This window comes from Oncorhynchus mykiss, chromosome 4, assembly GCF_013265735.2.
Source record: "Oncorhynchus mykiss isolate Arlee chromosome 4, USDA_OmykA_1.1, whole genome shotgun sequence".
Taxonomy (NCBI): Eukaryota; Metazoa; Chordata; class Actinopteri; order Salmoniformes; family Salmonidae; genus Oncorhynchus; species Oncorhynchus mykiss.
Window position 1 is genome coordinate 25,498,529 of NC_048568.1, and position 143,972 is coordinate 25,642,500.

General features: G+C 42.5%; 3 protein-coding genes, 1 long non-coding RNA gene and 1 pseudogene across 17 annotated transcripts in view; all 5 read left to right on the forward strand.

Annotated features, from left to right (window-relative positions):
* The window catches only part of LOC110521064 (syntaxin-binding protein 5), a 137,519-nt gene extending 115,609 nt beyond the window's left edge, over nt 1-21,910 (forward strand). The window contains exons 11-27 of one of the 7 annotated variants that reach the window (XM_036976004.1): nt 407-479; nt 753-900; nt 1,924-1,991; nt 2,597-2,637; nt 2,766-2,989; nt 5,250-5,440; nt 5,606-5,731; nt 6,317-6,474; nt 8,672-8,731; nt 10,791-10,841; nt 11,994-12,044; nt 13,982-14,263; nt 15,306-15,678; nt 17,357-17,522; nt 17,596-17,707; nt 17,908-18,128; nt 18,619-21,910. In XM_036976004.1, the coding sequence (XP_036831899.1) occupies nt 407-479; nt 753-900; nt 1,924-1,991; nt 2,597-2,637; nt 2,766-2,989; nt 5,250-5,440; nt 5,606-5,731; nt 6,317-6,474; nt 8,672-8,731; nt 10,791-10,841; nt 11,994-12,044; nt 13,982-14,263; nt 15,306-15,678; nt 17,357-17,522; nt 17,596-17,707; nt 17,908-18,128; nt 18,619-18,660 (2,387 nt within the window). In that variant the 3' untranslated portion in view covers nt 18,661-21,910. The remainder of the gene's footprint in view (nt 1-406; nt 480-752; nt 901-1,923; nt 1,992-2,596; nt 2,638-2,765; nt 2,990-5,249; nt 5,441-5,605; nt 5,732-6,316; nt 6,475-8,671; nt 8,732-10,790; nt 10,842-11,993; nt 12,045-13,981; nt 14,264-15,305; nt 15,679-17,356; nt 17,523-17,595; nt 17,708-17,907; nt 18,129-18,618) is intronic. The other 6 variants (XM_036976005.1, XM_036976008.1, XM_036976006.1 and 3 more) reach the window with 6 other exon arrangements.
* A 1,243-nt stretch (nt 21,911-23,153) lies between these two features.
* Nucleotides 23,154-24,657, forward strand: LOC110521063 (annotated as a pseudogene).
* Nucleotides 24,658-48,132: 23,475 nt separating this feature from the next.
* On the forward strand, nt 48,133-50,578 carry LOC118964457. Its single transcript, XR_005051503.1, has 4 exons — nt 48,133-48,351; nt 49,519-49,833; nt 50,113-50,282; nt 50,429-50,578. It is a non-coding gene; the product is annotated as an uncharacterized LOC118964457 (long non-coding RNA).
* A 7,554-nt stretch (nt 50,579-58,132) lies between these two features.
* On the forward strand, nt 58,133-80,303 carry LOC110522378 (ankyrin repeat and SOCS box protein 2). 2 transcript variants are annotated; one of them, XM_036976011.1, is made up of 11 exons: nt 58,133-58,351; nt 59,519-59,833; nt 60,113-60,282; nt 60,428-60,583; nt 65,693-65,938; nt 66,252-66,423; nt 66,525-67,122; nt 67,225-67,378; nt 73,955-73,994; nt 74,141-74,212; nt 79,000-79,108. In XM_036976011.1, the coding sequence occupies exons 2-10, from the start codon at nt 59,538-59,540 to the stop codon at nt 74,145-74,147; spliced, it is 1,839 nt and encodes a 612-aa protein (XP_036831906.1). In that variant the 5' UTR covers nt 58,133-58,351; nt 59,519-59,537; the 3' UTR covers nt 74,148-74,212; nt 79,000-79,108. The 2 variants fall into 2 exon arrangements, with proteins under 2 accessions (XP_036831906.1, XP_021456410.2); XM_021600735.2 differs by lacking the exons at nt 73,955-73,994; nt 74,141-74,212 and having other exon boundaries at nt 79,000-80,303.
* Nucleotides 80,304-81,870: 1,567 nt separating this feature from the next.
* Nucleotides 81,871-101,353, forward strand: LOC110522379 (ankyrin repeat and SOCS box protein 2). Of its 7 annotated transcripts, none has more exons than XR_005051505.1 (10): nt 81,871-82,192; nt 82,320-82,562; nt 84,466-84,759; nt 86,846-87,015; nt 89,598-89,753; nt 90,260-90,505; nt 91,614-91,785; nt 97,131-97,704; nt 97,886-98,656; nt 100,243-101,353. XR_005051505.1 is itself a non-coding variant. In XM_021600736.2 (10 exons), the coding sequence occupies exons 3-10, from the start codon at nt 84,473-84,475 to the stop codon at nt 100,392-100,394; spliced, it is 1,899 nt and encodes a 632-aa protein (XP_021456411.2). In that variant the 5' UTR covers nt 81,872-82,192; nt 82,291-82,562; nt 84,466-84,472; the 3' UTR covers nt 100,395-101,353. The 7 variants fall into 7 exon arrangements, 4 of the variants coding, with proteins under 4 accessions (XP_021456411.2, XP_021456412.2, XP_036831907.1 ...); XR_005051506.1 differs by having other exon boundaries at nt 81,872-82,192; nt 97,865-98,656; XM_021600736.2 differs by having other exon boundaries at nt 81,872-82,192; nt 82,291-82,562; nt 98,515-98,656.
* The last annotated feature ends 42,619 nt before the right edge of the window (nt 101,354-143,972 follow it).

Below are 143,972 nucleotides of genomic sequence, written 5' to 3' on the forward strand. Positions count from 1 at the left end.
TTTCAACCCCCAAAATCAATGTGATGATGTTGAATCAACATAGATTGGCAAAAAGTCATCAGCGTAAGGGCATTTCTTATTTTTTTCACCCAGTTGTTTACCTAAATCCAATGACATTTCACATTCAATTCATGTTAGTTGACAATTCAACCAAATGTAAATCAAAACTAGACGTTGAACTGACGTCTGTGCCCAGTGGGATGTTAACTCATCTTCAGTTTAATATTGAAATATGCTTTTAATAGGTTACTATATATTCAAGCTCATATATTTGATCAACATCTTGAAGACACTTATGTCTTTTCGGAATTGTAGATTTGAGAGAATAATTTGAGAGAATATACCCTACATATTGTGTTGATGAATGACATCTATCTTTCTTTTTGTTATGTTTTTTTCATTTCAGATTTTCAGGAACCTTATGCTGTAGTGGTCCTTCTAGAAAAGGATTTAGTTGTAATCGACCTTGCACAAAATGGGTACGTCTGAGTGGATGTTAAAGGACTGAACATGCTTTATTAACATAAAATATTTAGCTACTGTATTATTTGGACTTCTTGAATGTTCCTACTCATTTGAAACACAACAGTTATTACTAACTAACAGGTTGTTATCCCTGTAGATTTAGCTTAGATTCTGTACTTTCATTCATTTCCATTCTATTGCATGCATCTCTTTCAGTTTCAATGTCTCGTGGCCTGCCATTGTAGGGACTAAAACTGTGAGCTGTAATTCTATGTCCCCTTTCCCAGTTACCCCATATTCGAGAACCCCTATCCACTGACCATTCATGAGTCTCCGGTTACCTGCTGTGAGTACTTTGCTGACTGCCCTGTGGACCTCATACCCGCACTTTACTCTGTTGGCTCCAGACAGAAACGACAGGGCTACAGCAAAAAGGTAAGGACCACACTTTTCTACAATACACCCTCTCAGCTACTGGGCCCCTCATAATGGCAGTACTGTGCTATTGCAGGAGTATTCAACTCTTGCCCTACGAGTTCCAGAGCCTTCTGGTTTTCTGTTCTACCTGATAATAAATTCCACCCTGCAGGTGTCCCAGGTCTAAATCAGTGCCTGATTAGAGGGAAACAATGAAAAAAAATCTGTGGAACTGACTTGGAGGTCCAGAGTTGAGTTTTAGGGTGCATCATATCCCATCAATGTTCATGTTGAAGGACACACAGTAAATAACATTCGATAGTCCAATCTCCACCCTGTTCTGCATCTTATCTCCTGTATCCTACATGTTCTCTAATTCTAGCTTCATTCTACCCTCTATCCTGTCTCTCTCTGTTCTGCTTCTTTTTAATTCATTGTATTCTTGTTATATTCTCCCGCGCTGTTGGAAATGTCACCATGTACTGACCCTCTCCTCCCTCTCATCTCTCCATCCCTTTATCTCCCTGCCTGCTTCTTTCTACTGTGTGTCAAGTAAGGGGTGGCTGTGGGAAGCGTTCTTACTGAAAGATCAATGTTGAGTCATACCACTGACCTTTGTATGTTCTACCGCGTTTAACACAACCTAAAAAACACATTTGCGCTCTCTCAGACACACACACACACACACACACACACACACACACACACACACACACACACACACACACACACACACACACGTGCATTGTCAAACACACACCGTGGTAAAGGTTCCCTCTATCTCTAAGACAAATTATGTCCCATCAGCCCACTGGCTAAAAGAAGGCATGTGTCTCTGTCCTCTTGCTTCCCTCCTGTCTCATTCCAATGGTCTCATTACAGTATGTTTATTTTATTTGGTTCAATGTGTAGGCTAGATTGGATCTGACAACATCTTATCACTGATTTCCTTATACCTTACGCATGTATCAATCTCAACGATTACCATTTCTTGTTGTTGTCTTGTTTGTGCTGTTCTGTTTGGTGTATTGTGTTGTCCAGGAGTGGCCAATCAGTGGTGGTAACTGGGGCCTCGGCACACAGAGCTACCCTGAGATCATCATCACTGGGTAGGAGACCCGACTCTATTTAATCATAATGCCTTCCTCTATCCTTCCTCTATCCTTCCTCTATCCTGCCCAGCAGTCATGAGAGGAAAAAACTCAGAGACAGGGAGAAGAAGCCTTTTAGAATACTTGAACATAGCAATGTGACATTGAAGAATGGCTTGGCAGAAGGGGTCCCTTTTACTCGCCTCTCTCTCCCTCCCTCTCTCCCCCTCCCTCTCTTGTCACCTCCAGACATCCCTGTGTTAGTATTCCCGCCACGTCTATCTCTGTCTCTCTCTCGCGCGCTCTCTCTGTCTATCTCTCTCTCTCGCTCTCTTTCTTCAGCTGAAGAGAGATTGTTCCTCCAGTTACACAAAGTGCAGATTATACAGGTCAATCCCAGAATGCATTGCACTATTGAGACACAGGGTTATGGCGTGTCTCCTCTCATGTGGATGTATTCTTCTGTAGAGCTGAATCTAGACAATCATGACAGGTAGAGCCAAGCTGAATCATTAGAGATGTGGTTGTGTATGCAAAAAGCTGAAGTGGTAATTATTCCCTCTGATTCTCTACCCTCTCTCCTTCCCTCACCGGCTTCTCTCTTTCTCTTTATGATTTCACAGGCATGCTGATGGGACTGTGAAGTTTTGGGATGCTTCTGCAAGTAAGTACCTTTACATGGACTTCCTTATGTGTAATATCACGGGCCTAGATGGCCTTATAGTTTCCCTATTCTATACGGTCTCCCAATGTGTTTGATTTGTAACTGAACCATCTCCTATCTTTTCCCAGTAATGCTCCAGGTACTGTACAAGCTGAAGACGGCCAAGGTGTTTGAGAAGAGCAGGAATAATAAGGAGGACAAGCAGAACACAGAGATTGTGGATGAGGACCCGTTTGCCATCCAGATCATGGCCTGGTGTCCTGAGAGCAGGATGCTGTGTGTGGCCGGGGTGTCTGCCAACCTCATCATATACCGCTTCAGCAAGCAGGAGATCACCACCGAGGTCGTACAGGTGGGTCGGCATGTGTGTGTGTTTGGAGGCGAAAGAAACGCACACCTATTTAGGCGAGGTGCTGGCTAGTGGAGTAGAACACCTATTTAGGCGAGGTGCTGGCTAGTGGAGTAGAACACCTGTTTAGGCGAGGTGCTGGCTAGTGGAGTAGAACACCTATTTAGGCGAGGTGCTGGCTAGTGGAGTAGAACACCTGTTTAGGTGAGGTGCTGGCTAGTGGAGTAGAACACCTGTTTAGGCGAGGTGCTGGCTAGTGGAGTAGAACACCTATTTAGGCGAGGTGCTGGCTAGTGGAGTAGAACACCTGTTTAGGCGAGGTGCTGGCTAGTGGAGTAGAACACCTGTTTAGGCGAGGTGCTGGCTAGTGGAGTAGAACACCTGTTTAGGCGAGGTGCTGGCTAGTGGAGTAGAACACCTGTTTAGGCGAGGTGCTGGCTAGTGGAGTAGAACACCTGTTTAGGTGAGGTGCTGGCTAGTGGAGTAGAACACCTGTTTAGGCGAGGTGCTGGCTAGTGGAGTAGAACACCTGTTTAGGTGAGGTGCTGGCTAGTGGAGTAGAACACCTGTTTAGGCGAGGTGCTGGCTAGTGGAGTAGAACACCTGTTTAGGCGAGGTGCTGGCTAGTGGAGTAGAACACCTGTTTAGGCGAGGTGCTGGCTAGTGGAGTAGAACACCTGTTTAGGCGAGGTACTGGCTAGCGGAGTAGAACACCTGTTTAGGTGAGGTGCTGGCTAGCGGAGTAGAACACCTGTTTAGGCGAGGTGCTGGCTAGTGGAGTAGAACACCTGGTTAGGTGAGGTGCTGGCTAGTGGAGTAGAACACCTGTTTAGGCGAGGTCTGGCTAATGGAGTAGAACACCTGTTTAGGCGAGGTCTGGCTAATGGAGTAGAACACCTGTTTAGGCGAGGTCTGGCTAATGGAGTAGAACACCTGTTTAGGCGAGGTCTGGCTAATGGAGTAGAACACCTGTTTAGGCGAGGTCTGGCTAGTGGAGTAGAACACCTGGTTAGGTGAGGTGCTGGCTAGTGGAGTAGAACACCTGTTTAGGCGAGGTCTGGCTAATGGAGTAGAACACCTGTTTAGGCGAGGTCTGGCTAATGGAGTAGAACACCTGTTTAGGCGAGGTCTGGCTAATGGAGTAGAACACCTGTTTAGGCGAGGTCTGGCTAATGGAGTAGAACACCTGTTTAGGCGAGGTGCTGGCTAATGGAGTAGAACACCTGTTTAGGCGAGGTCTGGCTAATGGAGTAGAACACCTGTTTAGGCGAGGTCTGGCTAATGGAGTAGAACACCTGTTTAGGCGAGGTCTGGCTAATGGAGTAGAACACCTGTTTAGGCGAGGTCTGGCTAATGGAGTAGAACACCTGTTTAGGCGAGGTCTGGCTAATGGAGTAGAACACCTGTTTAGGCGTGCTGCTGGCTAGCAGAGTAGAACACTTGGAAAAGAAAAGGAGAGCCGCACACTCTAGGAGCTCAGATGCAATAATGTAATAACCTAATAACCAATGTTTCGACAGACAAGCTGTCTTTGTGTGTGTGTTTAACATGTCTCTGTGCTGACCATGTTGGATCGTTGGATAGTGTAAACTGAGAAACACTCCCATTTACTCTTGATGCTTATAGCCTGGCAATATGGATGCCATGACGACAGACGCACAGTGTAGTGGTAAATATAGCCTCCCTTAGACAACTAGACAACTGAGCAGAGTCATTATTGGTTCAATGGTGTTTCTTAGATCCTGAAGGCTGTTCCTAGAGACAGTGTTTACCTCCCAATGCCTCATTAGATGAGTCTCCAGCCAGTAAGAACACAATATGGTTGCCATGCCAACAAACATAGTGGTAAACAACCTGTATCATTATTTTGTGGCAGCTATGAATAGTGATGATAGTAATGATCTGTGTCTGACCAAGATCAAGTGTGTGACCTGTGGAGAGATTGAAAGCAGAGTTTGAGAGCGAGAAAGAGAGAAAGAGAGAGAGAGGGAGAGAGACGGAGAGACGGAGAGAGAGACGGAGAGACGGAGAGAGAGACGGAGAGATGGAGAGAGAGATGGAAAGAGAGACGGAGAGAGAGAGACGGAGAGAGAGAGAGGAGACCAATCAGTATCACATGCATAAATGCCAATAGTGCTATTGAGACTCCCATCATGCACACATAGACACACACACACACACGCACTGAATCATACTGAAATGATGGCTGCTGAACTCATTATTGAGTCTCTGGAATGTGTGTGTGTGTGTGTGTGTTCCCTAGCTGTTGGAGGTACGTCTGCAGTACGAGGTGAATGACATGGAGTCCCCTCCAGAGGGGGGAGGAGGGGGGGACCGTGACCTGCCCACCCCAGGAGCAGCCTCACCTAGCCCCCAGACCACCGGACCCCCGACTCACCCCTCCACCAGCAGCAACTCCTCTGACGGGGTCCGAGACAACGTACCCTGCCTCAAGTATGCATCCTGCACCACCACCGGCTCACATACAGTAGACACACACGTTACACACACGTACACTCTGCAACAAACTGTGCCTTAGGGATGCACAACCGGCCCACAATCTCTCTGAGGCTATTCAATACAATTACACTCTTTTTCTCTCTCCCTCTCTGTCTGTAGGGTGCGTAGTACCCCTCTGAAGCAGTCTTCAGGGTATCAGGTAGAGTTGGTGGTGCAGCTGGTGTGGGTAAGTGGAGAGCCCCCCCAACAGATCACCAGCTTGGCCCTCAACTCCTCCTACGGCCTGTAAGTATAAGGTGGTAGACAGTATATCTACATGAGATTTACTGTGAACCCTAATGAAACAACCCAATATAACACTTCAATCTGGAGCTCTGTGCAAACCAACCAAGGATACTGTGAAAGTAAGATCATTTTAGGGAGCGGTAATGTCTTTCTCAACTTGAGAAACAGGTCCTCAATTCGAAGAGTCAAAATGTGGTTGTGAGCCATGGATTTGATATGATTTCCCTCGTACAGCTGAGCTGGAATGGAGTCAAGCTGTGTCTACACGGTTTATGTCCGCAGGGAAATTCTGTCTGAGACTTCTGCTGCTTTGGTTTCTGGAAGAACTAGCTATATTTAATCTAAACCCCAAACCCCAATCTCATATCTCTTGTTACATCTCCCTCTCTTCCTCCACTTCCCTCCCTCCCTCCCTCCCTCCCTCCCTCCCTCCCTCCCTCCCTCCCTCCCTCCCTCCCTCCCTCCCTCCCTCCACTTCCCTCCCTCCCTCCCTCCCCCCCCTCCCTCCCTCCCCTTCCTCTCGCCCTCCCTCTCCCTCCCCTCTCTCTCCCCCCCTCCCTCTCCCTCCCTGCCTCTCTCTTACAGGATTGTGTTTGGGAACAGTAATGGTCTGGCGGTGGTGGACTACCTCCAGAAGACAGTGCTGTTGAACCTGGGGACAGTGGAGCTGTATGGGTCTAACGATCCCTACCAGAGACAGGCTCGCTCTCCACGCAAGGCACGCCAGCCCGCCGGAGGTAATGGTAAAGACCTTTACCACTTCACTGATTTACCACCACACAGATAGCCTTCTGTAGGGTTGTATCACATGAGGCTGCTGAGGGGAGGGCGGCTCATAATAATGTCTGGAATGGAGCAAATGGAATGGCATCAAACACCTGGAAACCATGGAAACCATTATGTGTTTGATGTATTTGATACCGTTCCACTAATTCCGCTCCAGTCATTACCACGAGCCCGTCGTCCCCAATTAAGGTGCCACCAACGTCCTGTGGTTTGTACTATATATGGCCTTACAGTAGATGTTTTTTTGTAGTATGACTTATGACTTATGTCATCTTAATAATTATAATACTTACAGGTGTGTAGATATAGGCATACGTAGTCTTGTACGATGTTACAAGGATGAGGGGTATATTTGGTAGATGTGCTTGTATACTATTCAGTCTGCATTATCTGCACATGTAGGCAATCAAAAAAAGCAATGGTGGTGACAAGGTGGTACGAGGTTCTCCGTCTCCTCTCCTCCGTCTCTGTATCTTTGCAATTCCTTGAAAGGATTTTGAATGGTTACTAAATTGTTATTTTGACTATTCAGTGCGTTGTCTTCTCTCTCAGTGGTGGCTGGCTGGCACACACACGGACACATACCATCCCTCCTACACATACCGTGTCACTGCAGCACTGTGGTGTTATTGACAGACCGCAGCATCGCTGCATTATGACATACTGCCACCTGTTGTTTGATGACGTTACTACAGTCTCCAGTAGAACCAAATCAATGCCAATAACCACTCTTGTGTAATGACTGTAACCTGCGTGGCTTAGCAACAGCTTGGTGAGGAGAATTAGGTGTGTGTGTGTGTGTGTGTGTGTGGTTAGTGGTGGGCTGGCACCTGTCAGAGTGGGGAGAGTCTGAGGAGTAATGACTTATCAAATCAATTCAAATTTAATTTGTCACATGCGTCATAAACAACAGGTGTAGATTAACAGTGAAATGCTTATTTACAGGCCCTTCCCAACAATACAAAGATATATAAAATAGAGAAATAACATTAAAGTAAAACATGTAATCAAATTTTTTATAAATACATAGTGAGTGAGGATCACTTGGCTATATACACAGGGTACCAGTACCGAGTTGATGTGCAGGGCCTTCCTCTGATTCCGCCTGGTATAGAAGTCCTGGATGGCTGGCAGCTTGGTCCCAGTGATGTACCGGGCCGTACGCACTACGCTCTGTAGCGTCTTGAGGTCGGATGCCAAGCAGTTGCCATACCAAGTGGTGTTGCAGCCAGTCAAGGTGTTCTCAATGGTGCAGCTGTATAACTTTTTGAGGATCTGAGGACCCATGCCAAACCTTTTCAGCCTCCTCAGGGGGAAGAGGTGTTGTTGTGTCCTCTTCACAACTGTCTTGGTGTGTTTGGACCATGATAAAACCTTAGTGATGTGGACACTGAGGAACTTGAATCTCTTGACCCGCTCCACTACAGCCCGTCGATGTGAATCGGAGCGTGTTTGGCCCTCCGTTTCCTGTAGTCCACGATCAGCTCCTTTGACTTGCTGGCATTAAGGTAGAGGTTGTTGTCCTGGCACCACACTGCCATGTATCTGACCTCCTCCCTATAGGCAGGCTCATCGTTGTCGGTGATCAGGCCTACCAGTGTTGTGTCATCGGCAAACTTAGTGATGATGTTGGAGTCGTGTGCGGGTTGGGTCTGTATGTCTGACCTACCCATAGTACTGGAGTCTGTCTGGGGCAGTAGTCTTTGTCTCTGTGGGGCTGTCTGTCCATCTGGTGTCTGTCAGTCTACCTGTCCGTCCATCCTACCCAGAGGACTGGAGTCTGTCCGGGTTAGGGTCTGTATGTCTGTCCTACCCATAGTACCGGAGTCTGTCTGGGGCAGTGAGGCTGTGTTTGTGTCTGTCTGGGGCTATCTGGCTGCGTCTGTCTGTCTCTGTATGTCTGTCTGGGTCCAGGCCTTCTGTCTCTACGTATGGGTAGGTTGGGGAAATGGCTTGGATAGCAGTCTGTTTAGTCTGTTTCTGCTCTGGTCTGCATCATCTGTTTGGCAGACAGGGAGAATGGAGGTATACCCAAAAACCTACATATCATAACATCCTTATCAAACAGAAAGGAGAAAAGGACAGAGAAGAATGAAGCTGTAGCTAATGATAATGACATCTAATGTCGTGCAATGTCTGTCTCTTCTGCTGCAGGTCTGTGTGACATCAACGAGGGTTCTGCCTCGGAGGACCGCTGCAAATCCCCCACTTCAGGTAAACTGTCTTTCAGCATGTTAGAGTTAGCATTACACTGGTACAGATGTAGGATCTTAATTTGATCACCCATTTTCAGGTGAACTTTCCTGCAATGCAGTGTATGTAGTGTATTGGAGGTTTAAAAAGACTTCTGAAGTTGGTAATTTCCACTTTGACATTTTAGACTTGATTTTCCTTCACGAAAAATGTATCAACCCCTACAATAATGAATTATAATCCATATAATATTTCACATTTCCTGTTGCTGCAGGATTATCCTACTGTAGCGAACTGGCTCAAATTAAGATCCTACATCTGTATCCACAGCAGTTACAACACCCACTGAACCCAGAACAACTTGTTTAGTAACAGGTTGGTTGTTATGGGTAAAGGGACTCATAAATAAGCATGAGTCACTTGAAGACCGTATATTGACCTAACCTGAATATTATGAATCCATGCTAGAAAACTGGTAGTACTTCTTTGCCTAAATTGTATTAGAATGCATGTGAGCGATTTGGTTGCTATTGGTGAATATGGTTCTCTCTGAGATGTCACACACACTTTCGGATGTGGGAACCTTTTTCTTGAAAACCAGAAGTGTTGCAGTTCTCTCTGTCTGAATGTTTGATTTCACACAGACTTTATTGAAGGGTCAAGTTTACAACTGGAGTGTTTAGAGTTGAAATTAAACACTTTTTTTACAGGTCTCTTTTGTGTACTGACACTTCACTCTCCTGCTTTCAAGGAATAAAATATACTTTTAATAAAACAGAAAGAAGAATAAATAAGAGATTAGATAGATTTTGGCCGTTTTAATATGTTTTATCAAAACCTGAGACATTAGCAGTAAACTGAGGCGATGACACCATGATTTGGCATTAAATTGACAGTTTAGGAACATTAAACTCCCTGAATCAGTGAATAAGTACTCTATAGTCAGTCCAAGACATACATTTATTGATTCCCACCAAATAGGACATTAGTTTATAAGGAGGGTTAGTTCATATGGACCTTCCCAAATCTTGGACTTAAAAAAAAAATAAATAAAAAAAAATGATACTATGACATGCCCACATATAATTTGTTTTCTGTCTATTGATTTTGTCTGAGTCTTCCAGACCTCATTTTACTTTTATAGGACGGGATGTAGTGGTTTCCTTTCCAGTGGGTTTTACTCATATCATGCTGGGGCATTTTTGGATGTAGGAATGAAACAGAACTACAAACTTCCTTGTGAGTTTCAAGTGAGATCTGATCATGTAACTAGGAGATACATATTCAATCATCTGTATGTATTACTACAGTATTACAGAACATGGTCACGAATAGATCAACAACAAACAATAATACATTTCACACAACTTAATCCAAGCACCTGCCCTTTTCAGATTTGTACAAACAAAACATTATAGTCCCTTCTACAGTTACTGTCACGACAAGGTGCTTCCTCAATGGCCCTGTCCTGGACGACTAATCTCAGTTCGCTAAATTAGCATTTGAGGTGATGAGGCATGCTAATTTGAGAACAACCCAGTTCCATCTCATTACTGGGAGCTTGACATTAACACACAGACACTGGGGCTAAAACACAGAGCTGAGCTGCATTTTAAAAGGTCACACAGAAAGAATAAGTAGCCCAGAGACTGAAGTCACACTGCTAGCTATGTTCCAGGTGTTCATCCAACTACGCCAAACCCCAGTGTCTGGTGTCACTAGCTAGACACTGCCTCTGTACATCTGCTATTTATGAGGATGGCATATCTGGTCTCCAGTCTTGACTTGAGCATAGGTCTACACCTAATTGATTCTAGAATTGTCGGGAGTCAACAAGGCTTTAAAGTTTTGGCTGCTAGGAAAATAATTAGTCTGAACAAAAATGTACACTACGTCTACAAATATTCTGCATGCGCCCAGGTAGTTGAAAATTAAGATTGAGGCAAACTGCTATCAATTGGTTCTCATGTTACAATGATAACAAGTAGAAAAACAGTCCTTTCACAAATGTGATTGGTAGGCGGTATGGTAAAGTACCAGGATGTTTCTAACTGCACGTCTATCTACTTCCTCCCAAAAGTGTTGGCGTCAAACCATCAGCAATTCTACAATGGAGGTGGGGGTAGAGGAGGTAAGAGTGGCCAAAGACTTCAACCATGGAGTAGTTTGGGCAGGGATAGTACAATGTACAAGATAAGTTGTCAGCCACTGTTTTGTTGTAGCAACCTGTCTCGGTCTCTGTTTTCACCTCAGTGGCACTGAATCACTGTTTGGCCTAGAACAAACCTTGTATAAAATCTTATACACGCACAGACACAAACTTATAATGGTATACCCTAGAACTCCATTGCATGCTACATGTTTGTAGCACGTATGTCACATTGTGAAATGTGCCTGTGGCAATTGTCCTTCAATGATTGTCCTTCCTTCACTCCGGCTCCTGATTGGCTGTCTGTAGTTATGACATCACAGCAGTCTATCTGTAGTCACTCTGTACTTTCCTAACTCTGTCTTCTGTCTGTCTGACACTGTTGACTTTGCGGCAAGGTTTATATTCGGAACACTGTCATTCTCTACCTCATAGATTTAGGATAAATGGGCAGTTTAAGAAGTGTGTTCTTTTCTTAAACGACAAATAATTTTAAGATATCTTTGATTTATGTGCAAAGCATCTCTAACATTAGTTAATAAATAATAGAAATGGACTGTAAGGCTAGTCAAATGTCAAAACCAAAACCTCACGAGGCTCCAAAAGTTAACATAGTTCTGACTACCTAGCTAAAAGTGCCTTGTAGGCCCTACCAGAGATACATCTTCCCTGCTTGTACTGTACTGTCATTCCACTGTTTTCTTCCATCCTACTCACTTCCTGTTTCCTTCCTGTCTTTGGTGCATGCTCCTGTGGCATGGGGGTTCTGAATGAATGTGTATCTTCTTACTATGCCTCTCTTCCAGGACACTGTGTGTGCTATGTACGATAGCTTACTTACTTTTTGTTATTTTGTCCGTCCCAGCATGCCTCTGTGATTCAACAGGGTTGTCTTCCTCTGATGCCCTAATGCTTCCTTCCTGTTTAATTCTAAAGCATTTTGCCTCCCCTGAAGCAGAATGAAGCAAACGCCAACAGTTATACCAAAGCTTATGTGTGTAGTAATGCTATAAGCACAACCACATCCCAGTCCTAGCTGCTAGTTTCTAACTCCTAGCTCCTAGCTAGCTTTGCATGGCCTGTCGTGTTAGCTTAGGTGTGTGTTTGTAAAGAGGGGTGTTCTCTTTTTTCCAGCAAAGATGTCACGGAAATTAAGCTTGCCTACTGAGCTAAAGCCAGACTTGGGTAAGCCTTAACTTCGTGTTAACATTTAGCGTTTCTTAATACATTTTTTTCTCCCAAAACTGGACTTCACTGTATTCTTAAGTCCAAATGGTCTCCCGATATGAGCATCTCACGGGAATAATGTGAGTTCTGTAGTTACTATCCATTAATAGAAGCTTATGTTATTTTCTATAAGATTTTAGTATACGTATAATGCCCTAGAGGTGGCAAAGAGCCCTGTTGATGGCCTCATGACTACCAAAAGCATAGATATATCCTATATATTTCCTAAAAAATGCTGTCAGACTAACTGATGATCACCATTTGGTAGTGTCTGCAAACCTGGAGACAAGAGGTGGAGAGGACAGACATACAGTACATTTCTGTTGGGTATATTACAACCTGCTATGCTAAACTAACCAGGACTCTGTTGCACAGTAGAGCTTTCTGTGTATGTGTTTTCTGCAGCATTCTCTTCCTATTTTCTATTTCCTACCTGTTTCTTTTGTGTTTGGTCCTTTCCAAAAGTTAAAACATTTTTCTTGTAGGAGACCGACAGATATAAATACAGAAAGAAACATTGTTCTTTTATTTTTTATCTATACACTTTACCCAAAAACGAAAATCACAATTTCCTTCCTAGGACCCCAAATGGCAGAACCCCTAAGATGAGGAAGAGAGGGTTTATTGGGGTCAGATCCTTATTGAATATGCCAAATCTGTCAAATGCAGAGATATGATAGTCTGGTAAAAGATTTTTGGAGGTGTCGACATATAACACACTGAATTGTGACATACGCTGATTGTACAAAACATTAAGAACACCTGCTCTTTCCATGACATAGACTGACCAGGTGAATTCAGGTGAAAGTTATGATCCCTTATTGATGTCACCTGTTAAATCCACTTCAATCGGTGTAGATGAAGAGGAGGAGACAGGTTAAAGACAGATTTTTAAGCATTGAGACAACTGTGTCACGGATTGTGTATGTGTGCCATTCAGAGGGCAAATGGGCAAGACAAAATATTTAAGTGCCTTTGAACAGGGGATGGTAGTAGGTGCCAGGCGCACCGGTTTGAGTGTGTCAAGAATTTCAACATTGCTGAGTTTATCAAGAATGGTCCACCACCCAAAGGACATCCAGCCTAGTTGACATAACTGTGGGAAGCATTGAAGTCAACATGGGCCAGCATCCCTGTAGAAGGTTTTCAACACCTAGTAGAGTCTATGCCCCAATGAATTGAGGCTGTTCTGAGGCGAAAAGGGGGTGCAACTTGATATTAGGAATGTTCCTAATGTTTTGTGCACTCAGTGTATAACAACAGTGTTGTTTGTGATATATACAGTTTATAAACGTTTGTTTATTCATCTTTCCAGCAACTCACAGGGAGCTTATAAAACTGTATTAGCTTGTTATATTGACACCTGGTTTTACATTTTGATGATGTGTTGTTTTTTTAACTAATGATTAAAACAAGTACAAGGTTGTAAAGTTTTAGTGAAATCTTCCCATGTTTCCTACGTGCAAATCTTCTTCAACCAACGACCAACCATTCATTTTATGAGTTCCATCTGCTCCACAGATAAAAACAAGTCCTTTTCCATTGCTATGTGTCTTAACCTTGCACCTGGTCCTCAAACTCTTAGTTTGCCATGTAAGGAGAAGAGTTTTCTTCAACAGATCAAGTTATTTTACAGCTGGCCTAATCTATTTTACTCAACATTTCACAAGGTGTTTTAGACCTCTTTAAAAGGAACGTCTGCTCACTGTTTTCTGCTCCTGTGTAATTGCTATTTTAGCTTAGTGATACAATAAAATGTCAACCACAATGTTGTTTGTCAGAATCCAACTGCTCCCACCAATCATACAGCTGTTGTTCACAGTATTCATGTAGTGTGTAGTGTGTTTTCTCTCCGTGTGTGCGGGTGCTTTACCTCTCTGTCCTCTCCTCTACTGTCCTCCTGTCTGTATGTCCTCCACGGGGCGCCAACCCATTAGACCACCGGGACAACTCCTTCAGCCGTTCACGCTCCTCCTCCGTCACGTCCATCGACAAGGAGGCGCGCGAGGCCATCACCTCCTTCCACTTCTGCGAGACATTCGCCCGGAAGGGGGACAGCGCCATCACACCATGCCTATACGTGGGAACCTCCCTGGGAACAGTGCTGGCTGTGGCCCTCAACCTGCCCCCTGCTGGGGAACAAAGGCTGCTGCAGCCCGTTATCGTCTTACCTAGTGGTGGGTGTCTGGGTTATGAGTGAATGGATGGGTGTGTGTGATTGCGTGAGTATGTTAATGAATACATAAGGAATGCTAACAACTCTTTGTTTCCAGACATAATCGACATCTGTACATACCAATAAATGTTTTATACATTCAGTGCATTCTGAAAATATTCAGACCTCTTGACTTTTTCTACATTGTTATGTTCTAAAATGGATTACATCATTTTCCCCTCATCAATCTACACACAATACCACATAATGACAAAGCAAAAACATATTTTTAGAAATGTTTGCAAAACAACAACTGAAGTATCACATTTACATAAGTATCCCTTTACTCAGTGCTTTGTTGAAGCACCTTTGGCAGCAATTACAGCCTTGAGTCTTCTTGGGTATGACGCTACAAGCTTGACACACCTGTATTTGTGGAGTTTCTCCCATTCTTCACTGCAGATCCTCTCAAGCTCTGTCAGGTTGGATAGGAGGCGTGGCTGCACAGCTATTTTCAGGTCTCTCCAGAGATGTTCGATCGGGTTCAAGTCCGGGCTCTGGCTGATTGGTGGAGTGATGCAGAGATGGTTGTCCTTCTTGAAGGTTCTCCCATCTCCACAGAGGAACTCTGGAGCTCTGTCAGAGTGACCAAGGCCCTTCTCCCCCGATTGCCGGGAGGCCAGCTCTAGGAAGAGTCTTGGTGGTTCCAAACTTCTTCCATTTAAGAATGATGGAGAACCACTGTGTTCTTGGGGACCTTCAATGCTGTAGACATTATTTGTACCCTTCCTCAAATCTGTGCCTCGACACAATCATGTCTCAGAGCTCCATGGACAATTCTTTCCATCTCATGGCTTGGTTTTTGCTCTGACATGCAATGTCAACTGTGGGACCTTATATAGGATAGTGAATGCCTTTACAAATCATGTCCAATCAATTGAATTTACCACAGGTGGACTCCAATCAGAGACTTTTCCCAAAGAATAAGGTTGTAAGGGTCTGAATACTTTCTGAATGCACTGTAGATATATTTTCAACACACTCCATCCCACTTATCTGTCCAGGTACCCTGGCACGACTGAAGGGCAGTATCCTGAGGATGGCCTTCCTGGACAACACAGGAACCTTCCTCCCCCCTGCCTTCGAGACCTGGTATGAGCCAAACGCTGCGGGTGCCGACAGTGAGGAGCGAGACAAGGCCCGTAAACGCCGCCCGGTCTCTGTGTCGCCCTCCACCTCCCAGGAGCTGCAGGAGAGCCAGTATGCGGTGGTGTGCTCTGAGAAACAGGCTAAGGTCATAGCACTGCCCTCACAGAACTGCATCTTCAAACACAGCATCACAGAGACATCGTTCGTCCTGAGGGCTGACGTGGTCCAGATGAACATAGGGAACTGTGTGGCCTGCTTCTGTGCTAACGGACACATCATGACCCTCAGGTGAGTCAGTGAGCCATACAAACACGCACGCATGCACGCACGCACGCACGCACGCACGCACACACACACACACACACACACACACACACACACACACACACAGGTAAAATAGATGCATATGCTCAAGCTAACTGATAATCCCTGTATTACTATAAAGAGCTTAACCTTTCTAGGGCAGGGGTTCCGCAACATTCCCCTGAAAAGGGGAAATTCAAAAATATTTTTTTGAAATATGTAACTTTCACACATTAACAAGTCCAATACAGCAAATGAAAGATAAACATGTTGTTAATCTACCCATCATATCCAATTTCAAAAATGCTTTACAGCAAAAGCACAACATATGATTATGTTAGGTCATAGCCAAGTCGAAAAAACACACAGCCATTTTTCCAGCCAAAGATAGGAGTCACAAAAAGCAGAAATATAGATAAAGTTAATCACTAACCTTTGATGATCTATATCAGATGACACTCATAGGACATCATGTTACACAATACATGTATGTTTTGTTCGATAATATGCATATTTATATCCAAAAATCTCAGTTTACATTGACGCGTTACGTTCAGTAATGTTTTGATTCCAAAACATTCAGTGATTTTGCAGAAATACTCATAATAAATATTGATAAAAGATACAAGTGTTATTCACAGAATTAAAGATAGACTTCTCCTTTTTGCAACCGCTGTGTCAGATTTCAAAAAACTTTACGGAAAAAGCATAATCTGAAAACGGAGCTCAGAACCCAAATCATTCAGAGGAATATCCACTATTTTGGAGTCAACAAAGTTAGAAATAGCACAATAAATATTCACTTATCTTTGATGATCTTCATCAGAAGGCACTCCCAGGAATCCCAGTTCGACAATAAATGACTGATTTGTTCCATAAAGTCCATCATTTATGTCCAAATAGCCACTTGTTGTTAGCATGTTCAGCCCAGTAATCCATCTTCATGAGGCGCAAGCACTTCGTCCAGACAAAACCCCAAAAAGTTCCGTTACAGTCCTTTCGAAACATGTCAAACGATGTATGGAATCAATCTTTAGGATGTTTTTAACATAAAATATCAATCATGTTCTAACCCGAGAATTCCTTTGTCTAAATAAAAGCACTGGAACGAGAGGTAACTCTGTCGGGAGCGCGCTTCTCGAGACCAAGGCACTCTGCCAGACCACTGACTCAAAGAGGTCTCATGAGCCCCTCCTTTATAGTAGAATCCTCATTCAAGTTTCTAAAGACGGTTGACATCTAGTGGAAGCCGTAGGAAGTGCAACTTTATCCATATCTCAATGTGTATTCGGTAGGCCAAGCTTTGAAAAACTAGAAACCTCTGATGTCCCACTTCCTGGTTGGATTTTTCTCAGGTTTTCGCCTGCCATATGAGTTCTGTTGTACTCACAGACATCATTCAAATAGTTTTAGAAACTTTGGAGTGTTTCCTATCCAATACTAATACTAATATGCATATATTAGCATCTGGAACTGAGTAGGAGGTAGTTCACTCTGGGCACGCTATTCATCCAAAAGTGAAAATGCTGCCCCATATCCCAAAAAGGTTAATGAATGCTAGGGTTAGACTCAAGGTTTCTACATGAAAAACACACTCAGTAAAATGATGTTGTGTTTGAGTAACATTGTGTTGTATGTGGTCTCTCTCTCTGTCTGTCTGCAGTCTGCCGGGGCTGAGACCGTTGCTGGATGTAAACTACCTGCCACTGACAGACATGCGGATAGCCCGGACCTTCTGCTTTACCAACCTGGGCCAGGCCATGTACCTCACCTCCCCCACTGAGATACAGAGGATCACATACAGCCAGGAGACCTGTGAGAACCTGCAGGTCAGGACCACGTAAATACACACACTCACACACATGTAATACAACTGTGTTAATGTGTGTATGTGTGTTTCAGGAGATGCTGGGAGAACTGTTCACACCAGTGGAAACCCCAGAGGCTCCCAACCGAGGATTCTTCAAGGGCCTTTTTGGGGGAGGAGCAACTTCCCTGGACAGAGAGGAACTATGTAAGTGACACACATAGAACATAACACACACATACTATAGTGTACACATGCACAGATAAACTATTTTATCTATATATTCAGTGTTAAGTTTGCTACATTTCTCTTTCCCTCTCAATCTCATTCTCTCCCACTCTTTTTCCTATCTCTTTGTCTTTCTGGCTCTCCCTCTCCCCCTCTCCCCCTCTCCCCCTCTCCTCTAGTTGGTGAGACGCAGGCGGGTAAGGCGTCCCGTGGCCTTGCCCAGCACATCCCAGGTCCTCAGGGCCTGGAGGGCATGAAGGGGGCAGCCTCGGGCGTGGTGGCCGACCTGGCGCGTGCCCGGATAGCACTGGATGAGAGAGGGCAGAAACTGGGCGAGCTGGACGAGAGGACGGCTGCCATGTTGGCCAGCGCCGACTCCTTTGGCAAACACGCCCACGACGTAAGACGTTACATTATGATACGAAACATCAAACTATTCTAAGATCAGTGTCTTGGGGCAACTTCATCCTGTAGGAAGGTGTTATATTATGAGGCTACACTGGAAAAAAGAAGGAACCCGTGCTCACTGAAATATTCTTACGTTTTAATGTTTGTTTTTTTAGCAGCAGAGGTCAGAACAAATGGACGTGGTCAGAGCAAACAGCTTTCTTCAGCATTCAAACGCTGGCGAAGGCTGCCCTCGAGACGCTGACAATAAAAACGTAAAGAATATTTCAGCGAGTGCAGGATTTCCCTTTCTTCCAGTGTATGGCTTTTGAACCCTGCACCCAAATTATTTTTTGTTACCACAAACCTTTGAGCTGAGCATGCCAATTCCTCATTTAATTCCTGTTTAATAACACAAATGTGTTAGTGTTCCGAATAGCCCTTAGAGCAAGACAATGGGGAGTTTTCTGTAACACTAGTGTTCCATTTTCCCCTCTCTAAAGATGATGCTGAAGTGCAAAGACAAGAAGTGGTACCAGTTCTGATCTGAGAGGGGGGAGCAGAGCCAAAGGGACATAGCTTCATCTGGACTCTACATGCCCCCCTCCTCCAGCTCTCTATCCATCCCTCCTTCCATCTCTCCTTCCTCCGCTGGACACGTGGGACACGCTTTCCTAGCACAATGTTGTATACTGTATTTACTTCAGTCATAAGGTTACAAACTGAGGAACGGACTGGAGAGAAAAGAGGTGTTCTCTTTTTTGTTATTGTTTGTTTTTCCCATCTGTGACCTGCCGATTGACTGGAGCTCTGGGGTTCCCTCATCCTCAAAATGTTCTGTGCCGTTGTCTCTGCTCCAACCAATCCGGGGCATATACTAACAGACACATTCAAACACAACTGAGAGAAAAAATAAACATTGAAGAAACAACTACAAAAAAAAATCTAAATGTAAAAAGAGGAAAAAAAGAATATATATACATAATTATATATACATAAATCTATATAAATGATCAAAGCTGTATTCACTTACTACTGTCAAGTGCAAAACATCAAGAGGACAACTTTACAGGTGGAGACAGACTGGTGGTGTGAGGGGCAAAGGAAGCTCTACTCAAAGTCACAGGAGGTGATATCATAGTTGCAGGATAAAAAAACAGGTAATTCCAATGTACACTGGATCCCCTCTCCTTGCTCCGACTAGACTCTCCTCATCATATAGATTCACTGTTTTCACATCGTTCCCAACTGTATTATACATGTTTTAAAGGTAGAGTCAGCTGTATGATGTAGATGCACAAAGTAAACAGCATAGTGGGTCAATTTCTGCAGCAACTAAGAGCTTTGGAGCACGAGGCTCAACTTCTCAGCTGTTTTGGTCCCGTGGCTACCATACTGTAAGTGCGCAAAACGAACCCGTGCGTGCACAGGAGCAGATACTGTGTGTGATTATGTGAGAGCGAAGTCTTGTATCTTGCTCATTGCCATAGCTGTGGTGCTGCTCGTGCAATGTCATTTCGCTAACTCTACCTTTAATTAATCTCTTCTTGTTTATTGTTTGTTTTGTTCTGTTATTGTAAATCTGTTTTTCTTTTTCTTAGCTGTCGTGAACATTGTGAATGATGATGTGTTTTTATTTGGTCATGTTGCCAGTGTGTTTTGTGTCTTTATTAAACTCCCATAAAGCTATCCTTATAAAAAGGGCTGGATTCAAAAACAGGTCATGGATATAAAATACATCGATGTATCATTCAGATCAGTACACGTCACCATCAATAATGTTTCATATCAGGTGTCAGACACAGATCAGAACTCCAGAGGCAAGACTGTCACTGTCTTCGTCTCTCCCTGAAGTCTTTTATTTGACATGTAAATGCTACCTTCCTCCCTGACCTCATCATGCCATTAGCATCTGCTACAGTTTGGGCTTGTTAGTGACCCTGTATGAAAGATGTCAGTGTTCCAGTAGGCCTATACACTGCTGGCCTATCCAGACCTATTGGATTGATATTCAGGAGTAAATATACTCTATGGACATGTGATCCTGAAGTGCACGTGAACTTGGTGATTACTATTAACACATGGGAATAAACCTATTTGTTTGTGTTCAAATATGCAGGACTATATATACAGTATGTACGTTCACGCAAAGTCATACGTTTTTGAAGACTGAAACTTTTCTAGTTTTCCTTGAGAATTGTCCGTAAAATATTTTGTCAGTTTGAGTGGTCTGTTTATTGACATTTTATTTATTTAAATGTAAGAGACGCTGCTATATGTGTGGTGTGTCGAAACCGTCTGTTGTTTAGAAATCTGTTTCTATCCCTATTTCAGTGGTGAAAGCACTCATTTGTATGTCCTTCAATGTTCTGCCAGGCTTCTCTATCGTTCTGTTGTAAATAGGTAAATAATTTGACAATCTAAGACCAATTGGAAAAGTGTTGGGTGTTGCTCAAGCAAGCGACTCAAGGACAGCTGCCATATTTTTAATGACGCCAAAGAGTTACTTTAGCTTTCGTTTCCTTGTTCCGTTACTCAACTTGGCATTCCAGAAGTTTTACTAATTAAAATACAATAGGCATAGGTCTATATGGGGCCTTGGGAACTGTGCATTCTGACCCGGTCACTGGGCTAGGTTCCCTTCTCAAGGAGAGTGGGATATGCAAAAAGACGAACATTTCCAATTCACACATGCATATTAATACACACATGTACATGTGTGAAATAGGACAAATATAAGCACCCACCAAATGATTATTATTAGTGAGGGTAGCAAGTTTTTAGTATGGAACAACCATTGTATTCACAAAATTGTGCCCATCATAAAAGTTCTAAAGTGGTATTTGGCTAACTTCTAAGTAGTCTGCACCTTCTCCTAAAAGGACCATAGGAGCATTCCACTGTTGCTATGACCAGCACATTATCTTAAATGTTCAACTTTGTGGTCTTTGACATTTTTTCGTGCTGTATGATCGATAATGACTTGTTTTCTTGTCTCAAAATGCTTGATTTTGGTGACCAATCAATCTGTGTCAAATCAATTGTGGAAAATCAGCAAGAAAGTATGGGAAGAAAAGAAAAGAAATAACACAGTAACCACAGTAACGACACAGCAAGCACAGTAATGACACACTAACCACAGTAAGGAGAGGATGTCTGCATCAGCAGGATGATGCAACCTCTGTGTAATGTGGCTCCATCATTGACCGGCCTCGCATGTTCAGTGTCTCAGTCTGCACACATCATGCTTCAACTCTCCCTGGCTTGTCTTCTAATGCATTCTCCTTCTACTCTAGTAACAATTCCAAGTGGCTCATTTTGGAGATACTAACTTGCAGGTTTGGTCTCTTTTTCTGTGTTCTAGTATGCACTGTTGTGTGGTTGTTGATAGGTAGCCCTGCTTCAATCTTCCAAGGAGAAAAAATGACTTACAAAAAAAATGATTAAGGTCCTTCCCGTTCATTCTAGATCTCTTTTATTTTTCAGATTTTCGATGAGTTTTCTCTTGTCTTTGAGTGAGTTGTTTCTTGCCCACACACTCAGTACGCAGTATTCTTCTTACCTGGTATTATTCATACTCACAAGAGGGAGTCTGTCCGCCATAATGCCATTTCTGTCCTGGATTTAACAGTTATCAGTGGGTTGCAGTATTTTCTCATTGTAGCCAATTTTCTTGTACAGTTTTATGCAAATTTCACATGGATGTTTATGACTTTATCTGCTGCCACAAACAATTTAGAAATACTTCTGTAGATAGAAATGACTGTGCAATGGAAAATAAAAGTGGAAAACATGCATACCTTTGGTGTTGGGTTATTCTCCATGTTTCTTCATGAAGACTAAGGTGAATGCATTGTGTCATCTTTGCAGGGAGGTGATGATCCTTTAATTATTTATCAATAAGTCAGTAATAACTGGTTACAGTACTGACTTGAGGCCGAAGCTATAGTCACACAGCATTGATATAACATCTGGGATATCTAAAAGTGTGTGCCTCAGACAGTAACATGTAGTTTGAGGGTTAAAGCTGAGCATCAGGATGATCTCATCAAGGTCAAGTCCCAGAATCCAGACTCCAGGCACAGTTAGTGATGAATCAAACATTTTCACTAGATGGCAGCAAACACTCACATATCAGTTCCATTCGTTTGAGTGGAAGCCAGGCAGGACCTCTAAGACACAAGAGCATTGGTATGGTACTGGGGACTAATCATAGTGGGGATACTGGGGACTATTCATAGTGGGGATACTGGGGACTATTCATAGTGGGGATAATGGGGACTATTCATAGTGGGGATACTGGGGACTATTCATAGTGGGGATACTGGGGACTATTCATAGTGAGGATACTGGGGACTATTCATAGTGGGGATACTGGGGACTATTCATAGTGGGGATACTGGGGACTATTCATAGTGGGGATACTGGGGACTATTCATAGTGGGGATACTGGTGACTAATCATAGTGGGGATACTGGGGACTAATCATAGTGGGGATACTGGGGACTATTCATAGTGGGGATACTGGGGACTAATCATAGTGGGGATACTGGGGACAATTCATAGTGGGGATACTGGGGACTATTCATAGTGGGGATACTGGTGACTAATCATAGTGGGGATACTGGGGACTAATCATAGTGGGGATACTGGGGACTAATCATAGTGGGGATACTGGGGACTATTCATAGTGGGGATACTGGGGACTAATCATAGTGGGGTTACTGGGGACTATTCATAGTGGGGTTACAGGGGACTATTTATAGTGGGGATACTGGGGACTATTCATAGTGGGGATACTGGGGACTTTCCTGTAACTGGCAAACACTTTAAGTATGTGTGAAAGGTACATTTGGTCATTGAATATGGAGCTAGATGATGAGGGTACTACATTTGTCAGGATTTTAATTAGTAAAAAGCTAAATCACTCACTACTAGAGTGTTTATCTGGTTATTTACTGAATAATTAGTTTGAGGGAAAACAGTGAAGTGCTGTGAACTATTTTCCTTTACATTGTTCTTCATTTTGCTCCCCAAAATGACCACCAGTGGACCCAGCATCGTGTTTGAGTGGCTGAAAACCCTCAAGCTCTCTCCAGTGCTGGCTCCAGGCATAAGCAACATAATTGGTCATTTAGGGCCCCTGGCCACTAGGGGGACCCTGGCCACTAGAAGGGTAGTTAAGAAACTCAATCAGGTCTCAACTTACAAGAGTTGGAATACTAGAAAACACAAGGTGCAAGTTGGAAATGTGGTTGTGCATCAGCAGTTTTTCTCTTGTTTTGTCAGTCACTGATAGCCACTCAATTAGCCATGACAGCTAACAATTATTAGATTGCTAAGTTAGTCTAGTCAGTTATCTAAATGTCTGGTAATCACAGCAGAATGACCAACCGGGCAAGCAGGGCACATACCCAGGGGCCCTGACCTCCATTGATTCGGTTACTCACTCTTGCTCAGATATCATTAACATGGCATGTGTATAATTGCAGGAAATTATCTGTAAAAGTGATCAAATTATTTCTCTCCACCCCATGGCAAAATGAGTAGAATTTCAGGAATTTATCTTTAAAACTGCAAACATGTATATCTGCCCCATGGCAAAATGAGTAGAATTTCAGGAAATTAGCTTTAAAACTGCAAACATGTATATCTGCCCCATGGCAAAATGAGTAGAATTTCAGGAAATTAGCTTTAAAACTGCAAACATGTATATCTGCCCCATGGCAAATTGAGTAGAATCGCATGGAACGTATTTTCAAATTGACAAAAATTCACTAACACCCCAAAATGTGTAGAACTATAGAAAACTTGCTTTACAACTGCAACATGTTCTAAACGCCCTATGGCAAAGTTGCAGGAAATTAACTTTAAAACTTCATTTTTTTCTCTCTGCTGTCAAGAGGGGGTAGCCATGGCTCTCTCAGTTTGTGGAGTCCTTTGTGAATAACGGCTACTATGATCTGGAAGGCGATGGTGTCTACATACCACACCAACTACAAAGGATCCACGAAGTGGTGCAAAGGCTGAAAGCTGAGGATGAGGTGGTTGCCGGGCTCTATTTCATGCTTGAGCCGATGCCCACCACGCCACCAAACAACCACCTGTTGGACCAGTACGAGTCTAAACTCCTGGAAATCCAAGTCTTGGATCGAACCAAATAGTGACCGGGTTGGGAGGAATGGGGGCGCGTATCTGGGTGCGCAGAGGAACCTGAAGCTTGGCAACAGGAGGGAGCTGGTGATTTACCCCAAACTGAAGCTGAAGATCATGATTAGGGATAAAGTCATCAGAGATTGAGTCAACCTTGCCAGGCCACCATACTCAAACAAGGTATACAGGTCACATAAAGGTTTTTGGTGTGTTTTGTCCTGTGTTGTTGACCTCATATGTTCTTACAGAAACACTACCCTGTACTGATCTCACCAAGTGACTGCTGCATCGCAGTGTGCTCTCAGGTTCCCAAGCAACCATTACAGGTGATCGAGCGGTCAGTGGTCAGTGCCCAGTCTGTCTTGAAGGTCACTTTGGGTTTACCATGATGAAATATATTAGTGGCTTCCAATATTTTTTACATCGTTATAATCTAAAAATGAGTTTATGTCAGCCCTCTACTCTGAGGGCAGGGGCTTCAGAGAGAAGTGCCAATCATAATCTAACCTTTAGAATAGGCCCTACCCCACAAAACACAAACAAACGATCTCTGGATCAACACCTCACCTCACACCTGGCAGGCCCGGTGCCAGTGTAACGAGTGACTAACTGGTCATAGATCAGATTTATTTCATGCCTATCCTAATCACAAACACGAGATGAGAGAACAGAAGTGTCCCAGGCTTAGTGAGTTCAGTTCAACCTGGGGAGGTCTGAGTGAGTGTTGCTGTGGTGACGGCTGCTGAGGATCAATGATGAGCAGGAAGATGAGGAGCCTTCAATCAGTCTCTAATTTCCTGTAGAGGGTTGCAATTTACAACCTGATTACTATTCATTAGTGTTCCCCTCCCTTCCCTTGGGGAAACGCTGTTCACTCACACTGACCTCAGCTGTCTAGTGTCCTCAGCTCTCAGGCCCCAGGGCTCTGGCCTAAGATGGTGGTTGAGAACTGGCAATAGAGTGGAGCATCGTGAACTGTCATTAGAGTGGAGCATCGTGAACTGACATTAGAATGGAGCATCATGAACTGGCATTAGAATGGAGCATCATGAACTGGCATTAGAATGGAGCATCATGAACTAGTATCAGAGTGTAGCATCATGAACTAGTATTAGAGTGTAGCATCATGAACTAGCATTAGAGCGTAGCATCATGAATTAGCTTTACAGTGGAGCATCATGAATTAGCATTAGATTGGGGCATCATGAACTAGCATTAGAATGGAGCATCATGAACTAGCATTAGAATGGAGCATCATGAACTAGCATTAGAATGGAGCATCATGAACTAGCATTAGAATGGAGCATCATGAACTAGCATTAGAGTGTAGCATCATGAATTAGCATTAGAATGTAGCATCATGAATTAGCATTAGAGTGGTGCATCATGAACTAGCATTAGAGTGTGGCATCATGAGTGTAGCATCATGAAATAGCATTAGAGTGGAGCATCATGAACTAGCATTAGAATGGAGCATCATGTACATCATGTACATCATGGAGCATCATGAACTAGCATCAGAGAGTAGCATCATGAACTAGCATTAGAGTATAGCAATATGAACTAGCATTAGAGTGGAGGATCGTCAACTAGCATTAGAGAGAGAGACCCCTGACAGAGCTGGTGTAACTGAGTCAGGTTTGAAGGCCTCCATGTTCGCACACGCTTTTTCAGTTCTGCCCACAAATTTAGGATTTGAGGTAGGATTGAGGTCAGGGCTTTGTGATGGCCACTCTAATACCTTGACTTTGTTGTCCTTAAGCCATTTTGCCACAACTTTGGAAGTATGCTTGGGGTCATTGTCCATTTGGAAGACCCATTTGTGACCAAGCTTTAACTTCCTGACTGATGTCTAATGATCGGCTATGAAAAGCCAACTGACATTTACTCCTGAGGTGCTGACTTGTTGCACCCTCGACAACTACTGTGATTATTATTATTTGACCATGCTGGTAATTTATGAACGCTTGAACATCTTGGCCATGTTCTGTTATAATCTCCACCCAGCACAGCCAGAAGAGGACTAGCCACCCCTCATAGCCTGTTCCTCTCTCGGTTTCTTACTAGATTTTGGCCTTTCTAGGGAGTTTTTCCTAGCCACCGTGCTTCTACACCTGCATTGCTTGCTGTTTGGGGTTTTAGGCTGGGTTTCTGTACAGCCCTTTGAGATATCAGCTGATGTAAGAAGGGCTATATAAATACATTTGATTTGATTTGATGTCTTGAGATGTTGCTTCAATATATGTACATACTTTTCCTTTCTCATGACGCCATCTATTTTGTGAAGTGCAGCAGCTCCTTCTGCAGCAAAGCACCCCCACAACATTATGCTGCCACCCCCGTGCTTACCAGTTGGGATGGTGTTCTTCAGATTGCAAGCCTCCCCCTTTTTCCTCCAAACATAACGATGGTCATTATAGCCAAACAGTTCTATTTTTGTTTCATCAGATCAGAGGACATTTTTCCAAAAACTACGGACTTTGTCCCCTTGTGCAGTGGCAAACCGTAGTCTGGCTTTTTATGGTGATTTTGGAGCTGTGGTTTATTCCTTGCTGAGCGGCCTTTCAGGTTATGTCGATATAAGACTAGTTTTACTGTGGATATAGATACTTTTGTACCTGTTTCCTCCAGCATCTTCACAATGTCCTTTGCTGTTGTTTTGTGATTGATTTTCACTTTTGGCACCAAAGTACGTTCATCTCTAGGAGACAGAACACGTCTCCTTCCTGAGTGGTATGATGGCTGCGTAGTCCCATGGTGTTTATACTTGCGTACTATTGTTTGTACAGATGAACGTGGTACCTTCAGGCATTTGGAAATTGCTCCCAAGGATGAACCAGACTTGTGGAGGTCTGCAATTTTTTTTCTGAGGTTTTGGCAGATTTCTTTTGATTTTCCCATGATGTCAAGCAAAAATACAAATCTAATTGACTCAAATGATGTCAATTAGCCTATTAGAAGCTTCTAAAGCCATTACATAATTTTCTGGAATTTTCCAAGCTGTTTAAAGGCACAGTCGACTTAGTGTATGTAAACTTCTGACCCACTGGAATTGTGATACAGTAATAAGTGAAATACTGTGTCTGTAAACAATTGTTGGAAAGTTACTTGTGTCATGCACAAAGTAGATATCCTACCTGACTTGCCAAAACTATCATTTGTTAACAAGAAATTTGTAGAGTGGTTGAAAAAAAACCTGACTTCTGACTTCAACTGTACCTACCTAAGTCAGGGTTCTCAAGTACAGAAACAGACTGAATGCTGAGAAACAGACTGAATGGTGAGAATGACAAACTGAGCCCAGAATAGACCTGCTTGTTGAATCTTCAACCAGCCACACACCTCTCATTACGACTGTGTGTGTGTGTTTTCTGGGCTACCTCTGTGTTAGGTGATCAATCAGTTTATTCCAGTTCAGAATAAAAACATATGTATTTTAACAGCAACAGTTCCAACCTAGACCTTCTATCAACAATACTTCCTACAGTAAGATGTACAGTAGGCCTGATCATTTTTCATCTGTACTGTTTGTTACTTAGGGTTGCACTAAAAGGGTTGCACTAAAACTGAGCCTGTGTGTTTTCTGTTATACATCTGTGTGATGTGATCAATCTGTTTATTCCAGTTCAGAATTAAATTATTTATTGTATTTTAACAGAAACAGTTCCAACCTAGACAGGAATGTAAGAGTGTTTTTAATGGGGAAAAATAAACATGAAAATATATTCATGGGTATTTCATTGTTTTTTGTTTTTGTATATATTGCTTTTTTTTTAGGCATAAGGGCAGTGAAATTTTCCGATATTTACGTATAGTTGCATATTTTCCTGAGCTTGGGTCCCAGGAAAACACAGAATTTCTCATTTGGGTCCCAGGCTGAAAAAGTTCATGAATCCCTACATTAGAGTGTAGCATCACGAGTCAGCGAGTCCTCTCCGTTTTTGGGGTTCCAGTGTTTCCCCTAGATTATTTTCTATGTTGCTGCCCAAAAATTCTCTATTATAATAAACCATTGTACTGTGTCTAATTAATGAAAGGAAAAGCAGTGTGATGTTTCATGGGGATTGATTTCCCCTTCTCTATAAGTGATTGAATTTTTATTTTCCCTGTGGAAAGGGTAAGACAGTCATTTTATGATCAATGTAAGTGAAAGCCGATACAATACAGCATTGATAGTCCTGGTGGAGCTGTTCCTTTCTTACGGACCCATAAATCAGAAGTGGAAAAACAGATCCTATTTTTTATGTATCATCATCTGGTGTGTACAGTTGGGAGAACATTTGGCAAGATCACCAATACAATCACTTGTCTGTCTGTCTGTCTGTCTGTCTGTCTGTCTGTCTGTCTGTCTGTGTCTGTCTGTCTGTGTCTGTCTCTCTCTATCCTTTCCCCCTCTTCTTTCTCTCTCTCTCTCTCTCTCTCTCTCTCTCTCTCTCTCTCCCTCCTCTCTTTCTCTCTGTTTGTGTGTGCAACCGTGTGTACTTGTGCATTCATGCATGTCTGTTTGTGCATCTGTATGATGTGAGTCACTTTGATGTGAGTCTATGTAGCCTCCACAGTATGTGAGCCTGTGAGCTGTGGTAGGCTATAGGGAGTTTAGTGCTGCTAATGCTTTATTTACCAAAACAAAATGATCTGTCAAATTGAGGTCTTAATTTGATTAGGTAGTGAAAATGTGTTTTTCATCAACTGGAAGGATCTGTGTGGGTGTGTGTTATGATGTTGTTGGGTGAGGTAGAGGGGTGAGTGAGAGGAGAGTGGGAGGAGAGTGGGTGAGAGAGAGGAGAGGGGGAAGAGACGGGGTGAGTGAGAGGAGAGGGGGAGGAGAGGGGGTGAGAGAGGAGAGGGGGAGGAGAGGGGTGAGTGAGAGGAGGGGGAGGAGAAGGGGTGAGAGAGGAGAGGGGGAGGAGACGGGGTGAGTGAGAGGAGAGGGGGAGGAGAGGGGGTGAGAGAGGAGAGGGGGAGGAGAGGGGTGAGTGAGAGGAGGGGGAGGAGAAGGGGTGAGAGAGGAGAGGGGGAGGAGACGGGGTGAGTGAGAGGAGGGGGAGGAGAAGGGGTGAGAGAGGAGAGGGGGAGGAGAGGGGGTGAGTAAGAAGGGGAGGACGAGAAGGGTGTTGATTTGTCATAATTTGCCAGACTGTTATCATGAAGCCATGGTCATTAAGCCATGGTCATTGAGGAGAGCTGTTACCATGAAGCCATGGTCATTGAGGAGAGATGACTGTTACCATCAAGCCATGTCATTGAAGAGAGCTGACTGTTGACTTTGCATTCTGACCTACTGGCCTGTTGACAGTGTCGGACACACACTCACACAAACACACACACACATGCAGGCACGGACACACAGACACAGTCCCTCAGACAGGGTCAAAGCTGCCCTGCTCAGTAGATGACACATCAGTGTGAGTGGTTGCCAAGGCGACCCAGATTATGAATGACCCTGCACAGCAGCGAATCCGTGTGTCAGGAAGAGCGAAAGAAAAATAGAAAAGAAAAAGAGAACAGGAGAGAAAAGAAAAGAGAGATCAGTCTGGTCCAGGCCTATGACAGGTTATTATTTAGAGGCTTTTAAAGGGGCAATATGGAGTTGCTACATCCATTTTTTTCAACCAATTAATGAATGATATGTACCCATTGATCCTTGAAGAATATAACCTATAAATGCCTCATGAGCTTAGTTCAACTGTCATCCCTCATCAAAACCCAAAATATAAGCTTGTTTTACTTTAAACAAATTAAATGTAACAAACACTGTACAGTATACTCTCAAAACATGGTTAATAACTATCATTTTGATATCATTGATGGTCAGTCCTGGCATCCATAGCTCGGTCTAAGAATTTGAGAGTGGTATGTTTCTACAGCCCCCATCCCTCAGTTTTTTACCGAAACAAGGGCGGGAGGATGCTTTGTTATTTCTACTGTTGACAGCCGCTTTAAAACATCAGTCGATGGCAGGAGAAAAATGGCTGTTTGATTTTCCACCAGACAGGGAGTGTTGTCTTCCTATACTATGTGAGGTTAATAGGTTTCCTCATGGTGTTTGAGCGGTTATTCTTTGATCGCTCTACTGTAGATAGTGAATGGCACCTCACTGTTACATGTTGTTTAACCTTACCTGAAGACATGTGACGCTCTTCCCGATGGAGCCTGAAACAACACAATTAAGAGCCATTGGTGGATGACATTATCTCCTCATCTTCTCTTCGGCTCTCTTTTCAGCTCTATATTTATAATGTTTTTTAAATTAGTTATCCCTGCCTCCTTATTTACATATCGTAACAAGGTCATATCCACGATAGGATCAAGAGATCACATGGGGGGGTTTGACAAAACAATAAACAATACATACTTTATTTCTCACATACACCAGGTAGGTGCAGTGAAACGTGTTGTTTTACAGGGTCAGCCATAGTAGTACAGTGCCCCTTTGAGCAAATTAGGATTAAATGCCTTGCTCAAGGGTACAGCAACACATTTTTAAGTTTGTTGGCTCGGGTATTCAAACTAGCAACCTTTCAGTTACCGGCCCAACGCTCTAACTGCTAGGTTACCTGCCGCCCTAACCCTATAGACATACTATAGCCTACGTTCAAAACAATTCAAGGTGCCTATAGATACAGGTCAGTGACCTGTACCTTTTCCCTTATTAGAATGCTATACATATAATGCCCTTTAACCTCACTGCGCACGGAACCCGCTTGCGGGCTGAAATTCCACAACATACGGTGGTCGCTACATAAATAGTCATATTAAACATTCATGACAATACAAGTGTCTCACATGGGTCGAAAGCCTAGAATCTTGCTAATCCAACTGTCAGATTTAAAAAAGGATTTACTGCGAAAGAATACGATGTGATTATCTGAGCATAGAGCCCCATAAAAAAACAACTATTTCAACCAGCACAGGCGTAACATATTCACAAACTGCATTAAAATAAATTGTTTACCTTTGACAATCTTCATCTGTTTGCAATTCCAATGCTCATTGTTACACAATGAATGATCTTTTGTTTGATAAAATCCGTTTTTATAGCCTAACACGAAACATTTTGTGAACCGCTTGTGTCGTGAATTCCGTCTCATTCCATTTTCAAAGACACATTCCAGGTAAATAACCCACACAGAACGTGACTGTTCCAGTCATGTTTGGTTTCACTGCAATCAACTGGTTTGTTTGTAACACAATCAAACATGAATCAAACATTTCGCGGGACGTATTGACTGAAAGAATCCGATTTGAAGACAACAAGTCATGACATCATTGTGCATCAATGATTTGCCCGCTGTTTTGTTGATTGACTATCTTTTAACCCAATGACCACTGATCGTCTTGAAATCTAGCTGGGTAGATAGCCAATGAGCTGAGCTAAACGGCAATAGGCCATGTTTAAAAGTGGCAGTAAATGTGGCAGTAATAAAGCCTCTCTTGAAAAAGCCAAACCTTGACCCAGAAAATATAAAAAACTATCGGCCTATATCGAATCTTCCATTCCTCTCTAAAATTTTAGAAAAGGCTGTTGCGCAGCAACTCACTGCCTTCCTGAAGACAGACAATGTATACGAAATGCTTCAGTCTGGTTTTAGACCCCATCATAGCACTGAGACTGCACTTGTGAAGGTGGTAAATGACCTTTTAATGGCATCAGACCGAGGCTCTGCATCTGTCCTCACGATCCTAGACCTTAGTGCTGCTTTTGATACCATCGATCACCACATTCTTTTGGAGAGATTGGAAACCCAAATTGGTCTACACGGACAAGTTCTGGCCTGGTTTAGATCTTATCTGTCGGAAAGATATCAGTTTGTCTCTGTGAATGGTTTGTCCTCTGACAAATCAACTGTAAATTTCAGTGTTCCTCAAGGTTCCGTTTTAGGACCACTATTGTTTTCACTATATATTTTACCTCTTGGGGATGTCATTCGAAAACATAATGTTAACTTTCACTGCTATGCGGATGACACACAGCTGTACATTTCAATGAAACATGGTGAAGCCCCAAAATTGCCCTCGCTAGAAGCATGTGTTTCAGACATAAGGAAGTGGATGGCTGCAAACTTTCTACTTCTAAACTAGGACAAAACAGAGATGCTTGTTCTAGATCACAAGAAACAAAGAGATCTTCTGTTGAATCTGACAATTAATCTTAATCTAACACTATGCTTGCTATTGTCTTGGATTGAATAAGAACATATCATGATGTAAATAAATGTCCTAAAGTTTGAGGCTTAATTTTTTGGGGGGTGGGACTGAAATGTACAACACTTACATTGAATCACCCATTAACCTAAGACCTGATTCAAGTCAAATGGGTTAATTGAATTGGTTTATGAACATTGAGAACAAAATTCTCATATCAATTGGTCCTTTGAGAGCCAGATTCCAATATCTGTCCCTGCTGTCCGAAGGTAACAAGCCGAAAACCGTGCACGGGCGGGTCATTGATCCGTAAATTAAAGACCTTTCTCCTGATATTGGGGTTCTATAACAGGCCGGTCTATATCTAAGGTCGGCAGAGACGGTGACGGAATCTAACCTACATTGCTTTTCCCAGTCTACGAGAAGGTCAATAAATCTTTATTCACAAATTATAGGGAATTGACGTTCAAACTACATTCAGAAATATTTGATTGTTTTTGTGTAGTATATGTGTTGATTTTAAAACTCCCACAGGGCATTCTTACCAGGTGACCTATTTTTTGAATTTTGTGGAGAGAACCCTGATATAGGTAATATTCTGTTGCAATTGGAAAATAGGAATTGGGTTCAGAGCCACCTAGGCAGCAGGAGAAGGGGGTCCGTTATGACCCAGGGTATCTGTGGCCACTAACAATAAACTATCTACTGTTGAGACCTAACCGCTAAATTGGTCAAGATACATTAGCCGGTCTAACATACTAAGATCTAACAGCAATTGATCTGGAGTATATTAGCAGAAAGGTGAGAGTCAAATCTACACACATCTAGGTCTGATTATCCAACGAAGAAGGGACGCCTAATATAGCGGAGGGAGTTACGATATATTAACGTCAAAAGAACAAGCAACAACAGAAAAATAGGCTGCTGCCTAGGGATTTACGACCCCTGGAAAATAGCTTATAGGTTGTAATACGGGTGAAACCTAATGTCCGATCGACACCTCTATAGATAAAGTTTCAAGAAAGGAAAAACACAGATCCGTAATGGCGCGAAGGTATCTGCACTAAACTATCCATGTTAAGACCTAACCGTTAACTTGGCCAATATACATTAGCCGATCTAACATACTAAGATCCAGCAGTAATTGATCTAAAGTATATTAGCAGGGAGAGAGGCAAGAACTCCCGGGTGCGCGCAAAATGGGTCTGACTATCCCACGAAAAGAGACATAGAGACATAGATTGTGCAGGAATAACAACTATAGTAATTGGATAAAGGGAAAAAGCACATACATAGATCATAGAAATACACACACAGATTTTGAGAATAGGTATAGTAACTACAAGGGTTACTAACAATGGGCAGCAAATCCTTAAAGGAGGTCCCGGAATTGACGGGAGATGAGAAATTATGCAGGGAAAAGATAAGAGGATCACCTCTTTTGGCCTGACATGGAGGAGTAAGCACGAATTTGACGGACATTTAAGAAAGATCGATAGGGAGGCAGGTCTGAAAGACCTGAGGTAAGGCCCTGCCACAAATAAAAATAACGAGGATATAGTAGGTTGTTAGAATAGGACGGTCGTTTTGTACAAATAGGATAACTCATGGTTAAGCATTAAAGCGGTAAATTAGCCATAGTCATGGTTAAGCATTAAAGCGGTAAATTAGCCATAGTCATGGTTAAGCATTAAAGCGGTAAATTAGCCATAGTCATGGTTAAGCATTAAAGCGGCAAATTAGCCATAGTCATGGTTAAGCATTAGCGGTAAATTAGCCATAGTCATGGTTAACCTCTTTCAGCTAGGGGGCACTATTTTTATGTTTGGAAAAATAACGTTCCCAATGTAAACAGCCTTTTTCTCAGGACCATATGCTAAAATGTGCATATAATTGACAGATTAGGATAGAAAACACTCTCAAGTTTCCAAAACTGTCAAAAAATATTGTCTGTGAGTATAACAGAACTGAAATTGCAGGCGAAACCTGAGGAAAATCAAACCAGGAAGTGGCTTCTATTTTGAAAGCTCCATGTTCCATAGCCTGCCTTCTTTCCATTTAAAGGGATATCAACCAGATTCTTTTTCCTATCGCTTCCTCAAGGTGTCAACAGTCTTTAGACATAGTTTCAGGCTTTAATTTTGAAAAATGAGCGATAAAGATAACATCTCGTCGGTGGATAGCTGGGTGTTCCCATGAGTTTTGCTTGCATAACACAGTGGGGCAGCCACTAACTCTCCCTCTCCTACTTAAAAAGACCGGTTGAGATATTATCGATTATATATTATATATATTCTTCTTGGATATAGGGGGCGCTATTTTAAATTTTGGATGAAAAACGTTCCCGTTTTAAAGAAGATATTTTGTCACGAAAAGATGCTCGACTATGCATATAATTGACAGCTTTGGAAAGAAAACACTCTGACGTTTCCAAAACTGCAAAGATATTGTCTGTGAGTGCCACAGAACTGATGCTACAGGCGAAACCAAGATGAAATTTCAAACGGGAAGTGCCCCAGATTTTGAAGGCGCTGTGTTCCAATGACTCCTTATATGGCTGTGAATGGGCCACGAATGAGCTTAGACTTTCTGTCGTTTCCCCAAGGTGTCTGCAGCATTGTGACGTATTTGTAGGCATATCGTTGAAAGATTGACCATAAGACACTACATTTACCAGTTGGTCGCTTGGTGTCCTCCGTCGCAATTATTGCGTAATCTCCAGCTGCAGTACTTTTCCGTTTGCTACTGAGGAGAAACCCAACTGTCACGAATGATTTATCATCGAATAGATATGTGAAAAACACCTTGAGGATTGATTCTAAACAGCGTTTGCCATGTTTCTGTCGATATTATGGAGTTAATTTGGAAAAAAGTTTGGCGTTGTAGTGACTGATTGGTTATTTTCTTAGCCAAACGTGATGAACAAAACGGAGCGATTTCTCCTACACAAATCATATTTTGGGAAAAAATTTACATTTGCTATCTAACTGAGAGTCTCCTCATTGAAAACATCCGAAGTTCTTCAAAGGTAAATGATTTTATTTGAATGCTTTTCTTGTTTTAGCGAAAATGTTGCCTGCTGAATGCTAGGCTTAATGCTATGCTAGGCTATCAATACTCTTACACAAATGCTTGTGTAGCTATGGTTGAAAAGCATATTTTGAAAATCTGAGATGACAGTGTTGTTAACAAAAGGCTAGGCTTGTGAGTGAATATATTTCTTTCATTTCATTTGCGATTTTCATGAATAGTTAACGTTGCGTTATGGTAATGAGCTTGAGGCTATGATTACGCTCCCGGATACGGGATTGCTCGACGCTAGAGGTTAAAAACAACCTGAAGATTGATTATAAAAAACTTTTGACATGTTTCTGTGGACATTACGGATATTATTTTGAATTTTCGTCTGTGTTGTCGTGACAGCTCTTTCCTTTGGATTTCTGAACATAACGCGCCAAACAAACGGAGGTCTTTTGGATATAAAATTATCTTTATGGAACAAAAGGAACATTTATTGTGTAACTGGGAGTCTCGTGAGTGAAAACATCCGAAGATCATCAAAGGTAAACGATTAATTTGATTGCTTTTCTGATTTTCGTGACCAAGCTACTTGATGCTAGGTGTACATAATGTTTTGTTGAGCGATCGATAAACAATTCAGCATTCTGACATAGGACCGTCATCCTACCTCATCGGAACAGGAAGTTATGTTGTCGTCAAGGCTTTATATAGGAAGGGAGAAGAGGGCGTGTTTGAATTTTTTTATAGCCCATGTCCCTTCATAGAGGCCGGCCACTGAGTGAGCAGCAATATCTTATGAAAACCTACATCTCACATTTTAGAAGCTAAAATCACATTTCATCCCATCACAAATAATTTCATATTCAAACATTTAAATTGAACAACAATTCCATGTGAATCCGATAACTCTAAATGTGTAGACTTTCCACTGTAGAGTTTATGTCATCTTATCATTGATGAGAATGTCTCAGATGACAACCGAACTGACATCATATTCATTAAGTACCACCGCATATGTTAAATTGTTCGGATAACCAGAATATAGTTCATTTCCCCCCACATTCTGACGTTCCCAGAATCTCTGTGTTAACCTCTTGAAGCTAGGGGGCACTATTTTTATGTTTGGAAAAATAACGTTCCCAAAGAAAACAACCTATTTCTCACGACCAGATGCTAGAATATGCATATAATTGACAGCTTAGGATAGAAAACACTCTAAAGTTTCCAAAACTGTCAAAATATTGTCTGTGAGTATAACACAACTGATATTGCAGGCGAAACCCTGAGGAAAATCCAATCAGGAAGTGCCTCTTATTTTGAAACCCTTCTGTTCCTATGCATGCCTATCCTCCATTTAGAGGGATATCAACCAGATTCCCTTTTCTATGGTTTCCCTAAGGTGTCAACAGTCTTTAGACATAGTTTCCGGCTTTTATTTTGAAAAATGAGCGTGAAAGATCACATTTCGAAAGTGGATAGGTGGGGACTCTCAGAGTGATTTTTGCACTACAGAGTAAAGCGGCCATTGTTCCTCCCGCTGTTATTGAAAAACCTACACACTCGGTTGATATATTATCAAATATATATTTTAAAAAGTACCCGAGGAATGATTATAAAAAAAACGTTTGACATGTTTCTGTGGACATTATGGAGACTATTTGGAATTTCCGTCTGCGTTGTCGTGACCGCTCTTTCCTGTGGATTTCTGAACATAACGCAACAAACAAACGGAGGTATTTTGGGTATAAAAATAATCTTTATGGAACAAAATTAACATTTGTTGTGTAACTGGGAGGCTCGTGAGTGAAAACATCCTAAGATCATCAAAGGTAAACTGTTAATTTGATTGCTTTTCTGATTTTCGTGACCAAGCTTCCTGATGCTAAGTGTACATAATGCTATGCAAGGCTATCGATAAACTTACACAAACGCTTGGATTGCTTCCGCTATAAAGCATAATTTCAAAATCTGAGACGACAGGTGGATTAACAAAAGGCTAAACTGTGCTTTGCAATATTGCACCTGCAATTTCATGAATATGAATATTTTTTAGTAATATTATTTGACTGTTGCGCTATGCTATTCAGCTGTTGCTGACAAAAATGATCCCGCGACAGGGTTGGGTAGCGTCAAGAAGGGTTTTGCAAATGTAACCTTAGTAGGGTAGAGAGAGGAAAAATGGGGTGAGAGGTATTTATGACTGTCATAAACCAACCCCCCAGGCCAACGTCATGACAACTCTCGACCTTTCCCCGCTGTGAGCATTCATAGAAGTGAAAGTATGGCTTGGGAGCCATGGCTTTGGAGTATCGTGGGAGCCATATTCCTGATACACCATGAACCCCCCCCCCCCCCCCCGAGAAGGCCAAAGAGGGTAACTTGACTCATGTGCTAGACGAGGGGAATTTGATATTACCAAAGCATCTCAAAAGGTCACTGGAACTGAATAGTAAGGAAGTAAGAGTGGAATTGGGGAAGGATAGCTCAGTCTAATTTTATGTAGAGCAACTGGGGTCATTCACTCCTTGGCAGTCTAGAACCATGGGTCTCTATGGAAGGTATTTGTGTAAATCACTGTGTAATTCATGGAATCAGGTCATAGCTCACACTGAGAGGGATGGCTGTGTAAACCTATACACCCAATTTGGGAGCAGATGGAGTCTAGTAAAGGTGGGAGTTTCTGACTGTGTTCCCGAGCAGGGGAAGTATTGTATTAAGGTACTAATTGCCATTAAAATGGTAAAGAGCCGTGATCTCTGGTTACGGTATGTTGGTTTCGACCAGTTTTCAACTGATACTATGGTCCCGTTCCAGGTGGCAGAGGTTAGAGCTGGTAAGAACACTATGGTCGGCTGGAGTTCAATCAATCTCCCTAACACAACGGATATTCCTAGTGTAATCATCCAGGGCCAAGGACCAGTACGAATAGTTCAGACAAAATACCTTAAATCCTTATGGCTGCAATCCCGTTAACGGGAGCGATATGACACCAGCCAGTGAAAGTGCAGGGCGGCAATTTCAAAACATCAAAAATCTCATAATTAAAATTCCTCAAACATACATGTATCTCATTCCATTTTAAAGCTAATCTTGATGTTAGTCCCACCACAGTGTCCGATTTCAAAGATGCTTTACAGTAAAAGCACCACAAACGATTATGTTACAAACACAAATAGAGAGCAAATTAATCACTAACCTTTGATCATCTTCATCAGATGACACTCATAGGACTTCATGTTACACAATACATGTATGTTTTGTTCAGTGAAGTTAATATTTATCAAAATATGAGTTTACATTGGTGCGTTACATTCACTAGTTCCAAAAACATCCAGTGATTTTGCAAAGCCACATCATTAAACAGAAATACTCGTCATAAATGTTGATGATAATACAAGTTATACACATTGACTTATAGATATACCTCTCCTTAATGCAACCGCTGTGTCAGATTTCAAAAAAACTTTACGGAAAAAGAAACCCATGCAATAATCTGAGACGGCGCTCAGAAGTAAAAACACCACAGCCGCAAAGACGGAGTCAACATAAACAAGAAATTACATTATAAATATTCCCTTACCTTTGATGATCGACATCAGAAAGCACTCCAGGAATCCCAGGTCCACAATAAATGTTTGTTTTGTTCGAAAAAGTCTGTTAATTATGTCCAAATACCTTCTTTTGTTAGCGCATTTGGTATACATATCCAAACACTAATTCTGGTCAGCGTTATAACGGACAAAAACTTCAAAAAGTGATATTACCGGTCGAACAAACATTTCAAACTAAGAACAAAATCAATCATTAGGATGTTTTTAACATATAGCTTCAATAAAGTTCCAACCCGGACTATTCCTTCTTGTCTTCATGAGCAATGGAACGCAAGTGACTTCCACGAGGAATAAACATGATCAGAAAATGGCTGACTGCCAGACACCTGACTGATTCTGCTATCATTCACTCCCACAATATCATAGAAGTCTCATTAAAATGTATAGTGATGGTTGACATCTAGTGGAACCCCTAGGCAGTGCAACATCATTCATATCTCAAGGGGATTTCATTGGGGACTCTGGTGAATACATACAAAGCTCAGATTTCTGATTTCCTGTTTTGATTTCAAATCAGGATTTTGCCTGCCATATTAGTTCTGTTATACTCACAGACATCATTCAAACAGTTTTAGAAACTTTAGAGTGTTGTCTATCCAATACTAATAATATGCATATATTAGCAACTAACACTGAGGAGCAGGCCGTTTACTTTCGGCAACTTATTCATCCAAGCTACTCAATACTGCCCCCCAGCCATAACGTAGAAGTCTGTCACTGGCCGCGGGCAGTATTTGATGCTTTAACGCACGCACACATTCATCACTCCTCCCTGCTCCATTATAAGATAACTTAACACTGTGGGTCGACACACAAATTAACTTCTGTCTTAGTACATACATTTCAATTTTGTCAGTGTTCATATTTAATATAAGCAATATTTATTATACTTATCCATGTTGTGGATGAGCACGTTTGCTTGTTCTGTTCCTCTCTCTATCTCTGTAGCTTTCGGGTATACTGAATAAGGACCCGAGCTACGGGAATTGGGCTGACTTTGTAGAGCCTGTCCCGAATGGTTCATTCATGTAAATGGGCATATTGAAAGACACTGTCAGTAGTGATGTAATGTTGTAAATGTTATATTGGGATATTGTTTCATAAAAAAACATGTTGCAATGTATATCCTTTAGTATGTTTAGTTAATGGAAAATGTAGGTTTGACTAGTTAATTGCTTAATTAATTAGTGTTAATTGTTCTGATGGGAGGGGCTAGCCCTATAAAAGGAGCCTCTCCCGTTCATGGAGAGGCATTTTGGATTGAGCTGTGGATGGGGTAGCATTGTTTTTAGCTGGCCCATAAGGTATATGTTTGATGGCAGTACTGTTGTTTTTGTTCCGGAATCACTTTGTAAAAAACACCCTTGCACAGAAGAACTTTTGCAGCTCCGACATCTTTTTATTTTGATAGAGGTTAGGTTTTCCAGTATAGCCTTCTGGCCTACTCTACGTGACAGAAGTTAAAGAAGTGATAGATTCAATATACGGCCAGATCAGTAGCTAAAGAAGAATGTTATGCCTGTGCCACAGCTAAACCTCAGTTGACAACTATCCCTTTTCCACTTAATGTTAATTCACCTAGAGGTATAGCCTTCTGGCCTACTCTACGTGACAGAAGTTAAAGAAGTGATAGATTCAATATATGGTAAAGCTGTTCATGAAAGCAGGAATGCCAGATAATGACAGGTGCACTGATCTGCACTATTTGTATCCAAATGTACCCCTTAGATCTAGGCTCCCACCCTTCACTGTGGCAAGAGGAGATTATTATTGTATGGCTCGCTACATCACACACGGATGGGACGTAGGGGAAGTAAGAACATGCAATAGGACAGAGAATGTTACAACCGACAAGACAATGAGGGACTTGACTGGCAGATGAAAAGGCCTGGATGGATATCTGGTGATTTGTGGGGTGTTAGACTAAGACCTAACCTGCTTACCAATTGGACCGGTAGTTGTGCACTAGTGCAGTTAGGCATGCTCTTCACCCTTACCCAGTGCCAGGTAGAAGAGAGAGAAGGAGTGCTCCGTTGGGATCTTTTGACCCTAGAGTTTACATTGATAGCATTGGAGTTCCAAGGGGGTTACCTGGTGAGTTCTGGATTGGAATCAAGCATCTTGCAATAACAGCTGCAACTAGGTTGATGGGATGTCAGGATAGGATAGCCTTGGATATGTTACTGGCTGAAAAGGGTGGGGGAGGGGGGGGGGTGTGAGGTTTCGTCCCAGAATGACACAGCTCCGGACGGATCAGTGACCAATGCCCTGGCTGGTTTAACCTTTTGTAACTAGGGGGCAGTATTTTCATTTTTGGATAAAAAACGTTCCCGTTTTAAACAAGATATTTTGTCACGAAAAGATGCTCGACTATGCATATAATTGACAGCTTTGGATAGAAAACACTCTGACGTTTCCAAAACTGCAAAGATATTGTCTATGAGTGCAACAGAACTGATGTTACAGGTGAAACCCAGATAAAAATCCAATCAGGAAGTGTGCATTTTTTGAAACCGCCTCATGCCAATGACTCCTTATATGGCTGTGAATGAGCTACGAATGAGCTTACGTTTTCTACGTATTCCCCAAGGTGTCTACAGCATTGTGACGTCTTGTTACGCATTTATGTTGAAGAATAGCCATAAGGGACCACATTTAGCAAGTGGTCACATGATGGCTCCCGCAGAAAATGGATCCGGTTCCTTCACATACGAGGAGCCTAAGCTGGATGAGACCTTTTTTGATGTTTAGGGTTTTTAGGTTGTTTCCTGTTTTGATGTTTAGACTGTTTCTTTGATTAAGATTGTAACGAAAATCCTGATAAGAAGAGTTAAGATTCTGAAGTGGACCTAGAACAGTCGGTGAAAATACAGATGTTGGTATCTGTTAGGTTGATTTTGGATACCCATAGATATTGTTATCTAATAAAAATAGACGTGTGCTTGTGAGTATAATATTTAGTCAAAGTGTGGATTGTTATGAATTTTATGAATAATGACTAAACAATGTAGACATTTAACTATAACTATAACTAATTTAATTCTACCATGTTTTACTATATCTGATTAATAACGTTAGTTCATAAGAAAGAGGTTATGTAGCATGGACAAGGGGTAATTAGAAATTATAACCATTGTGGAAGAAGGAATGTATGTGTGTACCGAAAGTAAGCAAAGATAATCCTTAACCTAATGTTTGAACCGACCAAGCTATAACTCTGTGGAGATAAAATAAGACAGTGAGAGCCCCTCCAGGTTTTCCGTATCTGGGGGGACTGGAACTGTCAGCTAAGTGGTAATAAACTGTGGGGAGACTTCAGATGATAATCCAGATATAGTGTGTAATGTATGTGCGTTAGTGGGTTGGAATGGACTTTTGAAGCAGCTTTGTCCTTGTCCGAGAGGAGGAGGGACATTTAAGACGCTATGACGTTATGTGTGATATATAAACTAATGTACATGGAATTTTAAGCAGAGCTCTCGGGAATAAACGCTATTGATTCATTTTGAGACTGATCTTTGTCTATTTTATGCAAATAAGAACCTTACAATTTCTTAGAAACGGACAAAGTGTTTTGCTTTGTTATAATTGAATTGGTTAATGAACATATAGAAATGAAATTCCTCTAACACTATCATACATGGAACTTTAGATAAATTCTCCTTAAAACCAGTTATGCATTAGGGGGCGCTATTAAAATGTTTGGGAACATTTTTAGGAACATTAGGAACATTTGTTAGGAACATTTGCTATCTAACTGGGAGTCTCCTGAGTCAAAGCATCTGAAGTTCTTCAAAGGTGAATGATTTAATTTGGTTGCTTTTCTTATTTTCGTGAAAATGTTGCCTGTTGCCAGCAGAGCATAGCATTATGCCATGATAAACTTACACAAATGCTTGTCTAGCGTTGGCTGTAACGCATATTTTGAAAATCTGAGATGACAGTGTTGTTAACAAAAGGCTAAGCTTGTGTTTGAATATATTCATTTCAATTAATTTGCGATTTTTTGCGTATTTATGTCCGCTGCGTTGTGCTAATGCATTTGAGGCTATGATTACGCTCCCGGATACGGATTTGCTCGTCGCAAGAGGTTAACTTCTTAAGGTATAGGGGGCAGCATTTTCACTTTTGGATAAATAGCGTGCCCAATTTCAACTTCCTGCTACTCATGCCAAGAATATAAGATATGCATATTTTTAGTAGATTTGGATGGAAAACACTCTGAGGTTTCTAAAACTGTTTGAATCATGTCTGTGAGTATAACAGAACTTATGTTCTGTCTGTCTGTTCACTGAGATCTCATTGGCAAACGATATTTCTTAGGCACTTGTTTTCAGTTCCTACTGGATGTCACCAGTCTTTGGAATTTGGTTCAGGTTATTCATTTGTGCAATGAAGAAGTAGGGCCAACTAGGAACTGCGTAACACTGTTGAGAGTTGCGCAACACTTGAAAGGTAGCTTGGTTTGTTGTCTTCCTGTATTGAACACAGATAGACCCAGATAGAGTCTTCAATTTGATTGATTATTAACGTTTAAAAATACCTAAAGTTGTATTACTGTCACGGTTTTCTGTAGGCAAAGGAGAGTCGGACCAAAATGCGGCGTGTAGATTGCGATCCATGTTTATTAAACTATAGCAACACGAATCTAAATACAAACACTACAAAATAATAAACGTAATGAAAACCGAAACAGCCTAAACTGGTGCAAACTAACACAGACAGGAACAAGGACAATCACCCACAAACACACAGTGAAACCCAGGCTACCTAAATATGGTTCCCAATCAGAGACAATGACTAACACCTGCCTCTGATTGAGAACCATATCAGGCCAGACATAGAAATAGACAAACAAGACATCCAACATAGAATGCCCACCCAGCTCACGTCCTGACCAACACTAAAACAAGGAAAACACACACGAACGATGGTCAGAACGTGACAGTACCCCCCCCTCCAAGGTGCGGACTCCGGACGCACAACCTAAACCTATAGGGGAGGGTGTGGGTGGGCATCTCTCCGCGGTGGCAGCTCTGGCGCTGGACGTGGACCCCACTCCATAATAGTCTTAGTCCACCTCCTTAGCGTCCCTAGATAGGTTACCCTCCTTAATGACAGCTTGGGACAGAGGGGCAGCTCGGGACAGAGGGGCAGCTCGGGACAGAGGTAGCTCGGGACAGAGGGGCAGCTAAGCACTGAGAGGAAGCTCAGCACTGAGAGGAAGCTCAGCACTGAGAGGAAGCTCAGCACTGAGAGGAAGCCCAGGCAGGTAGTTGGATCCAGCAGATCCTGGCTGGCTGGCGGTTCTGGCAGATCCTGGCTGACTAGCGGATCTGGAAGAGTCTGGTTGACTGGCAGATCTGGAAGAGTCTGATTGACTGGCAGATCTGGAAGAGTCTGGTTGACTGGCAGATCTGGAAGAGTCTGGTTGACTGGCAGATCTGGAAGAGTCTGGCTGACTGGCAGATCTGGAAGAGTCTGGTTGACTGGCAGATCTGGAAGAGTCTGGTTGACTGGCAGATCTGGAAGAGTCTGGCTGACTGGCAGATCTGAAAGAGTCTGGCTGACTGGCAGATCTGGAAGAGTCTGGTTGACTGGCAGATCTGGAAGAGTCTGGTTGACTGGCAGATCTGGAAGAGTCTGGTTGACTGGCAGATCTGGAAGAGTCTGGCTGACTGGCAGTTCTGGCTGCTCCATGCTGACTGGCTGCTCTGGCTGCTCCATGCTGACTGGCTGCTCCATGCTGACTGGCAGCTCTGGCTGCTCCATGCTGACTGGCTGCTCTGGCTGCTCCATGCTGACTGGCGGCCCTGGCTGCTCCATGCTGACTGGCGGCCCTGGCTGCTCCATGCTGACTGGCGGCCCTGGCTGCTCCATGCTGACTGGCGGCCCTGGCTGCTCCATGCAGACTGGCAGCTCTGGCGGCTCCATGCAGACTGGCAGCTCTGGCGGCTCCATGCAGACTGGCAGCTTTGGCGGCATCCTGCAGACTGGCAGCTCTGGCGGCTCCTTGCAGACTGGCAGCTCCTTGCAGACTGGCAGCTCTATGCAGACTGGCAGCTCCTTGCAAACTGGCAGCTCTATGCAGACTGGCAGCTCTATACAGACTGGCAGCTCCTTGCAGACTGGCAGCTCCTTGCAGACTGGCAGTTCTGAACAAGCAGGAGACTCCGGCAGTGCTGTAGAGGCGGAAGGCTCTGGCAGCGCTGGACAGGCGAGGCGCACTGTAGGCCTGATGCGTGGTGCTGGCACTGGTGGTACTGGGCCAAGGACACGCACAGGAAGCCTGGTGCGGGGAGCTGCTACCGGAGGACTGGGGTGTGGAGGTGGTACTGGGTAGACCGGACCGTGCAGGCGCACTGGAGCTCTTGAGCACCGAGCCTGCCCAACCTTACCCGGTTGAATGGTCCCGGTCGCCCTGCCAGTGCGGCGAGGTGGAACCTTGGGGCGGCTACACTCCCCTGGTTTAGCTCCCCTGGTTTAGCCCAGGGTCCTCTCCCGTTGAGGATTTCCGTTGCGCATTTTGGAAACTGTTTTTTTCTGGATCAAACGCGCCAAATAAATTGACATTTTGGATATATGGACGGAATTAATCGAACAAAAGGACCAATTGTGATGTTTATGGGACATATTGGAGTGCCACCAAAAGAAGCTTGTGGATTTTTTCTCAGGTTTTTGCCTGCCATATGAGTTCTGTTATACTCACAGACATCATTCAAACAGTTTAAGAAACTTCAGAGTGTTTTCTATTCAGATCTACTAATTATATGTATATTCTAGCTTTTACGGCTGTAGCAGGCAGCTTAATTTAGGCACGTTTTTCATCCAAGCTACCCAATACTGCCCCCTACCCCAAAGAAGTTAAACTGCAATATGTAACTTTTTTGGGTGACCCAACCAAATTCACATAGAAATGTGAGTTATAGACCTGTCCTTCTAATTGAAAGCAATGTTAAGAAGCTGTAGATCTGTTCGATATGCGCCAGTTCTATGCTTTCCGTTCTTAAGTTTAGTTTGTGTGTCTTTTACTTTCGGTTCTGTACAACAGCTTCGAACAAATGAAAATACAATATTTTTAGTTCTGGAAAATATATTTCACAGCGGTTTAGATAGTACAATGATTCTCTGCACAATGACAGCTGGTTTTGTCACATAAACAGAAATTAGGCGAGCTATTAGAATTTTAGCAACCAGGAAATGGAGGAGTGATTTTTGCATGATGCACGTTTAAGGTTACAACCACAAAATGTAAACACTTCGTAATGGCTGAAATGGACTCAATGGAACACAAAGCTTTTCCTTGCATCTATAGGAATGGGTATTTAATGCACCATCTTGACAGTCAAAATAGAATAAATATTTTTTTGTGCAATTGAAAAAGTAAGAATTTAATACAGTTGAAATATTTACACATTAGTGATAAGAGAATTTCCAATCCCAGTGATAATAACAATCAATCAATAGCTCGGACCAATTTCCGAGCTTTGTAAGACCATGGGTATAATAATAATTAGTCAAAGACTCAGCTTATACAAAAGGTTAGTACAGTTTATTCAGAGAACGTTCTAAAATCAAGAATACAAAACAATTAATTTTATACTGACTTCTCACGCCCACACATTCACACAGCCATACGCACACACACACAAACAGACATGTTTGACACATGTCCTGCTACCCAGCCGCCAGAGCTTTGTGACCTTGTTCTTGACACATACTCCCTGTTCTCTCCCAATCTCTAGTCAGGTCGGCACCAAGCTCAGGCAGTCTGTGTTTAAAATATCATAAAGACATCGTTTTACCCTAATTCTGACTTGGACTACACATTTATTGATTATGATTTTATACATTCTAATCAATTCCATACAATTCTATGTTTCAAGGTGGGATTTTCTAATCATTCAATTAACAGACAATTCTCACCTATCAATTAGATGCGCTGAAATGAAAGCATCTATGAAAATAAACACTTTGATTATAGCCATTACATTAATTTTCTCATTTTTTTACTCCTAAGAGTCTAAGTCTTTGTGGGGAGGGGGATTCTACTAAGCTAACAGATGGACTTTCTTTTAAATGTATGCCACTTACTGTAAAAGGGAAGGGAAAACTCTTTGCTGAACTTTGGGCTCCACTTTTTCTGAGCGCACATGCAGTATAATGTGAGGGAACTGAATAGACTACAGCTTGGCAAACAAAACATAAACTTATGCACATAATCACATTTGTGGAGATAGGTCCAGACAAGGTTGCTGTATTGTACTGTACAGTACATATTGAGTACATCTTGAGTACCCACTATGGAAAGCTGGGACTCTCACGAACAGAGACTCCTTTTTGCTCAACGAGCCCCACAAGCTTCACGGGACTTGTCTAAAGTCGGTAACTCCGATGTGCCAACTTCTGTCTGTAGCATATGGATGGTTTGGGCTACAAACTAATATGACCGCACCTTCTGAGACTTTCACAAACACGTACAAAGGTAGCCCGACACTGGTTTAAAAATGAATGGACGTATTGAAGTAGTTTTGTGGCCAAAAAAGTGTTATGGGTATTTTTTTAAACTATTTCCTGAGCTTTCTTATATCTCTCAGATATAGGACAGACACTTCAAAACATAATTCCTTTTAATTTATTTTTGACTATCTGTTTTGCCATGTGTTATTCAATGCGTTTCTATGAGCTAATAGTAGTAAGGCCAAATTCAATGTTTCGTCAAATATATATATATATATATATATTATACCTACAAGGGTCCTAAAATGTTAAATCAAATATCTAAATATATATTCTTAATTCCATTCCTGTACTTTAGATTGTGTGTATTGTTAGATATTACTTGTTAGATATTGCTGCACTGTTAGAGCTAGAAACACAAGCACTTCGCTACACCCGCAATAACATCTGCTAAAAACATGTGACAAATATTATTTAATAATGTTTTTTTTAGATAGATCCTTGGTATAACCTAAATAATACCCCCAAACACACACACTCCCCCACCCCCCTCTAGGAACTTAGCTGTCAGCATAAACCATGCCATATCTGAAGAAGGGCATCCCTATTCTGAGCAACACATGCAAACAAACTTTGTGGTCATAGGTCAGCTTGCCAAAACATGAAATCAAGACCCACTTTGGAATATATCATGAACATTGGAGCTGCTGCTTTTTCTTCATCCACATGGTGGACCACTCAGAGTAAAATACTTTTTCAAATCCTCATCACCTCTCGATAACTACAATCTAACAACTACTGGTCTACAGTTATAGTGTTTTGACTGCACACTGCCGACTCTAAAAGGTAGTGACAGCATGTCTGTACGTTTTATTTTATTTTAAACTTGACTAATGCTAATAACCATGTTTTACTAAGCTGTATAAGGACTTAATGCATGCATATTTTCATTAATTGCAATTTACACTAAGTTTCCATCAGCAAAATTACTCTGGTAACCAGCTAGTAAGTTATTGCTCAGATGTATCTTACAACTGCACTCTCTTAAAACAATGGTCTAGAAAACAATGACTTCATTGAAAGAAATGGTTGAATGACTTTTTAAAATTGGATACTGGTATAGTTGCTGCAAAGAAATTACATCAAGAAATGTCATGAATTAACCCTAACCCTAACCATGTGGTTTGCAATCGACATTACAGTCTAAGATTTTCTGTAATTTCCATTTATGAATGGAATATGATGTAGGAATATGATATAATGAGATTGGTACAGCTAATGTATGTTACGTTGTCATAACCAAAAACTAAAGATATACTGCTCCATTGTTTATGTTTATGTTGCCATAGGAGACTTTGTAAACAAATGATGTAAAGCTTCAAATCAATTTAAAGAAATATGCATTTTGCTCTCCCTTAAGCTTTTGACTTCAGTTCCCACTGTCTGTTTGAAATGGGTTCTATGATGTGCATATTTATGTTATATCCCAGCATTAACACTTATCAAGAGCTTGGTGGCAAGTAGAATAAAGGTGTGTTAGTCCTAGACTAAAACAATACACTATATGCCCACAACACTGACTTGGCAAAAAAAATGTATACATAATATTTGAACTCAAAGTTGTCTTGAATGACCTCTTTGACATTAGTACATGTGCAGCAAATTTCAGCAACTACTTGTGCAGACTTTCGCATCTTGTTGACAACCTCAAGTTACATGAGTATTACAGGCTAATTAAATTTTTTGGGCAATTGATACCAACATTGAAGCTGAAATGTATGCTATTACTTAAATATGGCGCCAATAAAATCTGAATCTTTAATGATCTCTAGTTTTGACTGAAGTCATACATTGGTTTTCATATAAAATTATGTATTTTTTTCCATTTTTAGCTATTTTACTTTGACGTGCACATGCTGTTGGTGATTTTGGTTACGTACTGAATGCAGTTTTAAAAATGCAGTTACATCTTAGTGAGTTTCATTGTTGTGACTTTTGTATCCTTGCAACCAGATCGACCATATCTGGAGCAATGGTCACCCCTACATGTTTTGATGACTACAGTCTTTACAGTGTCCTGTCAGATGAGGAGCTGATGAAGCTGGCCATCGATCGCAGCCTCATTGAGGACAACAACTCTATTGGGTCAATTCAATCATCACAATCTGTGGATCGACAACCCAATTACCAGCCAAACCAATTTACGACTCGTGTCAGGCTCCCCTCTGCAAACAAGGCACATGTATGACTTTCCCGAGCCAATCCAAACCCAGCCAACCCACATCCAAACCCATCACCTGCAAACCCTCCATCAGCAGACCCTATTGTGTGAGTCTGTCAACCCTTTAACTTATTTTGACAGTATGTATTCCAGAAAGAATGAGTGTGAAAACAATTATTATTTTGATGAGCATTAAGTTGGTATTATAATTCCAAAATGCCCAACATAGAAATCCGATGCTGAGTGTTGATACATTTCCCTAACAGGGACAGCTGTAATAAGGGTGTTCCTCAAATGTGTGTCCTGATGCTGCTAATGTTTAGCAAGATCCACAATGACACTAAACTGAATGACAAATTTCCCCTTCCTTTTTGTCTATGCTTCAGAGATGCAAGACCCCTGGTGAATGTGATCAAGAATGGGGATTTAAAGGCTCTGAAAGAGATAGTGAAATGCAACCCAATGAGTCTCTTGGTACCAAATGAGGGAGGATGGATGTCTCTCCACGAAGCTGCATATTACGGTCAAATAGAATGCCTCAAGATTATATTAAGAGGTGAGAGTGAAATAAAGACAAGTGTAATTGAGAATGGTTTCTATTTTATACACCACAAGTCTTGAATCTCAGGCAGATCCTTTATTAGTACATGTTGATTATTTTTCATTTTCTTGGGTCACAAAGTTTTGTTGTCGTTCCTATAGCCCATCCTGGTATGGTGAACACATGTGGTAGTTACAATCAGACCCCACTTCTTTTGGCTGCCGCCTTTCACCGAGTGAACTGTGTTGAGTGCCTTCTGGACAGAGGTGCCAATCCAGACATTGCCAATGAGAATGGAGAAACACCACTCTTCAAAGGTAAACAAATCCTACAGATGTTAGATCTTAACTTGATCACTCTTTTGTCAAGGAGAATTTTCCTGATGCATCAGGAAATTCAAATGAGCCTCGCTAGTGGCTAAAAATAAGTAGTATTCTTTCTCTCCATGCGGGGGCAGTCAAGTCATCGGAATCAGGGCTCGCTATCTTAAAATAATGTTCTCGTTTCCTCAAGCACTATAGGCATAGGTCCTATTACTGCAACATTCAAATGTACCAAAATGTATCTGAAATGCAGCCATACACATCAACAACTGTCATTTTAATAACACAATATAGATATTGGCAAAGGTGCAAAGTACTACTTAAGTAGTTTTGGGGGTATCTGTACTTTACTTCACTACATTCCTAAAGAAAATGATATACCTTTTACTCCTTACATTTTCCCTGACACCCAAAAGTACTTCTTACATTTTGAATGCTTAGCAGGACAGGTAAATGGTCAAATTCACGCACTTATCAAGAGAACATCCCTGGTCATCCCTACTACCTGATCTGGCGGACTGTGCCTCTGCCTATCCGTAATTTAAAAAACAAGAAAATGGTGCCTTCTGTTTTGCTTCATATAAGGAATTTGAAATTATTTCTACCTTTACTTTTACTTTTGATACATAAGTATATTTAAAACCAAATACTTTTGCTAAAGTAATATTTCACTGGGTGACTTTCACTTTTACTTGAGTCATTTACTTTGACTCAAGTATGACAATTGGGAATTTTTCCAACAGTGGATATTGTTCTCCACTAGGCTTTAACTTAGTGTGTCTAGTGTATCCCAAGGATTCGATTCCGGCCCAAGCTCTTCTGGTACTAATGATGCAATCCAACGATGACTTGATGTAGTTACACATTTCAGGGTTAATTTACCCAGATCTTGATAAGAAATAACCATACCAGACACTTAAGGATAACATGAATAATAAAATAATAATAGTCAGTAGGGTAGGCTATACTAAGATTAGTTTCCATTTAAACAAAGTGCCAGGTAAATACTTTACTTCTATAGCAAGGTTTCCATCCTATTGGCGACAGTTTCATGAAAATATCCGCATGGAGAAAATATGCGAATTTCCCACCAGTGGTATGTTTCCACCAAACGGATATGTGCGTGATGACAAAGTGCACACAAAATGTACTTTTTCACTTAAGTTTTCATCTACCGAATAAAAATCTGAAGTTCAATGTGTTTACATTACATTTTCAACTCGACCTATAGTTTTTCTACAAACTGTTGCGTTAAATAGCAAATGTGCCTACTCTGTTCTTGACACTTGAGCTCTAGTTAACCTCTGGCAGATACAGTGCCGGTAATCTAATCTATCGTACATGATGAGATTATTATGGATAAGAGCGAGAATATTTTCAATTGTCAAACGGCAGTCAAGCATCGATTATCAAGTCACCAGAATAAGACCCTCAATATTTATTGGAAAGGAGAATCAAGCTCATCGCCATGCACTTTCACCACCCTGTGAAGTGAATCATTATTTGTTTCATTTGTAGCCTAAGAAACTGCATGGTTTCCCAAGTCGTAGCGGGAGGTTCACACACCATATCATCATGTGACTTCAGAATTCTATGGCAGGTTATTTAAGTGTCAGCCATTGTTGCCAGAACGACGCAATTTACTACAATCTGCCACCATCTACCACAAACGGTCGCGACAAAAGCTCAAAAGAAAGAACCACTGTATGTTCAGGTTAGAATAATTTGGTAAGCGACATTATTTGGTTTTCTTGCTGGGGAACATAAATAATCCAAAAGTACAGATATCAATTGTGATAGTCAACTCAATCATCTTTTTCCTGCCAAGGTCATTTACCGGTCATGTCTAGACGGGATACAGAGTTTGTCAAATTGAAATCAAAAGTGTATTTTTGCATTTCAGCAAACCCTAAACCTTTTTCTAAGCTTAAGATCATAACTTGCTTCATTCATTCTCCCAACTTGCTATGAAAAGTACATTTGACAAAAGCTGTATCCCTTCTAGACAAAACCGGTTTTACCCTCCATCCTCCTTCTCTTCTGAACCTCTCCTTTTTTGAAGGGTATTACAGGGACAAGCTGTAAATAAAAACACACACATACACAAAAACCTGTGATTTCTAATACATGGCACAAAAAGCTTACTGAGATGACATTTAGGCACAGACAGACAGACAGAGAGACAGAGAGAGACATAAAGAGAGAGAGTGCAATGCATAGGAGGATGCTGCATTGGCCTGACCCGCTGATCTAGCTAACTTTAGCTAGCTACATGGTTGACTCTGCAGCTAGCTAGCTTAGCCAGCTTACCTAGTGGCAACCTAATGTTTATTGCAAACGAATTAGTTCGCTATTGCCACACACATCTGATTAATTCTGTTCACTCTTTACGCCACAGACAAGTTGGCTGACAAATATAGATCATATGGGGAGCTAAAAACAGAAGATTTAACTACTTTTTCCTCCCCAGTTGGTAGTCTTGTCCCCTCGCTGCAACTCCCGTACGGACTCTGGAGAGGCGAAGGTCTAGAGCCGTGAGTCCTCTGAAACACAACCCAACAAAGCTGCACTGCTTCTTGACACAATGCCTGCTAAACCCAGAAGTCAGCCACACCAATATGTCAGAGGAAACACCTTACAACCGTGTGCCACTGTGCTCAGCAAGCTACAGGGTGACTGGACAAGGATATCCCTGCGGGCAAACCCTCCCCTAAGCCAGACAACGCAGGGCCAACTGTGTGTCACCCCATGCGTCTCCCAGTCATGCTGAAAACAGGAAAGGGCCTTCCTCAAACTTCCAAAAAGTTGGAAGCACAGAATCATCTAGAATGTCATTACATGCTGTAGCATTAAGATTTCCCTTCACTGGAACTAGGGCCTTGCACGAACCATGAAAAACAGCCACAAACCATTATTTCTATTCCACCAAACGTTACAGTTGGCACTATGCATTGGTGCAGGTAGCTTTCTCATGGCATCCGCCAAACCCAGATTTGTCCGTCGGACCGCCAGATGGTGAAGTATGATTCATTACTCCAGAGACTGTATTTCCACTGCTGCAGAGTCCAATGGCGGAGAACTTTACACCACTCCAGCCGACACTTGGTATTGCGCATCTGATCTTAAGCTTGTGTGCGGCTGCTTGGCCATGGAAAACTGGTGCAAACTAACACAGACAGGAACAAGGACAATCACCCACAAACACACAGTGAAACCCAGGCTACCTAAATATGGTTCCCAATCAGAGACAATGACTAACACCTGCCTCTGATTGAGAACCATATCAGGCCAGACATAGAAATAGACAAACAAGACATCCAACATAGAATGCCCACCCAGCTCACGTCCTGACCAACACTAAAACAAGGAAAACACACACGAACGATGGTCAGAACGTGACAGTACCCCCCCTCCAAGGTGCGGACTCCGGACGCACAACCTAAACCTATAGGGGAGGGTGTGGGTGGGCATCTCTCCGCGGTGGCAGCTCTGGCGCTGGACGTGGACCCCACTCCATAATAGTCTTAGTCCACCTCCTTAGCGTCCCTAGATAGGTTACCCTCCTTAATGACAGCTTGGGACAGAGGGGCAGCTCGGGACAGAGGGGCAGCTCGGGACAGAGGTAGCTCGGGACAGAGGGGCAGCTAAGCACTGAGAGGAAGCTCAGCACTGAGAGGAAGCTCAGCACTGAGAGGAAGCTCAGCACTGAGAGGAAGCCCAGGCAGGTAGTTGGATCCAGCAGATCCTGGCTGGCTGGCGGTTCTGGCAGATCCTGGCTGACTAGCGGATCTGGAAGAGTCTGGTTGACTGGCAGATCTGGAAGAGTCTGATTGACTGGCAGATCTGGAAGAGTCTGGTTGACTGGCAGATCTGGAAGAGTCTGGTTGACTGGCAGATCTGGAAGAGTCTGGCTGACTGGCAGATCTGGAAGAGTCTGGTTGACTGGCAGATCTGGAAGAGTCTGGTTGACTGGCAGATCTGGAAGAGTCTGGCTGACTGGCAGATCTGAAAGAGTCTGGCTGACTGGCAGATCTGGAAGAGTCTGGTTGACTGGCAGATCTGGAAGAGTCTGGTTGACTGGCAGATCTGGAAGAGTCTGGTTGACTGGCAGATCTGGAAGAGTCTGGCTGACTGGCAGTTCTGGCTGCTCCATGCTGACTGGCTGCTCTGGCTGCTCCATGCTGACTGGCTGCTCCATGCTGACTGGCAGCTCTGGCTGCTCCATGCTGACTGGCTGCTCTGGCTGCTCCATGCTGACTGGCGGCCCTGGCTGCTCCATGCTGACTGGCGGCCCTGGCTGCTCCATGCTGACTGGCGGCCCTGGCTGCTCCATGCTGACTGGCGGCCCTGGCTGCTCCATGCAGACTGGCAGCTCTGGCGGCTCCATGCAGACTGGCAGCTCTGGCGGCTCCATGCAGACTGGCAGCTTTGGCGGCATCCTGCAGACTGGCAGCTCTGGCGGCTCCTTGCAGACTGGCAGCTCCTTGCAGACTGGCAGCTCTATGCAGACTGGCAGCTCCTTGCAAACTGGCAGCTCTATGCAGACTGGCAGCTCTATACAGACTGGCAGCTCCTTGCAGACTGGCAGCTCCTTGCAGACTGGCAGTTCTGAACAAGCAGGAGACTCCGGCAGTGCTGTAGAGGCGGAAGGCTCTGGCAGCGCTGGACAGGCGAGGCGCACTGTAGGCCTGATGCGTGGTGCTGGCACTGGTGGTACTGGGCCAAGGACACGCACAGGAAGCCTGGTGCGGGGAGCTGCTACCGGAGGACTGGGGTGTGGAGGTGGTACTGGGTAGACCGGACCGTGCAGGCGCACTGGAGCTCTTGAGCACCGAGCCTGCCCAACCTTACCCGGTTGAATGGTCCCGGTCGCCCTGCCAGTGCGGCGAGGTGGAACCTTGGGGCGGCTACACTCCCCTGGTTTAGCTCCCCTGGTTTAGCCCAGGGTCCTCTCCCGTTGAGGATTTCCGTTGCGCATTTTGGAAACTGTTTTTTTCTGGATCAAACGCGCCAAATAAATTGACATTTTGGATATATATGGACGGAATTAATCGAACAAAAGGACCAATTGTGATGTTTATGGGACATATTGGAGTGCCACCAAAAGAAGCTTGTGGATTTTTTCTCAGGTTTTTGCCTGCCATATGAGTTCTGTTATACTCACAGACATCATTCAAACAGTTTAAGAAACTTCAGAGTGTTTTCTATTCAGATCTACTAATTATATGTATATTCTAGCTTTTACGGCTGTAGCAGGCAGCTTAATTTAGGCACGTTTTTCATCCAAGCTACCCAATACTGCCCCCTACCCCAAAGAAGTTAAACTGCAATATGTAACTTTTTTGGGTGACCCAACCAAATTCACATAGAAATGTGAGTTATAGACCTGTCCTTCTAATTGAAAGCAATGTTAAGAAGCTGTAGATCTGTTCGATATGCGCCAGTTCTATGCTTTCCGTTCTTAAGTTTAGTTTGTGTGTCTTTTACTTTCGGTTCTGTACAACAGCTTCGAACAAATGAAAATACAATATTTTTAGTTCTGGAAAATATATTTCACAGCGGTTTAGATAGTACAATGATTCTCTGCACAATGACAGCTGGTTTTGTCACATAAACAGAAATTAGGCGAGCTATTAGAATTTTAGCAACCAGGAAATGGAGGAGTGATTTTTGCATGATGCACGTTTAAGGTTACAACCACAAAATGTAAACACTTCGTAATGGCTGAAATGGACTCAATGGAACACAAAGCTTTTCCTTGCATCTATAGGAATGGGTATTTAATGCACCATCTTGACAGTCAAAATAGAATAAATATTTTTTTGTGCAATTGAAAAAGTAAGAATTTAATACAGTTGAAATATTTACACATTAGTGATAAGAGAATTTCCAATCCCAGTGATAATAACAATCAATCAATAGCTCGGACCAATTTCCGAGCTTTGTAAGACCATGGGTATAATAATAATTAGTCAAAGACTCAGCTTATACAAAAGGTTAGTACAGTTTATTCAGAGAACGTTCTAAAATCAAGAATACAAAACAATTAATTTTATACTGACTTCTCACGCCCACACATTCACACAGCCATACGCACACACACACAAACAGACATGTTTGACACATGTCCTGCTACCCAGCCGCCAGAGCTTTGTGACCTTGTTCTTGACACATACTCCCTGTTCTCTCCCAATCTCTAGTCAGGTCGGCACCAAGCTCAGGCAGTCTGTGTTTAAAATATCATAAAGACATCGTTTTACCCTAATTCTGACTTGGACTACACATTTATTGATTATGATTTTATACATTCTAATCAATTCCATACAATTCTATGTTTCAAGGTGGGATTTTCTAATCATTCAATTAACAGACAATTCTCACCTATCAATTAGATGCGCTGAAATGAAAGCATCTATGAAAATAAACACTTTGATTATAGCCATTACATTAATTTTCTCATTTTTTTACTCCTAAGAGTCTAAGTCTTTGTGGGGAGGGGGATTCTACTAAGCTAACAGATGGACTTTCTTTTAAATGTATGCCACTTACTGTAAAAGGGAAGGGAAAACTCTTTGCTGAACTTTGGGCTCCACTTTTTCTGAGCGCACATGCAGTATAATGTGAGGGAACTGAATAGACTACAGCTTGGCAAACAAAACATAAACTTATGCACATAATCACATTTGTGGAGATAGGTCCAGACAAGGTTGCTGTATTGTACTGTACAGTACATATTGAGTACATCTTGAGTACCCACTATGGAAAGCTGGGACTCTCACGAACAGAGACTCCTTTTTGCTCAACGAGCCCCACAAGCTTCACGGGACTTGTCTAAAGTCGGTAACTCCGATGTGCCAACTTCTGTCTGTAGCATATGGATGGTTTGGGCTACAAACTAATATGACCGCACCTTCTGAGACTTTCACAAACACGTACAAAGGTAGCCCGACACTGGTTTAAAAATGAATGGACGTATTGAAGTAGTTTTGTGGCCAAAAAAGTGTTATGGGTATTTTTTTAAACTATTTCCTGAGCTTTCTTATATCTCTCAGATATAGGACAGACACTTCAAAACATAATTCCTTTTAATTTATTTTTGACTATCTGTTTTGCCATGTGTTATTCAATGCGTTTCTATGAGCTAATAGTAGTAAGGCCAAATTCAATGTTTCGTCAAATATATATATATATATATATATTATACCTACAAGGGTCCTAAAATGTTAAATCAAATATCTAAATATATATTCTTAATTCCATTCCTGTACTTTAGATTGTGTGTATTGTTAGATATTACTTGTTAGATATTGCTGCACTGTTAGAGCTAGAAACACAAGCACTTCGCTACACCCGCAATAACATCTGCTAAAAACATGTGACAAATATTATTTAATAATGTTTTTTTTAGATAGATCCTTGGTATAACCTAAATAATACCCCCAAACACACACACTCCCCCACCCCCCTCTAGGAACTTAGCTGTCAGCATAAACCATGCCATATCTGAAGAAGGGCATCCCTATTCTGAGCAACACATGCAAACAAACTTTGTGGTCATAGGTCAGCTTGCCAAAACATGAAATCAAGACCCACTTTGGAATATATCATGAACATTGGAGCTGCTGCTTTTTCTTCATCCACATGGTGGACCACTCAGAGTAAAATACTTTTTCAAATCCTCATCACCTCTCGATAACTACAATCTAACAACTACTGGTCTACAGTTATAGTGTTTTGACTGCACACTGCCGACTCTAAAAGGTAGTGACAGCATGTCTGTACGTTTTATTTTATTTTAAACTTGACTAATGCTAATAACCATGTTTTACTAAGCTGTATAAGGACTTAATGCATGCATATTTTCATTAATTGCAATTTACACTAAGTTTCCATCAGCAAAATTACTCTGGTAACCAGCTAGTAAGTTATTGCTCAGATGTATCTTACAACTGCACTCTCTTAAAACAATGGTCTAGAAAACAATGACTTCATTGAAAGAAATGGTTGAATGACTTTTTAAAATTGGATACTGGTATAGTTGCTGCAAAGAAATTACATCAAGAAATGTCATGAATTAACCCTAACCCTAACCATGTGGTTTGCAATCGACATTACAGTCTAAGATTTTCTGTAATTTCCATTTATGAATGGAATATGATGTAGGAATATGATATAATGAGATTGGTACAGCTAATGTATGTTACGTTTGTCATAACCAAAAACTAAAGATATACTGCTCCATTGTTTATGTTTATGTTGCCATAGGAGACTTTGTAAACAAATGATGTAAAGCTTCAAATCAATTTAAAGAAATATGCATTTTGCTCTCCCTTAAGCTTTTGACTTCAGTTCCCACTGTCTGTTTGAAATGGGTTCTATGATGTGCATATTTATGTTATATCCCAGCATTAACACTTATCAAGAGCTTGGTGGCAAGTAGAATAAAGGTGTGTTAGTCCTAGACTAAAACAATACACTATATGCCCACAACACTGACTTGGCAAAAAAAATGTATACATAATATTTGAACTCAAAGTTGTCTTGAATGACCTCTTTGACATTAGTACATGTGCAGCAAATTTCAGCAACTACTTGTGCAGACTTTCGCATCTTGTTGACAACCTCAAGTTACATGAGTATTACAGGCTAATTAAATTTTTTGGGCAATTGATACCAACATTGAAGCTGAAATGTATGCTATTACTTAAATATGGCGCCAATAAAATCTGAATCTTTAATGATCTCTAGTTTTGACTGAAGTCATACATTGGTTTTCATATAAAATATGTATTTTTTTCCATTTTTAGCTATTTTACTTTGACGTGCACATGCTGTTGGTGATTTTGGTTACGTACTGAATGCAGTTTTAAAAATGCAGTTACATCTTAGTGAGTTTCATTGTTGTGACTTTTGTATCCTTGCAACCAGATCGACCATATCTGGAGCAATGGTCACCCCTACATGTTTTGATGACTACAGTCTTTACAGTGTCCTGTCAGATGAGGAGCTGATGAAGCTGGCCATCGATCGCAGCCTCATTGAGGACAACAACTCTATTGGGTCAATTCAATCATCACAATCTGTGGATCGACAACCCAATTACCAGCCAAACCAATTTACGACTCGTGTCAGGCTCCCCTCTGCAACAAGGCACATGTATGACTTTCCCCGAGCCAATCCAAACCCAGCCAACCCACATCCAAACCCATCACCTGCAAACCCTCCATCAGCAGACCCTATTGTGTGAGTCTGTCAACCCTTTAACTTATTTTGACAGTATGTATTCCAGAAAGAATGAGTGTGAAAACAATTATTATTTTGATGAGCATTAAGTTGGTATTATAATTCCAAAATGCCCAACATAGAAATCCGATGCTGAGTGTTGATACATTTCCCTAACAGGGACAGCTGTAATAAGGGTGTTCCTCAAATGTGTGTCCTGATGCTGCTAATGTTTAGCAAGATCCACAATGACACTAAACTGAATGACAAATTTCCCCTTCCTTTTTGTCTATGCTTCAGAGATGCAAGACCCCTGGTGAATGTGATCAAGAATGGGGATTTAAAGGCTCTGAAAGAGATAGTGAAATGCAACCCAATGAGTCTCTTGGTACCAAATGAGGGAGGATGGATGTCTCTCCACGAAGCTGCATATTACGGTCAAATAGAATGCCTCAAGATTATATTAAGAGGTGAGAGTGAAATAAAGACAAGTGTAATTGAGAATGGTTTCTATTTTATACACACAAGTCTTGAATCTCAGGCAGATCCTTTATTAGTACATGTTGATTATTTTTCATTTTCTTGGGTCACAAAGTTTTGTTGTCGTTCCTATAGCCCATCCTGGTATGGTGAACACATGTGGTAGTTACAATCAGACCCCACTTCTTTTGGCTGCCGCCTTTCACCGAGTGAACTGTGTTGAGTGCCTTCTGGACAGAGGTGCCAATCCAGACATTGCCAATGAGAATGGAGAAACACCACTCTTCAAAGGTAAACAAATCCTACAGATGTTAGATCTTAACTTGATCACTCTTTTGTCAAGGAGAATTTTCCTGATGCATCAGGAAATTCAAATGAGCCTCGCTAGTGGCTAAAAATAAGTAGTATTCTTTCTCTCCATGCGGGGGCAGTCAAGTCATCGGAATCAGGGCTCGCTATCTTAAAATAATGTTCTCGTTTCCTCAAGCACTATAGGCATAGGTCCTATTACTGCAACATTCAAATGTACCAAAATGTATCTGAAATGCAGCCATACACATCAACAACTGTCATTTTAATAACACAATATAGATATTGGCAAAGGTGCAAAGTACTACTTAAGTAGTTTTGGGGGGTATCTGTACTTTACTTCACTACATTCCTAAAGAAAATGATATACCTTTTACTCCTTACATTTTCCCTGACACCCAAAAGTACTTCTTACATTTTGAATGCTTAGCAGGACAGGTAAATGGTCAAATTCACGCACTTATCAAGAGAACATCCCTGGTCATCCCTACTACCTGATCTGGCGGACTGTGCCTCTGCCTATCCGTAATTTAAAAAACAAGAAAATGGTGCCTTCTGTTTTGCTTCATATAAGGAATTTGAAATTATTTCTACCTTTACTTTTACTTTTGATACATAAGTATATTTAAAACCAAATACTTTTGCTAAAGTAATATTTCACTGGGTGACTTTCACTTTTACTTGAGTCATTTACTTTGACTCAAGTATGACAATTGGGAATTTTTCCAACAGTGGATATTGTTCTCCACTAGGCTTTAACTTAGTGTGTCTAGTGTATCCCAAGGATTCGATTCCGGCCCAAGCTCTTCTGGTACTAATGATGCAATCCAACGATGACTTGATGTAGTTACACATTTCAGGGTTAATTTACCCCAGATCTTGATAAGAAATAACCATACCAGACACTTAAGGATAACATGAATAATAAAATAATAATAGTCAGTAGGGTAGGCTATACTAAGATTAGTTTCCATTTAAACAAAGTGCCAGGTAAATACTTTACTTCTATAGCAAGGTTTCCATCCTATTGGCGACAGTTTCATGAAAATATCCGCATGGAGAAAATATGCGAATTTCCCACCAGTGGTATGTTTCCACCAAACGGATATGTGCGTGATGACAAAGTGCACACAAAATGTACTTTTTCACTTAAGTTTTCATCTACCGAATAAAAATCTGAAGTTCAATGTGTTTACATTACATTTTCAACTCGACCTATAGTTTTTCTACAAACTGTTGCGTTAAATAGCAAATGTGCCTACTCTGTTCTTGACACTTGAGCTCTAGTTAACCTCTGGCAGATACAGTGCCGGTAATCTAATCTATCGTACATGATGAGATTATTATGGATAAGAGCGAGAATATTTTCAATTGTCAAACGGCAGTCAAGCATCGATTATCAAGTCACCAGAATAAGACCCTCAATATTTATTGGAAAGGAGAATCAAGCTCATCGCCATGCACTTTCACCACCCTGTGAAGTGAATCATTATTTGTTTCATTTGTAGCCTAAGAAACTGCATGGTTTCCCAAGTCGTAGCGGGAGGTTCACACACCATATCATCATGTGACTTCAGAATTCTATGGCAGGTTATTTAAGTGTCAGCCATTGTTGCCAGAACGACGCAATTTACTACAATCTGCCACCATCTACCACAAACGGTCGCGACAAAAGCTCAAAAGAAAGAACCACTGTATGTTCAGGTTAGAATAATTTGGTAAGCGACATTATTTGGTTTTCTTGCTGGGGAACATAAATAATCCAAAAGTACAGATATCAATTGTGATAGTCAACTCAATCATCTTTTTCCTGCCAAGGTCATTTACCGGTCATGTCTAGACGGGATACAGAGTTTGTCAAATTGAAATCAAAAGTGTATTTTTGCATTTCAGCAAACCCTAAACCTTTTTCTAAGCTTAAGATCATAACTTGCTTCATTCATTCTCCCAACTTGCTATGAAAAGTACATTTGACAAAAGCTGTATCCCTTCTAGACAAAACCGGTTTTACCCTCCATCCTCCTTCTCTTCTGAACCTCTCCTTTTTTGAAGGGTATTACAGGGACAAGCTGTAAATAAAAACACACACATACACAAAAACCTGTGATTTCTAATACATGGCACAAAAAGCTTACTGAGATGACATTTAGGCACAGACAGACAGACAGAGAGACAGAGAGAGACATAAAGAGAGAGAGTGCAATGCATAGGAGGATGCTGCATTGGCCTGACCCGCTGATCTAGCTAACTTTAGCTAGCTACATGGTTGACTCTGCAGCTAGCTAGCTTAGCCAGCTTACCTAGTGGCAACCTAATGTTTATTGCCAAACGAATTAGTTCGCTATTGCCACACACATCTGATTAATCTGTTCACTCTTTACGCCACAGACAAGTTGGCTGACAAATATAGATCATATGGGGAGCTAAAAACAGAAGATTTAACTACTTTTTCTCCCCAGTTGGTAGTCTTGTCCCCTCGCTGCAACTCCCGTACGGACTCTGGAGAGGCGAAGGTCTAGAGCCGTGAGTCCTCTGAAACACAACCCAACAAAGCTGCACTGCTTCTTGACACAATGCCTGCTAAACCCAGAAGTCAGCCACACCAATATGTCAGAGGAAACACCTTACAACCGTGTGCCACTGTGCTCAGCAAGCTACAGGGTGACTGGACAAGGATATCCCTGCCGGGCAAACCCTCCCCTAAGCCAGACAACGCAGGGCCAACTGTGTGTCACCCCATGCGTCTCCCAGTCATGCTGAAACAGGAAAGGGCCTTCCTCAAACTTCCAAAAAGTTGGAAGCACAGAATCATCTAGAATGTCATTACATGCTGTAGCATTAAGATTTCCCTTCACTGGAACTAGGGCCTTGCACGAACCATGAAAAACAGCCACAAACCATTATTTCTATTCCACCAAACGTTACAGTTGGCACTATGCATTGGTGCAGGTAGCTTTCTCATGGCATCCGCCAAACCCAGATTTGTCCGTCGGACCGCCAGATGGTGAAGTATGATTCATTACTCCAGAGACTGTATTTCCACTGCTGCAGAGTCCAATGGCGGAGAACTTTACACCACTCCAGCCGACACTTGGTATTGCGCATCTGATCTTAAGCTTGTGTGCGGCTGCTTGGCCATGGAAACCCATTTCATAAAGATCCTGACAAACAGTTATTGTGTTGACGTTGCTACCAGAGACAGTTTGGAACTCGGTAGTGAGTGTTGCAACCGAGGACAGAATTTTTAGGTGCTCCTGTTCTGTGAGTTTGTGTGGCCTACCACTTTGCAGCTGAGCCGTTGTTGCTACTAGACATTTCCACATCACAATAACAGCACTTACAGTTGACTCAGGCATCTTTTGCAGGGCAGGAATTTGACAAACTGACTTGTTGGAAAGGGGGCATCCTATGACGGTGCCACATTTCAAGTCACTGAGCTCTTCAGTAAGGCCATTCTACTGCCAATGTTGGTCCATGGAAATTGTATGGCTGTGTACTTGATTTTTACAGCTGTCAGCAACGGGTGTGACTGAAATAGCCGAATCCACTAATTTGTCCACATACTTTGTGTATATAGTGTATCTTCGAAATGCTTATCTTACTCCAGAAATATATCATATTACAAAGGCAGAAGGTCATTAAAGTGCAGTTTATCTTTGATCGCTGATTTGGCTAAGAACCAAAGAACAAGAAATCCTCAGGAGTGAAGACTAGTGATGTGCAGTTCGCGAACAATTCTTACTTTTTGAATGACTCTTTTTACTGACAAGAGTCACAATTAATTTTTTCCAAGTTACTCGTTCATTTTAGTCTGCTGGCTGCAATGAATTCTACAGCAGGATTAATATGTGCTCCTCCAGCTCAGCAGCTACAGAGATGTGCTCCAACCAGTAACTGTCTATCATGTACACGACAGGAAATAGACATGTTTAGAACTGATAATTGATCACATGGTGCAAGAACGAATGCTATTCATTTATTGAATGTTACTTGATGGACACAGCTTTTCGTACAACCAAAACACACTCAGCCTGCCTCTGCTCAAAACTCGAACTCGAGAACTAATTGTTTGGGGGCTGCTGCAGGTCACTAACAATATTGTGCTAATCTCTCTCGCGCCATCAAGCAGTTGCCTTACAGCTCAATCTGAATTCTCCCGCTGCTCTAACGTCCGTGGATGTAGCATAGCATTTGGGGCGGAGCACGGAGTTAGGGTAGCCAGGCAAGCCGAGCAGTGTCATTACGCCAAGAGTGGTTCACAATCTAGTCTGGTTGTGGCCGCAACTAGACCTCGTTTTAAAGGTATCAATAGACAGCACCAATAACAAGCCCCATATGGTGAACGAGAGACTTATAGAATCATGATTCTTTCGAGTTTGTAGTTCATAATTCACCGGTAGGGGGTCCTACGTGCTCTGGGCATTAGAAATTACTTGAGTAAGAGTTTAAGTATAGCCCACAGAGAATAACTAGAAAAGTACTAGTTTCTCCAAAAATTCAAAGGGTAGTAGTGGGCCAGATTTGAACCCATGACTACTTTGACATATGTATGCCATGGTTACTGGCTGTACCTGCTGGACCACACAGGCACTGAGACAACCAAACATTTAGTCTGACTATTGGTTGCCTTCAACATATAATAAAATAATTGATATAAAAAATTATTTTCCCAAAAGAAAAATACATCTACCCATACAAATATTGTCAATTTATTATAATCTACATTAGAATTCACACGAGACACGCAGCCTATATAGGCTACTTGACTGACGCCCAGTGGACCTGCAGACTAATTTATTGTATAGCCTACAAACACCGATTCCAGCTGCCCTCTGGCGGCGGTTAAAATATGAATTATACATTAAAATCCTCCTGCTGCAGGATTATTTTCCTCCTGTGACGAAATGGGTCATATTAAGATCTGACATCTGTAGGTGTTAGCTCTTGGGGCTAAGACAAGTCTCCAGGTGTCAAGCTAGGTTACTGGTCATACTGGTGAAGTCCACCACTGTTACACAATCAGCTTATGTTTTACAAACAGCAATATCCAACAAAAATTGATCTGTGTTGTTTGTCACAATGCGTTTTCAGCTTGCGAGAAGCCCAATGTGGAGATTGTAGACCACCTCCTGAAGTATGGAGCCTCAGTACACAAGGCTTGTGTTCAGGGTGTGACACCTCTCCATGAAGCAGCCGGGCATGCTAACGTGGAAATTTGCCAGATGTTGTTGGAGGCCGGGGCCAAGCTTAATGCAGTCAATAATTACAGGATGGAACCTTTCTATACGGCAACACAGAATGGGGGAGTGGACGTGTTGCACTTCTTGATTAGAAAAGGTGAGTCGTTTTCAAATTTTCACATGCCAGTTTCAAGATTATTTTTAATTGATTGTTTTAAAGATGCAGTCTGGGATCGTAAGCACAACAAGTTCATAACATATTGAACCTGAACTCTACTTTAATGTCCAAACCCTTGTTGATGGGTTTCCTACATCTTGGAGAAAGTTTTATGTTCTTTACAATGGCATGAATATAATTGAAAATAACCATTAAGCATGCAGACCATCTGTTGCTGGTGATGTTGTGGTGTTGCCAGTTTTCCTTCATTTCAACATTGTATGAATGTTGTGTATGCTCTTGTATATTGTAGGTGCTGATATAAACTGCCAGGCAAGGAAGGGGGAAACACCTCTGTACGAGGCAAGTAAGAATGGTTACAAGGAAGTTGTGGAACTGCTTCTATCTCATAAAGCAGATGCTAACCGAACAACTAAGTCTGGCCTCCTGCCTCTTCATATTGCTGTCCAGAAAGGACATTTTGAGTGAGTGCAATTAATTGATTGATTGGTTAATTTAAAGTATTGGTTTCTCTTCAAGCCAAACATTTCCCTTTCAATTTGATCCCTGTGCTTCCCCTCTGTAGCATTGTGTCCATGCTGATCCCTGCCACCAGCAAGGTCAAAGTTCAACGCAGTGGCATCAGTCCCCTCCACCTGGCTGCCGAGTACAACCGGGACTGGATCCTGGAGATCCTTATCGAGGCAGGCTATGACGTCAATTTCCAGCTCGCAGAAGACCGATCCAAAATGTATGAGGACCATCGCAGCACAGCACTCTACTTTGCTGTCTCCAACAGCAACCTAGAGGCGGCTGAAATGCTTCTGGATGCAGGCGCTAACCCCAACCTTGATATGTTCAACCCTCTTCTTGTCGCTGTGAGGCAGGGTTACATGGAAATGATCACCGCTCTGGTGGAGCATGGAGCTAACATGAATGCGTCCATCCCCACACACCCCTGCTCCTTCCCGGCAGTGGTCATGCTCGGTATGAAGTATCTGCACATCCTGAACTATCTGAAGTATCTGATGTCCAATGGCTGTGATGCCCTTTCCTGTTTTGATTGCACATATGGCAGCAAGCCACACCCACCCCTGAAAATTTCAAGAAGGGTCAGCATCTTTGGCGAAACTTTGCGCTACGTTATTGATGAGGACGAAGCTCGACGCAACACTTGCGTCCAGGTAGGTTGGGTTTATGTGCAATGTAGATAGTTTGCTGGTCTATTAGTTTCCAATTCCATCTCGGGTAGTTCTTTGAATCCAATTTTAACCCTTAATTTTCAGTTCTGTGAGGCAATCTCCGATCCGACAATTAGCCGCTGGGCAGGACCCATCATAGATGTGCTCCTGGATTACGTTGGCCATGTGAAACTCTGCTCCCGGCTGATCGAGAACCTGGATAGCTACAGTGACTGGGCAGGGATCAAGGTGAAAGCAAGTAAGTGAGCTTACACCATAGAGTTACACAATATACCGAAACTTCAGTTCTCAATATTAGAACATGAAAAATGGGTACAAGAATTTTTGTTACTTTTGTTGACTGTCAAACTGTAGCATACAAGCCAATGTACCCGTTACACAGCGTGAGCGTACCGTGCCTGCTTCACTTCGGCTGCACTAGGATTCTGAGCAGCATCATGTTAGGTCCCCATTCATACTGCACACTTGAATGATGCAGCATGGCATGTAGAAATAATTAAACGGTTCATTCCTGTTTGCAAAGCAATGTCCATACAGGCTAGAACACTTTACAATGCAAGAAGATACCGGTAGCTTTCAGCTTTGTAGACTAACTTTCCTTGCCAGCTTAAAGCCAACATGAAATCACTACCCCTAGTACTGATAATACGCAAACCATAACTCAAAATGTGCCGATTTCAAAGCCGATTGCCACCAAAACATTATTAATTCACTTAATAGGTCTCTCGCTCACGTCTCTCCCAAAGATTATCTATTGCCTCAGCGAACCGACTCTGATTAATCAGATGTGTGTGGCAATAGCTAACTAATAAACATTAGGTTGCAATAAACATTAGGTTGCCACTAGATTAACTGGCTAGCTGCAGTGTCAACCGTGTAGCTAGCTAACGTTAGCTAGATCAATGGGTCAGTCCACCACAGCATCTCTCTCTCTCTCTCTCTCTCTCTCTCTCTGTCTCTCTCTCTCTCTCTCATTTTGTTTACCATTCAAATAAATTATTACCATTATTTTGTTATGTATTTAGATTGGTAATAACAAAGTCACGTTGATTGTATAATTGTGAAATTGGATGATTGGACATGGCAGGAGTCGCGTACGTAAAAGAAAATTGCTTTATGACCGGCATCTCACAAACCCACGAGTCTAACAGCGGCATCTAATTGCCTACCTGTGTTGCCATTTGCTGTTGTTCTGCTGAGCCTGACTCCGAGCTGGGGTAGTTTGTTTCACGTCTTAATGGCCCTCAGCCTGTGCAGCAACTTTCATGTGGGCGTAGTTAGCCGGTTGAGATAGTGGTGAATGTGCTGCTAGCAAGGAAAATCCGGGGGGTGCACGCGAACATAAAGAACAAACAACTGTTCACGATTCGGTCACAAAGATGCAGGCACAAAGATGCAGGCAATTTTAAGCATTCTGAGTTTTGATCAATGCTGTGATTGCAATATAAGTGGGTAAATGCTCATTTACAAAATTAAAGGGTGAGTAAACACTATTGCAGAAATTATAAGGTGCATAAATGGCATTTATGTGTGTTTACCCTCCACTACATCTCTGATTGTGTCATGGTCATCTAGAAATTTTGTCTAGATCCTGGTTTGTCCCAAGGATGTCTTCCCATGGGTGATTTTAGGATGCTGTCAGGACTTTCTGTCTTGGTCCCCTAGAGATTTTTGTCTAGTTCCAGGGTTGTTCCGAGTACATCACCTGATGGTCCCAAAGAAAAGTGCAGAGATGCATGAGAAAGCTCTCGTCATGAGATATTTATGTTTATTGCAACCTAATGTTTATTAGTTAGCCATTGCCACACACATCTGATTAATCAGAGTCGGTTTGCTGAGGCAATAGATAATCTTTGGGAGAGACGTGAGCGAGAGACCTATTAAGTCAATTAATAATGTTTTGGTGGCAATTACAGAAAACCACATACCAGATTTTTAAAACGTCTTAGGGATAGCCACCATTTTTTCAATTTTCGCCTAAAATGACACACCAAATCTAACTACCAGTAGCTCAGGCCCTAAAGCAAGGATTTACATATTCTTGGTACTATTTGAAAGGAAACACTTTGAAGTTTGTGGAAATGTGAATTGAATGTAGGAGAATATAACAGAATAGCTCTGGTAGAAGATAATACAAAGAAAAAAACTAACGTTTCTTTTCTACCACCATCTTTGAAATGCAAGGTCCCAGTTCTACATTTGGGCAAATCGTGAAGTAGACCTTTGCATTCATATAAAATTTTTCTGAAAGAATATCGTCAAATCTGTATACTTGGACTTTGATTTAGCTTTTCCAGTATTAGTAGCCATATTATAAGCTAAACATTTGCAAAACAACCAGTTTTCATAACTTCATAACTCTGAATATTCTAATAATTTTTGTCCAAAATGAAAAGACATGCTGTCGTACAAGGTTAGTAGCTACATTTTATGACAGATACATGGTTTCCGGACACTCCCGTAAAGCCCAGCTCATTGGCTATCTAGCTAGCACCGATTGGTGCTTTTTTGACAAAGTTAGAGTCGTTCAAGTGAAGATCGCCCACGTCGTCGGCGTGCCATGAAGGCGTCGCTCTCTGACCAAATATGGTGTCCTATAGAATATACTACACCCCTAATGATATAGTGAAGTCTCTTTATGTTCTAGGATCTCTGAGGAATACATACGAACGTGATTTGACTGGTTGAAACAATGTTTAGGGTTAGATTTTCACAGATTCCTTTCTTTGCAAATTGAACGAGTGGAAATACAAAATCGATCATGCATGATATATGGACCTTTTTAGGGTATGAAAAGGGATTTTATCTAACAAAACGACACTTCATGTTATCTCTGGGACCCTTTGGATGATAAATCAGAGCAAGATTTCAGAATGTAAGTACACATTTCACCTTCAGAGATTAATTTATCAAACCTATCACGGTGAAAAAAGTGTTTTGTTGTTAGGAGCTCTCCTCAAACAATAGCATGGCATTTTTTCACAGTAATAGCTACTGTAAATTGGACAGTCCAGTTATATTAACAAGAATTTAGCTTTCAGCCGATATAAGACACAACATTTGTTGTTTCTCCCAAATCTAGGATCTTGACACAAGGCGCTGCATGATTTACAACTGCCCCGTTGACGGGACGCCGATCCCTATTAACAGGGTCATTGGCAATAAGAAAAAAAATGTAATTTCTTGCTCAACATCTGGGCGTCAGATAAGAACGAGACTACCTCGTCCATAAAGTGACCATTAGACTTGCCAACTTTCCGACTGAATACGCTTGTAGATGCAACAGTTTTGATAAAATGTATAATGTATTATCGCTCTCATGTGCTCAATAAAAACCAATGGGGTGGTACCATTTTGCTGCATTTTGAACAATGCTAACATACTTTTAACAGAGTTCTGTCTAAAACCGGGCCCAGCAACTTGGTTGCTCAACAACACAACTGGCATAAGTTGTTAAGTTGTGTTCTTAACAAGCATAAGAAGTGGTTGAGAACAAACCTAGGCTACTGTAGATAGGCTACTGTAGATGTTGGTATTCAAGCTGAGGTTAATCAACAAATGCGTACAGATAATTGGTCCGACATAAAAAAAATGGGTTGGTTGTTATTAGTTATTCTTGTCATTATAAACCAACTTTGAAATATGTATTTTTCAGTCATTGAGTCTATGGCCAAATTTCAACTGCGCACACATTCTCAATGAAGAAAGCATTATATCAGAATGATATGCTTTTAAGCCTCTTAATATAGGAAAGAGGAGCAGGATTGTAGTGCTGCCAAAGCATGGGGGAGCAGTGTATCCTCACTATTTTTCAATTTGAGATTACACAGAGCTGGTAAAACTATTTCTGGAACATTTATTCTGATAAATCCTAAATACATTCTATTTAATTACCACAATTTCCATGAAAATCGATAAATAGCCTATGCAATGTAAAGCACCCTAGGCAAATGGTGGTTTCTTCCCTGTCTTCTCTCTGGTGTTGTCGAGAATGATGAACTATAGGTGTGTACTGCGATGGTCGGTCATAGGCTTGACCACTTTGGCCAATCAGAACATTGAAAAATGATAACCAGCAGTTCCTATCCAGCCTGGGTGGCAGGTAACCTTGTGGTTAAGAGCATTGAACTGGTAACCGAAGGGTAGCTGGTTTGAATCCCCCGAGCTGACTAGATGAAAAATAAAAATCTATGGATGAGCCTTTGAGCAAGGCACTTAACCCTAATTTCTCCTGCAAGTCGCTCTGGATAAGCACGTCTGCTAAATGACTACAATGCAAATATAAAAACATAAGAAGCCGCCTGTTCAAAACCACAAGAATTTAAAGGTGCAACTGACGAGGAGTCCAAGCCCACATACACCTGACAAATCAGGCAAACATCCTGCAGAGAGAGCTGTCCAGAGCCTCTCAATTTGTGCCAATGCTTCTCCCTCCTGTGTGCCTCCACCATCAATGGCTTTAGGAACATTGTTCACAGTAGGGGAGAACATGTGCATGTGAGGTAATTCCACTGCTTAACTGTACAAGTGGAGGCTGGTGGGAGGAGCCATAGGATTATTATTATTTGACCCTGCTGGTCATCTATGAACATTTGAACATCTTGGCCATGTTCTGTTATAATCTCCATCCGGCACAGCCAGAAGAGGACTGGCCACCCCTCATAGCCTGGTTCCTCTCTAGGTTTCTTCCTAGGTTCTGGCCTTTCTAGGGAGTTTTTCCTAGCCACCGTGCTTCTACACCTGCATTGCTGGCTGTTTGGAGTTTTAGGCTGGGTTTCTGTACAGCACTTTGTGACATCCGCTGATGTAAGAAGGGCTTTATACATACATTTGATTGAAATTTGATTGATAGGAGGATGGGCTCATTGTAATGACTGAAATGGAATGCTATCAAACATATGGAAACCACATGTTTAACTTCATTCAATTGATTCCATTCCAGCCATTACAATGAGCCCATCCTACTACAGCTCCTTCAACCAGCCTCCTTTAATTGTACATACCCTGCAGCTTGGCAGAGTAAGAGGGGGTTTAGCCAAATTAAACTAATCATCAGACCAATGAGATCTAGGATCCAAATTCACTGTGTGTCTCCTTGATGTTCATAAAACTCCATGGACCCCGTCTTGCGCAGAAGTGACCACTTGGTTACAGTGACACTGTTCTTCTGAGGTCACCCAAACCAGAGAGGCCACTGCAAAGCCCAGGGAGCCTAACCCTCTCTGGGAGTTGCTGTAGCCCTGCTTGGGATAATTAACCTACATTGGCTATTGGTTGAGACACAGGGCCCGTTCTAGCTTGGTATGTCAGGGTGGGCAAGTGGAAATGTGAATTGGGGCAAGTTGGAGGTAACAATGCATTACGATTCTAGTTTACTAAGATGCATGAATACACCACACCAAAAGACGGATTTTACGGCTGTTTTAAAACAAATTTCCTGTAATTCTACATAGTAATGATTTATGTTCACTTCTTGGTCAATTGATTTGATAGAATGTATTTGCATAGATGAAAAATGCTATGCATAGATATTTCACCTGTGTTTTCTTTTATTCTGTAATAGAGTATGTTGTAATCATGTGTTCAAGCTAATCAAATCAGAGTTTATTTATGATACAACGCAAGTGTAAGCTACACAATACAATGAAATGCCTACTCGCAACTAAAGTGCTTATGTATTTGTATTTACATTAGGCTACACCCTACAAATTGCTAGTAGTAGTCATAGTAGTAGTAGTCATAGGCCTATAAGACTATACTGCAAATTCTTGTTTTTTGTTCCTGAACTGGCTGAATGGCAGAGCTATCCTTCAGACTTCCTTCAGCACCACATTCGTTGCAAAATCCTGGGGCTGCCCTATCAGCACCACAAAGGGACTCAATTGCTTAAAATAACAGTCATCAAGATCTGTTGCCTACGCTTAATAGTCCTACTCATCAGTTGTAATTATTATTACAAATAGAAGATGAACACTTCTCGCCATGGTAAGGGAAAGGGAAAGGGAAAGGGGATACCTAGTCAGTTGCACAACTGAATGCATTCAATCGAAATGGGTCTTCTGCACTTAACCCAACCCTGTTTAGTAAAGTTAGATCAAAGCTGAATCGATGTCTCGCAAGTTCACATAATAATTCATTTGCATTTGACACACAGCATAGTAGGCCTGCAGAGCCTTCAGAAAGTATGCATACGTCTTGACTTATTCCACATTTTGTTGTTACAGCCTGAATTCAAAATGGATTCAATGTATGTTTTTTCTCACCCATCTACACACAACACCCCATATTGCATTCAGGGCAAAGAGTTACATTTTTGTCTCATCAAGCAACATAATATTTTGCCTAATGCTCTCAGAGTCTTTTACATGCCTTTTAGCAAACTCCAGGCGTGCTGCCATGTGCCTTATTCTTCAGGAGTGGCTTCCACCACTCTCCCATAAAGCCAAGATTTGTATTCAGTGCTGTCGAGACTGTTGTCTGTCTGGCAGGTTCTCCCATCTCAGCCAAGGAACTCTGTAGTTCTGTCAGGGTGGTCATTGAGTTCTTGGTCACCTCCCTGATCAAGGTCCTTCTTGCCCATTTGCTCTGTTTGGTCGGACAGACCACTGTGCTCTTGGAAACTTTCAAAACTCTATAAATGGTGTTATACCCTTCCCCAGATATATTCCTCATCACAATTCTCTCTTGGAGATCTGCGGACAGTTCCTTGGTCTTTTGCTCTGATATGCACTGTCTAATTTTTGTTTTGACATTCTTCTTCTTCTTCTTCTTCTTCTTCTTCTGTGGGTTTTATGGCGGACTACAACCCAAAAAGGTGTATGGCTGCCACCAACTGGACGGGTTGAAAAAACAAGGTAAAAATAACATCCGTACATGATAGGGAAAACTAAATGATTCCACCCAAATAAATTTGTAAATTGACAAAAACAAATCAAAATTTCTTAATTTCTTAATAATCTTAATTTCTTAAAATCTCCATATCTCCCTTCTCGGGCTCTAGGTCCTGAGAGGGGTGTACGGCTTGCGACAATACTCCATTCAACTCCTCCTCCGAGAAATCTTTCAGTCCCAGGTACCGCTCCGCCGCATCCACAATGATGTCTATTCTACCGGACCTTCTCTCCACCTTGGCAGTGCCATTAATCACCATAGCTATAAAGGCCACAAAGTCCACCTTCTTAACCTTTAAAATACCTGGGTCCTGATGGTGAAAGGCAACCCCTGCAGCCTGCAGTGAAGGCCTATCCACCACAATGGAATCTTCATGAGCACCATTCAAAGCCTCAACCCTTTAAACAGCCGCTGTATATGAAATGTTCTGGACAGCCCTGAATTTGGCCACCTCATTATCTTTTACCGTTGTCGGGCATTCCAAAGAGGTGGCTTTATGGTTCTCACTACAATTGCGACGTCACATTTTCATCACTTTTAAAACACATGACATTATCTTTTCCACAACTTGGACCTTTCGGCTTCTCCCTTCTGCAAACACTTGAAACATGTCCAAAAGCTTTACAGTGATCACACTGCATTCGTCTTGGGATAAATACTCTGACTCTGTAGTTTAGACACAACGTGGATGACGTGGATTGAGACGCATCCAATGCAAAAAAATAAAGATATCTCTATCTTCAACTGACAGATTTTTATGCCGATTTTTTTAATCATGATGATTTGATCTACACGGGGATGCGGACATGGGCTCTAGGGGGTTGTTAAGCATAAATAATGACATTGATTCAGGCCATAAGGGAAGCATGATGTAAGATGCAAACCTGGTATTCCAACTGATTATAGGTTACTAAAGCCAACAACATACTACTGAGCCACAGAGTTTTGATAAAAACAGTGGAGGGAAAAAAACATATCTGATAATCGCACTCTGCAATTTATTGCTGTCCAGCAGATGTCACTAACTTGCATTGTAAACAGATAATGAAGCTGAGTAATTAACCATTTTTCATCACAAGCACAACTTTGCCTTCAGAAAGCCTTGGTTTGTGATCACTAGTGAAGAGGAGCCAACTGAAGATTGCAGCAGACTATGTATTATTGCTCCCATCTGTTACATGCACTTATGTTAGCTTTTTCAAAAGCTTTCAAACTGGCAGCAATTGTGTCGAGGCACAGATCTGGGGAAGGGTACCAAAGCATTTATGCAGCATTGAAGGTCCCCAAGAACACAGTGGCCATTCATCCTAGAGATGGCCACCCTGCCAAACTGAGCAATTGGAAGAGAAGAGCCTTGGTCAGGGAGGTGACTAAGAACCCGATGGTCACTCTGACAGAGCTCTAGAGTTCCTCTGTGGAGATGGGAGAACCATCCAGAAGGACAACCATCGCTGCAGCACTCCACCAATCAGGCCTTTATGGTGGAGTGGCCAGACGGAAGCCACTCAGTAAAAGGCACATGACAGCCCACTTGAAGTTTCCCAAAAGGCACCAAGACTCTCAGACCATGAGAAACTAGATTCTATGGTCTGATGAAACCAATATTGAACTCTTTGGCTTGAAAGCCAAGCATCACGTTTGGAGGAAACCTGGCACCATCCTTACGTGAAGAATGTTGGTGGCAGCATCATGCTGTGGGGATGTTTTTCAGCGGCAGTGACTGGGAGACTAGTCAGGATCGAGGCAAAGATGAACAGAGCCAAGTACAGAGAACTCCTTGATGAAAACCTGTTCCAGAGCGCTCAGGACCTTAGACTGGGGGCGGATGTTCACCTTCCAACAATACAACTACCCTAAGCACACAGCCAAGGCAGGAGTGGCTTCGGGACAAGTCTCTGAATGTCCTTGAGTGGCCCAGCCAGAGCCCAGACTTAAACAGATCGAACTTCTCTGGAGAGACCTGAAAATAGCTGTCCAGCAACTCTCCCCATCCTACCTCACAGAGCTTTAGAGGATCTTTAGAGAAGAATGGCAGAAATTTCTCAAATACAGATGTGCCAAGCTTGTAACGTCATACCCAAGAAGACTCAATGCCGTAATCGCTGCCAAGGGTGCTTCAACAAAGTACAGAGTAAAGGGTCTGAATACATATGTAAATGTAAAACTGAGGGGGAAAAGGGGGGAAATTATTTAATTAATTTTAGAGTAAGGCTGTAACGTACTTGAACTAAATGTGGAAAAAGTCAAGCAAGTGGTCTGAATACTTTTAGAAGGCACTATAAATAAATGTTTTATATATAGAGACCCGTTCCAAATGGACCAAAGGACTACTAGACTCGTTACATATAGACCTGGTCCGATCCAAACCTGGTCTGATCCGAGTGAGGGAAGCAGGGGGCCGTACTGTGTTTGTAGGCTACTGTTAGTGTGAGTAACTGACACGGGGTGCAGGGAGGAGGGAGAGAAGAAGACAGCAACCAAACAAGCCAACTAGCACTATAGTACACTAATAGTTGCAGTAGTTAGGTTATTTCACATCCAATATGATTACGTAGGAGCTGTCTTGACTGCGCCAAACCGGAAAAGGCTAGTTAAGCTAGCTAGCTAGCTAGGCTAATTGAGGCTGCATGCACTTTCTCGTCCTACACATTTACAAACAACAACAACTCCATTCAAAATATTAAGTTAGCAGCCTACCTGTTGGTCATTGTAGCCTAACCTTCTCCTTTAACTTTTAATTCCATCACTTTAATTCCATCTTCCATTGATTAGATATCTCCTAACTTATGCTACATAGAGGCTCTATGTCTGTAGCCTATTGCCGCTTTGATGACTTATGCTTGGCAAAAACAAGCTACACGTGCCACTCTAGTGAAAAGCAAGAGCAGCAGCGTAAATGACGATGATCCTAATGCTTTGTACAGTCAGTGTACATTGAACAACATTACAATTTATCCATTCAGCAGACGCTCCCATCCAGAGTGACCTACAGTTAGTGCATTCATCTTACGACAGCCAAGGGAGACATACACATATCCGTGTCGTATCCCAACCACGTATCACATACATAATACAATGTAAAATACAATACAAAATGCTTAAAAATGTCTGTGTCTATTCACAGTTCCCGTCGTGTTGCAATGTATTCTTTCAGTTTTCTGAATCAGTTTTTATTGCTAGCTTGAGTTACCTGGGGTGATAGAGTTCCCTTTACTCATGAATTTATTTAATACTGTGTGTTTCCCAGCCACTGTTCTGGACCTGGAGACCGTGAAGAGACCTCTGGTTGCATGTCTTTGTTGTTCCGATGAGTTTCCGAACTGTGTGCCAACTGCTTGAACAGACAGTTCGGTACCTTCAACACACCAACACCTCACACAAAGACCAATAGTGAAGCAGTCAATCTCTCCTCAACTTTGAGCCCAGAGAGATTGACATGCAGGTCATTTACATTCGCACTCCATGTACATTTGGACCAACTGTAATTTGCTTATGTCCTTCTTTGCCGCACCTGACCACACAGCTGTACAGAGGTCTAGGATTCAAGATAGCACTGACCATCTGTAACTGCTTAGTGGGATCTCATTGCTTGCTTGTGCTACCTGTGCTCAGCGAAAATAACATGACATACTTCTAACTTGGTTAGGTATAAATGAGACCGTTTATGAACATCAACTGTTTTAGACAAAACAAATGTAACCAAGCAAGATAAATTAACGTTCTATCAATACTGATTACGTGGTTACCACAGGGTTAGCAGCGTAATGGTTATCGTTACCACCCGGAGACCAGAAGATTGGGGATTTAAATAGCTGAACACAGTAAAGTATATTATCCCACCGAAGAGTATGAATTAGGCTGCTTGAGAAGTTTAAATCCTAAGCAACCTGCCTACACATCGTTTGAAGTACAATAGACCAGCATAGCTACAGTTGTACGCCAAAGCTGTGTGCTAGAAAACCTTGGTAGAGCATGGGTGGAGTAGGCATTGCGGTGTCCATGTGAACTTCCTTTATTTTTCAGGCTTCAGACCAATGCCTACTTCACACTCAAAACACTGTTTTTTTGTTTTTAATCATAGGTCATGAATGTGTATTGGACTTCTGACCGCAAATACTACAGACTTTGTGGTGCAGCAAAAATCTAACTGAATCCCAGTAAAGAGATTGTGTGTTGAAATCCCAGGTGGGGTGATATTGAAAAGTCAGTACTAAGGGATCATGTAAAATGTGAACATATTTTGATTGATTAAGTATTTGTTTTACTATTTTAGCTGAACAGCATACCACTTACCTTAAAACCCCATACAATTTCATTACTTTACTTGTAATGGATTGGGACACCTGGAACCATCACATGATGTCCTGACGACTGGTAAAACAAATGTCTTGAGAACATCTTACAAATGTCCAAACATGGTCCTCAATGAAATCCTGGTAACTTACAAGGAACTACACAAAGGTCCCCCAGAGAACATTCCCTTTGGACCATCATGCAACATCCTAATAACTAGTCAAATGTAAATCCTGAAAAGGTCCTGAAATGGTCCTTAGTGATGACCTGGTAACTTTCAGGGAACTACACAAAGGTCCCCAGAGAAGGTTGCCTTGGGACCATCATGCAACATCCCCTTGACCATCATGAAACGTCCCCTTGTGGTCATTGAATGGCCCATGGATAACGTGCTATCAGAACCAAGTAGGAACCTTTTCGAAACGTTCCCTACTGGGAACTGCGACCAAACCGGAACTTGTGCTGAACGTGTTCTTAATGTCCCAAAGTTAATGTCATGTTTTAATATTCCTAGAACGTTCTCTTAACGTCAGTGGGATAACATCTTGCCAAAACTCTTAAAGGGACCTTAATTGAGAACATAGCCAAATGTCCTTAGATGGTCCCCTGTTTGCTGGGATACTACAGTACTATCGTTTTTTTCATGTTGGTTAATAAGCAACTTTGCACTTTCAGTGCCACCACATTCACTGATGCAGTTGTGCAGACTGAAGATCCATCAGCAGGTTGGAATCCCCAGACTGAGGCACATCGACACCCTGCCGCTCCCACCAAGACTAATCAAGTTCCTCAACTATGAAAAGGTAAATTTCCAGGAAGTCTAGGAATGTATTTTTGTTTTGTTGACTCTAAGTCCACAGATTCCGTGACTTGTTTTCAATAAATGTGATTGTTTTGCATATTGTAAGCCAGTGGAGATGAAGGGGGAATGTTTCTTTGCACAGTTGTGTACTGCATAATAGGCTTGACTTGATATTACAATGGCAGGAGTAATATTCGAATGAATATATTGTAAATTATGTGTAAATGTAACTATTTACTTATTAATTCCTATTCGATTACCAACAAAATAGGCAAACAAATAATGCATGACTGGCTACTGCTAGCCTGAAGAAAAATTGTGTGACTTGCTTCAGCTGGTCAAAAGTATTGTTATAGTAGACAAAGAAGAAACTCTGAGACTGTCCATCTAAACAGTGTGACAGGATTATTGCTTTAGCAAATGTTGGTTACAGACATAACAATGTTGAATTAATGTATATGTAAGATTTGTTTTGTCACTTTACATTAAGTTAACTTTAAATCCAAGGTCTAATTGGAGAGGTAAGTTTACTCAAGTAAACAGCAACTGACAAATTAGTTGTTTTCTATTTTTGTTTTGTTGACTCTTAAGTCCACAGATTCCGTGACTTGTTTTCAATAAATGTGATTGTTTTTTATATTGTAAGCCAGTGGAGATGAAGGGGGAATGTTTCTTTGCACAGTTGTGTACTGCATAATAGGCTTGATTTGATATTACAATGGCAGGAGTAACATTCGAATGAATCTATTGTAAATTATGGGTAAATGTATGTACTTGTAGGCATTTGGGTTTGGTTAGCAATAGCAACTCTGAGTCTTATTGATTACTAAGTTAATTGTTTACCCTGCACAGTGAGATTTTATTTGACTAAAGTACAGTGAAGTTGCCTGTATCAGAAAATAAACCACAGCTTGGAATGCTTCTCAGGCAATCAGATTGTTTGGCCAGAACTATCCATTATATAATTGAATATAGTGATTTCAGTACTGCATTGTGTACAAAGGTCTGTTGCCACAGGTGGGTGGAATTATTTCAGTGTTTAATGAAAAAAAAGTTCAATTTTCTATGAATATTGCAGATTTATTGACAGACTCATGTAATGCTAATGATATCATCAGTACTTGCTTGAAGTAGAGCCATACATTGTCAAACACTGTATAAATAAAGTCTTAAAGGAAAGCGATATTCATTGGTCCATTGTTGATACATGTCAGCAGTCAAGTTGTTAAGATATTGGACTTCCAAGAAGCAATATTGCACTGGCCACATCATTATGTTGATGCAGAAAGGTCAGATGACATAAAAATGTAGCTCTTTGAGTGGACAGTGGAAGTTTGGCATAGAAAAAAGGATACATTAGCATAAAAATATGGTGATGGATCTTTGATATGAACGGTTTGATGTGTTTGCATTCGAGAAGTCAAAGAAATGATCCTGATAGCTGAAAGTGCACTATTTACTTACTTAGTCCCATTTGATTATCAATGAAATGCATATAATGCATGGCTGGCTACTGCTGCCTGCCTATTCCAGACACAGATTTAGGTCATTCACTTGCCCCATATATTTGTCATTCAATTTTTGACTGATCTGTCGCTTTGTAAAAATGTGCATGGGTTTAGCTCAGGTCATAATGGCAAAGACGTTGGGGGAAATGAGAGGGAGGGGGAGTGATGCTTGCTCAAATCCAATCGTGACAGGAAGCGTAACATGCACCACATACATTTCTTTACAGACAGCCAAACTAGCCAATTTAGTTATTTAGATTGCACAGCGCAGCACAGTTTTAGTGACAGAGAGATGCGTCCTGGCAGCTGAAAATGACTTCATCCTGATCAAGTATAATTACAAAAATGTGTCGTACCGTAAACATATTCGAAAAATTCTCAATTTCCATTACCATGCTCGTTTTGTCTGAGTACTCAGCACACCCCTACTAGAAAGGGGAATTTTGACCACGCACAACAGGGGAAGTTTGGCATAGAAATAAGGATGCATAAGCAGAAAAATATGATGGTGGATCTTTGATATTAACGGTTTGAATGTGTTTGCATTCGAGAAGTCAAAGAAATGATCCCCACAGCTGAAAGTGCACTATTTACTTATTAATTCCTATTTGATTATCAACAAAATAGGCAAACAAATAATGCATGACTGGCTACTGCTAGCCTGAAGAAAAATTGTGTGACTTGCTTCTGGTCAAAAGTATTGTTATAGTAGACAAAGAAGAAACTCTGAGACTGTCCATCTAAACAGTGTGACAGGATTATTGCTTTAGCAAATGTTGGTTACAGACATAACAATGTTGAATTAATGTATATGTAAGATTTGTTTTGTCACTTTACATTAAGTTAACTTTTAATCCAAGATCTAATTGGAGAGGTACATTTACTCAAGTAAACAGCAACTGACAAGTTAGTTGTTTTCTATTTTGATGTAATTTACAAAATAATGTTCAGAATAGGCATGCACGTTTTCACACTTATATTTCCACTTGAATACAGTAGGTAAAACTAGAAATTGTGAACAGCCTTTGTTCTTCATTACAATAATTTCTTAGGCGAGAACTGAAATAACCCCTAACCTTAGTATAGAGGTCAGTATTGACTTAACCCCTAAGCTCTACACTCAATGTGGTATTAAAAGACTGATGACACGACTGTAACTGTAGTGGCTGGTATTCTGGAATACAGCTTGTGGGGTATCTATGACCTTGCCCTCATACGAAAATAAATGCAAAGTGCCCTCGGATCAAAATGAAACAAACACATGACGCAGCTTGACCTGCCAACAAAATGGGAAGAAGTCAACCTTGTCAATAAACTTGACCCTTTTTCCATGGATTTGTTTGTCTAAAAATAAGAAACAGGCATCTGCAATAAACACCTCTTTCCATTACATTGATTGTAACACAACACAATACCAGACCTCTCAACACAAGGAACAAGGCACACCAACTCGCCACAACCAAACCTGACACAGACACAACAAGAGTCTGACCTAGCACAGGAGGATTACAAGCCTGAACACTGTACTTGGGACAACTCACAGTTTCCATTGAACACAGTAAGTCATTGTAATATACACACATATTGTATGATTAACACATTTTCTGATTAGTAAGATACTCACCATGTTTTGGGATTCCTCGCGGTTACTCCCAGGAGTTCCAGCTATTTGTTTTGTTGTTCAGTGCTATCTAGGCCAGCTGCCTCTCAGGAGTATTCTGAGCCATGAAGGTGGGAGAGGAAAAGTTGGCCCACTACCCTATGGATATCATGTGAAGCTCCCAGAAATATTCCAGATGGTTGGATTGGAAGCCCTGTCTACATCTACTGACAGAGGAGTGGAGAAGTCTTAGTGGGGGAGTTTAACCGGAGAGCGAAACTTTGACACTCTTTTTGCCTTTGGAAAACTGTAAGAGCTTGTAAGAAAGGTAAGACATATTTTTATTTACATTGTTATTTGGCAACTTTTGTTGTTGTGTAAAAAAATCCTACATGGACCTTTCTGTTCCTTTTTAAACCTCTGAGATAGATTTGTTTTTACATTTAGCTCAACATTAAATTACTCCACCAATCACTGAGGATAGAGCAGCTTGCTATGGATCAGGCAAGCTTTTTAAAGGCATTGGACAGATGAGTGTAGGGTGCTAGATGCAACTGAAAGAGAGTGAGAGAGGGTGGAGGAGGCTTGGTTTGAAGTGGTGGGCATCTTGTTGTTATGACTTGTATCATCTGAATTATGCTCACGGAATTATATCTACTGAGGAGCGGCTTATATGAAGGAACTTTTGATGTCTTAGACCATCAGAAAGTTGGCTTAACGTTGGAACAGCTAGCTAGTGTGCAGTGCAGCACAATAATTAAAATAAACACACGTCTTACTTTTTTCTAGTTAAAAAATTGTGATAATGTGACAACTATTGTATCCTTAAGGAGTATTTCAAAGTTGAATCCATTATTTTCTAATGAAAAATCTATCTCCCTAATTTCTGAATCACGCTTATAACGTCAGTAGGCCACTAACCTAGTCTTCTGAGGGGGAGGGCAGATTGCCTACACACAGACACTGGCAAAGATTTTTAGGTGGCAGGCAATCAGACACTGGAATAAGTTTCTGAGTGACAGAGTGAGGGCTTTGCATAGGCGCTTTGTCGTGTTTTTTTTGTTGGACAGGAAAGAAATGCCTATAATGTAAAATAATGATTTTAACCGGTTTCCATACTTTTAAAATAACGATTATTTTCGGGAACAGTTTAGATCACTTTCGTTTGTGGTTCTGATTCTATTCCACACAACAACAAAAAAACGGTTTTCGGTTCTGTTCCCTGAACCGGTTCCAACCCGGTTCCAACTCACTTTAATGATTTGAATGTGAAATGTGAAGACTGTTTGAAAGGGGAGCATAATTTCAATATCCAATCTTAACATAATCCCAGCCTCACCCAACCTAAACAAACTAATTCAATAAAAGTTTTTCCTAGTATCTTAGGAGGGAGTTCACCTTAATTGACAAGCCCACTTGCACATATGTTCCTTTACTTTACTCAAAACCATTCTAGAATTGGATGACAGTGGGACTGCTTCATAAATGCCACATTGTAGGTTCAATTGAATCAATCCCATAGTCTCTGGCTACAGTACGTCCCAATTATCTCTCCTTTCTACCAAAGTGTGCACTTGTTCACTTCCTTTCACTGATTTGAAAGGAAAAGCCTAGTGGGAAATAAATATGGTGGAAACTCCCTAGACCATGCCTTCATCAATCCAATGCTTTTAGATTTTTGGAAAGTAGTGAAAAGGTCAAAACCCCTTCAGCAGAAATTGGTATTGGGAACCACCCTATGTAATATATGTCCTACACTGGACTTAGGGGGATGATGTAGTGTGTTCCAGTCCAAATTAAAGGGAAATCTCACCCCAATTACATTTGATTTTCCTACACTGTAAGCAGTATGGACACGGTAATACAGTGATACTTTGTAACTTTTTTTAAAGACATGGGCAATGTCTACACGTTATCCGTTTTTTGCATTTCTGGAACAAGACCAATGCGAGTCAATATCCCCGACAATAACATTTTCGCACGTCAAGTCCAAATCATCTTAAAGTAAATTAATTTAGCTGAACAATCAAGACCAATATGTCATTTTGTAATTTGGGTGAAATATCCCTTTAATCATGGTCTCTAGACGGAAGATGTTACAGCACCCACCCGGATCAGGCTTGGCCACCCCTGGTGTATATTGATTAGGAATGGGTCTCTCAAGATCCAACATGGTGGACATAATGCATCATACATAAGTGATACACTGTATCCTCTCTTTTTCTCTCCAGATCCAACATGGCAGTTGCCAGCATATCTATCCCTGGTTCCACGCCGGGCCACAAACTGGGGTTTGATGACTACAGTCTCTACAACAACCTGTCAGATAACGAGCTGATTCTGCTGGCTATCGAACGCAGCCTCAGTGATGCCCACAATGCCACTTCACCCAGTGAAGCCAGCAATACCCCAACAGCTCTAGGCAGAAGAACAGTCCAGTATAGGTCAAATCCATCCCCAACCAGGCCAAACCCACCGAGGCAGGAACCAAGACATAGGCAGCCTACTGCCAACCCAACTGACGCGTATGTGCCAGCTGAAAAGAGCCTTCATTCTTTTTCATTATCCACTTTTGGTTTTGGGCCACCATTTATATTAAGTTGTGGGCTATGGATAGTTACATACAATTCCAATTTCATGGCATAATGGCATGCTGCACTATAACTGTCCATATCACATAACATATCTGTAGTTACAGTGTCCAGCAGTAATTATCTGGTCACTACAAAGTAGTTCCAAATCAAATCAAATTGTGTTGGTCACATTCACATTGTTAGCAGATGTTATTGCGAGTGTAGCGAAGTTCTTGTTACTTATCAAGTTACTACATGGCACAAGGACAACGTAATAAAAAATGTTGCCAGTCAAGGAAAATGTTCTCTGATTATTATGTTGCTCTAGTCAGTCATATGCGTAACTATACAGACTCCATCAATGCAAATGTTTTCCGAATCATGTAACCTTACGTTTATTGTGGGTTTTGCCATTCGATATCATGTCTAGGTTGCAGATATGCATGAGAGTGACTGTTTTCTCAAACAAATGACTTGACTTGTGAGGTGTTTACGTCTGCTTAGCTAACTTGACTAAACTATTTACCCGCTTACTGCTAGCTGGAAAACCGAGACGCCTAGAGTATCGTTTGTTGACATACAACACCTCGTTTACAGGCTGGTCTGATTGATTCCAGTGGGCCACGTGCCAAACACCTGTCCCATCAAATCTCGTGATACTGATCCCTTACCCAACCTGCTTTTTGGGAATACATCCAAATAGCATGGTCTGAAGTTCACATGTCACCAAGGTTGAAAAATAGCAACACTGATGAAAACAAGTCTCTGTGCTGAGTTGGATGCAAGATTGCAGGGTTCATAAGGTTTAACTAAGGTCATGTTACAGTATTGGCAGGACAATTGCAGCATTGCGTGTGCTTGTGCAACACGTTGCTCTAGCATCTCCTAGCGATAGTTTGTCGCAAAAACCTGTAGCATGGTATAAGTTTTTTTAAAATATTAAACTAACTTTTTAATGCCTTGAAACAGTCTCAAGCCTACCCCTCAGAAAAGCTTTCAGAGGAACATTATAGTGGCGATATGAACTAGAATTGAAGACAGGTATTTTAGATGTGTGTACTGTAGTGATTGATACAGAGCTTCTCATAGTAAGCATGTCAGCAATGAGAATCAAACATTTCACTTTGAAGAAACACAATATCCAATGAGCTTAGGGTCCCACTGTATTAGCTTAGTTCATTTTACATACACATTTGCAGCAGTCAACTGTGACTGTCAACTGAGTATATCTCACTGTTATTGTAGCAGGAGAAGGAAATGTGAAAAAATAAGGAAATGTGACGACGTTGTGGTGACTCATTTTGTCACAGGCAATGGAAAGCGCATGCTGGCAATGCACAGAGGCGACGGCTCCATTCAGTATGTGCTGGAGACAGAGGAGTAAGTGTCTTCGTTCACAAAGGGTATCTTAGCAACGCATCTTCCCTTCATGCCAAGATATGAACACTAGGATATGTAATGATGTTTGTATGTTATTTTTCCACCTCATAGGATACAAACCTGCTGGGAATGATCTTCTTAAAGGGAAATTCCACCACTTTCACTTTTCAAGATAAGAAAATGACAAATACAACTGAATAATAGTGCACAACAATGATTTTCTAAATCTGCAACAAGTTTCTAGCCATGGAAGGGCCTTTTCCTGCTCACCTTGTCACCAACATTCTAGTAGTGTTTACAAATCACAAATCACGTTTTTAGTTTTGATGACATCATCAAATTGCACTATTTTATCTAATCTTTTAACCACAGCGCCATTTCCACAAATGTAGACAGTACTATTGTGCTTGAGATAAAGTGGTGGAATTCCCCTTTTAAGGTAATCAATGTTTTTCCAACACCATAAACCCTAACTAAGGATGAGTGAGTTTTGTTTTAATCCACTATCCATAACTCAAAGTTACCTAATTAAAAAAATAATCACTGACAGAGTTACTGAGTTTGAGAATGATCTGGATTTCCGCTTAATGTCTTGTATTGTACATGTGGGCTAGAGAAAAAAAACAAGTGGATGATGATGGGTATGTTTGCCTATTAGGGAACAGGACACTATTGTGCAAGCAGTCCTGAATGGTGATGTGACTACGGTTCAAGCTATGGCTAAAAACAATGCGAATAACATACTGTGGCCTGACAAGTATGGATGGATCCCGCTGCACGAGGCTGCATATTATGGCCAAGACCAGTGTGTCAGGGTTCTTCTTGGGGGTAAGTGCAATTCAAAACTCCATGTATGAACATGTATAGCGATAGGTTAATGTTTAACATTAGTACAGTAATTTTGGGGATCATTGTTGTTGTCCTTTTTGGTAACACTTTTATTTTACAATCCTATTTCAGCTAGTTGATCTGATATTTACAGAGAAAGTTTGTAGTGGTAACTAGGGCTGTTACGGTGACCTTAATACTGCCACACTGGCGGTCACGAGTCATGATGGCAGTCAAATTCCACAAGACAGTTTAGTTACGGAAATTAGGCTTCTCCAAGCGCTGATGCTGCTGATGGTCATTAGTAGCCTACCAAACTTGCTAACTGTCTGGTACTCAGCACTCTATTGTCCCTCTAGTCACTCTCACATCATTGCAAATGTAATCAAACATTTCATGAGATCCCATGAGCTTATGTTTTGCAACATTCCTATAGGCGATGCAATTGCGTGAGAAAATAGAGTGTTGGCCTCTATTAAAAAGTGGAGGCCATCACTCTGCTTTCTATAGGGTAGGCTTACTATATTTAATTTGCAACATTCCTAACATTAAGTACATTGCTTCTCTTTACAACAGGAGTATAGCCTACCTGACTGGCATGAACATGAACCACAGTAAAAGCGTCCTTTATTCTCTAAGTGCATACAGATGACATGTATTTTTCCCTCTATCCCTGTTTTGACAGGAGCATGATAATGGTCCATTCTAAATAAAAAATACATTTTAGTATATGTAAAGACAATAATAAATCAAGAATAGACCATATTATCCTATCACATGTGAATGATATATTATCACTTGTGAATGGTGCCCAGCTTGTGTTCAGTAAGGCAAGAAACGCATGAATTGTTTTTGCGACTTTTTCAAATCAAGGTCACACACCTCGTGCATTCTAGGCCACAGGCCTAAATGTTTTGATGTTTAAAATAACTTCTTAAAATTAAGCACATTAATCCACTTTCCAACAGGTGTAAATCCTAACTGGCATACAATACACAGCACGTGAGTTTCAAGTTTTGGGAAGATAATTTTCACCATAAAAATGCACCTTCATAATAAAAGCATTACATGCATAATCACATTTGCAGTCACTTTCGATAATGGTGTTTTCTAACTAATGGAACATTTCCGCTTATAGCCTACTGCCATGTGCGTAATGTTGCGCTTATAATGTGAAGAAATAGTTTAATAGATTATCGACATTTTTAAGCTCAACGTTCTGATCTGTTGTGTCAGCCTCATTGCTTAAAAGTTTTTGGGATGATAGTTGCATTCATTTGGGATCTATTCCATTCTACAACTGTCCCAGACTATGTTTGAAATATTTATTTATTGCACAGAATAGATAAGTCGTCTTTTTTACTATGGGGGATAGAAGATTGACATGGGCTAGTTATTTTTTGCTGTTCGTTAGGCCTACTCATCTTGTTGGCTGACAAAAAGTAAATGTGGACAGTTTTTCCAATATCTTCAATATGCGCCTCGGAATTGGGTAAGGGCGCATGCAGTTGAGTCCCTGGTGTGTCTGTCTTCACTTGTAGCCTTTGAGAAAGACCTGATCACATGATGGAGAGCCATTTCAGTGAGAGATGCTTTGGAGCATGTAGCTGGGAAAAGGGACTTATAATTATTAGATTCAGCCCAAGGGCACAATGGCCACTGGCCGCAAAAGGCACAGCTTTTTTTAGGGGGCATTACGGCCACACAAAGGGGATGGCATTATCAAGTGCTTGTCAAATTGTGAATGAGGGACTGATGAAGTGTGCACAAAAAAAACAAAGCAGAGCTGATGCCTTTCATGCAACTTTTTTCAAATAGTCATTCGTCTCATCATGCAGCCTTAGAATGTATTAAAACTCAAAACGTATAGCCCAACGTTTGTGTCACAACTAAAGTTACATAAATAACTCTAAATGAAGCATACACTGTAGGAGCACCTGTTTCTTTGTTAAGCGCTCAACACAGAATAGATGCATGTGTGCACTCCCTCAAATTGTTGGAGAGAAAATATGGAGAAAATATCCTTTCTATTTTATTCAGCTATGTTCAATTGTATTCTTAATAATAATACTAATACTAATACTATAAAATAATATGAAACAATGCCACGGAATTCTAAGCAAATCTTGTCTGCTAAATGAACTAGTGTACCCCACAGCCATATGGCATAGCCAGATCAGGACCTAACATAACGACAACTCAGAGTACGCTATTCTTTTCTTCTGGTATAGACAACATTTTCATCATCTCATGTTTCTTTAGATCTGTCTAAAATAAATAATGGATTTGTTGTGATGGTGTAGGCTATATTACATAGATTTATTAGACTTTAATATATAGATGTTCCAAAGGTCTGCATCAGTGGCTTGAAGGCAATTTACTCGGCTCACGTCAAAGAATCGAACAATTGAGCACAATAGCAGTCCATACCAAATGGAACACCCCTTTTCCCACATAATTAACAAGTATTTGACCATTTTACCAATTAAAACCCAGCTAAGTAGCAGACTAAAATACAATATAAAATAAAGTATAGCCTAGTCTCATTGTTATCTCAGGTGTTCTTTTTTTCACCCTTCAAGCTCAACCTAGTATGATTAACAAGTGTGACCTGAAAGGCCAGACTGCTCTCATCTTGGCGGTGTACAGGGAAAAGGTGGCCTGTGTAGAGATGCTTCTGGAGAAGGGGGCTGACCCAGACCTCGCCAACAAGGACAGAGAGACCCCACTCTACAAAGGTAACACATTTGCCATAGAGACCTACTAAGACCTAGATTATATGCCTATCTGTTTGTAATTATCCTTTTATTTTAAGCGTACTAAGTCATAGGCTACTTGACTGATACTAAAATTAAGTGTTGGGCAGAAAGATCAGCACTCAGTGAGAAAAAACTGAATGAAAAACTTGCCCTTCATGGATTTGAAAGAAAATGACTGGTACAAGAATTCCTCCAGCCCAAGCTTACACCGATCTAATGATTTAGGATTGGTGGGGAATACAAGTGAACAAGTGCACACTTCATGAGAAGGGAAAGGTATATGGGGGGGGCAGGGATGTCTTGATATGAGAAATACAGCTACACTCAAAATCTGCCATTACAGAACGTCTCTTCCAATACCATTCTAAGCTGTCTTGCATACACTGGGAATACCCCCAAACCCGTGTTTAGGAAACACTGTCTTCCATGACTAACAAAGTCTGGGATTTCTTCTATTTAACTTCATCTTTGACTGTATTCCACAGCTTGTGAAAGTGGTAATGCTGAGATTGTGGTCATGCTTCTGAATCACGGTGCTGTGGTGAACAAACACTGCATTCAGGGCTGTACAGCTCTCCAGGAGGCTGTGAGCCGCAACAACGTGGAGATCTGTGAGATCTTGGTCCAGGCCGGGGCGAAGCTCAGCCCAACCAACATGTACGGTATCGCGCCCCTATTTACTGCAGCCCAGAGTGGACACGAGGAAACACTTCGATTTCTCATTAAACACGGTATGTCTTTCCCCTGGAAAAATGGGTGAACTCTGTAGGCCAGCGGTCACCAACCTTTTCTGAGTCAAGATTACTTTCGCAGTCAATAAGCAAGCATAGAGTTACCACTCAGATGTTTTTTAATTACTTAAAAAATGTAACATTAACCTAATATAAACAATTATTCTGTAAGATTGAGGTTTGTGGAGTAGGCCTAATACATGTTCACAGCATATTAGCTACAACATGCCTGGCCTGCCAATATTGTTCTTCTCAGACCACATTATATTTCAAAACTCGAGCTTTGATTACTAAATAGATCAGTTGGTGTAGCACTTACGAGGCACAGCTGAGCATGAATTGAAATAATTTTAAAATAAGTACATTTTTTATTTTACTGGACTGATGGTATCTGCTTCTGATGGTAATGGTGCTTTCAAGACAACTGGGAACTCGGAAAAAAACAACAGTAATCAGAGGTCTAGAAAGTTTCCGACTTGGAATTCTGAGTTGGATGACCGTTCAAAATGACTTTTCACAGTCGGATCTCGTTTTTTCCCGATATCCCAGATGTCTTGAACGCACTGAAGACGGAAGTCAGAGATTTCCCAATTCCCAGTTGTTTTGAACACAGCATTAGTTTCAACGGAGGGAGGGAGAGAGCAGCAGAGAGTCCACCTCTCACGGTCCCTGCCCTCTCCTTCCTTTTTTCTGGTGATACTGACCAGAGAGAGGGAACACCATCTTCTACCAGATGTCAAAACTGGAGTCGCACCGCATTCTCCTCATGCACAATTTCATGTTATTCCTATGACCAGAGAAAGTTCAATATTCCTTGATATTAAAAGAGACATGACAAGCTGCTAATAATGGGAGCACTTTGCTTATCCGGTGCGCAGGGCGTCTAAATCAAGTACACCTACTGTACCGCCGACAGCAAGAAAGAAAGGGAGCGCAAGTCTTTATCACAGCCTTTATCATTGGGGTTTTTACAAACATGTTTGGTGATCGACTAGGAATGCCTTGAAGATCGGCCAAAGGGCGCAGATCACATACAACTGTCATGTAGCTCTTACTATGGAACGTTTGTTGACTTTTCTAACTGTCAGTTGCACTGAATATGTTCTAGGTGCTGATATCAACAGTGAGGCAAGTGATGGGGCCACCGCTCTGTATGAAGCGGCTAAGAATGGCCATGAGGACATTGTGGAGCTTCTTCTTTCTCAGGATGCTGATGCCAACAAAGCGGGCAATAAAGGACTTCTGCCACTACATATTGCTGCCCAACGAGGAGCTGATGGGTACCTGCAATTAGCTTACAATACCTTGACACATGGGAATACTACAAATATCAATGCACAGCACCCTTAAAGCAGAACTGAACTCTAGAACTAACTTCTCTTGTCGAAAACAGCATATGTAGCATCACAACTAGTCAGAAACATTTATTCCAGTCATAAAGTCAGTATCATCCAAAACAGAGTTTTGTGTACAAGAGTTCTCCATGACATACATGAAGGTTGGCTTTTGATTTCTACAATGCCCACTAACACGGGATAAACATTGGCGTTGTTTGAGGTCTATCCAGAACACACAGACAGTGAGACCGACCTGCCCAGCAGCACAGCTGTTTGGATTTGTTTACATAAGCAGTGGTGGAAAAAGTATCCAGTCACCATACTTGAGTAATAGTAAAGATACCTTAATAGAAAAGGCCTCAAGTAAAAGTGAAAGTCACAAGGTAAAAAACTACTTGAGTAAAAACTACTTGAGTGTTAAATATACTTACATTTCAAAAGTAAATATAATTGCTCAAATGTGACTCGTTTCAGGAAACTGGGTGTACTTCCCAGAAGCGCCATTTGAACTCAAATTAGCTTAAAATAGCGAGCGATGTTATTTATTTGTTATTAGATTCGTTGTTGGACTAAAAACATTGTAAACTCAATAGAGATACATAATGGTGTCTCGATGTAATCAAGCTTTGAAATGATAACATTATTGTAAAATGTTATCTGTTTGTGCTTACTTGCAGTCAATTTGCAGTGTACAAGTTATTATAACTATGTTCCAGCCCCTGACCATCTGCACAGAACAGACCTTTTAAATCACTCAGCAGTGCCATTGCAGAAGGAGACAGAACTTGGGAGGGAGTTTGGGTGTCCTCCCATTTTTTCAGGCATCTAAAACACATTTCCTGCATTTCTACACAATGGCCCTTTTAGCCATCTCTATTTAGAACAACAAAAATAAGCAAAAATGCCCACAGTCATTAGGGAAGATATTATTAAATGTTTAAGTGATTGATAAGACTGAACTAGATCCATGATAATTCATTAATCAATGTTGTGTTGCACCTTTATCCAAAAGCCCAACAAATGAACAACTCTTACAGATAAAGTACAAAGATTGTCTTTAAGACATCCTCTATATCAAATGTCAGCCAGACGGCCCAGCCAGCCAGAGCTAACTGCACACGGGACCCCCACCAGTCTCGTCAATAACTCAACTCTCTCCCCAACACAACTTCCAAACACACATCAACACACAGAAACAGTACACCCTCTACATAATTCATATCATAAGCCTAATAGTACTGTAGAGCTCCTTTTACTTGCACACAATATAGCTGTGTCATCCTGCCTCTAGGGGTGCACGACCCTGTAGCGCCCCAACCCAACACACCCCACTCAGCTTTAGGATCTTAGTGAAATATTCATTAACAGCTTCAGGTGTGTTAGGCCAAGCCCAGAGTGACAAAAGTAAGGACTGAGCAGCCCAGCAGCTAGGGTTAGCTAGGGTTAGCTTAGGATTGCCTAAATCTCCCCTGATGTGGGCATGTTTTCAATACAATACATTATTCCATATAAGGCATCCAGACCCTATGAAAGTTGCACAGTGTATCCTTAATCTTAAAACAAATCTAATGATAATGTTCTGTGTTTTGTGTATTCACCACTGCTGCGCATTGGTCCTCCGATCCTTCCTACTACTCCTCCTCGTCGTCGGAGGAAGACAACCGTTACACAATCAAATGTATTTATAAATCCCTTTTTACATCAGCAGAAGTCACAAAGTGTTATACTGAAAACCAGCCTAAAACCCCAAGCAGCAAGCAATGCAGATGTAGAAGCACGGTGGCTAAGTCAGGTAGGAGACCTGAGCCAACTCCCCGTGCTTACCGTGGAGAGAGGTGGACCGGGCAGGCACCATGTTCTGCCGTGAGGCACACGGTGTCCCCGGTGCGCAGGCATAGCCCGGTGCGTTACATAGCAGCGCCTCGTATCGGCCAGGCTAGAGTGGACATCTGGCATCTGGTCTCCAGTGCGTCTCTTCGGGCCGGGGTACATGGCACCAGCCCTGCACATGGTGTCCCCGGTTCGCCAGCACAGCCCAGTGTGGTCTATTCCACCTCGCGGCACTGGCCTGGCTACGGGGAGCATCCAGCCAGGTAGGGTTGTGCAGGCTTGGTGCTCGAGACCTCCAGTGCGCCTTTACGGTCCGGTCTATCCGGTGCCTCCTCCACACACCAGGCCTCCGGTGGCAGCCCCCCGCACCAGGCTGGCTCTCTGTCTCCTCCCTACAGGTGCTCCCGTCTGTCCAGAGCTTTCCAGAGTCTCCCGCCTGTCCAGAGCTTTCTAGAGTCTCCTGTCTGTCCTGAGCTGCCAGAGTCGCCCGTCTGTCCTGAGCTGCCAGAGTCGCCCGTCTGTCCTGAGCTGCCAGAATCGCCCGTCTGTCCTGAGCTGCCAGAGTCGCCCGTCTGTCCTGAGCTGCCAGAGCCGCCCGCCAGTCAGGAGCTGCCAGAGCCACCGGTCAGTCAGGAGCTGCCAGAGCCGCCGGTCAGTCAGAAGCTGCCAGAGCCACCGGTCAGGAGCTGCCAGAGCCACCGGTCAGTCAGGAGCTGCCAGAGCCGCCTGTCAGTCAGGAGCTGCCAGAGCCGTTCGTTACTCCGGTGATGCCGGAATTGCCCGTCACTCCGGCGCTGCCGGAATCGCCCTTCACTCCGGAGCTGCCGGAGTCTCCCTCCTGTCCGGTGCTGCCGGAATCTCCCTTCCATTCCGGACCTGTTGCTAGGGTCCCCAGTCCGAGGTCGGCGGCAAGGGTCGCCGCTCTAAGGAGGCCACGGATGCGGGATAAGAGGCGGACAAAGACTATGGTGGTGTGGGGTCCACGTCCAGCGCCAGAGCCGCCACCGCGGACAGACGCCCACCCAGACCCTCCCCTATAGGTTCAGGTTTTGCGGCCGGAGTCCACACCCTGATTGAGAACCATACTTAGGTAGCCTGTTTTCATCCGTGAGTTTATTTTCTGTTCTGTGTTTTGTGTATTCACCACTGCTGCGCATTGGTCCTCCGATCCAATGCGTTACAACCGATCCAATGCGTTACACAATCAAATGTATTTATAAATCCCTTTTTACATCAGCAGAAGTCACAAAGTGTTATACTGAAAACCAGCCTAAAACCCCAAGCAGCAAGCAATGCAGATGTAGAAGCACGGTGGCTAGGAAAAACTCCCTAGAAAGGCAGGAACCTAGGAAGAAACCTAGAGAGGAACCTTGCCGTTCACCTTCGCACCCCTGGGCCAGACTACACTCAATCATAGGACCTACTGAAGAGATGAGTCTTCAGTAATGACTTAAAGGTTGAGACCATGTCTACGTCTCTCACATGGATAGGCAGAATTTTTCCATTAAAATTGAGCTCTATTGGAGAAAGCCCTGCCTCCAGCTGTTTGATTAGAAATTATATGTATGGCAGGACCAAATCGGAGAGATATGTAGGAGCTAGCCCATGTAATGCTTTGTTTTAGGTTAGCAACAAACCTTGAAGTCGGCCCTAGCCTTAACAGGAAGCCAATGTAGAGAGGCTAGCACTGGAGTAATATGATTTTTAAAAAACATGTGGTTCTAGGCAGGATTCTAGCAGCTGTGTTTAGCACTAACTGAAGTATATTTAGTGCTTTATCCGGGTCACCGGAGAGCAAAGCATTGCAGAAGTCTAATCTAGAAGTGACAAAAGCATCGATTAGCTTTCCTGAAATGTTCTGGGACAAAAAGTTTCTGATTTTACAATGTTAAGAATATGAAAAAAGCTGTCCTTGAAATATTCTTGATAATTTGTCAAAACAGAGATATGGGTCCAGAATAAAGCCTTCCTTCACAGTTTTATTTGAGACAACTGTACAACCATCAAGATTAATTTTCAGATCTAACAGCAGATCTCTTTGTTTCTTGGGATCTAGAACTAGCACCTCTGTTTTGTCTTAGTTTAAAAGTAAAACCTTTGCCATCATCCACTTCCTAATGTCAGAAACACAAGCTTTCTGGGTAGGCAATTTAATTGATGAGTACAGCATTGTGTTTTCGAATGACATCACCAAGAGGAAAAATATATAGTGAAAACAATAGTGGTCCTAAAACAGAACCTTGAGGAACGGCAAAACTTACAACTGATTTGTCAAAGGACAAACGATCCACAGAGACTAACTGATATCTTTCTGATAGATAAGTTCTAAACCAGGCATGAACATGGTCTGATGCCCTTAAAAGGTCAATTACCACCTTCACAAGTGCATTCACGGTGCTATGATGGGATCTAAAACAAGACTGAAGCATTTCGTATACATGATTTGTCTTCAGGAAGGCAGTGAGTTGCTGCGTAACAGATTTTACATTTTGTTTTTAGAGTAATGGGAGATTCGATATAGGCTGATAGGTTTTTACATTTTCCAGGTTAAGGTTTGGCTTTTTCAAGAGAGGCTATATTACTGCCACTTTTAGAAATTGGGATAAACATACCTGAATTGTCCAATAGAAACTCTTGTTGCAACTGTTAAACTAATGATTACACCTTAGATCAGCTAGATGGAGACAAGAATGTGAAAGGCGGTATTGAATGTGTCAATGTCTGTCACCTTGATTACTAAAATTTATCTTGACCCGTTCACCTACGTTATAAACATTCTTTCATAGGCTAGGTTGTAGCAACCTCATGATGGGCATAAGGAAAATGTGAGTATCCCATAGTAGCCTAAACCTATCGATATTGCATTGAGCTGGTTGAATGGAATATGAATGACAGTCACCCAGTATGCTGTAATTGAAATAAGGCCATGCTCATAAAAAAAAGAATATTGTTATATTAAACGGCACCGATCGCCGCTGTACTCTACCCCCTAGTTTCTGTTTCCAACTCCACTGACTTACATCTCACATGCACCTCCGCACCTAAACTGAAAGGAACAGAAGTTAGAAAGGGACTCTCAACCAATGAAAATGCTACGGTAATCTTTCAGTTAGTAAAGTACACAATGCAAAATGCTATGTTTAGTCAGAACTGTGACACATATTCTAGACACACCACAACAAAGCTGTGAAGATATGTTATTTTTCGGAATAGAATGTGTACTGTATGCCTTGTGTTCACAGTATTTAATGTGGAGACTTGGATTCCTCGGATTCCGGTTGGAGGATTCCTGCAATCAGAAGTGTAGTAACCAGGGAGGGTATTCTCCCTGGTTACTCTAACTGTGATTTCTGAAAACATGAAAACTTTATGAATGTTTTAAGGGAATGCTTTAACCCTAATACTAATCTTCCACTCTGGGCACCCCCTAATTTCCTCTGTGTGGTTTTTTATTTCAGTATCGTGTCATTGCTGATCAAAGTCACCAGCAAGTACAGAGTGAATCGCAGTGGAGTCAGTCCCCTCCACCTGGCTGCCGAGTGCAACAGGGACGCAGTTGTGGAGATCCTGATTGAGGCCGGCTATGACGTCAATGCCATGCTGTCAGATGACCGCTCCATGATGTACGAGGACCATCGTAGCACGACTCTCTACTTCGCCATCGCCAATGGCAATGTGGACGCAGCCACCATGCTTCTAGATGCCGGCGCCATCCCAAACCTGGACACCTTCAACCCGCTACTGGTAGCATTGAGGCAGGGTAGTATCGAATTGGTCACTTTGCTGGTGGAGCACGGTGCCAATGTCAACGCCTACGTACCCACTCACCCCACCTCGTTCCCGGCCACCCTCATATTCGGTATGAAGTACCTGTCCATGCTGAAGTATCTGATGGACAATGGCTGCGATGCCCTCTCCTGTTTTAGTTGCACTTATGGCAGTGGTCCACACCCACCACATCAGGAGACCTCTGAGAGGGATGACTTGCGCTACAATACCAATACACTCAGAAACACTGGGGAACCTGTTCAGGTAAACAAAATAACAATGAAATGTTTAGTATGTGCATATGTGTAATATATTTACATACATTCTAAATATAATGCCAATTAAGAATGAGGGGGATTATTAGGTGGCCAAAATTGAAATTTAGCCAGGACACCAGCTTTAACACCCCTACTCTTGCAATAAGGGGGATTTTTAATGACCACAGAGAGTCAGGTCACCCGTTTAACATCCCATCCGAAAGACAGCACTCTGAACAGGGAAATGGCCCGTTCACTGCCCTGGGATTCGATCTTAAGACCGGAGGCCAGAGTGCCCCCTACTGGTCCTACAACACCACTTCCAGCAGCATCTGGTCTCCCATCCAGGACTCACCCTGCTTTGCTTCAGAGGCAAGCCAGCAGTGGGATGCAGGGTGGTATGCTGTCGGCAACAGTTGTAAGTACTATGTAACAATGGCAAGAAAGTGTATCCAAACGCGCTTTAGCCCAGCTTGAACAAAAAAGGTAATCAGTTCCTAGACTGAGGGACTTGAAAATCCCAAAAAACATTCCTTACCCCAGGACACTTCACCGGGTTGAAATAAAGAAAAAGGAGCACTCTGTTTCATAATATGTATCGTCAATAAACGATCAGATCTATCACTCATTGAAGTGTCCTGTGGTAAGGAATGATTTTTTGATTTACTATGTAATAATGTTTACCTACACTGTAATCACCTATAATTGTTATGCTGTCATGTTAGCACATAGGTATTTGGGACACTTCTTGTAAAGTAGAGACTAAAAAATACAATATACCATAGCCTATCATTGCTTTTTGTGTTTCCATCATTAGTTCTGTGAGGTAATCTCTACACGCTGGGCAGGACCCATCATAGATGTACTCTTGAATTACGTTGGCCATGTGAAACTCTGCTCCAGACTTACTGAGCACCTAGATAGCTTGGCGGACTGGGAAGTCATCAAGGAGAAAGCAAGTGAGTGTCTTGTTCACATACTGTACATGCACACAGACCCACCTACACATACTACACAACATAAGGTAGCATTTTGGTAAAGGAGGACTGTATGCGTGGCTAATAAGCAGGGTTCATACCAGCCTGTTACAGTGGTGCCATGACCTGGATCCCAGAGCTAATGTCTAGCTATCAGCTGCTGGCAGGCTCATAAGGCACCGAGTGGCACTGTGGTCTAAGGCACTGTATCGCAGTGCTAGAGGTGTCACTACAAACCTGGGTTTGATCCTGGGCTGTACATAACTGGCTGTGATCGGGTGGCCCATAGGGCAGTGCACAATTGGCCCAGCATCGTCCGGGACAGGGGAGGGTTTGGCTGGTGTAGGCCATCATTGTAAATAAGAATTTGTTCTTAGCTGACTTGCCTAGTTAAATAAAAACGTGTGAGTGGTATGGGGATGGACAGGTCTATTTAACACCTCAATAACATACCATAATGAATTTGATTGATTCAAAATAATTTTCCCACTGTGAAGTGTCAGGTTACTGGCTTTCTGTTGCTTTACAGCACACAGGGCTTCTCAATTCTTCATTTTATGATTGGATTCCCCCGCCACCAATTATGCTTTTGGTTTGACCAGGTCCTCAGAGGGGAAAAAAGTTGAGCAAGGTTTGTAAGGAGAACAGAGAAACGTCTCTTTCTCTCTCTCTTCTTAGCAAACCCTCAAAACTGTGAGCTAACTTATAACAAATAAATTAGTACAATCAAATTTTATGGTACATTTATAAGCACGAAAAATAATTATATTGAAAATTATATTTTGTCAAATGGGGAAAGTTTCTATTGTGAAGTGATGCGCATCTCACATGTGAATGCTACTTTTCAACACAAGTGGTAGTTGGTAACGGTTAATTTTGAGAGCTCAATAAAAACGGTGGAAGTATTGTCAACCTTTAAATAATTATCTTAACCTCAGGCAGTAGGCTCAAGCAAGCCTGTTTCTCTCAGTGCAGCTTGCCCTGCCTGTCTCTCAGACTCTGGCCAGCATCGAAAGCCTATCCTCCTTATTAATGTTCAAAAAGCAAATGTGAAGGCCAACATTCTGGGGGGATAGCACTATTGTACTGTACACAAACAGAATAATGGGTTATGATATTTAAATGTATGTTTGGTGGTGACTTTCTGAATTATATTAGTTAGACCAAGAGTTTAAAGTAATACAGAAATTATTGGTATTTCAGTTGTGATTGTCCAAATGATCAGAAAAGTTTTGTATTTATTTTCCCTTAAAAATGAACCAGAAAGCACCATTTCACAGCTATTTTTTCTTTGTTTTGGGGGGGGGGGGGGGGGGGGTAGAATGCCCCCAAACCCCCCACAAGGGTGTCAAACCCTGAATCCATTGACTCTGAACCCCCCCAATATTCAACACAAAGTTATGCCCTTGGCTGCTGGGGTTACTGATGTGATGAGGGGGAATTCATGCATGCACACTCGACACTGCCCAAACAGCCACTTATTTGGAATGACTTGTGCACATGTTATGTACTTTCTATATTCAAGCGTCACATACAGTATTACTGTATCTGTTGCCATTGTCTTCCAGGGCATTCACGTCCACTGATGCAGCTGTGCAGGCTGAAGATTCGCCAGCAGGTTGGAATCCACAGACTGAGGTGCATCAAAAAACTGCCCCTCCCACCACGACTAATCAAGTACCTCAACCACGAAGAGCGCAACCAAGAAAATGTTTTGTGAATAATAGTCTGTGACATTATAGTCAAAGTAAGAGATGATGAGGGACTACAGCACAAAATCTCTTGACATAATCAGTGTTTTGGTGTGAATCTTTTTACTCATATTTGAGCAGTAATATAGAGCAGTGCTTACCAACATGAGGTACTGCAAGTGGTTCTCAATTTATTTTATTATTATTTTATATTTTTCTTCCAAACATAATACCATAGGGGATAGATAGTATAGTATAGTATAGTATATGGTATTATAAGCAATTGTACATTAATTTTTACAATGCAAATTGTGTTGCCCCTTAAATGACAGATTTGGACACTGATAAACACACCGAGTGGCTGTACAGTAACATGCTATAGATTACATTTCATTACTTTACTTCTAATTGTTTGGGACACCTGGGACCATCAAGTGACAAAAACCTCCAGGGGACCATGACACAATGTCCCAAGAACATCCTAAAAACATCCTTGGGGACGACAGGAGGCTGACACAACGGCCCAAGAATTACCTAAAAAACGTAATTGGGGATGTCCCGGGACAAACCGGGAACCAAACAAAACCTCCAGGGGACCATGACACAACATCCTGACCACTTTAGGCGTCCATTTCATGATGATCCGGGGACATTCTAACGACAAGTTTTTTGTTTGCAGGGTTAATGTGAGAAGGAGGGGCTGCAGGGCTCAACGGCACAGCTAGGAGCTCTTCTTTGAGTCATAAAAGTGCATTGAAATGATTTAGGAACTGTGCACACTTTGGAGAGGTGTGTGGCCACTTGGAAACACCAGTTTGACCTCTCACTTAAACCCTTGTATTTTTTTTGTCTTGTGTTGCTCCCAAATTTTCCACAAATATTCTTGTCACGTTACTGAATGTATCCAGAGTATTTTCAGATTTTGTTAATAACAAATGCTGCGACAAGTATGGCAAATGTAAAATGCACATAAAATGCAATGTTTGGATTCAGTCTCTTGTCAGGTGAACTGTTGTCTCCTTACCTTTAGTCTAATAATTGTCCCACCATCTCCTAACTGTTCCCTTATATTTGCTACCATGGTTATGCATATGCTTTCCATTTTCTTCTGTAAAAAAACAAATTTCAATTTAGCGCTATCCATATAGGCCAATTCCCACCAGTGTAAGAGCTTTACAAACATACATCTGTAATAATAGTCCTGTAATCTGTTACATTCTTTGATAAAATGTACTCTAAATTTGACTGCTAAGATATTTTAAGTTAAAAAGAATTCGGTGACTCCGCAAATGGTAGTTCTTTTGAAGATGATTTGGTGGTCCCCAGAACAGAAAAGGTTGTGAACCGCTGATATACGGTACAATACAGTACAGCTAGAGTTTACGATTAAACTTTAAGATCAGACTAAGGTAGACTTACCAAGTTGGTAACATTTATTTTACACTTGTAGACATTACTAGGTGGTAGTATTTACTTTTATTTAAATTCCTACGTGTTTGCAAATACATAGTAAAATGGTAATTACACATAAATAACCTATGAATTATTTATATGTTTCAGTTGTGAGAGCTGTTAATTAACTATACAAATGAGTGAATTCGTTTTTGTCAAGCTTTGGAAATTTGCCTGTTTGCTTGTTTGAGTGTACAGTACTTTTGGGGCATTATAGAACCCTGGCTATAGTGCAGGCTTTTTTCATTAGTTTAGCGTTAGTTGAGGTGTTATACTGTTCTTATTATGAATGGTCTAATCAATTTCTCAATGGAAGATAAATAAGAAATAGATACCTGAATGGCTTTTTGTTAAGGTTTTGAAAGCTGCTTTATAAGCATTGTGTTTTTGTAAATATTTGATTTGAACAGTTATCAAAGTTGAGAGTTTGAACATAAATGTTTAAAGCATTACCTGACAGTAATTGTATTACCATCATCACAGTAAAGATTCAGAATAGGAGAGGGAAACAGTAGACGTAATTTGATATTTGGTGTTGATTCAATTAAATAGATTTCATTGCAATATTTGTGGTATTTTGTATGATCTCTGAGGTAAGGGTCTCATTTTTCTAATAATTGGATATATTTTTTTCTTCACTTGGTGACAATTCAATCTTGTGCTATTTTGCCTGTGAAAAAAATAAATAAACATCATATCCATTTTCTATGGGTTTTCCAGTCATTCAAAGTGTTACGGTGCGTGAATGAGGACCCAAAAGTGAATTAACGTAAACAGAGCTTCTTTAATAACAAAACAAACGTAGGCTCAGATGGACCGGCAGATTCCGACAGGACAGGACAAGGTTGCAGCAAACATGACGATAGTCTGGTTCAGGCATGAATAACACAAACAAGAATCCGACAAAGACAGAAACAAAAACAGAGAGAGATATAGAGGACTAATCAGAGGGAAAAAGGGAACAGGTGGGAAAAGGGGTGACGAGGTAGTTAGGAGGAGACAAGGAACAGCTGGGGGAAAGAGGGGGAGAAAAGGTAACCTAATAACGACCAGCAGAGGGAGACAGGGTGAAGGGAAAGGACAGAAACAAGACACAACATGACAATACATGACAGTACCCCCCCACTCACCGAGCGCCTCCTGGCGCACTCGAGGAGGAAACCTGGCGGCAACGGAGGAAATCCTCGATCAGCGCACGGTCCAGCACGTCCCGAGAGGGAACCCAACTCCTCTCCTCAGGACCGTACCCCTCCCAATCTACTAGGTACTGATGACCACGGCCGCGAGGACGCATGTCCAAAATCCTACGGACCCTGTAGATGGGTGCGCCCTCGACAAGGATGGGGGGGGGGGGGGGGGGAGACGAGCGGGGGCGCGAAGAACGGGCTTGATACAGGAGACATGGAAGACCGGGTGGACGCGACGAAGATATCGCGGAAGAAGAAGTCGAACTGCGACAGGATTAATGATCTGAGAAATACGGAACGGACCAATGAACCGCGGGGTCAACTTGCGAGAAGCGGTCTTAAGGGGAAGGTTCTGAGTGGAGAGCCAAACTCTCTGACCGCGACAATATCTAGGACTCTTAGTTCTACGCTTATTAGCAGCCCTCACAGTCTGCGCCCTATAACGGCAAAGTGCAGACCTGACCCTCTTCCAGGTGCGCTCGCAACGTTGGACAAAAGCCTGAGCGGAGGGGACGCTGGACTCGGCGAACTGAGATGAGAACAGCAGAGGCTGGTACCCGAGGCTACTCTGAAAAGGAGATAGCCCGGTCGCAGACGAAGGAAGCGAGTTGTGGGCGTATTCTGCCCAGGGGAGCTGTTCTGACCAAGACGCAGGGTTGCGAAAAGAAAGACTGCGTAAGATGCGACCAATAGTCTGATTGGCCCGTTCTGCTTGACCGTTAGACTGGGGGTGAAAGCCGGAAGAGAGACTGACGGAAGCCCCAATCAAACGGCAAAACTCCCTCCAAAATTGAGACGTGAATTGCGGACCTCTGTCCGAAACGACGTCTGACGGAAGGCCATGAATTCTGAAAACATTCTCGATGATGATTTGTGCCGTCTCTTTAGCAGAAGGAAGCTTAGCAAGGGGAATAAAATGAGCCGCCTTAGAGAACCTGTCGACAACCGTAAGAATAACAGTCTTCCCCGCTGACGAAGGCAGTCCGGTGACAAAATCTAAGGCGATGTGAGACCACGGTCGAGAGGGAATGGGAAGCGGCCTGAGACGGCCGGCAGGAGGGGAGTTACCGGACTTAGTCTGCGCGCAGACCGAACAAGCAGCCACGAAGCGACGCGTGTCATGCTCCCGGGTGGGCCACCAAAAACGCTGGCGAATGGAAGCAAGCGTACCCCGAACGCCAGGGTGGCCGGCTAACTTGGCAGAGTGAGCCCACTGAAGAACGGCCAGACGAGTAGGAACGGGAACGAAAAGAAGGTTCCTAGGACAAGCGCGCGGCGACGGAGTTTGAGTGAGTGCTTGCTTTACCTGCCTCTCAATTCCCCAGACAGTCAACCCGACAACACGCCCCTCAGGGAGAATCCCCTCGGGGTCAGTGGAGGCTACTGAAGAACTGAAGAGACGAGATAAAGCATCAGGCTTGGTGTTCTTAGAGCCCGGACGATAAGAAATCACGAACTCGAAACGAGCGAAAAACAGCGCCCAGCGCGCCTGACGCGCATTAAGTCGTTTGGCAGAACGGATGTACTCAAGGTTCCTATGGTCAGTCCAAACGACAAAAGGAACGGTCGCCCCCTCCAACCACTGTCGCCATTCGCCTAGGGCTAAGCGGATGGCGAGCAGTTCGCGGTTTCCCACATCATAGTTACGTTCCGACGGCGACAGGCGATGAGAAAAATACGCGCAAGGGTGGACCTTGTCGTCAGAGAGGGAGCGCTGAGAAAGAATGGCTCCCACGCCCACCTCTGACGCGTCAACCTCGACAACGAACTGTCTAGTGACGTCAGGTGTAACAAGGATAGGTGCGGATGTAAAACGATTCTTGAGGAGATCAAAAGCTCCCTGGGCGGAAACGGACCACTTAAAGCACGTCTTGACAGAAGTAAGGGCTGTGAGAGGGGCTGCCACCTGACCGAAATTACGGATGAAACGACGATAGAAGTTCGCGAAGCCGAGAAAGCGCTGCAGCTCGACGCGTGACCTAGGGACGGGCCAATCAATGACAGCTTGGACCTTAGCGGGATCCATCTTAATGCCTTCAGCGGAAATAACAGAACCGAGAAATGTGACGGAGGAGGCATGAAAAGAGCACTTCTCAGCCTTCACAAAAAGACAATTCTCTAAAAGGCGCTGGAGGACACGTCGAACGTGCTGAACATGAATCTGGAGTGACGGTGAAAAAATCAGGATATCGTCAAGGTAAACGAAAACAAAGATGTTCAGCATGTCTCTCAGGACATCATTGACTAATGCCTGAAAGACAGCTGGAGCGTTAGCGAGGCCGAAAGGAAGAACCCGGTATTCAAAGTGCCCTAACGGAGTGTTAAACGCCGTCTTCCACTCGTCCCCCTCCCTGATGCGCACGAGATGGTAAGCGTTACGAAGGTCCAACTTAGTGAAAAACCTGGCTCCCTGCAGGATCTCGAAGGCTGAAGACATAAGAGGAAGCGGATAACGATTCTTCACTGTTATGTCATTCAGCCCTCGATAATCTATGCAGGGGCGCAGGGACCCGTCCTTCTTCTTAACAAAAAAAAACCCCGCTCCGGCGGGAGAGGAGGAGGGGACTATGGTACCGGCGGCAAGAGCTACAGACAAATAATCTTCGAGAGCCTTACGTTCGGGAGCCGACAGAGAGTATAGTCTACCCCGGGGGGGAGTGGTTCCCGGAAGGAGATCAATACTACAATCATACGACCGGTGTGGAGGAAGAGAGGTGGCCCTGGACCGACTGAACACCGTGCGCAGATCGTGATATTCCTCCGGCACCCCTGTCAAATCACCAGGCTCCTCCTGTGAAGAAGAGACAGAGGAAACAGGAGGGATAGCAGACATTAAACATTTCACATGACAAGAGACGTTCCAGGAGAGGATAGAATTACTAGACCAATTAATGGAAGGATTATGACAAACTAGCCAGGGATGGCCCAAAACAACAGGTGTAAAAGGTGAACGAAAAATTAAAAAAGAAATGGTTTCGCTATGATTACCAGAAACAGTGAGGGTTAAAGGTAGCGTCTCACGCTGAATCCTGGGGAGAGGACTACCATCCAGGGCGAACAAGGCCGTGGACTCCCTTAACTGTCTGAGAGGAATGTCATGTTCCCGAGCCCAGGTCTCGTCCATAAAACAGCCCTCCGCCCCAGAGTCTATTAAGGCACTGCAGGAAGCTGACGAACCGGTCCAGCGTAGATGGACCGACAAGGTAGTGCAGGATCTTGAAGGAGAGACAGGAGTAGTAGCGCTCACCAGTAGCCCTCCGCTTACTGATGAGCTCTGGCTTTTACTGGACATGAAGTGACAAAATGACCAGCAGAACCGCAATAGAGACAGAGGCGGTTGGTGATTCTCCGTTCCCTCTCCTTAGTCGAGATGCGGATACCTCCCAGCTGCATAGGCTCAGCACCCGAGCCGGCAGAGGAAGATGGTAGTGATGCGGAGAGGGGGGCAACGGAGAACGCGAGCTCCTTTCCACGAGCTCGGTGACGAAGATCAACCCGTCGCTCAATGCGAATAGCGAGTTCAATCAAGGAATCCACGCTGGAAGGAACCTCCCGGGAGAGAATCTCATCCTTTACCTCTGCGCGGAGACCCTCCAGAAAACGAGCGAGCAAAGCCGGCTCGTTCCAGCCACTGGAGGCAGCAAGAGTGCGAAACTCAATAGAGTAGTCTGTTATGGATCGATTACCTTGACATAGGGAAGACAGGACCCTGGAAGCCTCCTCCCCAAAAACAGATCGATCAAAAACCCGTATCATCTCCTCCTTAAAGTCCTGATAGTGGTTAGTACACTCAGCCCTTGCCTCCCAGATTGCCGTGCCCCACTCACGAGCCCGTCCAATAAGGAGAGATATGACGTAGGCGACACGAGCAGTGCTCCTGGAGTAAGTGTTGGGCTGGAGAGAAAACACAATATCACACTGGGTGAGGAACGAGCGGCATTCAGTGGGCTCCCCAGAGTAACACGGCGGGTTATTGATTCTGGGCTCCGGAGATTCGAAAGCCCTGGAAGTGGCCGGTGGATCGAGGCGGAGATGGTGAACCTGTTCTGTGAGGTTGGAGACTTGGGTGGCCAGGGTCTCAACGGCATGTCGAGCAGCAGACAATTCCTGCTCGTGTCTGCCTAGCATCGCTCCCTGGATCTCGACGGCTGAGTGGAGAGGATCCGAAGTCGCTGGGTCCATTCTTGGTCGGATTCTTCTGTTACGGTGCGTGAATGAGGACCCAAAAGCGAATTAACGTAAACAGAGCTTCTTTAATAACAAAACAAACGTAGGCTCAGATGGACCGGCAGATTCCGACAGGACAGGACAAGGTTGCAGCAAACATGACGATAGTCTGGTTCAGGCATGAATAACACAAACAAGAATCCGACAAAGACAGAAACAAAAACAGAGAGAGATATAGAGGACTAATCAGAGGGAAAAAGGGAACAGGTGGGAAAAGGGGTGACGAGGTAGTTAGGAGGAGACAAGGAACAGCTGGGGGAAAGAGGGGGAGAAAAGGTAACCTAATAACGACCAGCAGCGGGAGACAGGGTGAAGGGAAAGGACAGAAACAAGACACAACATGACAATACATGACACAAAGGCCGTTAATCCTGTATTTTGTAGTTTTCTAGTTCATTGGGATGTGCAATATTTCCATTGTTTTTATATTTATGTCTTTCCCGATGTATTTGTCCAGGATTCCTGGATGATGTTTGATCGATTGCTTGATTGCTGAATGATTGTTGCTTAGGGTAAAGTTCATGTTTGCAGGTCAACATTAGGGTTAAGGTTAGGGTTAGGTTTAGGGTTAGGGAAAATATAATTTTGAATGGTTGTAAAGTGTGTGTGTGTGTGTGTGTGTGTGTGTGTGTGTGTGTGTGTGTGTGTGTGTGTGTGTGTGTGTGTGTGTGTGTGTGTGTGTGTGTGTGTGTGTGTGTGTGTGTGTGTGTGTGTGCATGCTTGCGTCCATAACATGATGGCCCCTATTTTTCCACATATAACAATCTACATTGTGGGTTGTGTTTTATCTTGGATTGTTGTCAAATTCGATTGTGATCATATATTGGATTGTGAATAGTCACAAACATTTTAGTCTTGAAACAGGTCTTAAAACCCCTAGAGTCAATTTTGCGCTCCCGAGGGAATCTCATTAGCTAGAGTGGTGTTTGTCAGGCCATGAGACACCCCGAAAATCGGTCTTTTCACAAAATCGTCTGTAGCGTCTGAACGGTTTCGCCTAGAAACAAACTCCTCTATGGAAAGATGAGACTCCCACGAACACGATGGAGTTTTCCATTTTGCTCTACAAACATCTTGGGACTCGTCAGAAGTCGGTACATGTCTGTAGCGTCCAAACAGTTTGGGCTATGTCACGAAATGGATTGGCAGATAAATGAATAAGTGGGTGGCGTGGCTGGTGTGATCAGACGCACCTGCAGAGAGTTGGCTAATCAAACAGGTAGCTGGGGATTGGCTGTCATTTCCTTTAAAAGCTGTGTGTTTTCTGTTGTTTGGCTGCTGAGAGTTGAGCTGAGAATGTCTCTCTGTGGGGATCGGTCCCCTATAAGGGTTGTATGTCTCGGGTGTTTGCTGAGATTGCAATAAACCAGTGACTGCGGGATGAGAAGTCCTACAGGCAAATTCGAGTGAGGAAGTGGGCGGCTGCACTGACAATGAACTGTGGCTGAGGGGTGATCTGAGAACAGAGGACAAAGAGGCATTGGTACAACACACAGCTAGGAGCTTTAGCTCCGGCCAGTAAGGGACGTGATTCTTCCTGTGTTCCCCTTATACTACACTTTCTCTCTCTGGGCTACTTTACCACACCATTGAAAGCCACTAATGTCGGCAGATTTCCCTGTCTTCTGTCTCCCTCTCGTTCCAGACAGAGTCTCAGACTGGTCGTGTTCCAGGACAGGGAGCTATGCGGATCTTGGTATTTCGCCAGACAGACATTTATTATTTTATTTTTGTGGGGATATGGTTCTCGTTGGGCCCTAGAAATTGAGAACCTATCCCCACCCTCTCTACATGTTGTCTTGTCTGTCTTTCCAACTCACTATTTTGTCCCATAGCAGTAAAGTCCTTTAGAGGGGTTGGCAGAGTAGAGCAAGGCCAACGAGCAGTATGGCTGGTGGTATTGTCATGCTGGTGAGTCATGTCAGGATGAGCCTGCAGGAAGGGTACTACATGATGGAAGAGGATGTCTTCCCTGTAATGCACAGCCTTGAGATTGCCTGCAATGACAACAAGCTCAGTCTGATGATGCTGTGACACACCGCCCAAGACCATGATAGACCCTCGACCTCCTAATTGATCCCGCTCCAGAGTACAGGCCTCGGTGTAACGCTCATTATTTTGACGATAAACGCGGAACCGACCTTCAACCCTGGTGAGACACAACCGTGACTCGTCAGTGAAGAGCACTTTTTGCCAGTCCTGTTTGGTCCAGCAACGGTGGGTTAGTGCCCATAGGCGATGTTGTTGCCGGTCATGTCTGGTGAGGACCTGCCTTACATCAGGCCTACAAGCCCTCAGTCCAGCCTCTCTCAGCCTATTGCGGACAGTCTGAGCACTGATGGAGGGATTGTGCGTTCCTGGTGTAACTCGGGCAGTTGTTGTTGCCATCCTGTACCTGTCCTGCAGGTATTATGTTCGGATGTACCGATCCTGTGCAGGTGTTACACGTGGTCTGGGCATCTTTCTTTTGGTGTTTTTCAGAATCAGTAGAAAGGCCTCTTTAGTATCCTATGTTTTCATAACCGTGACCTTAATTGCCTACCGTCTGTAAGCTGTTAGTGTCTTAACGACCGTTCCACAGGTGCATATTCATTAAATGTTCATGGTTCATTGAACAAGCATGGGAAACAGTGCTTAATCCCTTTATAATTAATATCTGTGAATTTATTTGGATTTTTACGAATTACCGTTGAAATATTGTTGCAGTGCCATATTAGAATAATTCAGTGTGCAGTGGAGTGAGATTTTTATTGCTTTTTACGATAATTTGCAGTGTGTTACTTTCACATTACTTTTGCGGTAACCTACCTGAGGGGAGGCTCTGTCGACCCCGTCCGGGAAATCGTGCAGTCTGTTGTGGGAATTGTGGAAACAGGTTCCAAATCCATGTTAACCCATGAAATGAAAATACAACTTACCCTGAGCCTACTTACCTGTCCTGGTCTTCTGTGTTGGGGTTGTTTGCTGTGTTGGGTGGAGTTAAAAGGGGTTAAAAGTAGCATCGGTAGGATTTCTCCAAGCACAATTCTCTTGCACATGGGGCTATGGATCAGCTAGGGGATGGAGCACAAGGGGCAGCAAGTTCTTTAGTGGCAGGCCCACTACCTCAGTATATTCCTGTAGCAATGCCTTGGTTCATGTGTTCACCCTGGGTTACCAAATTTATTGCTGAGAGTAGTGGATTTAGTTTTGGGGAGTTGCGGGCACAAATGGAATCCCTAGAACTGGCAGAACAGCAGTAGATTGATTTCATCATGGGGGCTCTAGATGGCAGTGCAAAGAAAAAACATGTTGTTTAGTCAAGTCCAGATGAACTCACCTGCTTCTTTGTAGGCCGCATTACAGGACCAGTTTGGCAGCCTCACCCCAACACCCACTCTCCGGTCCTGCTTCTTTGACTATAACCAGAGGGTAGATGAACCTATGGGAGACTCCTCCTGCTTACACAGGAGCTATTTAGCCGATGGCTCCAATCAGAACAGGACAGATCTGTCAACGATTAATCAACTCTTCGCAACCAATTTGTTATAAGTCTAAAGGAGGGCTCTCTGAAACAGGAGCTCCAGAAGTATGCGCGGCAACAGCAAGAGATGAAGTCAGACTCTCACGAACATGTAAATGTCGGTTATTTTGCTCTAGGATGCCCACAGGCCTCACAAGACTAATCTGAAGGTCCTCCCAGTACCCGTATGAAAAATGAATGGGTGTATAGTATATTCGAAAACTGTTTAGTGTAAAAAATAAGGGGTTAGGCCTCACAAGTGGCGCAGCGGTCTAAGGCACTGCATCATATGCAGTGCCACAACCGGCCGTTGTCGGCAGTCCCACAATTGGCCCAGCCTTGTCTGGGTTAGGGGAGGGTTTGGCCGGTGGGGCTTTACTTGGCTCATCGCACTCTAGCAACTCCTTGTTTCATGACGTAAATCTGTTCATCAATGTGTGTATGTATGGGCGAATAGCAATAATGCCAAATACATGTTTTCGTCAAATATACATATTTTTAATTATTTGTAGCTAGTAGCTTGATAACTCTGGTCCAGTACGTAGATGGTAGCTAGTTGTGTAATTTCACCACCCATGCTGTTGGTGGCAGTAACGCACCATCCTCTCTCGCACCATTCGACATTGTGTCTCAGCTCGTATGTATCACAGCATCTGTGCCTTGAGAAGGTATCTGCAGGAACCAGACCCTATTCGAAAGTTCAGATTTTTTAGTAGAATTCGCCAAAATGCCTTTTCTATTTTTCAAAGTCTTATTTCGAAAGCTAACACATCTGCATATTTTTAAATGTGGTCACCCTAGGAGGATCTTGGATTGGGCAAACCCCCTATAATGGAGCGGTCGCTGGATAACCTCCTCCACCCCAATCATCGAGCTGGATCCACCACCGGCCTTCCCTCCCGGTAAAAATGGAGCTCTAAGGACGTTCTTGGGACGTTGTGTCATGGTCCCTTCGAGGTTTTGTCTAGTTTCTGATTTGTCCCAGGGTTGTCACTGAGGCCGTTTTTAGGAACATTTCAGGAAGTTCTTGGGACATTGTGTCATGTTTTTTCAGTGTCAGCTGTAAGCGGTGGTATTATCAAGCTGCGGTGTTGTCACCAAAAGGAAGACTTTTGTCGAAACAGACGTTCTGGAGAGTTGTTCTTCAGAGTTGTTTGAAGGAGAGGAAGGCTCTACACCACTCTCTCACTTGAGTTTCTTACCTAGTTATTTTCTGATCTCATTTTGCTATTTTTTTGGCAAGTACGTGTGTGTTTCCCATCCCAGTTCATTTCAGGCTATATTGCCCTTCAGTCCCTACACTTTTTGACCCTGAAGGATTACATCAGAGAACACTGCTACTCCAGCTGCTCTCTCATCATCTGACTGTGTTCTCTCATAGTGTGACAGCACTTGGTGGCTCACCAGGGCTACTCATTTCTCCAAAGATGTTTTATTTGCCCCCTCTCTCACATGTCCAGCTCCTCATTTGAATTCCAAGCAGTCACTGTCACTTGTCCACTCAAGCTTAATATTGTTGGCATCTATCACCCACCAGGTGTCCCTAGAGAGTTCCTCAAAAAGCTTGAAACCTTGATAAACAAATTTCGAGATGACGACTCACCACTCATCGTACTGGGTGACTTGAACCTCCTGATGCCTGACTTCAGTTAATTTCTTTCCACTCCTTTCCTCTTTTGATCTCACCCTTTCCCAGTCACTTCCCACTCACAAGGCAGGCAATACACCTGACCTCATCTTCACTAGAGGGTGTCCACCTACTGATCTCACTGCAGCCCCCCTCCGTGTCTCTGATCACTACTTTGTTTCCATTTCTCTTCATCTCTTCTCCAACCCTACCCACTCAGCCCCTATCCAATGGTAATGCACCGTCGCAATCTTCGCTCTCGCTCTCGCACTGCTGCTACTCTCTCCTCTTCTATCCTCTCTTCCATTTGCTCAATCCTTCTCCCTCATGTCTCTGTCCCTACTCTCCTCCCTTTCCACATCCTTTGACTCCTCCTATCCCCTTTCCTCCCGGTCGGCCCGACCTACACTTCCCGCTGAGTAACTCACTCAGTGCTAACAGAACAGGGCTACGGGAGAAATCAATGGAGAAATGGAGGAAAACTAAACTTCCGGAGTACCTATCATCCTTCCACTCCCTCTTCTCTATCTTATCTTTATCCTCTGCTTAAGCCCCTTTCTAGAACTCTATATGTCAAGCCTCAGCCTCCAACACTGGGAAACTATTCTCCATTTTCTCCTCCCTCTCTAGGGATGACTTTGCCAACCACTTTGAAAAAAAGGTTGACAACATCCTCTCCTCATTCACCCAGTCTACTGAGTCCGCTGGTCCCACTTACACAGAACAATCCTACTCCTTGACCCCGTTCTCCCTTCTCTCTCTAGATCAAGGATGGACAACTCCAGTGCTTAGGGGCCTGATTGGTGTCACACTTTTTACCCAGCCCTAGCTAACACCCTTACCTCCAATAATCAACTAATCATGATCTTCAGTTTAGAATGCATTTTGTTTAATCAGCTGTGTTTGCAAGGGGTAGGGGAAAAGTGTGACACCACTTCTTCCCCCGAGGACTGTAGAAGCCCATTCCTGCTGTAGATGAAATCCTGTGACTAATAATGTCCGGCCGCCCAACAACCTGCCCATTTGACCACCACCCCCTGCTCCTTTCTCCAGACTATTTCTGGAGACCTACTCCCATTCCTCACTTCTCTCATCATCTCATCCCTGACCACTGGCTGCATCCCCTCTGACTTCAAAATGGCCAGAGTTGCACTCCTCCTCAAGATACCAACCAGTCCTAGACACCCAGGTGAGGGGAGTTCCTTACTAATCAGTGACCTTAATTAATCAATTAAGTACAAGGGAGGAGCAAGAACCTACAGACTCTTGGCCCTCCTTGGAATGAGTTTGACACGTCATATATCTGCTACCTTTGACACCATGAACCATCAGATCCTCTTCTCCACCTTCTCATGGTTGGGCGTCTCAGGCTCTGCACACTCCTGGATTGCATTCTACTTGGCAGGTCACTCCTACCAAGTGGCATGGAGAGGATCTGTGTTTGCATCATGTGCTCTCACCACTGGTGTCCCCAAGGGCTCAGTTCTAGCCCCTTTCCTCTTTTCTCTTTGCACCAAGTTACTCGGATCTGTCATATCCTCACATTATCTCTCTTATCATTGCTATGCGGATAACACTCAAATACTCTTCTCCTTCCCACATTCTGACACCCAGGTAGCGAAACCCATCTCTGCGTGCAGGGCCACCACCTCAAGCTCAACCTCAACAAAACAAAGCTACTCCGTGGAATCAAATCAAATGTATTTATATAGCCCTTCGTACATCAGCTGATATCTCAAAGTGCTGTACAGAAACCCAGCCTAAAACCCCAAACAGCAAGCAATGCAGGTGTAGAAGCACGGTTGCTAGGAAAAACTCCCTAGAAAGGCCAAAACCTAGGAAGAAACCTAGAGAGGAACCAGGCTATGTGGGGTGGCCAGTCCTCTTCTGGCTGTGCCGGGTGGAGATTATAACAGAACATGGCCAAGATGTTCAAATGTTCATAAATGACCAGCATGGTCGAATAATAATAAGGCAGAACAGTTGAAACTGGAGCAGCAGCACGGTCAGGTGGAATGGGGACAGCAAGGAGTCATCATGTCAGGTAGTCCTGGGGCATGGTCCTAGGGCTCAGGTCCTCCGAGAGAGAGAAAGAAAGAGAGAAGGAGAGAATTAGAGAACGCACACTTAGATTCACACAGGACACCGAATAGGACAGGAGAAGTACTCCAGATATAACAAACTGACCCTAGCCCCCGACACATAAACTACTGCAGCATAAATACTGGAGGCTGAGACAGGAGGGGTCAGGAGACACTGTGGCCCCATCCGAGGACACCCCCGGACAGGGCCAAACAGGAAGGATATAACCCCACCCACTTTGCCAAAGGACAGCCCCCACACCACTAGAGGGATATCTTCAACCACCAACTTACCATCCTGAGACAAGGCTGAGTATAGCCCACAAAGACCTCCGCCACGGCACAACCCAAGGGGGGAAGGGGGGGGGGGGTGCCAACCCAGACAGGATGACCACATCAGTGAATCAACCCACTCAGGTGACGCACCCCCTCCAGGGACGGCATGAGAGAGCCCCAGTAAGCCAGTGACTCAGCCCCTGTAATAGGGTTAGAGGCAGAGAATCCCATTGGAAAGAGGGGAATCGGCCAGGCCGAGACAGCAAGGGCGGTTCGTTGCTCCAGAGCCTTTCCGTTCACCTTCCCACTCCTGGGCCAGACTACACTCAATCATATGACCCACTGAAGAGATGAGTCTTCAGTAAAGACTTAAAGTTTGAGACCGAGTTTGCGTCTCTGACATGGGTAGGCAGACCGTTCCATAAAAATGGAGCTCTATAGGAGAAAGCCCTGCCTCCAGCTGTTTGCTTAGAAATTCTAGGGACAATTAGGAGGCCTGCATCTTGTGACCGTAGCGTACGTGTAGGTATGTACGGCAGGACCAAATCAGAGAGATAGGTAGGAGCAAGCCCATGTAATGCTTTGTAGGTTAGCAGTAAAACCTTGAAATCAGCCCTTGCCTTAACAGGAAGCCAGTGTAGGGAGGCTAGCACTGGAGTAATATGATCAAATATTTTGGTTCTAGTCAGGATTCTAGCAGCCGTATTTAGCACTAACTGAAGTTTATTTAGTACTTTATCCGTGTAGCCGGAAGGTAGAGCATTGCAGTAGTCCAACCTAGAAGTGACAAAAGCATGGACCAATTTTTCTGCATCATTTTTGGACAGAAAGTTTCTGATTTTTGCAATGTTACGTAGATGGAAAAAAGCTGTCCTTGAAATGGTCTTGATATGTTCTTCAAAAGAGAGATCAGGGTCCAGAGTAACACCGGGGTCCTTCACAGTTTTATTTGAGACGACTATACAACCATTAAGATTAATTGTCAGATTCAACAGAAGATCTCTCTACCTGCTCTTTCCATGACATGCTGTAGACTGACTAGGTAAATCCAGATGAAAGCTATGATCCCTTATTCATGTCACCTGTTAAATCTACATCAGTCAGTTTAGATGAAGGGGAGGAGACAGGTTAAAGAAGGATTTTTAAGCCTTGAGACATTGGATTGTGTGTGCCATTTAAAGGGTGAATAGGAAAGACAAAATGTGTAAGTGCATTTGAATGAGGTATGGCTCACTGATCTGAGAGTGTCAGGAACTGCAAGAACTGGGTTTTTCCACGCTCAACAGTTGTGTATCAATAATGGTCCACCACCCAAATGACATCCAGCCAATGGCAGGCCAGTGGTCGAATATACAGTAGGTAATTGATGAAAAATGACAAAGGAGGCTGACACGATTTGTGCAGAGCAACAGACGGGCTACAGTTAGTCAACTGACAGTCCAGTACAACACTAGTCCCCAAAGACCCATAAAATAATGCACAATTCATCGTACTTTGACGCAAACACTTTGACACAAAAGGGTATGGCAGCCGACGATCTTAGAGTTCCAATTCTTTCAGCAAAAAACAAACCACGGTTTCATTGTGTGAGGCAATAAATAGGCCATAGTGGCAAAATGATTACAGATTGGCAAATTGAACACTGTGGTGATAGATATGCAGAAGATAAGTGTGGAAATAACGATACTAACAATATGGTGATGAGGTAGTTGGATGGGCTATTTACAGATTGGCTATCTACAGGTGCAGTGATCTGTGAGCTGCTCTGACAGCTGATGCTTAAAGCTAGAGAGGGAGATGAGTCTCCAGCTTCAGTGATCTTTGCAGTTCGTTCCAGCCATTGACAGCAGAGAACTGGAAGGAAAGGTGGCCGAATGAGGAATTGGCTTTGGGGTTGACCAGTGAAATATACATGTACCTGCTGGAGTGTGTGCTGCGGGTGGGTGCTGCTACGGTGACCAGTGAGCTGAGATAAGGCGGGGCTTTTACCTAGCTACGGCTTATAGATGACCTGGAGCCAGTGGGTTTGGCGACGGATATGAAGCGAGGGCCAGCCAACGAGAGCATACAGGTCGCAGTGGTGGGTAGTATATGGGGCTTTGGTGACAAAACTGATGGCACTGTGATAGACTGCATCCAATTTGATGAGTAGAGCGTTGGAGGCTATTTTGCAAATAACATCGCTGAATTCGAGGATCGGTAGGATAGTCAGTTTTACTAGGGTACGTTTGGCAGCATGAGTGAAGGATGCTTTGTTTTGCGAAATAGGAAGCCTATTCTGAATTTAATTTTGGATCAGAGATGCTTAATGTGACTCTGGAAGTAGAGTTTACAGTCTAACCAGACACCTAGGTATTTGAAGTTTTCCACATATTCTAAGTCAGAAACATCCAGAGTAGTGATGCTGGAAGGGTGGGTAGCGATCGGTTGAAGAGCATGCATTTAGTTTAACTTGCATTTAAGAGCAGTTGGAGGCCACGGAAGGAGAGTTGTATGGCATTGAAGCTTGTCTGGAGGTTAGTTAACAGTGTCCAAAGAAGGGCCAGAAGTGTACAGAATGGTGTCGTCTGCGTAGAGGTGGATCAGAGAATCACCAGCAGCAAAAGCGACATCATTGATGTATACAGAGAAAAGAGTCGGCCCAAGGATTGAACCCTGTGGCACCCCCATAGAGACTGCCAGAGGCCCGGATAACAGGCCCTTCGATTTGACACACTGAACTCTGTCTGAGAAGTAGTTGGTGACCCAGGCGAGGCAGTCATTTGAGAAACCAAGGCTGTTGAGTCTTCCGATAAGAATATGGTGATTGACAGAGTCGAAAAGTCTTGGCCAGGTCGATGAATACTGCTGCACAGTATTGTCTCTTATTGATGGCGGTTATGATATCATTTAGGACCTTGAGCGTGGCTGAGGTGCACTCGTGACCAGCTCGGAAACCAGATTGCGCAGCGGAGAAGGTAGGGTGGGATTCGAAAAATGGTCTGTGATCTGTTTGTTAACTTGGCTTTCGAAGACATTAGAAAGGCAGGGTAGGATAGATATAGGTCTGTAGCAGTTTGGGTCTAGAGTGTCTCCACCTTTGAAGAGGGGGATCTCACTCTTTGGGGATCTCAGACGATACGAAAGAGAGTTTGAAGAAGCTAGTAATAGGGGTTGCAACAATTTCGGCTGATAATTTTAGGAAGAGAGGGTCCAGATTGTCTAGCCCTGCTGATTTGTAGGGGTCCAGATTTTGCAACTCTTTCAGAACATCAGCTATCTGGATTTGGGTGATGGAGAAATGGGGGAGGCTTGGGCAAGTTGCAGTGCAGGGCTGTTGACCGGGGTAGGGGTAGCCAGGTGGAAAGCATGGCCAGCCGCAGAAAAATGCTTCTTGAAATTCTCTATTATTGCGAATTTATCGGTGGTGACAGTGTTTCCTAGCCTCAGTGCAGTGGGTAGCTGGGAGGAGGTGCTCTTATTCTCCATGGACATTAGTGTCCCAGAACTTTTTGGAGTTAGTGCTACAGGATTCAAATTTCTGTTTGAAAAAGCTAGCCTATCACTTGGGCTATTCGATGCTTCTGCAGTACGCTAATGGTTGCAGTGGGCTAATGAACGAAAACATTGAACTTTGGAGAATTGGAAAAACATTGCCTGGTCTGATTACTCCTCGTTCTTGCTGTTTCAAGCTGATGGGATGAAACCCCATGAGTACAATTATCCATCATGCAGCATGTCAACATTGCAGGCTGGTGGTGGTGTGTTTTCATGCCACACATAGGGTCCCTTGATAAAAGTGGACAAATGTTTGAATGCCACAGGATATTTGAACATCATTTCCAATAAGGTGCATCCCTTCATGGCAGCAGTGTATCCATCTGCAAATAGTGGGATGAGATGGAACGAGCTATTTCGGAGTAGAGATCCACTACCAGTCAACTTGACACAACTGTGGGATGCATTGCAGACAATATGGGCCAGCATCCCTGTGGAATGCTTTCGACACCTTATTGAGTCCATCTCCCGATGAATTAAGGCTGATCTGAGGGCAAAAGGGGGTGGAACTCAATATTAGCAAAGTTTTTGTAAACTTGGTGTACATTGTCTCTTGCGAATTAACGGAAAATTAAACACAGAGCCCCCTCCCAGTTAGGGGGAGTGATGAGCTCTACAGCAGTGTCTCAGAACTCAATTGCTGATTAAAACTTATTATGGCTTAGATCCCGCTAATGGGATCGATATGACAACAGCCAGTGAAAGTGCAGGGCGCCAAATTCAAAACAACAGAAATCTCATAATTCAAATTCCTCAAACAGAAGTATTTTACACAATTTTAAAGATAAACCTGTTGTTAATCCCACCACAGTGTCTGATTTCAAAAAGGCTTTACGATGAAAGCACACCCAACGATTATGTTAGGTCTGTACCAACTCACAGAAAAACAGCCATTTTTTCCAGCCAAAGAGAGGAGTCACAAAAAGCAGAAATAGAGAGAAAATGAATCACTAACCTTTGATGATCTTCATCAGATGACACTAATAGGACTTCATGTTACACAATACATGTATGTTTTGCTCGATAAAGTTCAAATTTATATCCAAAAATCAGAGTTACATCGGCGCGTTATGTTCAGTAGTTCCAAAACGTCCGGTGATTTTGTAGAGAGCCACATCAATTTACAGAAATACTCATCATAAATGTTGATGAAAATAGAAGTGTTATGCATGGAGCTTTAGATAAACTTCTCCTTAATGCAACCGCTGTGTCAGATTTCAAAAAAGCTTTACGGAAAAAGCACACCATGCAATAATATGAGTACAGTGCTCATGCAACAAAACAAACCATACAGATATCCGCCATGTTGTGGAGTCAACAGAAGTCAGAAATAGCATTAGTAATATTCACTTACCTTTGATGATCTTCATCAGAAGGCACTCCCAGGAATCCCAGTTCCACAATAAATGTTTGATTTGTTCGATGAAGTCCATCATTTATGTCCAAATACCTCCTTTTGGTTCGCGCGTTTAGTACACAATCCAAACTCACAACGCGCGGGCAAGTCCAGGCGAAATTTCGGGCGAAAAGTCATATTTCAGCTCATGGAAACATGTCAAATGAAGTATACAATCAATCTTTAGAATGTCTTTATCATAAATCTTCAATAATGTTCCAACCGGAGAATTCCTTTGTCTGTAGAAATGCAATGGAACTCAAGCTAACTCTCACGTGAGCGCGCGTGATCAGCTCATGCCACTCTGGCAGACCTCTGACTCATTCAGCTCCCATTCCCCCCTCCTTCACAGTAGAAGCATCAAACAAGGTCCTAAAGATTGCTGACATCTAGTGGAAGCCTTAGGAAGTGCAATATGACCCCATAGACACTGTATATTCAATAGGCAATGAGTTGAAAAACTACAAACCTCATATTTCCCACTGCATGGTTGGATTTTTTTCTCAGGTTTTTGCCTGCCATATGAGTTCTGTTATACTCACATACATCATTCAAATAGTTTTTGAAACTTCAGAGTGTGTTCTATCCAAATCTACTAATAATATGAATATAGTAGCAACTGGGCCTGAGTAGCAGACGGTTTACTCTGGGCACCTTATTCATCCAAGCTACTCAATACTGCTCCCAGCCATAACATGTTAAACTGTTTTCTGCCCCTCCCAAAAGATAGAATTTGTAGATAATTGGCCCTCTTTCTGGGACTCACCCACAACTATCGGACCTTGTAGTTACAGCAGATAATATTCACATTTTTGGTGACTATAATATCCACATGGAAAAGTCTATGGACCCACTCAAAAAGGCTTTTGGAGCATCATCGATTCAGTGGGTTTTGTCCAACATGTCTCCGGACCTACTCATTGCCACAGTCATACTCTGGATCTCGTTTTATCCCGTGGAATAAATATTGTGTATCCAAATGTTTTCCTAAATGTAAACCTGGACTATAGGACCACCATCTTATTATGTTTGTAATCACAATAAATAAACTGCACAGACCCCAACCAAGGATCATCAAAAGCCTTGCTTTAAATTCTTGGGAAACCCAAAGATTCCTAGATGCCTTCCAGACTCCCTCCACCTACCCAAGGATGTCGGTGTACAAAAATTGGTTAACCACCTAACTGAGGACCTAAATTTAACCTTGTGTAATACCCTAGATGCAGTCGCACCCCTAAAAACAAACATCTGTCACAAGAAATGTACTCCCTGGTATACAGAAAATACCAGAGCCCTGAAGCAAGCTTCCAGAAAATTGGAATGAAAAGGGCGCTCCACAAAACTCGAAGTCTTCTGACTAGTTTGGTAAGACAGTACCTTGCAATATCAAAGAGTCCTCACTGCTGCGTGACCATCCTATTTTTCTAACCTAATTGAGGAGAATAAGAACAATCCAAAATGTGTTTTTGATACTGTCACAAAGCTAACTAAAAAGCAGCATTTAACAAGAGGGTAACTTTCACTTCAGCAGTGATACATTTTTTTTATGAAAAGATCATGGTCATTAGAAAGCAAATGACGACTCTTCTTTGATTCTGCATATTTGCTATTTACATATGCTGATCCAAAGATCAGTTTTCCTGAGTCTGCATATAACTGCCAGGACCTAGGATCAATGGAGAATCACCTTTTTAATCCTGTATCTCTTCACACATTCATGAAAAAAGTCATGGCCTACGAAACCTTCAAGCTGCATACTGGACCCAATTCCAACTAAAATACTGAAAGAGCTGCTTCCTGTGCTTTGTCCTCCTATGTTGATCATAATAAATGCCTCCCTATCTACCGGATGTGTACCAAACTTGTTAAAAGTGATGTAACCTCTCTTGAAAAAGCCAAGCCATGACCCAAAAAATGTTTTTTTTTTAAACGATCTGCCTATTTCGAATCTCCCATTCCTCTCAATTATTTAAAAAAAAGCTGTTGCGGAGCAACTCACTGTCTTCCTGAAGGCAAATAATGTATATGAAATGCTTCGGTCTAGTTTTAGACCCCATCATAGCACTGTGACAGGCACTAGTGAAGGTGGTAAATTACCTTTTAATTGAGTCAGACCAAGGCTCTGCATCTGTCCTCACGATCCTAGACCTTAGTGCTGCTTTTGACACCATCGATCACCACATTCTTTTGGAGAGATTAGAAACTCTAATTGGTCTACACGGACTAGTTCTTACCTGTCGTAAAGATATACGTTTGTCTCTGGATGGTTTGTCCTCTGACAAATAAATTGTACATTTCGGCGTTCTTCAAGGTTCCATTTTATGACCACTATTTTTTCCAGTATATATTCTACCTCTTGCTGATGTCATTCAGAAACACAATGTCAACTTTTACTGCTATGCGGATGACACACAGCAGTTACATTTCGATGAAACATGGTGAAGCACCACAATTGCCTACTCTGGAAGCCTGTGTTTTAGACATAAGGAAGTTGATGGCGGCAAATGTTTTACCTTTCAATTTAGTCAAAACAGAGATGCTAGTTTTAGGTCCCTAGAAACAAAGAGATCTGCTGTTGGATCTGACAATTAGTTTTGATGGTTGTACAGTCATTTAAATAAAACTGTGAAGGATCTCAGCGTTGCTCATCTCTCTTTTGACAAACATATCAAGAATATTTCAAGGACAGCATTTTTCCATCTTCATAACATTGCAAAAATCTGAAACTTTTCGTCCAAAAATTATGCTGAAAACTGAATCCATGTTTTTGTTACTTCTAGATTAGACTACTGCAATGCTCTACTCTCCGGCTACCGGATAAGCACTATATAAACTTCAGTTAGTGCCTAACACGGCTGCTAAAATCCAGACTAGAACCAAAACATTTGATCATATTACTCCAGTGCTAGCCTCTCTACATTGGCTTCCTGTTAAGGCTAGGGCTGATTTCAAGGATGTACTGCTAACCTACAAAGCTTTATATGGGGTTGCTCCTGCCTATCTCTCCGATTTGGTCCTGCCATACATAGCTACACATACGCTACGGTAACAAGATGCAGGCCTCCTTATTGTTCCTAGAATTTCTAAGCAAACCGCTGGAGGCAGGGCTTTCTCTGTCTTACTAGTGCTCTTCAATGCCGTCCCAGGAGGTGTGTGTCACTTGAGTGGGTTGAGTCACAGATGTGATCTTCCTGTCCGGTTTTGTTCGCCCTCTAGCTCGTGTGTTGGAGGAGATCTTTGTGGGCTATACGCAGCCTTGTCTCAGGGTAGTAAGTTGGGGGTCTGTTTGGTGTGGTGTGGGGGCTGTGCTTTGGCAGAGTGGGTGGGGTTATATCCTGTCTGGGAGTATCGTCGGACAGTGCCACAGCGTCCCTCGACCCGCCCCTATCTGTCTCCAGTATCTATGCTGCAATAGTCTGTGCCGGGGGGCCAGGGTCAGTCTGTTATATCTGGTGTAATTCTCTTGTATTATCTGTTGTCTGGTGTGAATTGAATTATGCTCCTTCTAATTCCCTCTCCCCCTCCCCTCCCTGAGGACCTAAGCCTTAGGATCATGCCTCAGGACTACCTGGCCAGATGACTGCTGGATGTCCCCAGTCCACCTGGTCGTGCTGCTGCTCCAGTTTCAACTGTTCTGCCTGCGGCTAGGGAACCCTGACCTGTTCAACAAACGTGCTACCTTTTCCCGGACCTGCTTTTCTCGACTGTCTCTCGCTCTCTCTACCACACCTGCTGCCTCGACCTCTGAATGCTCGGCTATGAAAAGCCAACTGACATTTACTCCTGAGGTCCTGACCTATTGCGCCCTCTACAACCACTGATTATTATTTGACCCTGCTCGTCATCTATGAATGTTTGAACATCTTGAAGAACAATCTGGCCATAGATACTTATTTCTAATTATGTTAGAATGCAAAGAGAAAGAAAATCTCTCTTCTCACTAATGGCAAATGATTGCATCTTTTCAATCAATCACATCAGCAGATGTCACAAAGTGCATATACACTTATACACTTATGCAATGCAGATGTAGAACCATGGTGGCTAGAAAGAAACGTAGAGAGGATATTAAAAGAGTACATGTCCATTAAGGCTATATCGTTCTTCAAGGTGTTAAAATGTTCATAGATGACCAACCAAGTCCAATAAAAATCAGTGGTTATGGAAGGTCAACAGGTCAGCACCTCAGGAGAAAATGTCAGAGAGGTGAAGATGAACCTGCTTTATGTTATGAATAAGCGTGTTCATCATTTTCACCAAATACTAGGCTCCTTGCAATGCAATACTTCAACCACTAGAAACTGTGTGTACGTATGTTCTAAAGTTTGCGGGAGGGTAGTTTCATTTTTATAAATGACAACTTTTGCGTGAAAACTGGCACACGCATGTTTACCGCTTCCAGTCTGAGTGTGTGTAAAAGTGTGTGTTTGTAGATGGTTGCGAATTTCTGTATATTGTGCTTGAAGCTATTTCACAGCAGCCTTTTCAAGATGCTGGAAGGCACTGAGAATATATTTCCCTAGTTCCAAACGACTTTTCTACTAGTGCTAAATTCTGCATCAGTTCATCATTCGTGTCTGCAATATGGCCCTGGGCTATCTAAGGATACCCTTCAACCTAACCCTTCATTTGTGCCTAAAGTTAGCAATTCATCCTTGTCTTAGAGTATTTGGCTTTTCACCCACCTCCTTTTTCTCATCAACGGTTATCCCATTGGATAGTGGAGGGTATTACTATATATTTACTTATAATAGCAGGTGAGTTCAACCTCCGGGGAGCCTGAGGCATTTGTTTTAAAGCATTTCTGTACAACAGATTTGCAATGCGGCAAGTTGGCATCCCCTCACACGTTTATGAGGTTTTACCGGATGGAAATCATTGTGCCTTCACTGGAACATATGGTACTCAGTGTTGGGGCATCTGAGGGATAGGAGCAGTTACTATTTTCCCTTTTTATGTGAAAAAGTTCTTACTTTTTAAATCTGAATTTTTGGCAAAGTGCTCATGAGTAAGCATTTTATAGTTAAATCTATACCTGTTGTATTTGTCGCATGTGACAAATACAATTTGATTGATTTGATTTATAAGTCAGTTACAGCCATTAAAACGATGTTTCAGTAGTGACACATTTTGTGGGGGGTGTGGAATTCAGGTAAATATTTCAAATATGCAATACAAAGTGTGTGAGTAGTATATACCTGACATATGTTGGAAGACGTGTGCTGAAAATTTGAAAAAAAATTCTAACCCCCAATTTGCACTACAGTACTTCTGTAGAATGACCCATATCAAATGTGATGGAATGCTGACAGTTAAACCACCAATGGGAAGGGCTGACAGAGATGATGAGCAATATGACTGTGGCTGTAGTGAGGTCATTGTGTGACCTCATGTTGGTTGTTGTGTCTTGGCAGCACAGGAGGTTGGTGGCACTTTAATTGGGGAGAACAGGCTTGTGGTAATGGCTGGAGCGGAATAGGAATCTAGAATTCATAACTCTATTTTACTTGATATGTCGTTATTACGCAATTAGAAACCATGCTGATCTGAGCAAGTGGGAAGAGAGAAGTGCTGGTTTTGGTCAAGGCTCATTGAAATGCGTATGTTACTATTTGTTACTATCTAATTGGCATCCAATCCCCACAAGTCAGTGTAATCTATAAAAAGGCTAATTTGGTCCAACCTGTTCAACTGAGAAACATACAGTGCCCTCAGAAAGTATTCCACCTCTTGACATTTTCCACATTTTGTTGTGTTACAGCCTGAATTTAATGGACAATACCCCACAATGTCAAAGTGGAATTATGTTTTTTAAAATGTTTACAAATTAATAAAAAATGAAAAGCTGAAACGTCTTGAGTCAATAAGTATATAACCCCTTTGTTATGGCAAGCCTTAATAAGGTCAGAAGTAAAAATGTGCTTAACAGGTTACATAATATGTTGCAGGGACTCACTCGGTGCAATAATAGTGGTCACTCAGTCAAGCAGTAAATTTAAGACAGATTCAACTGCAAAGACCAGGAAGGTTTACCAATAACTCACAAAGAAGGGCACCTATTGTTCTATGGGTAAAAAAAAAATGTCAAAAAAAAGAATATCCCTTCGAGCATGGTGAAGTTATTATTTACACGTTGGATGGTATCAATACACCCAGTCACTACAAAGATTCAGGCCTCCTTCCTCTATCAGTTGCCGGAGAGGAGGGAAACTGCTCAGAGATTTCACCATGAGTCCAATGGTTACTTTAAAACAATTAGAGTTTAATGGCTGTGATAGGTGAAAACTGAGGATGGATCAACAACATTGTAGTTATTTCACAATACTAACCTAATTGACAGAGTGAAAAGAAGGAAGCCTGTACAGAATACTAAAGTAAAACTGTAAAAAATGTGGCTAAAGGAATTCAGTTTTTGTCTTGAATACAAAGTGTTATGTTTGGGGAAAATCCAATATAAAGTAAAGTACCACACTCCATATTTTCAAGCATAGTGGTGGCTGCATCATGTTATGGGTATGCTTTTAATTGTTAAGGACTGGTTGGAACCAAAAATCTCCAATTTGGACTCCATTGCTAGTGTGACTTGGCCCAAGCAAGTCTCTCGTGGTGTCCTTTAGTAGTGGTTTCTTTGCAGCAATTCAACCATGAAAGCCTGATTCACACAGTCTCCTTTGAACAGTTAATGTTGAGATGTGTCTGTTACTTGAACTATGTGAAGCATTTATTTGGGCTGCAATTTCTGAGGCTGGTAACTCTAATGAACTTATCCTCTGCAGCAGAGGTAACGCTGGGTCTTCCATTCCCGTGGTGGTCCTCATGAGAGCCAGTTTCATCATAGTGCTTGATGTTTTTTTGCGACTGCACTTCAAAGTTCTTTCAATTTTCCGTATTGACCTTCATGTCTTAAAGTAATGATGAACTGTCATTTCTCTTTGCTTATTTCAGCTGTTCTTGCCATATTATGGACTTGGTAATTTACCAAATAGGACTCTCTTCTGCATACCACCCCTACCTCGTTACAACACAACTGATTGTCTCAAACGCATTAAGAAGGAAATCAATTCTACAAATTTACTTTTAAGAAGACACACCTGTTAATTGAAATGCATTCCAGGTGACTACGTCATGAAGCTGGTTGAGAGAATGCCAAGAGTGTACAAGATGTCATCAAGGCACAGGGTGGCTATTTGAAGAATCTCAAATATGTAATATACACTGCTCAAAAAAGTGTAGGTTTCTCCTCCCTCTGCCCCTGAGAGGAGATGTCCACTCCCCCGGAGATGGTCAGGGGGAAACAAGGAAACAGACCAGGGCCATTTGACACAAAAGGGCTGACCTCCAAGGCCTTTGCCTGCGTGACCGATTTCAATTTGCTCTAATGACTGGTTTTGAAATACCAAGGCAGTAATAAACACAAATTGAGGTCCTGTGTGTGTAATTAGGACAGGCTCTGGATTTACTTTAATTAATCAGGCTGGGGCTGTGAGGCATGACTAAAGAATACCAGACCCACAGAGGAGACAAGGGGTAAGTTTTTGGTTGTTGTGGGTGCTGTTGTCCTCATAGCATTGGATCCTTTGAAACCTGGCATGTTGTCGTTTTGAAGTATACAGTGCTGTGATAAAGTATTTTCTCCACTTTTGCATAATTTTGATAACGAGTGTTATCAGATTTTCAACTAAAACCTCATTTTAGATAAAGGGAACCTGAGTGAACAAATAACACAACAATTACATACTCATTATTTTATTTATTTCATAAACAAAGTTCTGCAGCCCTCAATTCCCCTGTGTGAAAAAGTAATTGCTCCCTTACAGTCAATAACTGGTTGTAGCACATTTAGCTGCAGTGACTCCAACCAAACCCTTCCTGTAGTTGTTGATCAGTCTCTCATATTGCTGTGGAAGAATTTTGGCCCACTCTTGCATGCCCACTGCTTTAACTCAGCGACACTTGTGGCTTTTCAAGCAGGAACTGTTTGTTGGGACTGTCGTGTCTTTGGCTATGCCGGATTAAGTGATATGACATGCTATTCTATAAAATTATTTCTCCGTAATTAATATTACCTGATTGAGCTAATCATGTAAATGTAATTAACTAGAGAGTCGGAGCTCTACGAAATAATATTTATGGAGCTGTTATCTTCCGAATAAACTCTTAAAGACCTAGTAATATTTTACATCAATAGCAGTCAATATTAATCGTCACCTTAATTCAGTCTCATCTGAAAGTTGTAAATTCTTGGTTATCTTCACGAACCCTGGCTAACAAGTTGAATCAGCAATACAAAATTGGGTTCATTATTTATTTACTAAATTCCAAACTAATCACACAGAATTACATATACACAGAATTAATCATACCTTGTTTACAAAATATGTCATAAAGGAAAACGTTCCTAGCGGGCGGAACAGATATGACAGCTGGTTACACAAAAGAAAAGGGCTGGGTTTGAGTGAAAGTGCGGGAAGACTGAGGACCAAAGGAAGAAGCTGTGCTATCGTAAATACAGTATTTTATGCATTCTAAATTACCGCCCATTTGGAAAAGGAAAATGCAACAAATATTTACTCTGAGCTGCGCTTCGGTAGGTTGGTGATAGATGGAAGGCCGTGTTGCCAAACCGAGTCCTTTGTCCATTGAAGAATGTCTCTGCTGGTCAATTGGATACGTGGTAGTAACATCGTCGTGTGATGGACGGAATACTCTGTCTGTTCCTTCCTAACCCTCGTTTGCAGCTGCTGTTGCTAACTGAACGGATAGGAGGTATCACTTCTGTAGTGAATAAGAGTTCAAAGTTCATACCATTCGCAATCAAAGCTCACGCTGATGTTGGCTTCGTTCTGTATTATTATCTGAACCATTCTGACATTGGACCGTCGTCCTCACATCCTCGGAACAGGAGGTTACATTTTCTTCAAGGCTTATATAGTGGAGGAAGAAAAGGGGTGTGTTTCATAGTTTACAACCTATGACTCTTCACGTGGGCGGGCCACTGAGTCGGGCCTAATTCACTCATGAAAACCCAATTCTCACATTTTAGAAGCTAAAATCACCTTTCATCCCATCATGAATAATTTCATATTCAAACATTTAAATTGAACAACAATTCCATGTGAATCCGATAAGTCTGATGTGTAGACTTTACACTGTAGAGTTTATGTCATTTTATCATTGATGAGAATGTCTCAATGACAACCGAACTGACATCATATTCATTAAGTACCACTGCATATATTCACTGCATATGTTCAAAATTCAATTCTGATGTTCCCAGAATCTCTATGTTAACCAAGGGGTTTTCAAATGTAACATCAATAGGGTAGAGAGAGGAAAAAGGGGGGGAAGAGGTATTTATGACTGTCATAAACCTACCCACAGGTCAACGTCATGACAGGACCCATGTCATCCAGAAAGTTGTACTTTTGTCCATAGAACATTCTTAGAAAAGTCTTGATGATATTCCAGGTGCTTTTTGGCAAACTTGATTCAACTTTTTGCATGAGATGGGTCCCATTATGTCTGGGGAAAAAACAAATACTGCATTTCACAGTAAGAACCTCAAACCAACGGTCAAGCATGGTGGTGGAAGTGTGATGGTTTGGGGATGCCCAGGACCTGGACATCTTGCCTTAATAGAAAGACACACGAATTCTGCTCTGTATCAGAGAATTCTACAGGAGAATGTCAGACCATCCATCTGGGAGCTGAAGCGCAGCTGGGTCATGCTGCAAGACAATGATGCAAATTTTCAAAAGCAACCCATTTGAAGTTTTCGAATGATCAAAGTCCAGATCCAATCCCAACTGAGATGTTGCAGCAGAACTTGAAAAGAGCCGTTCCTGCTGGAAAACCTACAGATGTCGCTGAGTTAAAGCCAGTTCCTCATGCAAGATTGGGCCAAAATTCCTCCACAGCGATGTGAGAGTGATCAACAACTACAGGAAGTATTTGGTTGCAGTCATTGCAGCTAAAGGTGGAACAACCAGTTATTGAGCGTAACGGGGCAATTACTTTTTCACACAGGGGCATTGGGTGTTGCATAACTTTGTTAATTAAATAAATAAAACAAGTATTTGAGCTCCCTTTCTGGCCTCTAGGTCACCAGGCTGCTCGTTATGGCGCACACCTGTCACCAGTGTTACCCGCATCTGCGCATAATGACACTCACCTGGACTCCATCACCTCCTTGATTACCTGCCCTTTATATGTCACACCCTTTGGTTTCTTCCCCAGTCGTCGTTGTTTCTGTATCTGTGTCATGTTGGTGCACTGTTCGTGTTTCTTGTTGTGTTCGTTTACTTATTAAATGTATTCACTTCCTGTACTTGCTTCCCGACTCTCAGCGTACATCGTTAAAGCATGACGACTCAACAAAGGGAAGCATCAGGGAGTGTTTTCTTTTTTTTGTGTTGGAGGTGATGTCGGGTCCGGGTGTTGGAGCCGGGGCTACGTGGGAGGTCTCAGCGGGTTCGATAGGCTCCCATGCCTCAGCTGGGTGAACAGGTTCCCGTTTGTCGACCGAGGCAAGCTGGGAGGTCTCAGCCGGCTCATCATGCTCTCACTCCTCAGCCTGTTCGTCAGGATTCTGCACCTCAGCAGAGGCGACCGGTCCGCTCCGGATCCCCGGATCCCCGGCAAATACTTTTTCACGGCACTGTATATATTCATAATTCTCCCCTTATTTGAATTAAACCTACAAATCCAAATTGTTTTGTAGAATCTCTGTTCACTCTTCACGCCACTCGAGAGCTGTACGTGTTTTCAATTAACGGCTGCTGGATGTTCACCACCCTCCTTCCTGACCTTTGTGTGGAGTTGAGTCAGATGTGGGAGTACTGCACCATTAATAGCAGATGACAGGGTTTCATGTATTCATCCTGTTGGGCCTGGGAAGCTCGGAGAGAAAAGCCACATTGACAGACATGTTCCACATTTGTGAAATTATCTGATTTCCCCTTTCCTTGAATCATCTGAACATCTTGCTTGTCAAAAGATTTTATGCTGTTGAAAAGGAGCCGATTGCTTCTCCAGGAGAGGCTGTGTTTGATTATGCAAGGTATGTCGTGTTTTAGCATAAAAGAGAACTATAATGGATGTTTTTAAAGCCATCGTCTGTAATGCAGTGGTCCACATGAGCCACTTTCCATGCACGGAACAGTTCTACAGCACTGTTACATACAAGTTTGCTCCCCTCATTCTGGCTGGAGTACAGTATATTATGAATGTACAACTACAAAAATATAATCGCAACATGCAACAATTTAAAAGATTGTACTGAGTTACAATTCATAGAAGGATGGGCCTGGAAGGGCCCAGCCAATCAGAATTTGTTTTTCCCCACAAAAAGTGCTTTATTCACGGGCAGAAATATTTCTCAGCGCAGGTGAAGAAGCCAATGTGGAGTTCCTGGGTTGGCATGGTTACCAGTGGTCTGCCGTTGTCAGGACCCTTGGACGTACTGCCAAATTCTCTAAAACGACATTGGTAGAGAAAGAACTTTCAATTCTCTGGCAACAGCTCTGGTGGACATTCCTGCAGTCAGCATGCCAATTGCACTCTCCCTCAAAACTTGAGACATCTGTGGTTTGTGTTGTGTGACAAAACTGCAGATTTTAGAGTGGCCTTTTATTGCCCCCAGCACAAGGTGCACCTGTGTAATGATCATGCTGTTTCATCAGTTTCTTGATATGCCACACCTGTCAGCTGGATGGATTATCTTGGAAAATGAGAAATGCTCACTAACAGGGATGTAAACATATTTGTGCAGAACATTCTAGAGAAATAAGCTTTTTTAGCTCATGAAACATGGGACCAACACTTTACATGTTGTGTTTATATTTCTGTTCAGTATATTTAGTTATTAGACATTTTGCAGGATGAAACCTCTTAAGATGCACTATTTTGTTTCAAGTGTCCAAAAAAGAAAAAACGTTTTTATTTAATTTGTATTTTTATTTAACCTTTATTTTATTAGTCAAGTCAGTTAAGAACAAATTCTTATTTACAATGACGGCCTACACCGGCCAAACCCGGACGATGCTGGGCCAATTGTGCGCCGCCCTATGGGACTCCCAATCACGGCCGGTTGTGATACAGCCTGGATGATACTTAATAACAAGAATAATACGGCAACTACTGTCTAATAATAACAATGACATAATAATAATAATAATAAAACGTACATTAACAGCATAAAAACCTTTTGTGCAATTACTAATAGGCCTACAGCTAATAATAACTACTGTTGCAACTACTATTATAACTAATATACCTTAGTACCTGTAATATACAGTATACATATATACATATTCACAAATACTTTCACTTGGTGATGTTTCTATTAGTTAAAAACACAAACAGTTTGATCTTAACATTTGAAAAAGGGCTTTCTTAAATATCAAAGTGTGATTTTAATGCCCTTATTTCTGTGTGTAAATTATTTCAGTCAATTGGGGGTTTGTATCTGAAAGTTCTTACTCCAACCTTATGATGTACCCTTGGAATGTGTAATTGCTGCTGTTGTCAAAAGGAGTTATGTGAGTCTTAGAAAGTTGGCTGTTCCTTAATGTACACAGGGAAATATTGATTTATTTATTGATATATTTAAAAATAAATTGCTATCAATGCATTTGTCTTCTGCTTGGGAGTGACAGACAATTTAGTGACTCCTACATTGTGCAATGATGTCTTATAATCCAACACAAAAATTAATCTGCAAGTAAGGTCGTGGTTGTGTTTTGACAGATGATGTCACCATAGTCTGGTATTGGAAGCAGCAGTGGGCTTACTAAGGTCTTTCTAATGGATACTGTAAAACAATTATTAGATCTGTAAAGTAACCCAAGCTTATAGTTAATTGCTTTTGTAATATAATCAATATGTTTTCCAGAAGATAATTCAGTATCTATCCTCCAACACAGATATTTCAAATAATCAACACTTTCAAGAATTGTTCCATCACTTGCATGAATTTCTAAATTGCCAGCTGTGGAGTTTATTGGGGAGTTTATAAGAGCATGCAGGTCCACTGGAGCACTAGTATCCGCTTGTGCCTGCCTGGTCTCTTCTTGTGTCTATTCTTGTGTCTCTGCTTCCATATGGAAAGATAAACATGACTGAAGTACACACACACACACACACACACACACCCCCACACACGCACGCACGCACGCACGCACACACACACACACATACACACACACACACACACACACACACACACACACACACACACACACACACACACACACACACACACACACACACACACACACACACACACACAGCTCTGTGCCTGATGAGCCACTGCGTAAACAGTTGTTCGGCACACAGGTATAACACCCAGGCGCCAACTCTCTCTTCGGGAACAGAAAGAATACAATAATGTACTTTTGTTATAAGATAATGGATGTCATAATGTATTCCTCTGCCAGCAAGTCTGCCTGCTTTGATGTGTATTTGATAATGTAAACAGATCAATTCTAACATTCGTTCCCATTTAATAATTAACAGGCATATTTCCAGAAGATAAAGAAGGCAGGATGTTGCTTTTCTATAGGCTGGTGCAACTGTGTCATATAACACCCTATCTCTCTGATATTTGAGCTCACAAAGAGAATTGCTAATGTTGTTTACTGTTGGTATAGATATCCTCTGAAGTGTCGTTGATTGCCACATTCTTGTGAAGGCTATAGGACCATAAGCCAATGCTTCACTACAAGGGCTCTGCTGGGAGACATTAATACCCATGATTCTTATCGAGACCACAGGGAGCCCTTGTCTGGGGGGGGGGGGGGGGGGGGGGGGTGAGAGAGAGGTTATCATTGCTTCTAGATGTAAACAGAAACTCATCTGAACAGACTGTAAAGGCCTGTATGTTTCAGCTGAAAACAATAGGGGAGGCTATTACAGGGTTTTCCTCATGTAGGCTATTAGTGATAATTGAATCCTAGAGGTTTCTCTATGGCTGTTCTGTTATAGATTTACGTTGAGCAAGGGTCTCATTTAGGGCAAGTGGAATAGAGGCCAATACCCCTTTGCATGAAAATAGTTTATGCTTGCAATAGAATGATGTAATTCAATTATATGAAATCGTGAAGTGGGCACCAGCTCGAGGGCGCCAGGCTGCCCATCATTACGAACACCTGTCACCATCAATACGTGTCCGTTGTTTCACTAAATGTTCACTCCCTGTACTTGTTTCCCATCTCCAGTGTCTGTCCTTACAGGTATACAGCTACTGTACCAGAGTAATAGCAATTTGAGCCCTACATTGATGTCCTTTTGACTTTATAGTTCAGTTCATCATGAATAATGAATAATGTTTGTCCAAAGCGACAATAGAATGAACAAGCTGTTTGGCCTGCTGTATGGCCTGCTGTATGGTCTGCTGTGTAGCCTGCTGTATGGCCTGCTGTATGGCCTGTTGTATGGCCTGCTGTATGGCCTGCTGTTTGGCCTGCTGAATGGCCTGCTGTATGGCCTGCTGTATGGCCTGCTGTTTGGCCTGCTGTATGGCCTGCTGTATGGCCTGCTGAATGGCCTGCTGTTTGGCCTGTTGTATGGCCTGTTGTATGACCTGTTGTATGACCTGCTGTTTGGCCTGCTGAATGGCCTGCTGTTTGGCCTGCTGTTTGGCCTGTTGTATGGCCTGCTGTATGGCCTGCTGAATCGCCTGCTGTTTGGCCTGCTGTTTGGCCTGTTGTATGACCTGTTGTACGACCTGCTGTTTGGCCTGCTGAATCGCCTGCTGTTTGGCCTGCTGTTTGGCCTGTTGTATGGCCTGTTGTATGGCCTGCTCTTTGGCCTGCTGTTTGGCCTGCTGTATGGCCTGCTGTTTGGCCTGCTGAATGGCCTGCTGTTTGGCCTGCTGTTTGGCCTGTTGTATGGCCTGCTGTATGGCCTGCTGAATGGCCTGCTGTATGGCCTGCTGTATGGCCTGCTGTATGGCCTGCTGTTTGGCCTGCTGTATGACCTGCCGTTTGGCCTGCTGTATGGCCTGCTGTATGGCCTGCTGTTTGGCCTGCTGAATCGCCTGCTGTTTGGCCTGCTGTTTGGCCTGTTGTATGGCCTGTTGTATGGCCTGCTCTTTGGCCTGCTGTTTGGCCTGCTGTTTGGCCTGTTGTATGGCCTGTTGTATGGCCTGCTCTTTGGCCTGCTGTTTGGCCTGCTGTTTGGCCTGTTGTATGACCTGTTGTATGGCCTGCTCTTTGGCCTGCTGTTTGGCCTGCTGTTTGGCCTGTTGTATGGCCTGCTCTTTGGCCTGTTGTATGGCCTGCTGTTTGGCCTGCTGTATGGCCTGCTGTTTGGCCTGCTGTTTGGCCTGCTGTTTGGCCTGCTGAATGGCCTGCTGTATGGCCTGCTGTATGGCCTGCTGTATGGCCTGCTGTTTGGCCTGCTGTATGACCTGCCGTTTGGCCTGCTGTATGGCCTGCTGTATGGCCTGCTGTTTGGCCTGCTGAATCGCCTGCTGTTTGGCCTGCTGTTTGGCCTGTTGTATGGCCTGTTGTATGGCCTGCTCTTTGGCCTGCTGTTTGGCCTGCTGTTTGGCCTGTTGTATGGCCTGTTGTATGGCCTGCTCTTTGGCCTGCTGTTTGGCCTGCTGTTTGGCCTGTTGTATGGCCTGCTCTTTGGCCTGTTGTATGGCCTGCTGTTTGGCCTGCTGTATGGCCTGCTGTTTGGCCTGCTGTTTGGCCTGCTGTTTGGCCTGTTGTATGGCCTGCTGTATGGCCTGCTGTATGGCCTGCTGTTTCGCCTGCTGTTTCGCATGTGATGAGTGTCTGAGGTTGGGACGCTTTGTTGCTTTACTCTAGAGCAGCAGCATAAAACAGTGATTTGGAGCACCATGGCTCATCCTCTTGCTGTGTTGTGGTGACAATGTTGCCATTCCAGAGCATGGAGGCTGAGGAGACACAAGGAGAGAGGGGGAAGGGAGTAATGTGTTTTACATATTCAAGCTGTATGCATACAGATGGATCTTGTGAGGGATTTTGTACATTCCTTTTACATTCTCCACATTCATATTGGAAATCCTCCCATATGTTTAGATGCACAAACAAATTCTGTGAGCTTTTTTCCTTTGCAATTATTTTTTCTTCAGCTGAACTGATTCGTTTTATTGGCTCTAAAACTTACTTTAAATTAAAGCCTTTTAAATCAGTGAACATTTAAAATGTATCTGTATGTCCTAAAATAAAACATTTAGCAAGATCTCCAGTGGTGGTAAACATTGTTTGCACTGTATTCATCCTGTAAAGCTGTGTTGCTGACTGAGCATCGTCCTTTTAAAATATGGTATTACTTCCCAGGGCTGATGTGATGTGACATGGCCTCCATTAAAGATTCAATGGCAGCAGAACGCTCTCTCTTTGTGTGTGTGTGTGTGTGTGTGTGTGTGTGTGTGTGTGTGTGTGTGTGTGTGTGTGTGTGTGTGTGTGTGTGTGTGTGTGTGTGTGTGTGTGTGTGTGTGTGTGTGTGTGTGTGTGTGTGTGTGTGTGTGTGTGTGCGTGTGTTTGTTTGTGTGGAGAGGAGAAGCACTGTGATTTACACACTACCTTCTGTTTTTATTAGACAAAATGGAGGGGAGTTATACATGACCATTTACTATACTTTAGGGAGGGCTGGGTGTTTTATCCCTGTTCGGGTTGCAGTAGGGCAGAGCCAGGGGGCGAGGGTAGCTGTTAAAAACATGGACGCTCACCTCAGTACATTAATGGGCCATCAGTACTGGGCTGCCTGAAATGGATGATGGGAAGGATTTTGGTTTAAGCCAGATATTTTAAAGTAGAGTTAATGGAAAAAGTCAAAGGGTTACCATTATCACCACTCCTAGAGATGTGGGGTTTACCTGTCCCCAATCCTCAGACCCCTGCCTCTCTCTCCGTCCATTCAAACATGGAATGTCACTAGACTAATTTATCCAAAATAACCTGCTTAGGACATAATCATCCTCTTTGAGTTTTGGAGTCCTCTTATGTTTGGGGTTTCTCCAAGACATGCTACCGTAGGGATGGTGAAAGACCAAGTGCAGGAAGTGTGAGACTTGACTTGCACTTGCTCATAGTTAAAAATCCATTGTTTAAATAAACAATGAACGTTTTGCTTGAGTAACAAACTACAAATCCACAAGTGATAGTTGTGCCTCATGTCTGTGTAAACATGTATACGCAGGGCCCAGCTGTAAAAGAGACCATGGTCTCAGTCTGTGTTCCTTGTTGAAATAAATATTAATAATAATACACTTTCTGAATGTGTCTATTTCCGGAGCTCGGTTCGATGGCAGTTACACCACTGAACCATTGTGAATGCCCAGTCCGCCCTGCTCAGGCTGCTACAGTTGTAGGATCTTAATTTAATCCCGCAGCAACAGGAAATGTGAATTATTATGTGGATTATAATTTTTTTAGGTTTTGATACATTTTTCATAAGGGAAAATCAAGTGAAATTTCAACGTGGAAATTACAAACTTCAGAAGACTTTTTAAACTTCAAATACACTACAAGTTGAAAATGTCATGCACTGCAGCAAGGGGATCAAATTAAGATCCTACATCTGTAGCAGCACAAACCATCCCCATCCCCACCATTGACACCAAACATCCATTTGTTGCACATAACCTATGATATGCAGGAGTTGTAAAAGTGCTTGTATTGTACATAAAGTGTTTATATTTCATCTCTCTGGGTGAGCAGCATAAAGTGTCTAATTAACATGTCTGGGCTGAAAATTGCTCTGGTCTCCCGCAAGAGCAATTTGGTCCGGTAATAAAATCACAGAATAAACAAACTGAGCCACTCACCAACTGCTTGTAGAGACATGAAAACAAACATAGGAGATGATGAACAAGACCATAAGACTGTTATATAAAAACATAAACCACTAAATGTTACGGCTTAGTTCTGCCTCCTAATTTTATTTTCCTTTCCTCGCAAAATGCATGTCATGTCAGGTCACCTAGCTGTACAATAATTGGTTAATGGCTGGTTTGGGGAATTGAGGTGTTATAGAAAATCAGTTGGCTAACTGGGCGTTAACTGTTTTCTGTTTCTGGAGAATGGCGCTTCAGTGAAAAATATTCCACCTCTGGAATTTCCATAGAGATTCAACCGTCTCATTTTGGAATTTTAATACGATTGGCAACTGCTGGCGTTTCCTTGGCAACTGTGTCGTTGGGAGAAAGGGATTTGAGTGGTGACTGTCGAGTGAGAGAGACATTGAGCATTGCCTCAGGGCTGTATTTTAACATTAGATGTAGGTTAATGAATATTATAATGTTTAAGAGGTGCTCAGGCAACCAAATGATCACAATGTCCATCCATTTAGTAATTTTCAGCATTTTTCCTTCTAGTTAACGGTCTATGATACACATTACAATTTGGCCAAATGTACTTGTTTCCAATCAAATAGCTGCCCTGTTCTGTCACCCACCATAATACAGTGTCTCTCTCCTCGGTAAGCCCTGTGTCTGTGTGGTAAGGAAGTGGAAGCTAAACATAGGGAGACTCACCCATTGTTTGGCTGCAGGCTGTGGCTCCATCAAGTCCTTTCACTAGTGCTGTGTTTTGGTGCTCTCCATTTCCGTCCATTCACAATGACAAAGACGGTGGGAGGAGAGGGACAGACAAAGACCAGAGAGAGTTGTGTCAAGAAAAACCAGGTATACATTTGAATAGAGGTCAATTAGGTTCTGATTTCCGATGTGTAAATGAAGAACTATGATGAGGTACAACAGGTTTCAGGTAAACATTTCAAATTTAGTATGACGGTGTAACCAGTAAACCAATAAAGGCAATATGGAGGTCAGTCATGCACTGTACAGTATGTCTCTGAGTCACATTTGAACATGCCGAGCCAAACTACAGAGGGTTTTGTTCAAAGTGTTCCGGAGTCTTTGAAGTGGAAAATAGACGTGGGCAGTTCATGTTGAGTCTGTCGGTAAAGTGTGGCCACTTGGTTGTCATGGCAACCCTCTGCTCTTGAGTCATGTCGTGCCAAGGCTGATGGTGCCACGCTGGCAAACTGTGATGGTGGTTGCCGCCTCGAATAGCCTAGATATGCATTAGGCTCAGGTGATATCAGGATATTCCATCAGTTAATATGACAAAAAAATGAAGAAAACAATAGATAATTCCAAAATGAGACCACATACAGTGCCTTCAGAAAGTACTCACACCCCTTGACTTTTTCCACATTTTCTTGTGTTACAGTCTCAATTTATTTGTCGTTAGATTTCCTCTAACGACTCCTTGTTGCGGGCCGGGCGTCTTCTAGCTGAATTCGGTCACCAGTGTCAAGAAGCAGTGCGGCTTGGCAGGGTCATGTTTTGGAGGACACACGGCTCTCAACCTTCGCCTCTCCCGAGTCCCTATGGGAGTTGCAGTGATGGGACAAGTTTGTAACTACAATTAAATATCACGAAATTGGGGAGAAAAGCTTAAGTTTTGAGTCAATAAGTATTCAAACCTTTGTTATGGTAAGACTAAATAAGAGTTCAGGACTAAAAATGTGCTTAACCAGTCACATAATACATTGCATGAACTCTTTCTGTGTGTAATAATTGTGTTTAACATGATTTTTGAATGACAACCTCATCTCTATACCCCACACATACAATTATCCCTTAGTCAAGCAGTGAATTTCAAACACAGATTCAACCACAAAGACCTGGGAGGTTATCCAGTCCCTCACAAAGAAGGACACCTACTGGAAGATGGGTAAAAAATTAAAAATCAGACATTGAATATCCCTTTGAGCATGGTGAAGTTTTTAATTACATGATTGTGTATCAATACACCAAGTCACTACAAATATACAGGTGTCCTTCCTAACTCAGTGGCCGTAGAGGAATGAAACCACTCAGGGATTTCCCCACGAGGCCAATGATGACTTTAAAACAGTTACATAGTTTAATGGCTGTGATAGGAGAAAACTGAGGATGGATCAACAACATTGTAATTACTCCACAATACTAACCTAAATGATAGAGTGAGAAGGTAGCCTATATATATATAATCAATAATATATCAACCGCAAATGTCTTTCACAGTAGGAGAGGGAAAAGCAATACCTATCCAAAGTCTGTTGCGCGAGCAAAACTCATGTGACCACTTGACGCAATGTTATTGTTCTGGCTCATTTTTCAAAATAAAAGCCTGAAACTATGTCTGAAGACTGTTGACACCTTGAGGAAGCGATAGGAAAATCTGGTTCATATCCCTTTATCCCAGCAAAGGGAGGCTATGGAACATGGAGTTTTCAAAATAGAAGCCACTTCCTGTGTTGATTTTCCTCAGAGTTTCGCCTGCAATATCAGTTCTGTTATACTCACAGACAATATTTTGACATTTTTGGAAACTTTAGAGTGTTTTCTATCCAATACTAATAATAATATTATTAGCATATATTAACAACTGCGACTGAGGAGCTGGCCGTTTACAATGGGCACCTTTTCATCCAAAACACTCAATACTGCCCCTGCAGCCATAAAAAGTTAAAATCGGATCCAAAAACAACATTAGAGGATTAGCAATCCAAGGCTTAAAAACAAAGGTGTCCATGTGTGCCGATGACTCAAGTTTCATATTAAGTCTCATTGAAGATGTTAAGTCTCATTCAATGATCTCGTTGAAGATCTAGATAACTTTTCTGTACTCTCTGGACTCAAACCTAATTATGATAAGTGTACAATATTACGTATTGGTGATAAGGGAATTATATGCTTAAAGGTAATGATTAAAGAATCCCACCCTGAAACGTAACTTATTAGTGATTATTAGTTTATGTAGCATGTATAAGGAATAATTAAAGTACTAAATGTAAGTCCAACAAGGTTCAGAAGAGTGCTGTGAGGGAGAGAAATGTGTGTGTGTGTGTGTGTGTGTGTGTGTGTGTGTGTGTGTGTGTGTGTGTGTGTGTGTGTGTGTGTGTGTGTGTGTGTGTGTGTGTCTGAGAAAATACAGAGAACAATTCAACTGTGTTTGACCCGACCTGGCTAGAACTCTGAGAAACTTATGATAGGACCTTTTCAAGTTTCCTCTAATCTCGGGGAATGGAACTGTCGGCTTGGTAGTGATAAACAGTGGTGAGAACTCACCTACTGTTCGTGTGTATGTATGTGCGTAGGATGTCTACTGTTTGTGTGAAGGTATGTGGGTAAATAGGGAGTGAGTTATAAAATGGATGTCTTTGTATTATGGACTTGAGAGCATTCTCGTGAATAAACTGTACAAACCTATTGCAGACGCTGAGTCTTTGCCTAATTATTATTAAACCCAGGGTCTTACAAACCTCGGGGATGGGTCAAAGCTTATGGACGGTTATTATTTATCTTTGGGATTGAAAATTCTCGTGACAATTGGATCCTTAAAAAATACAACTTTTACATTACCCTGCAGTTTACCTATATAATGGGCTGATAGTGAAGTAGACCTACTCGGTATTCATATCACAAAATATATAAATAGGCTCTCCACAATGAATTTCAATAGAAAACTTATAAAAATAGACAAGATCCTGCAACCATTGAGAGGAAAATACCTGTCTATTTATGGAAAAATTACCCTGATTAACTCCTTAGTCATATCTCACAGTTTACTCACTTACTTATGGCGCTGCATACTCCTGATGATTCATTTTTTAAATCATATGAGCAAAAAACATTTTGATTTATCTTGGTCCTTTCCTTCTTCCATCCAAGACAACCGGTAAAGCCATGTGTTTTTTTCGATTAATTGAAAATTATACTTTTTTCAAAGTATCTCTCTTTTTCAAGCAAGCATTGCAGAGCTGGCTACAATTTCAATTTCATCCCCCTGAAAAGATAGAACAAATATTATGGCTGAACTCAAATGTGCAGGTTGATAAAATACCTGTATTTATGGGAAAGATGTTTGAAAAGGGTATTTTGTTCTTAAATGATATTGTAAATTGGCATGGTAGAGTTAGTTATGTCCTTCATGGAGTTATCAGAATTGTACAGGAAGGTCTGCTCAATCCAAGAGTACAACCAATTGATTACAGCATTACCCCAAAAATGGAGGAGGCAGGTGGCAGCGGGAGGAGGTAGGGAACTGGTTTGTCTACCCAATATAAAGGATCAAAACTGGTGGAGGAATAAAAATAGCATGAATAGGAAAGTATACCAGTTTCATTTGAGGACCAGGATGTTGACAACTGTGCCATACAGATTGCAAAATAGTTGGGAAGAGATTTTTGATGTACCGATTCCATGGTACAGAGTGTATGAGTTGATATATAAAACAACACAAGATTCAAGACTTCGTGCTTTTCAGCTAAAATTATTATATAATATTCTTCCACCAACCAAATGTTGAATATTTGGGGCATAAAATCATCGAAGCTCTGCAGATTTTGTTGTGAGGATACAGAATCAATAGATCATTTATTTTGGTGTTGCCCACAGGTAGCCTGTTTCTGGTCTCAGGTTCAGGAATGGTTGAAAATGCATAGCATTGATCTAAAATTTACCCTAGAAATAGTACTGTTAGGAGATCTGGAGAGGCCGGGTCAGTCAATTACTAATATACTAATACTCTTAGTAAAATTATTTATCTTCAACTCGCAATCTGTGGATTCTACTTGATTAGATAGATTGAAATTGTGCGTTAAACATCACATTATAGTTGAAAGATGTGTGTTGCGTAGAAACACGAAGTGGGTGGCCAGCAGAGATAGATGGGATGGGCTGAGGGAAGCTGAGGGTGGCCAGCAGAGATAGACGGGATGGGCTGAGGGAAGCTGAGGGTGGCCAGCAGAGATAGATGGGATGGGCTGAGGGAAGCTGAGGGTGGCCAGCAGAGATAGACGGGATGGGCTGAGGGAAGCTGAGGGTGGCCAGCAGAGATAGATGGGATGGGCTGAGGGAAGCTGAGGGTGGCCAGCAGAGATAGATGGGATGGGCTGAGGGAAGCTGAGAGTGGCCAGCAGAGATAGATGGGATGGGCTGAGGGAAGCTGAGGGTGGCCAGCAGAGATAGATGGGATGGGCTGAGGGAAGCTGAGGGTTGGTATTTGGAATTGGAGACAAGTGGGAGTGGAGTTGCTGTGTGAGAGATAGAATGATGGTCAAAGATAAACGTTTTTTTTTATGTGTCTAAATAAGACATAATAAAAAGTACATTTGAATGACACTAAGCGGCAGTGTTTTTACAACTAATGCCGGTTTGCCTGAGGCTGATGCCGTGCAGGTGTTTGTACACATGCATATACACACACTCTCATTCAAATGAACACATACAAGATCACACACATACATGTAATAGTGCCAAACATGCACACAAACATAAACAGTTGGCATTACTGTTATGATTTTAGTTGTCCTTGATGTCCTTTGTTTTAAATGTATTATTTTGTTTTATTATTTTATTGCATTGTTGTTTGCTGTTTTCTTCTGTCTTTTCCTTTTTTCTCTTTAGTTCATTCTCTTGGTTGTTGGTGCATTGGGGTGGCAGGGTAGCATAGTGGTTAGAGCGTTGGACTAGTAACCGGAAGGTTGCAAGTTTAAACCCCCGAGCTGACATGGTACAAATCTGTCGTTCTGCCCCTGAACAGGCAGTTAACCCACTGTTCCTAGGCCATCATTGAAAATAAGAATTTGTTCTTAACTGACTTGCCTAGTTAAATAAAGGTAAAAAAAAAAAAAAAAATTGGGGGGTTCTTGGGGGTGGGGAATGGAATTCATTGTATTTTTTATTTTTCTTCCTGTGGGAGGGGTCTCTAATGGTTGAGGGACAGCTATTGGGGAACTTTGGGGGGGATCTTGGAGAGTACGGGTTCACGTTTTTCGGCCTGGTGGTAGATCGGTCAACATGCCCTTGAGCAGGGCATTGACCCTGGATGCTGCTGTGTGTCGCTCTGAATGGGAATCTGTTGGATGACTGGTATGATGTAGTTGTTCACTTCACTGCAAGTATATTGTATGTTTCGAATATTCAATAAATGCAAAAATAAAAAATAAAAGTAAAAATCCTAGAGGAAAACCTGGTTGTCTGCTTTCCAACAGACACTGGGAGACAAATTCATTAATACATTATTTCAACAGGGCAATAACCTAAAACACAAGGCCAAATATACACTGGCATTGCTTACCAAGACGACATTGAATATTCTTGAGTGGCTGAGTTACAGTTTTGACTTAAATCAGTTTTAAAAACCATGGCAACTTGACAGAGCTCGAAAAGATTTATGCACAAATATTGTACAATCCAGGTTTGCATAGTTCTTAGAGACTGATTCTAATATATAATAACTTACGGATGTGAATGTTTATGTAAATTAGATATTTCAAACATTTGCAAAAACTT

Coding starts and splice junctions, on each gene's coding strand:
- LOC110522379 (XM_021600736.2), top strand. CDS start 84,473: ATGGCAGTTGCCAGCATATCTATCCCTGGTTCCACGCCGGGCCACAAA. Junction 89,754..90,259: donor AGAGACCCCACTCTACAAAG/GTAACACATTTG, acceptor TGTATTCCACAG/CTTGTGAAAGTGGTAATGCT. Junction 97,705..98,514: donor ACACTGGGGAACCTGTTCAG/GTAAACAAAATA, acceptor TTCCATCATTAG/TTCTGTGAGGTAATCTCTAC.
- LOC110522378 (XM_021600735.2), top strand. CDS start 59,538: ATGGTCACCCCTACATGTTTTGATGACTACAGTCTTTACAGTGTCCTG. Junction 65,939..66,251: donor GCACTTCTTGATTAGAAAAG/GTGAGTCGTTTT, acceptor TGTATATTGTAG/GTGCTGATATAAACTGCCAG. Junction 66,424..66,524: donor GTCCAGAAAGGACATTTTGA/GTGAGTGCAATT, acceptor TCCCCTCTGTAG/CATTGTGTCCATGCTGATCC.